The 115,102-nt window shown below is 41.8% G+C and overlaps 4 protein-coding genes across 9 annotated transcripts; 3 read left to right on the top strand and 1 right to left on the bottom strand.

Moving 5' to 3' along the window:
• Window positions 1-16,416: 16,416 nt before the first annotated feature.
• TMPRSS7 (transmembrane serine protease 7) lies at window positions 16,417-48,679 on the top strand (the record flags this gene model as incomplete). Its single annotated transcript, XM_082305064.1, has 18 exons — window positions 16,417-16,467; window positions 20,793-20,991; window positions 21,847-21,977; window positions 24,401-24,468; window positions 25,260-25,453; window positions 26,368-26,406; window positions 29,811-30,039; window positions 31,538-31,668; window positions 32,932-33,044; window positions 34,687-34,793; window positions 38,816-38,952; window positions 40,167-40,274; window positions 40,909-41,019; window positions 42,160-42,276; window positions 43,756-43,933; window positions 44,113-44,381; window positions 46,168-46,304; window positions 48,509-48,679. The coding sequence occupies 18 exons, from the start codon at window positions 16,417-16,419 to the stop codon at window positions 48,677-48,679; spliced, it is 2,490 nt and encodes an 829-aa protein (XP_082161190.1).
• Window positions 48,680-50,453: 1,774 nt separating this feature from the next.
• Window positions 50,454-73,152, top strand: LOC309586668 (suppressor of tumorigenicity 14 protein-like). Its single transcript, XM_082303951.1, has 17 exons — window positions 50,454-50,630; window positions 50,946-51,114; window positions 51,778-51,902; window positions 52,816-52,883; window positions 53,873-54,054; window positions 54,151-54,189; window positions 54,956-55,172; window positions 56,934-57,073; window positions 58,573-58,670; window positions 59,691-59,803; window positions 60,703-60,836; window positions 64,703-64,810; window positions 65,912-66,031; window positions 66,654-66,837; window positions 67,596-67,867; window positions 69,026-69,162; window positions 71,458-73,152. The coding sequence occupies exons 1-17, from the start codon at window positions 50,550-50,552 to the stop codon at window positions 71,614-71,616; spliced, it is 2,346 nt and encodes a 781-aa protein (XP_082160077.1). The 5' UTR covers window positions 50,454-50,549; the 3' UTR covers window positions 71,617-73,152.
• Window positions 73,153-73,627: 475 nt separating this feature from the next.
• LOC309600381 (TPA-induced transmembrane protein) lies at window positions 73,628-83,340 on the top strand. 4 transcript variants are annotated; one of them, XM_082332702.1, is made up of 8 exons: window positions 73,628-73,651; window positions 74,637-74,734; window positions 75,233-75,458; window positions 78,426-78,549; window positions 79,121-79,245; window positions 80,126-80,196; window positions 82,082-82,281; window positions 83,217-83,340. In XM_082332702.1, the coding sequence occupies exons 3-8, from the start codon at window positions 75,291-75,293 to the stop codon at window positions 83,222-83,224; spliced, it is 696 nt and encodes a 231-aa protein (XP_082188828.1). In that variant the 5' UTR covers window positions 73,628-73,651; window positions 74,637-74,734; window positions 75,233-75,290; the 3' UTR covers window positions 83,225-83,340. The 4 variants fall into 4 exon arrangements, with proteins under 4 accessions (XP_082188828.1, XP_082188830.1, XP_082188831.1 ...); XM_082332704.1 differs by lacking the exons at window positions 73,628-73,651; window positions 74,637-74,734 and adding an exon at window positions 74,309-74,384; XM_082332705.1 differs by lacking the exons at window positions 73,628-73,651; window positions 74,637-74,734 and adding an exon at window positions 74,529-74,589.
• On the bottom strand, window positions 82,889-97,211 carry LOC309600404 (uncharacterized protein). Of its 3 annotated transcripts, XM_082332741.1 has the most exons (5): window positions 97,004-97,211; window positions 92,389-92,456; window positions 90,732-90,766; window positions 86,795-86,973; window positions 86,082-86,171 (listed from the first exon to the last, which is right to left on the bottom strand). In XM_082332741.1, the coding sequence occupies exons 1-5, from the start codon at window positions 97,027-97,029 to the stop codon at window positions 86,159-86,161; spliced, it is 321 nt and encodes a 106-aa protein (XP_082188867.1). In that variant the 5' UTR covers window positions 97,030-97,211; the 3' UTR covers window positions 86,082-86,158. The 3 variants fall into 3 exon arrangements, with proteins under 3 accessions (XP_082188866.1, XP_082188868.1, XP_082188867.1); XM_082332740.1 differs by having other exon boundaries at window positions 82,889-86,973; XM_082332742.1 differs by having other exon boundaries at window positions 82,889-86,973; window positions 92,389-92,438.
• Between the last annotated feature and the right edge of the window lie 17,891 nt (window positions 97,212-115,102).

Genomic DNA, 115,102 nt, shown 5'->3' with positions numbered 1-115,102 from the left:
AGCACCCTACAGGCTGCTGGGGAGAAGGCTAACTCCACCCCAGCCAGACGCAGTACACCCAGCAGCAGGGGAGTCTCCGGACTCATTTATCATGAGAGGACAATCCGTCAGACAGAGGCAAGAACGGGCTTTACCTTGTGATAGTTGATACTATATCAAACAAAATGCAAAGCAAGGTGTGTTTTAAATGCAAAGGAAGAAGTAGAAGAAAAGTGCCAGACCTAAAAAACACCCACAGTTCAAATAATTTATGCTCGTAATGTCATGCTCACCTGTGATGGGCTGTAAATGAGGCTGGTGGTTTGTTTTGGGACACTTTGCTGGAGAGTCAAGAGAAGAACTTGCTTGGCATAGTCATCCCACCACAGAAGCTTCCCAGAGCAGGTTGACCTGCTAGTCAGCGCAGGTTGCCTGTGGCTCTGTGGCACATACGCTTTGGGGATGCACGCTATTTTCTCTGCAGGGTTTTTTTGCTGTTAACTATCTCTGCCAGCTTCCCTCGCAAAGCCCAATCACGGCCTCAAGCTGCGCCAGCGGAGATTTAGGTTAGATATTAGGAAAAACTTCTTCACCGAAAGGGTAGTCGGGCACTGGAACAGGCTGCCCAGGGAAGGGGTTGAGTCTCCATCCCTGGAGGTATTTAAAAGATGGGTAGACGTGGTGCTCGAGGACATGGTTTAGTGTGGACTTGGCAGTGGTAGGTTAACGGTTGGACTCGATGATCTTAAGGGTCTTTTCCAACCTTAACGATTCTATGATTCTTCCCCATAGGCAAGTGGGAAGGGAAACATGATGATTGAACTCTGTGGGCTTTTTTTTTTATTTATGACAGACTTCCAAGAAGGCCTGAAAACATAATATCTGGGCGGGTAACAAATGAAGGGTAATCCATTCTGACAGTTGTCTGAGTGCCTGCATACTTGGGTAGGGGTGACTTCTGTCTGGGTTTGAACCTAGTGGACACACGGTGGCAGTTCGTTGTCCACTAAGCAGCCCTGGAGCCAGGGACACAGATTGATGTGGCTTCAGGAGTTTCTACCACTGAGTAAACTGAAGGGGTGATTCCCCCAGCTCAGATGAAGCTCTCTCCTCCCTGTCAGGAGGAGGACGGGAATAACACCTCCCCACTTCAGTCAAGCTTTGCAGAGGCACTGTGGAGCACAGCAAGAGAGAAGTGATGTAAAGGTCACGTTATGTGGTTGGGGCTGAGGAGATCTACAGCAGCTGCCGCTGAAAAGGTCCTGCCCCCACTTGTACCTCCTGTTATACCTGCCAGGGCATCTTGGCTCCTCCACTGTGCTCTTGTCAGGCACTTCTTTGTGTTTACTACCTGTTTAGGGCTATTTTTCTGTTATTTAGGTGAACTAGCTCAGCAGAGGATCAGATGACCACCCCAGGTGGTGGATCTGGGGTAGGACCTCGGCTTTCAGCAGTGGTGGAGCATTATCTCAGTGTAAAGTATAACACAAAAATTCCCCCTAGATATTACATTAGGTGTAACATGAAGAGAATAGCAGTTTTTCTTACTGCAAGCAAATAAGCTGATTAAGAAAATCCGGGCTGATGGCAAGACAAATGACTGCCACCAGAAATTTCACCTTTGTGAATGTCAACAGCAACCGTCTTCCCCGGATGGAAACTAGAAGGTCACAGCCACAGTGGACAAAGCGGCCAGATGAGAGGAGCTGGAAGAACCGCCTTGCCAGAAGAGGTCTGAGAGGTGACGGCCTGACCCCTCTGCCCCACGCCACCCGCACGGGGGACGCAGCCTGCAGGAGCCAGACCTGAGCTTGGTGACCCAGGCCTCCCCACTCCGTTCGGCTGCAGAACTGCCATTCTGTATGCCTGGAAACACCGTTTTTAAGGGCCACGTGCCAATTGCATTCCCAGGGTATGTTACTGATTTTCAGTACCCCTGATGCCACACTGTGGCATCACCTGCCCCCCTTCTCTGCCAGATTTTCTCCCCAGCCTTACAGCCAGCAGAGGGGACCTGGGCAAATTCAGGTCCCAGCCACTGGCACAGCTGAATCAGACAAGTAGGCAGACCTACTGGTGGGAGCAGGGGTCCATCTAGCCCGGTGCTCTGCCTCTGGCAGTGGTAAAAGAAGAGGCTACTTAGAGAGAGCCCTTGAGCCCACTTGCTTTCTGCAGCCCCTGCCCTTCCTTCTCCATCAGCATTTGCGATTGGTGCAATAGGGTACATCCCAGCAGAAGAAAGACCATGCCCCAGTTATATGTTCTTTCATCAAAGCTACATTCCTTAATTAAATGTGCTTTCATTAGGTTTGGCATTCTAACAGCCTCATTGAAGTCATAGAAAACATTGTTTGCTTGCACAGCAAAAAAACCCCATGGTAATTTTAACAAACCATAGTAGCAACAACAGTTAAGTGCTCCAGGAAAGAAAATCTATACCCTGTGGCTGCAGACACAGGACCTGGTTAGTGTGGGAACAACAGCAAAAAAGACTGATTCCCCAGGGTCTTACTTTTGGTACCCCCTCCCCAAGCTCACAGCACATTCTTTCATTACCTTAGACCATCAAACTAGTCTAGCCGTTAATATCTGGCGGTAGATGCTGCCAAGTATGCTTTATTCTGTGGCTTAACCTTAGCCTTCCATATTCCCATATGATATAGAAATATTAATGTTATTATTAATTAAATATTAACACACTCTGGCCTACTAATGTTCTCCTATTAAAACATCTTTACTACTACGTTTACAAACATCTTAAGCTAAGTAAATTAATATAGTACAAGGCTAGTTTAGTAACCAAGTTAGCAGGAAACACTATCGTTTTTCTTGTATTAAAAATAAACTATTGTAAGTTTGCTTCTAGTGCATCAAAAACATTTAGGCAGGTCTCCTGGAAGCCTAATTAATTTCCATGACAACCTTCTGCATTGCTACTACCAAAAGCCTTGATATACATCAGAATAGAGACATACAGGAGCTTTGAACACGTAGGGAAGGGGATGGGGTAAGTGAGCGCTTGGGCGGGGGTGTGCGGCTGGCCTCGCTATTGGGCTCTCCAAGGCTCAGGGGAGGGTTCCCCCCCGCAGATGATGGGCAACATCTCACTCAAGGCTGTGGGCTCAGTTTGACATCAGCTATGAGCTAAGGTAAGACCCCTCACACACTGCCTATAACCCTTCTTGAAGCCTGGCTGTGACTTGGTCAACTATCCCAGCTTAAAACCAAAATAAAACATTTTTGTGAGAAAGTGCTTTAAATATCTGCGCCCTCTCCCCCCGCCCAGCTGTACCAGAGAAAGCCCCATCACAGCACGCTGGACCAGAAACACCTTAAACACTGCTGCCCTCGTGCTACAGTTTGCTATACCTGTAGAAAGGTAAATGACATTTATCTGCCTTCATGAAGGTTTTGTGACCACGACCTCATTATGGACAATTGCTTAGTAACTTCTTTTCAGCATTAAGGTGGCATCTGATGGCCTTCTGAAAGGAAGCTGCATAGGTGTGTGAGTGAGGAAGAACCGTACACATGACCACGGAATCCAAGTTCACCCCCATTTATAAGGAGAGCAGAAAGAAAATACAATGAACAGAAAGTCAATATTAAGTTTAGCCAGTTCAATTAAGCTGGAGCTTGAGGACTATTAGGCTAACATAACATGACGTGTTTTAAATAAAAACTAATGAAGGTGAATAGCATGAAGAGGTTTTGCTCTTCAGTAGATTTGTCCGTAGCATCACTTTGCCCTCGGCAGGGCTGCGAGGAGAAGGCGCTGCAGGCAGCAAGGGCACCGGCCGACCCTTCCCTCCTGCCTGCGAGCTGCCAGCGCGGGCTGCCCGCACCCCGGCCACGGCGCCTTCGGACCAAGCTGTCTTGCTTAGGCCAAAACAGAGCCACCAGGGAGGAAGGGTGAGGACTCAGGGCATCGGAGTTTCATTTCTGTGTCTGTAATCGACTGCATTTGGCTCTGGCTGCATTGTTTGACTTCGCTGTTTCTCTTGTATGAAAGCAGGGCTAATACTCACTTAATAGTGATGGCTTAAACAGCTCGGGCATTAATAGGATCAGTGATATGGTAATGTCTCCTAGCTAGAAATAAGCTTTAAATATCTTGAGAAGGGAAGCGAGCACCTTTGAATGAAAGAAATTCAGCCGTCGACTCTAAGCCCCTTCTGTGACTGCCATGGCAGTGCCTGAGCCAGGGAGTGAGGCACCACCAAGGCTGAGGATGAGCCTGTGTACACAGACCCCTCTCCAGCTATTTTGTCTTCTGTAAACTTAAAAAGAAACATAAAAGCTGATTTTGTAATGCACGCATAAGCTACTAAGGCAAACAATCTGCGGCACCCTAAATTGAAGGTGATCCCCACAAACAGGCGGGGAGAGGAACAGATGATTTTGTCAGCACGTGTGTTGCACACAGTGCTCTTGACTGTTTTCCCTCTCCGCGGGGCTTGGCGTCCTGCAGGAAAGGCAAGTGACATGGGCACCAAGACAGCACAAGCCACTGCTAGGAAAACATGTGCGTTGACTCTGACTCACAAGCCCCCTGTCCCCGCTCCAACAAACAGATTTACCTATTTAAACTTCACTGAGGTTGTTCTTCCCACTGCAATCTCCAAAATAAAAACACCATGGTTCTGTGACTAAGCTCAAGTAGTAGAAAAACATGAGGTAAAATGGGAGAGGGGGATGAAAAAAAAGATATTAACTATTACTATAGGGGGAAAATCACAGCCTTGGATGGAAGGAAATTTTTCTGCTCTCATCTGGCAGTGTTCATGTGACAGCGCAGTGCACGGTGCTGTGACATTCAAGTGAAGTTATAATGCCATTTCTCAGATGCAGAAATACATTTGTCTGTAGTCCTATTGGATTTATAGAGGAAATTAGGGAGGTGACCTTTCTCCCTAACGAAATTTCTGTTAAATGGCTCACTTTGGTATAACTGTTACTCCGTTATTGGGCAGGAGTAAATCCTATGCTCTAGTGAGCCAGCGCTCTGCAGCCCTCATGGCAGGTTTAATGCTTATGTCTCGGCTCAGAAGCGGCGATGTCCAGAAACGCAGGAGCGGTCTCTGCTCTGCTCCGGCCTGAGGAGCCGCAGGGCAGGCCTGCCTGGCGAGGGGAGAGGCAGCGCTGGCGGGAAGGAGCAGGCAGCCCAGGCACGTGGCTTGCGGGGGCTCGAAGCAGCACAACGTGTCTTGAGACAGACCGATGACTGCTGGGTATTTCTAAACTGGATTTTGAGAAAGGGTATGTGTTGTCATCTTGTCAATGAAGATGTGAGGTGGCTGAAAGCTTTTGTGTTTGCACAAAAATCAGCTAAATGCTCCGTTTCTCTCATTTCTTGTTAAGGCACAGAGAAAAAGAAGGACAAAAATGAGCAGAGATTGTTTTTAGGAGCAGGTTTTACATTAGTGTCATGATGAGTCAACACTTCATTCTAAGTTTCTTTGTATTAGCTCCCACACATAATGTAGACGGAAGGGTAGCTCTGCTGCTTCCAGCTCCTTCCAACACGCAACCCAAGAGATGTTGTTTTGACCAGGTTCTTAAAGATGCTGGAGCGCCTGCCCCCAGGGATGTGCCTTAACACCCCAGAGCCGCTGAGCACCTGACCTGGTCTTTGGGGGTTCGGCCCTTGGTAAAAGGGGGACAAAAATCACTTCCACATCTCGTAGGAAAACAGTCACATAAATGCAGGTCTGGCTTTGAAGTGCTTGGATACCATGGCAACATTAGTTCTCCAAGTGAATAGAAAAAGCCTTCAACGCGAGGAGGAAAAATCAGTACTTGAGGTACAGTTTGGAAGGCAGAAGCGGGATATCAAGGGAATCGGTGCATCTGCCAGGAGCCATCGCCATCTCCTGGCAACCTCCAAAGAGACCTTTTCCCCTGATCTGCCATGACAGTTCAGGTGAATCAAGCATCGTGCTGCAGTTGTGGTGTTAAATCAAAGCAGCATTTCTTGGATTGCCCCTACCTCAGAAGGGTATTTGGGAACACAGTCAAGAGTTGGACTTTATGATCGTAGGGGTCTTTTCCACCCTAAATGATTCTATGGAGATGGGCTACAGCTGGGTCCCCACACAAGTAGCAGCTGGAGAAGGTTTTTACTGAAAAGCAAGAGTTTGAGCTGGTGCCAGGTGGATTTGGTTGCTAGATTGCATGGAGGAACTGCAGTGAAAGGTTTAGGCCTTGCCTGAGGAAAGATAAGGTGAGGTAAACAAAGCTCAGGCTCATGTGCATAAGTGGAAGTGCGCCTTGCTTTCCTGTTGTGGGAGCTTTTGCTCTGAGGCAGCGTCCCTGAAGTGGCTCAGCGTTGGCAGGGGCTGCTGGGAAGGTAGAAAAGCAGCTATTAATCCTTCTTGGCTGTTTGTTATTAAGTGGGTTTTATTGCTGCATGTTGATGGAGCCATTATTAACCAGGGGCAGCATGGCCACAGCTGAAAGTGAACTGTGTAGGAGTGTGGCTGTATGAAGGCATCCATCTCCTGAGTGCACGCGGTCCTTGCAGGAGCTGCTGGGGGCAGAGGACAGCTGGCTCACTTGAGAAAGGCTCGCAGCTAAGATGTGCTGGCTGCCACCGTGAAGGTCAGTCCAGTGAGTTTTAAAGCGTTGACCTGCAGTTCCTGAGTCCTGGGAGTTATTTTTCAGACTCCTGTGCACTCAGTTTAGTTCTCTACCATTTATATCAGAGATCGGCTCTTTAGGATTTCTTAATGTAATTAAAAAGCATTTGTGCTTGTGTCTCAAAAAGAGACCCACTGAAATCCTAGTGTGTGTTTTGTAAGAGATTTACTTAGCCCTGGAGGTCTTGCTTAAAAACAAGTTATTTTCTTTTCCTGCTGTGAAATGTTTAATTATGTGAATCCTTCCCCCAGAAGCATTACCATAATCCAAGCTGTTCTATAAGGTGCCAAATACAATGGCTGGAACAGATATAATTTTTTTTGGTGTGTGTTAATAAGTCAAGCTATCGCCATAACCTTTCAAGAGAGAATAGAGAGAGAAGTATTATGTGAAGGTGATTGCTGTGGTAGGTTTCTCTGCTTTCTGGATGTGAAACACCTGTAACCAGTTGAGTCAAAGTAAGTAGAAAAAAAACCATAATGCATTTGTAGTAATTGGCTATTTTTCTTTTTTCCTATTACTTTGCTTTTTCTCTTTCTTTTTATATACTTGGTGTAGGAGGAGGATCAAAAGGAAAATTATTCTTTACAGCCAGATTCAGTAGTCTCTGTATTCTGTAAAATGAATCCATGAATGATTAAAGAGTTTTTGTGCTGTTTGCTTTTTAAGTGGGAGTTGTGAAATAAAAGCAAGCCATAGTACTGCAGTGTCACTGAAGCAGGCTGCATGAGTGAACCTCACTTTGGTAGAATATATTCTGTATTTAAAATGCCTGTGTCTGTGTAATACGATGAGTCCCTTAAGAACTACCTTCTGCAGTTGCTCTGTGAATTGTGCTCCCACTGGAGTCAAGTATATCCAGGCAAATTGGATTATTAGCCGGAGATAAATGGGCCCAGGGAGCACTTAACTGAAGGAGCGATGATGCTCGTGCCCTTCAACCAAGTATAAAAGCTGCTTCTTACAAAAGCGGGGGGTACAGAGGAAGGAGGTTTCAGTTCTGAACACTGCTTTCTTTAAGAGGCTGTGTACTAGCTATAATAGGATGAATCATAAACCTTAGCATTCATCTAGAATGAATTTTCTGTTTTGAAGACAGTGAATTTCAGAAAATGTTACCTTCTTCATAATAATTTTGAAATACAAGGAGCGATTTAGCTTTCTGTTTAGGACAATCTTCTTAAAATGATATTGCTAGTTTAATCTGTACTGTAGGTATAACACGCGTGATTAAGGCCAGCGGAGAACAGTTAGCATGCTTTACACTTCCAAACCTTTCCTTGCAGTGATATTTTTAGAGTATCAGAATTGGAAAATGCAGGATGGAAACAGCCGGATTTCTTTGTTCGCTTGCAGTGTCATGGTGGTGAGATGTGAGTCCCAAACCGAGCGCTGGGCGGTCAGCCGAGTCTGCGCCGGGCTGACCTGCGGTGGCCGCGACTGGCGTAAGCCGGGGGTGAGGCCTGCAATGCCCCGTAATGGGTGGAGAAAACAAAGGTGTTGTTTGGACCCCTGGACTCCTTATTTAAACCTGAAAAGAGGGATGGGGGAGAAGTAAGATCTGATAGAAAAGAAAAACTAAAAGCAAACATTTCCTACCTGCTACTGACTTGCCTGTTTTATACATGTGGGTCTTTAGGAAAAAAGGCAAATGGGAAAGTCGATGAATTAGAAGAATAGCTAGATGAACAGCTTGAAATAACCCATGAAATAAAGGGAAAGATGGACAGAATAAAAGGTGTTTTCAGACAAAAAAAGACTAAAGTGGAAGGGATCCCTAGGAGGGGGAACCAGCTGCTCTGTTAGAAAACAGGAGGATCCCCTCATTGGGAGGAGAAGGAGATGAATAACCTCTACACACCGTAACGTAAACCAGTCAGACTTAACGCCATCAGTACCACTCCTTCTGTCACCACAGGTCACTGAGGGTCTAGAATCTTAGTTGTCCCTTTGGTCAATGTTTGTATATTCTCAGTTAATATTGCTAATTTAAAGCCTATATATAGCAAGGGAAGGCGAAAGTCCTATCATCTTGGCTGGAAACGAGGGAAGGCGGATCTTTATTTGCATTAGTGGGAAGTTGTTCATAGCGGAGACCGGTAATGTACATTGCTTAAAGAGGACTGGCATTTGCTTGTTTACTTGGCTGTCTAAAAATATGCCTGAATGCGCAGCAGAACGCACATGCTCTCTCCAGAACCTCACCTCTGCGCAGGCAAAGCTGCTGCGCTGGGATAAGCTGTTCCCGGGGCCGGCGGGAGCTACTGATCTGAAGAAACGAAAGAGTGTCCCTGCTGAATTCTTTTTATTCTGAGATGGATGAGTGTCTATCCATCAAAAGGGAGCCAGGACCTCCAAAAGAACAGGAATTTGGTTTTTAAATTGTTTTGCTCCTTGGAGTGAGGAAAATTAACTCCAAACCCAGCTCTTTATAGAACATTACTTAGGAGCTGGGCGCTTGTAACTACACTTCGTCCTTTGAGATAAAGGCTGTGGCTATTGCTGTTTGCTTGGCGTTTTACAGAATGAATCATGTTTCCTCCCCCGGGATTCATTACAAATGCAAAGTGCTTCTGAGGCTTATCGTGGTGTCTGGGAGCCCTTTAAAATCCTCAGGAGGAGGGCTGCACTGGAAACGCAATGTATTATGAAGACTCGTTAAAAATTACAACTTCTATGACCAATTTAAACCTTAGGAATCATGTTGTACATACAGTCTACCCCCCCCCCCCCCCCCGAAGAAACATAGGGAAATTGGAGTCTAAATCGATTCTTTAAAATGTTACTAGAAAAAAGTTTGAGAAATGATCAGGCTGAGACAAGTTCAGAAATTTGGTCTCTTGAACAGGATCCCAACAACGCGAAGGGTTCAGCAGAAGCCTGTAAGGGCAGCAGGGCCCTCACGGCTGCCTCCTGGGAATGGTTCTGGAGGAGAAATATTGACAGCCCTGCATGTCACTTGCAAGATTGACAGCCAAGGCACCGTGAGGCTGCACAAGATCCTGAACTATGTGAGGAGGGGTCCGGGCTGTCCACACAGAAGTGCAGGCATTTTTTTGTCTTGTTTGTATTGTTATGTGGCCATGGAAGTAAAACCTCTTAGGAGGGTGGCTCTGCCAGAATCCTAAATTAGCTGTCCCCTCCTTTTAACTTAATGAAACACCGTGAGGAATCCATCTCGCCTGTTAAATCCACTACAGGTCTGGACAGGCAAAAGGTAGGAAGATGTCCAGCCAAGATGGAAGTGGAGATAGGGAGCTCCCTGTGTCTGAAGGTCAAGGCACACAGACGTCCAGCTCTGCTCTGTTACACGGAGGCAGCGCGGAGCCTTGGCAGATTCTGCCGTTACTGTACCCAAAGGATAGTGTGGGGATCTTATCCCATGCTTTCCAGACAACAAAGGATGCTGAAATTTCGCTGCAGTAGGCAAGCGCAGCTTACGTGACTGTGACTAGCTATCTTTACTAGGCATCGTACTCATACACGTGATCAGCTGCTGCTTGCTCTGATAACCTCCTGATCCTCAAGCACTGATCCTCAAAAAAATCTTGGGTGGCTTCCCCAGTTTGGCAAATTGCTGATCAGACTGATTGCCCCAGTGCTCTTGATTAGCTTCCTTTTATCTTTTGTGAGGTGATTGGCTCTAGCATTGAGGGGGTTTAACCCACTGAGATAGGACTGTTGAAAGAATATGGAGCAGGGCCTGCTTGTAGACAAAATGCAGCATTTAAATCCCAGATAAAGCTTTTGTCCACAGACCTGGCTCAAGGGGTGCTGCTGTGAGATGTCTGCTGATGGAGCTGGATAACGTGACAGTGCTGGAGGAAGGCTCACAAGCTCTGTGAGTTGAGTCTGTATGGAGACCCAAGGGCTGGAAAGGGTGCTTCTCTCTGCTGAGCTTCAACACAGCAGACACAAAAGGTAAAAAGAAAGCAAAAAACCCGCTGCTGTAGTTCAAACTGTGGTAACATTTTTTCGGTCAGGGCCTTGTGATGATGTTGCAAATGGAGCCAACGGAGCTGTACCGCCCTCCTGTTAATAGCTCTTCTGTTCTTGCGGTTTCATCGCGCGACAGCGAATGCGTAAGGACTCTGCCATATGCAGATCACGACCATATCCAACCCTTTGAAGTCCTTCTGCTCCAAGCAACATACAAACAGCAATGTCTATAGTGCAGAACCTAGAAGCAGGCGGGAGAAACAAATGCAGCTGATGTGGATCACAGTAACAAGTTTTATATTTAGACTGTCATTTTTGTTTCCATCAGTCCAGTCTTAACTCCTGCCCGTTATTTCACTGCACTCAGCCCAAAGGCATGAATAGATATTCAAGCTGGTGATCAACCCCGAATGAAAATTAGTGTCCCTGCAGCTGAGATGGAGCGGTTGCCTGCAGTACTCAAAGATATCAAGGTCAGAGGGGAGTGTGACGATCTAGCTAGAACATCAGGACCATCTCTGAAAAAGTTTGAACAGGGGACTGTGCAATTTGGTGAACAGGGGACTGTGCAATCCTTGGTCAGTTGTATTCATGGCTAACAACCCTCACTAGTGGGTCATCTCGTCTGATTTGCCTGTGCTTGTGTGTTGGTTTTTTTCTGAACGCCAGATTTTCTTTGTAAATTAGCTAGTTGCACTGCCCAGCCTCTGCAGGCACTCTACAATTTTCTTTGTCTTGATGAGAAGCCTGCCAATAACAGAGCTCCCTGCCATCCATAGCTGTCCAGTTTCATATAAGCAAGAGAGAAATTGAGAGTAAAATTAGCTAGTGGCCCCAATAAGAGGCGAGTGGTGCAAGACCATTAACTGATGGAATAGCAGGGCTTGTCTGTCCTTAAAATGCCGCAGACTGATAAATGCATGCTGTGGCCAAAAGATGTGCTCACTTAGCCTTTTTGTTTTGATTTAAAGTAATGGGGATACAAATAACTAAGCTGTTCTCAGTCGGCCTAGGCGAGGCAAAAGAGCTCTATTAGTGCCCAGGGAAGCCGCTATGCAAGGCGGTCAGCTGCTTCAGTTCAGATGATGTGCTCTGTCAATGGCAGTTACATGTCGTGTCCGGATCTTTGAAGACAGCTCAATTGCCTGTAATTTCCAATATGATTTTGTCTGTTGGAAGCTATTTAGTTACATTGGAGGCCTCTAATGCATAGTCAAGCATTGTCAGGAATCAGAAATTAAGTAAGAGCTCAAGGGGAAGAAAAATAAATATGAGCACTGTGATTTGAAGCTGCATCTCCAGATGACAAAGATCTCTAAAGCAAGCAGCCTGGTATTCATTCAGTGGAGGAGGAGAAAGAGGTTCAAAGCGGATACTGAAACATATATTAGTAGACAATTATTAATAATTTAGTGCTTAGTAATCAATTGCCACCCACTTCCATACTTTGGTCAGAGTCTCATTTCAACTTGCTTAAAATTTCAACTTCAAAAAAATTAAAGAAACAGCTATTCTGTGCTGGTTCTGCCTCCTGTGATGGAAGAGGTGTATCCAAAACGTTAATGACTTGCCTGTGTGTCCGCAGATCTCTGCGGACTATTAATACCATACCAGTTATTATTAGTATGTGCTTATCGAAGACATAGGTATTTGACCTTCTCTAGGTTCAAACTGAAGCTGAATTACAAATTCAGCTGAATTACAAGCTGAATTACAAATTCAGCTGGGTTATTAGGAAGGACAATCAATACCTTTCCTTCTTCTGTTGGAAGTAATCTTGGCTGTAATTTGAAGAAATTATTCAAAGGACAAAGTGTGCAATTACAGAGCGTTAGTCTGTGTCAGCTCTGATGAAAACTGGTTGACTCAAGAAGCTTTATGAATGCCTTCTCAAATACTATCATAAAGCATAATTTAAACCCTTGTTTAATTTTCACAGGCATGTTAAGACCTTTGCTTTGCCTGGGTTTTGATTAAAGAAAAACAGATACAAGCAATAGGAAAGAGAAATCTTACAGGTACTAAAACCAGGTTTTAACAGAATTAACTTTGCATTGTGTATGAACTCTTCTTCCTCCCATGTTTTTGGGCAGCTTGTTAGACTTTCCTGCTTAACAAAGGAAGACCCTGAAATACAAGCAAACTCTGTCACTTTTTGATGCTCAGTTTAGGAAAAAATGACATGCTGAGGTTAGTAGCTCTCTAGGGCCCCCCGATATGTTAGTGGGCTGATGCTGGCAAGCTGGTTCTAGGCTCCTATCAGTTAAAGGAGCAAGCAAGACTGCCTCTGAACTGATCGTGAAGGCAGCTTTGGTCAGAAGGGAAAGACCTCTGAGATAATTGCCTGTTTTCTATTTGTACTTAGCGGTGAAAGTGTGATTCATCTCTGTCTTGAATGCTTCTCTGTCACCATTGAGTACAGACTGAGTCTGGAAAACAAATTTGGATTTATAGGCCTAGCTTCTAGATAGTCTGAGACAGGTGAGATGAACCCTACCTCTCTCCTAGCATAGCATTAAGTTTGTGCAGTGCAAGACGAGCTTTTTCTGCTAGAGAGCTGAACCGTTGGTATCCCGGCTTCCTCCATGATGTCTGTGTAGTATAGGCAGACGTCTCAGCTGTGGCTTGGGGCTGTTGCACAGATCTGCTGCAGCCTTTCCCTTAATCAGGGACTCAGTGGGCTGGGGGAGTCACAGCTTAGGCTCACAGGCTGCCCCTGTTGTGTGGGGGTCTTGGGGGGAGAGAGAGAGAGGGGGAACAGAAAGCCAGGCTGCCAAACAGATGTGCATGAGGAAACCACAGCCCTAAGAGAGAATGATGCAAGTAAAACCACACGTCACTGTCATTGTGTGAATAAACTGAGAAGTCTGTGCTTTGTGACCGTGGGTTTTGTAGTAGTAGTAGGAAAGCATGAGGAGGTGGGACTGGTCTGGAAGCCATGACAAGGGCAAGAAAATAGGATGCTTCTGAAAGTAATCAGTATAGGTGTTAGGTCAATTTGGGTTAAAAAGAGATAACAGGCATGTTTTGATATGCATTGCTTTCAGGAGATAAAGTCAAGCTGCTTAATACCAGTTCATGCGTACCAAGTAATGGCTCAAAACTAGTCGCCCTTCCAGATGGACCTATGTGAAAGCACGTTTCTCTGCAGAGCTCAGAAATGGAATAAATGGCTCATCTTAACTTTTCAAGCTGAGCTGGAATCACTGGTATCTATCAGGGGAACCTGAGAGTAAGCCTATGATTTGCATTGGCTTTGGATTTTTTTAATCTTCAGACTTTTTTTATATAGCGAACATGCAATTAATGAAACAGAACGAAACAGTGGTGCTCGCTTTCATAAGATAATTTTATTTCTAATGTGTTTCATGTCTTATTTCAGTTTGTCAGCCTCTTTATTCTTAGCTTTACTTGGAAACAGAATACGCTTATCTTGAAAAAACCTCAAACCTTAATTTTGCATTTTAAAAGGAGGAGAGGGGGAAGTAAAAACCAGGTACTGCAACACTGTTGTGGGTTAGCCATGGCTATCAGCCAAACTCCCACCCAGCCACTCCATCCCTCCCTCCCCTCCTCAGCAGGATGGGGGAGAAAACAGGAAGAACAAAAAATTAATGAGTTGAGATAAAGACAGAGAGATTACTTGCCAATTACTGTCGCAGGCAAAACAGACTAAATATGGGGAAAACTGACGTAACTTATTGCCAAGTAAAATAAAAATGTAACTACTAGTTCAGCTAGTGGGAAACAAAAAGGCAAACATTGAAACAACACTGTTCCTCCACCCTTTCCCAGGCTCAACTTCATTTCTTCACTTGCGACTCCTCTACTTGCCTGCCCCCCTTCACTCCCCGAACCCTGAGTAGTGCAGTGGGGATGCGGGCTATGGTCAGTATACAGTGGTTTCTCTCTGCTTCTCCTTCTTTCTCACTCTTTTCCTCTGCTCCAGCATGGGTTTTCCATGGGCTGCAGTCCTTCAGGAATATCTGTCTGCTCCGGTGTGGTCTCCTTCATGGGCATGGATCTCTGCTCTGGCACCTGGAGGATCATCTCCTCCTTCTCCATCAGTTTATTTTTTGCTTTATTTATTTTTTTCGTACAAGTGGCCCATATACACCTTAGGTATGTGAAAAGTGCATAATAATGTTATTTACCTTGTTGAAGGAATGGAAATAACTTCCACGTCAGCCTTTCTGTGTAATCTAGAGAAAATGACATATAATTTTCTCACCAGGTTTAAAGCACACACTTAATACTATACCTTTTGAATGACTCCTGTTGCTACTTCAGTAACAAACACCATGGTTATTTTTATCTTCTCAGGAGAAAATATGTAAAGTTTAACAGCTGAAGAAAAGTGAAATCTGGAGATAACTGTGCTTCCTCAGAGCATAAAGGACTTATTGAATAAACATGCAAAAACTTTGATACTGACAAAGGGAAAGTATTTTTAGGTACAATGCTCTTTTAATCTATGGACCAGCTTCTGAAATACCATTTGTATCGTAGTAACTCCCTGTGCACAGGATAGTGGAAGCCTTTTGGTAATTACATGAGCATTTCAAGAGACCACAGTAGTTCCAAAAAAATTAAGTGTAATTTAAAAAAAAGAAAAAAGTGGGAGTTGGAAGCAGTTATATATAGTAATATGGAATACATTTTTTCTATGCTACTAAAACATTCATAAGGCCAAGAGCTTAAAGTATCTCTTCGTATGGTTAAAATATGTTGCAGTTCTAGAACAAATAACAAACAATGCCTGAGGACGTAAATATTGTGCTTCAGGGGATAAGCCGAAGACTAAAACACAGACAAGGAATATTTTAGTTTACAAGGACACTAGCTAAGTGTAGGATTTTTTGCCTTGTAGTTGAAGTCACCTATTGCAGGTCGTGCCTGGAGCTCGCCTGTTACGAGGTCTGGCTATGTCTTTTCTATTCTATACCTCTACACGACTGTGTTGCTAAAGTTTTTACGGTTGTTAGTCTAGGTTTTATATCTTCAAAGATAAATTAATGGAATGTGGCGGTTTTTTTATAAAAAGTTGGCATTTCTCCAGTACCATTTCTGAAGTTGACCCAAGGAAGGCATTGAGATTGTTAATCATCACTTAAAAGTAAAGACAGCTCTATAGTTAGCATCCATTGAGGAAAGTACTGGTTTACATCCTCTATAAATATTTAATTATCAAAGAAAATAGGATGGAACTGTTATGGTACAAGTGCCTTCCTGCATCTGATTACAAAAAGGATTCTCAGTTCGAAGCCTGATCTATTTTAACAATACGAAATATGTTGCCTGGAGCAGCTTATTTCTCTGTTACAATAAAATAACCAAATTTTGTTCAAAAGGCACATTACAAAATTCTAGAAAAGAGTCAAAATGCTATTCTTGGTTTGCAATGGTTATCTGCTATTTGCAGCACTCTCATGCAAGGTGCTTACATTTTATTTTTCTTCTTTTAGTCGCATGATTTTGCTCTCATATTTACATTTTCCTTGCTACTTCTCTTGTTTATGGCAACTAATTTTGTGAAGCTTTAATGATATATAGATTTTAGCACTGTGATTTTGTTTTAACAAGTTAGAGTCTCTTTCAGCTTAAAAAGACTATGGAAAGTCTATTTATTCAGCCCGACTTTGATGCCTAAAGTTACTTGATAGCATCCTTCTAATATTCACAAAAGAGCAACAGGGCAGATGCAATTACAATTGGAAACTCATCAAAGTAAATTGATGCCTCTCTTGGTCCTGGACATTGCTGTTAGCTGTCTTCAGCTTCAGAAGTAGAAGTGGTGCCTGAGAAAAGGTGCAAGGCTCTTTTTCAGCTGGGACAAGCAATAAAGTTAATTCTGCTGGAATGGATGAAAAAAATGATCACCCAGCAGCTAAACCTGAAGAAGAACTAAGTGTAAGTAGGTGACTTAATCATTCTTCATTTCATACACTTCTTGACACTATTAGATCTTTTACGATATAATTCTCAAGTATTAAACTTAACATCTCAGTTAGATTTGTTATACCTTTCTATTTTATAACTCAATCTGAAAATGCCAACATATGTTTGTATACCTTCAGATTGCTAGTAACATGTATTTTCAGATAACTGAAATAATGAGAATGTCAGTGTGACAATAGGAAAAGCTTATTTTGGTGTCATGGCAGTACGTTTTTCCAAGAAGAGATCAATTTCTAGGCAAGAAAGGTAACATTAAAGTAGGTAAAGTGTTTTACTCTTCCCTGAGAAGATACAGAAGGGGATTATTGCATAAGTATTAACTCATGACAAAGAAACAATTAAATAATTCAGTGTATGGTAATAGTCAAATTGCAATTTTAGCTGGAAACCAATTCTAAAGTACAAGAACTAAGTCGCAGTAGACAGGAAAACTGAATTAAGAATTGTGATCCTTATTAAGGGAAGGGAACAGCTTAACTTTGCCTTTGTTTTTCTTACTATAAAGTGTTTATGGTAAACTGATATAACCTAGGGAAATATTTAAAATGTAGAGCATAACATTCAATATTCCAATGAATCCTGTGTAATAGAGAACTTTGCCATGCGAACCTTGATACACGAAGTGCATTTTTTTAAAATAAGATTAGATTGTGGTAGATGCAACAAAGGCATTGGTTGTTTCAAGTGCATACTTGTAGTCCGGTGATGTCAATCCTGAGCAGTCTTTAATAATCCTTGTCAGGAACTTGCTATCTAATTTTTAAGAATAAATATGTCTGGTTAGTTCTGCAGTTACAAAAATGAATGACATGGGAAAACTTAAATACAAAATATTTTTGGGGGAACCTTGATGAAAGTGGCCTAAACTTCAGATTTGAGAACAGAGCGTTCATTCAGCTGCCTCAAGCTGTCCTGTTGAACACCTGAGTTTATAAGGGAACGTTACGTGACAGAGCTGAGCTTTAAACAAACAGGGAATTTGGTTGTCAGAATTATACTCAATAAGGTTTTTTAAAAATACAGAAGATGGGCAAATTGAGTCCTTGTTGAGAACATGCCAAACAAGTGCAGTTAATTACCTAGATAGAAGATAAGAGTCTGAAATCTTCCAGTTCAGTGTTCTCACATTTTGTTTGAGGAAATTGTAAAGTGTACTGCTGGCTCTTACTACTCTACTCTTTATTACTTATTATTCATTTTTCTTCTCGTCTTTGAACATCCTCAACTCTGAGGTCAAAGATTGCTAGCCACTGTATTTGACTACGGGACTGGCAGGATATTTGTGGTGATGTTGCTTATGCTCCCTCTGTGAGGATACACAGAGCTCTCTTATTGAAAGCTTTACTAGGGCATAATATCAGAGAATCATAGAAAAAATTATGTTGGTAGGGACTTCTGAAGGTTTTTAAATTTTTAAAAAATGAGGCTAACATCAAAGCCAGAACATATTTCTATGGGTATTGTCCCACTGACTTTTGAATATCTCCAGGGACGGAGGTTCCCTGACCTCTCTGGGCACGGCTCAGGTGTATGACCCTCATGGTGAAATATGCTTCGCTCCCCCCAATCTAGCTGGAATTTCCCCTGCTGCCGTGTGTGACTGTTGTGGCTGTCTCTTCACTGTGCATCAGTGAGAAAACTGTGGCTCTGTCTTCTCCATAACCTGCTTTAGATAAGGAAATCTATAGTTAGACTTACTCACACTGTCTTTGCCTTCTTGTCTCTGTCTGAACAATCTCAGGGCTCTCAACTTTTTGCTGTACATCATATCCTCCAGCCCGTCGCCTCTTGGTGGCCCTCCCTTGGAATCACTCCAGTTTATCAACATCTCTGTTATACTGTGATGGGCCCAAAACTGGACACAGCACTTCAGATGTGGCTCTACTGGTGCTGGGCAGAACAAAACAACCACTTATTCTACATTATTTCACAGCACCACTTTTGCAAATGACTAGTAGTTATGCTTGTCATTTCCTGGGTATCAAGATCCATCAGCACAGTTTTTGTAGCCACTGTATTAAACTTAGCATCTGACACTGATAACTTGGAGTGCAGTTCTTAGCTGTGTGCTTCCTGACTTTCAGAGTCGTCTCCCTCCTCAAGTGAAATATAGTTAGTAGGGATGAAAAATGAGCCTTGTGTCCATGCATTTTAGTCTACAACAGGTCACACACTCTTGCAATGTGCCTTCTGAGGGTCTGTGCTGTTGTATGTGCATCTGTTCTAGCGTGATTGTGAATTCCTCTGTGTGGGCACAGAAGGGGATAAGTGATGGGACAGGGGTTTGTCCCTCAGCAGAGTGAGGCGCTCTGCACCTTGGGCAAATCATAGACCAGCTATCGTTTGTCTCTGTCAGAGATTCTTGATTTGCATTGCTGAGAGATGATGTACCTCTGAGTAGGCCCTAGCCTACAAGTGGCATAAAATCAGCTGTGACATGGGGGAGACCCACTTTGAAGATGCCCTTAAAATGAATCAAGCTATTCCAAAAACAAGGAAAAAGATGTTTTTTTTTTTGTTTGTTTTTGTCTTCGTCTTTAAAATGGTGAAGTTCAGTTTCATCTTTGTATATATGAGGTTCTGAGCCAGGTCTTTTTGTCTCAAAGGCTGTTTTGTGCTTCATAGAAGACTTCCTGCTAAAACTCTTGCTGCTCATTGCCAACTGATGTTTGTCAACACCTCCAGTCATGGAGAACCCACAACTTCCTAAGGCAACCTCTTGAGAGCTTCCCTCTCGTTAGCATCAACATGGTTTTAGAATATTTTTCCTGAGTGTTCTTTATTGATGTGGCAATATTATGTAACTTATGTTATAGTTGTGATATAAGGAGGAAATTCAAGGGGTTTTTTATGGTTCTAATTCTGGTGCAGCATGTGTTCGTACCCAGTGCACTTGGTCATTAACGCCCTGAGTGGTCCAGGGACTCTCCAGCTAACCTCTGCATAGATGAGACGATTAATTGTCTTGAGAAAAGGTGACTGAACCTCTCACTGATCTCGCAACAAAGCATTTGACTGTCACAGGACCTCTCCAAGTGGGAATTTTATGAAGTCCCAGAGATTTCCCCAGGCAGCTCTTGCTGTGCCTGCAGCAAATGATAGACATTACTTGCATGATTAAATGCGCTGATTATCTCCTGCAGAGGAAAATTCCTGGGGGAGTGTCTGGTACAAACAGATTTTCCAGAACGGACCAAACTGTAGATAAGTAAGATACTTTTAGGAAGTAGAAACTGCTCCTGCAAATGCAGAAATGGTCACATAGTAGTCTTTTGTACCCAGATAAGATGGTCAGGAGATATTTTGAATCCAGCTTTAGAAAATCTGGGACTGTAGTTAAAAATAAAATGTCAAGGGGCTGGATATCCAGGTGATGACCTTGTCCAGGTCCCATCCCAGCGAGGCCTGTGCTGTGTCCTCCTGTTCAGTGGAGGCAACTTCTCAGAGGGAGCTGGACATGCAGGAGGAGGATGTCTGTACCTATTGCTCCTCATCCTGAAAGGAAGCAGAGACCTTTTTCTGAGGAATGAGTGAGTTGAGCCCACTTGTATTGGGATAGTTCTGGTCTGAGAAGAAAGTGGCTTTTTTTCGAACAGCAGTGACATTTTGACCACGGGCTGGGAGGAGAAATGATAGTGTGCCTATGCCTGTCTCTTGGTTCTTTAGCAGGGAAATGACAAGCCATAGTATTGGAAAAAAGATTGACTATTTGAATGTCATGCTAACCCCTCCCGCTTCACGCAAAGGGAATGAATGGCTGAACGTGTGTCTGCTTCCGCACCAAATTTGCGTAAGCATAGCAACTATTTAGGTCATGAGACGCCTCACTAGGTTATGATACCAAGCTGCTAGTGAAAAGCTGCTGTTCTGCAGTACTTGTCTGTGTATACATCTCAGCTGCAGGCAGTGCAAGGTAATTCAGTGTTGTCTACCTTTTGGACTAAAGAGGGCTAATTTACACTAATGAGGAATGCACAAGGATATTAGCATTCATTCAGATGGTTAGTGCTGGGTAGCTGTTGCATGGTGAGCTGTTATCCTAGGGTATATTGTGGTTTTGCATCCTTATGCAATAGGGACTGACTGTGTTATATCAGCAAGTGTCTGGAAGAAAAGGACCTTACTTTCTGACTGGAGTTTTAAAGTGCTACGAAGTTAATTATAGTTGTGTGTATGCAGTAACAGACAAGTATATGTCAGAATCTGTTCTAGTCATTGGTCAGTCAATTGCTGTTAGAAATGTTCCACATTTTTTGTTGTCTTTTACCATATTTTAGGTAGCCAACATCTCAGTTCAAATGGTAGCTGCAGAAGATAAGTTGGCGAAGAGGATTCTGGCAAGGAAAAAACATGGCAAATTGAAACTGAAGAAAAAAGATAAGTTGCTGTGGAATTTTCAGAACAAAATAATTCTCTTTACCCTCATTCTATTCATTTTAGGAGTTGTAACCTGGACATTACTGTGGCTCTTCATTGGTGAGTTGCTGAAAGCTCATGCCAATTTCATACGTCACTCTCCCCAGTCGCACTTTCAGTTGGGTTTAGGATCTCACTTGTCCTGAAAGCTGTTTCTAAAATAAACATGAATCTTGTTTAAATGGGGTTGAAAGACTCTTGGACATCTTTGTTAAGACTTCAGACAGTTGAATTAACAAGTAATTATAAGAGCAGGCATAGCTGCTGGCTTTAGGAAGTGTGACTTTTTATCTTAAGTGTTATGCGAAACATTTTTTTGCATGTGCTAGCTAATTGCATAGACCCGACAGTTCCTATGAACTTGATTCCTCAAATTTTGACTTCCACTGTGTTTCTTGGCCTGCTGAAGGCCAAGTAAGTTTTGTCTCTCATGCAAAATAGAATTAAAGAAATTAAAGGGGAGTAGAATATAGAAGGCAAATATTTATTTTAAGACCTGTACAAACACTGGATAGGACAAGAAATTATCACTTCTGTGGAGTGTTTTCTTTTTGCCTGATGTGTTGAAGTGAGCAATAAAAGCTATGTTCTCCTCTTTAAACCCCTGATGCTAATATTGCCTAAGATTCCTTAGGGATGATCCAGAATCTGGATGTTGATATTGCCTTCGTTATGCTCGTTCATTTGTATGGTGGTATCTTATCTTGTGTGTAGGGAACAGGTGCTCAATTAACCTTCATATTGTGAGACTCTTCTGGAACAGTTTGGCTGTGAAACTGTAGTGTTCATTTGGTAGTCCTTTCCACTGTAAGGCTGAATAGATTAATTTGGTTTAGAATTTAATCAGAAAGAAATCTCATTTTTATTAAAACAAAATAAAAATTGGAGGCTAACTGTTGTCTTTTTTTCTTGCAGTTCAGGCAGAAAACAAAGATGCATTGTATTTTGTCGGACTGTTTCGTGTTGCCAACATAGAGTTTCTCCCAGAATATAGGCAGAAGGAGTCGAAAGAATTCCTCTCCGTGGCGCAGAATGTGCAGCATGTGGTAAGATGAGGGGGCTGCTTGGCTAGCAAAAAGATCAGAGCTGTGAACAAGAGGTGCAACTTTCAGATGGCATTGAGTCTGCTGTGGTGGTCTGCTTCCCCCCCTGCCACTGGAAGACCGTGTACAAAGGGTGGCTATCTGGAGGCAGAAAGGACCTGAGTGCTTTCAGCTTGTTGATCACAAACTGAGCTTTGAAAAGGCCTGTTTAACTTTTACATTTACTAAAAAATTTACGTATTTCCCCCCACAAATCGGAGTCTATGAATAGAACTGTACACAAGTCCTTCAGAACTTAATTGCCACTTTTGAGACATTAAACCAGTCAAGTCTTTTGCATTTAAATTGGTATCTGCTGCCAGTCTTCTGCCTTAGAGCATCTGTAATTACCCCAGACCTCTCAAACATATTTACATTTACATTTCCTTCTGACGCCAGGTATTCTAAAGACCATTATTCTTCCCAAACACCTTGCGTCAGTCAAAGCAGAAGTAGCACTCTGTTGTAGGGAGTTAAGGCTGCTCTACAGTGGGAAGAGGGGGTGGGAATCTTGGTTAAAAGTGAATTTGACTTTAAAGACATTTGGTGTGGGGAGCAAAACGGCATTAATGTCAGGAAGTGCAGCACTATCCACATAAGGAATCAAGCAATAGTAAGAAAATTGATAAGCAAAAAAACAAGTCAGATGCAACCAAGATTTTTGAATAAATGCTAAGTTTTTGTCATCTTATAGTATGAACTCATGTTCCTGTTTTCCAGCTCTATCTTTGATAAGAGGGATGACTCTTCCCTGTGCCCTGCCCCCCCCAAAAGGTGGATCACAACAGACTTGAAAGCAGGCAGTCTAGTTTCCTAGTCCTGCATAAGTGCTGTCAGGCAGGGGTGACAGACAACCAGCGAGGGCATGCCCTTCCCTCACTCTCCGTGGAGCAGCTCTAACCTGCTGTGAGCCCGGTGTCTTGCTCTCGTCCCAGAGCATCCCGCCATTGTTGCACATAGAGGAGAGAGGCGACTGCCAGCGTCACCACCTCCTACTTGAACCGAACTTGGCAATTATTTTTTTGTCTGTAAACTTTGCCTGAACTCACCAGTGGATTTTACATTGCTGAAAGTGCACTTCTTGGTGACATGACTGTTGACTAAAATTGCTAGTAGGGACATGGGGGATTTGGGTTTGTTTTGGTTTACTCCTTGAAACCCTTTTGTTTAAGGCTCCTGGCCCAGAGACCCACAGACTGGTAGCGGAAGAACCTGTTAAGATAAGCTCCTTTTCCCTTCAATAGTGACAGTAATATATAAAATCCCTTGTAGCCTAATCTGGACAAAGATTGAGCTCCGCCCATTTTATTTAGGCCCTTAAAACAGCTGTTTAAACTTCTCATGTCAAACACTAAAAGTTAGGGACTAATATTAATGTGATTTTTACAACCTTTGCTTCAAACTAACCTGTGTCGCAGTCCCTTGGGCATTAATTTTAACCATTACGCAGCAGGATGAGGTCTGAACAGCTTGAGGTACATGCCACCTTGTGGCTTTAGAAGCGTGCCTCTTTGAACAAGAGGAATTAAGGTTATTGTCGCATGCATACAAAGAACTGGTGGAACTGAGAGCTTGCTTTACCCAAAGGCAGTCCCACAGCATGAAATGAGCAGAGTTTTTCCTTCTCCACATATATTATGTTGTGTATTGGAAAGAAATATGTTAATACTAAGCTGTTAGTGAAGAAAATAGACACAAACTGAAGTGAAATGCAAGAAAATTCCACATAAATGTTAGAAAAAAACTGTTTAACTGTGAAGGCGATCAAACACTGCAGCTGGTTGTCCAGAGAGGCTGTGTAGTCTCCATTCTTGGAGATGTTCAACTGGACGTGGCCCTGAGCAACCTGGTGTAGTGGATCCTGCTTTGACCAGTGGGGCTGGACTAGATGCTCACCAGAGGCCCGTTCCAATCTCAGTCTTTCTGTGATTCTGTGGAAAAAGCTCTGATATGTGCTGTTAACTGCACCTTAGTACCAACATACAAAATGTTATGAGTACGTGCGTATTTCCTGAAGACTGGCCCTAAGTTTCAGCACCAGGATAGGGAAGCCTTCTGTGGGATTTGCTGGGCAAAGCATGTGCACTATTTTCAAAACTCATTTATTTGGAAAAAGAATTGCTGTACACGTTAGCTGGCCATGGGCAGAAGATTTGATGTTTCCTGGGAATATCGGATTTGTTATGGGTGTATTGCAGAGCTGGTCTGTTCATGTCTGCTGCTCTGCCTAGCTTGGCTGCTGAATGTCTGGAAATGTGTGCAGATTGCATATTCTTGGTGGAAAAAAAAAAGGATGTTCCTAGGAAAGCCTAGGCATATAACAATTCTAGGTATGGCTGATTTTCAGAAGTGCTAAATCTTCATTGGCTTAATACTTTCTCTTTCAGATGAACTTGGTCTACACAACCTCCTCTTTCTCCAAATTTTATAAGCAGTCCACAGTTTCAGAAGTCAGGTAAAACTGTGGTTAATGTAATTATGTTTCTGCTGGGTAGTATATAATGTAATGAGCTCACAAAAGAAACCTGGTTTTGGTGGTTATGATTTAATCTCTTTGCTATGCACTCGTACTAATACCAAAATACATTTATAACCTCTACCAATTCATTTCATGAAAGTAAGGGCAAACTAAAGTCATATAAGCAGTTTTTTGTCTGTCAGGAATATAATCTAAGGCAAACAGAAATAATGTCCCTAAAGAGGTTTGGTGATGCTTTGGCTGATAGGTCACACAGCAGTTTAACCACTTAAACATGCTGTTAGAGCACAACTCTGTATTATTGGCCAAGTTACACATATTTTATAAGTAATGTTATTGGTATAAAACTGTTTTCTACCGACAGAAAAAGGGGTAAATCCTTATACTGCAATAAAGTACATTTACTCTAGTATTACATATGCAATTAATGCTAGAGGATTAGTTATTCCAATTCAATGATCTTTAGGAGATAATCCAGCTCTAATTCAAGTAGATATGATCATTTCCATAGATGTCAAAAGTCAGTAGCCCTCAGGAACTCAGCCTAGTGAAGATCCCCAACTGGGTGCGAGGAGTGCGGTTTGGCATTTTGGGCTTTTTGGGGGTTTTTCTTTGGGGGCGAGAGAAAATACATTTAGTGTGTCAAAGCAACAAACCAAGATGGAAATAAGCCGTACTCTTCTAAATTTGTACTTCAGAAGCTAGAAGAGTCTAGTCTTCAGAAAACTTTCAATATGATGGTAATCTGTAGGACCTTTTTATTTCAGCAACAACAACAATGGAGGCCTCCTTATTCATTTCTGGATCGTATTTGTGGTACCACAGGCGAAAGGCCAAGTGCTGTGTGAGGATTGTGTGGCTGCCGTTATAAAGGATTCCATTCAGACAAGTATCGTTAACCGGACCTCGGTGGGAAGTCTTCAGGGCCTTGCAGTCGACATGGACTCCATTGTGCTAAGTGGTTAGTATTAGCACATACCCATGTCCTTGAGGAAATACTTGGTTAAGCAAACATTTTTATCTTGGAGTAGCAAATTCTATAAATAAACCAAAATCTTCATCCAACATCTTTAGCTTCTAATACTAAAATTACTGTAGGAAAAAAAAAAAAAGGAAAATCAAAACCAGGTTTGAGGTCAAATCAAGATACAAAGTATCCCTGTGAACACCGACTGAAAAACTTCCATTGCTTTGAGTGCTTATGTTTAAATTCAGGAGCTAAGCTTGACACCTTATAGCCAGCTCAGATTTGGGTTAGTCTATGTCTTTAAAAGTATAAAAAGGTGAAGGGTTAAGCTTTCCACATGGATCAAACTTTAGCCCCTCCATTGAAAATGAGATTCTTGTCACCCCTTTATTAAAGATTAAGAAATAGATTATAAAGCTGCCCATTCATTAAACAAGTCATGTGCTATTCCTGGCTGTCTGGGGAAGAAATTAGCAATGTAGGATTCAAGTTTCTGTTTAATGTAATTAGCTACAAAATGTTGTATGATTTTCATCTTTATGAACAAAGGACAGAACAAGCTTCATTTGAACAACTCTGTCCAGCTGAAAGCTGAAAAAGACTTTCTGGCCAAAGGTGAGAAAATGACCTCCTGGGTACCTCTGTCTCAGTCCTTCAATTAAATTTGACTGCTTAATTGACATACAGTTTCTTCTTGCCTCAGGTGCTAGGATGTCTGGGCACATGATAGCTCCAAAGCTGCTTGCAAAATTTGCAAAAATGAAGGGGGCTTGGGCAGCCTTCCTTGTTGAGATAGCTGTTTTGTCCTGTGTCTTCAGTGTTATGATTAAAGGCATGTAATTGAATTAAACCCTGAATTCTGGATTTTGGGCAAATAAGAAGACTTACACAACTCTTTTTCTGTGCAGCAGGTCTTCGGTCAGATTATTGGTCAACAACAGGAACAGGTAATTCACCGTTTTGGCAGCTTCCTGGCAGAGGAGAGGTGGAGAACAAAGCTTTTAGTTCATGTCTTAGACTCAAAGATACTATTTAGTGTTAATTTAAGAGGGTTAAATTCAGCCTTGGCATTTATGTCTTGAGTTGCTATAAGAGTGACCAAGAGTCTTGCATGCGACAAATACAGAAACTATCTGCGTTTAGTCTGACTGGTAAATTTTTTAGATGTACCTGGTGGCATGGTAGGAAATAAACTCGGTCGGTTAGTTGTTTGCTATTAATGCTGTGTTGAAGAGAAGATTAAGCTTTTCTAAACTGGGTAGTACTGAATTTAAATCTATGTATTGGCTTTTGAGATTATCAATAGCAATGTTTTTGTCCATCCTTTATCCACCTTTACTCCCTTTTCTCCAAGGTTAATGAGTTCTTGTTTTGAATGAATTCCCGAAGAGAAATTAGTTTAAGCAGTCCATTTTTGCCATGGTTATGGGGGACACTACTCATACACCTGCTTGGTTTTGTGTTGTAAACCTTCCAGTAGGGTTCTCTGGCAGTTTGCAGAGGCTTTACAAGCAGTTTAAAAGTACAGCACATCTATGTTCACTAGTGTGTGGAGTAGGTACCTAGAAAAAATGTGCTACTAGGCTAAGCAATGGTATGCTAATCACCTCTGATGCAGACATCTGATAAATCTCTGTTGGGCCAGCAGCTGTCAATCAGGCAGGGATGTGTTGGCCTCCCTTGTTCCTTGATAGAGGCATACTTTTCATCTTGTGAAGTTGCACACTTTCAGTTTTTTAAGGGCTTTATAACTTTCCATGTCTGTATTTTACTTTTCTGAGACATTAACTTGTACTATTTCAACAATTACATTTCTATCTGTGATTTCCACTTCTGTTAACTTGCAAGGTTTTAGCTTGCATACCTTCTCAGAATTCAACAATTGCTTTTGTCAGTGCAGCCGAGTCAAGGTCTCCTAGTACTGCTGTCCACAGGTGGACTTTGGGTCACAGGCCCTGGGCCATGGTTTGCAATGCTTAGATGAATATCAGCCCATAATTTCCAAAATTCAAGTCAAGTTTGCTGCAGCATTCATTTGGTTAAAACCTTTCTTGACTTAAACTGCAAAGCATAGCAATATTGGCCTTTGTCACATCTCCTTACGTGCATTTTAATTATATAAAAGAATTTTGTGCATTGGTGCTTACTTGTATAGCAATTTTGTCTCCCAGTTCAGTGTTCCAGGGCAGAGGAATTAGTACAGTCAGATCTTATGTTTCAGTTTATTCCAGAGTACGTTCCCTAAAGGAGAAGAAAATAAGAACAGTGCAACGCAAATATTGATTCTAAGGCTTTTTTAGGACTTATATGGTATCTTTCACACAAAGGGAGAAGGATGACCTGCCATATTCTGTTCTTTCAGAGACTTACAGTGTAGTCAACCACAGGTAGCAGCTGGTATCTAGGAGAAGCGCAGTGCTGGTATGCAATGAAGTTGCAGGGGCACAACAACATGGATTGTCACAGGAGTTGAGAAAGTCTTATATTGGTGCAGTTTCATTTGTTGGGGTACATTGAGTGTGTCTGCTTAGGACTATAGAATATGGTGCAGAGGTTAAAATGTTAATGCAACAGCATACAAGTAAGGTGCGTGGCCTGGTTGTATTTTGAGAGCAATGGAGTTACCTTGGCATGAAGATGTACCTAGTTATTAGTTCAGGCACAGCGCTGGAGTGCAGATTTATTGAAGAATGGGTTGGAGAAGGGACCCGTCACTCGCATCAGCTGAATCTCTGCTTGCATTGCCATGGTATCTGGCTATGCAGAGTCTGCTTGGGTAAAGACTGCATCCAGCTTTGGTTTCAAACAGGTATGCTTGCATTACTTCTAGTTCCAGAGCCAGCTCTGAAATCTCTGCATCATGCTCCTCACCAGCAGTGAGCTTGTCACATTTTTAACTAGTTAGTAGAAATAATGGTAGTCACACAATTCTAAAGATTATGATCAAAGCTGGCTTTGCTGGGGGTGAGTAAATAAGCACAAATAACTATTATAAATAAGAATATTATTGGGAGGAGATAAGAACAAGAAGGAGGAACAATGGCTCAGCCGAAGCTTTAAATAGTTATAACTGTAATTCAGTTGAACAGTATGTGACCCTTACAGATTGTTCGTGAACATTCATAGCATTAGTTTCAAGCCTGTAAATTAGAAGTGGAAGTCAGACAAAGCCTGCCGCTTCCTGTCTTGAGTAACTGCTGGCTAAAAGGCCAACATTTCATTTGAGTCAACAACCGACAGTGAACTTTCACAGTGCTCTAATTGGTGTTCCATGATAGTAACTATTTCAGAGACTTGTCTTTTTAATAGGCAGAAATTAATGCAAACATTTACTTTGGATCTTGTTCTCCCTAATTTGCATTTTCCTCCTTCTTACCTTTCAAAGAGCTATGTTAAGAGCTTTAGATATGACCAAACAAAAAAAATCCCTAAAGCTTTTTGCTGAATGGGAGTTGCAATATTGAATTGAAATAAAGACCTTAATAGGTTTGACTTAAAAGCAACAATTGTTTCAGCTTAATTAGAAAATTGGATGCAAGCGGGGTAATTTTGTGGTGATTCTTATCTAAATTATGGCACAGCCTCTTTTTGCCTTTTTTTTTTTTTTTAATAAAAGTGTTTTGTAGGCTAGGCTGTATTGTTTACATTTCATGATACTTCAGTTTCTAACAGTGACTTCTAATGCTGCAAAAGTTATCAAGACTTAACAAGACAAACTGCTGGTCTGAATTAATTTTGACCCTGCTCTGAGCAGGACGTTGAACAAGAAAGGTCCTAGCATCCCTTCCAACCTGAATGAATTGGTGAATCTGAATTTAGTGGTGGCACTTTACAGCTCATTTCACAATAAAACATTGAGAAGCCTGATGTTTGAATAATAATAATCTAAAAAACACAGAGTAATACAAAAATGTAGCTTGATTTTTATTTTGTTTTTATTTTATTTATTATAAATATCCTAATATCTGTAGGGGTGAGCAGTTGTTTTCTGCCTTGATGAACATTTCCTAGTGAACAATTATTTAAGTACTTTATCCTCTGGGAGTTCCACAGATCTTTAACAGCAAATACCTGTTGTACAAAATGGCGGTGCTTTTGTGCAAATACCCTGCAGGGACTTATTTACGGCACTGTGATGTTCTGTAGTTTTATGAATAGACTTTTCCTTGACCACAGACTTGTAACTAAGATGCAAACAAAGAGTGGCCTAGACCACTTTGTCTTCACCTTTAGCTATGCTTTCATATGTTGCTTTAGCTTAAAATTATTTTTAGGAATTTTTTTTGTACTCCATGAGGATTTAACAGTTTTGTAGTGAGTGTCCAGTATTGAAAATGTGACATTTCCACAGGAACAAATTGTATGGATGATCTGTATGCTGATCGCCTACATGAGCGCTTTCCTCTGGATATCCATGCTGTCTCAGGGGGAACGATCTGCTATTTTAAGCTGATTGCATCGGTGGGCCACCTTATTCGTCTTTCAATAGTATCCCTTCAGATTGAAGCAGATAACTGCATCACTGACTCATTAGCAATTTATGACTCTCTGATGCCAATCAAACATAAGATACTGTACCAGTGAGTATAAATTTTCTTTGAGAAGTCATTGACAATAAGTTGGGTTGTTTTTCTGTAGATTTGTCAACAGCATTTTTGGTGGGTTTTGGTTTGTTTTGTTAGAAATACTCTGATCTTCATGCGTTATGCACACAACACCTGGCAAAATACTCTTTTCTTTTTTTTTTAAAAAAAAGTGGAAAAGTTGATCTTGCTAATAAAAGAAACAGTTAAATATTCTTTAAATTCTTCTTTATTCTTCAACTGGAGTGCATCTTCACCTAGCTGCAGAACTATGAGAAGTTCACACATTATTGGGCGGAATTTTCTGTTTCTTGTCAGGAAACAGATGCTAACTAAAAGAAAAATGTCAAAATTTCCTCCCCTAAGCAAACTCTTCTTCCATACAAAGATTAGTGCTCTTCATATGATGACTGAAGTTCTAAAACTAAGTCTCGTGATTCTTTGGATACTTACCGTCACTCAGCAGTTCAGCGGGTTTTTTTAGCTCCTCTATTTGAATAGTTTAGAGGGTTATTAAAATCTAGAGTTGAAGCTGTGATGGGTTGAGGGATGTGGACTATGTTTTTCTTCTTTTAAATTATTCCCCCCTCCGCCCCCATGATCCGGTAGGCTTCTTTGGCGATTTTTTTTTTTTTTTTTTTTTGTTTGAAGTTCCCGGTAACTAGTTTCATAGGGCTCTGTTATACTAAAAGGTGAAGACACCAACTCCATCAAATAGACAAAGAGCTCAGTGTTTTGGTCACTGAAATCCTTTTCTCTGGCCTGCCAGCGTGTGTATAAGCCTCAAAAAAGAGCATTGGCTTGTCAGTCCTCTTTGAGAGCTGTCCTCTGGTGATCTGAATCACGCACTGACTTGTCTATAAAACAGCAGATGGTGTTCACTTACTTGTTAGTATCTGTGGAGGACTGAGGTTATCTGCTATGTAATGTATATGGAAAGTAACTTTTTTTATGAGACTAGTTGATTGACTTGTGTTCTTCATTTCTGACTTGAAGAATAACTTGCTTGTCTTTCCCACAGCCCCAGTGCCAAGCTAAATCTGTTGGTCTAATAAAATAATTTTTCTACAAGCCTTTCTTTACTATTGGCTTCATTCATTTTTGCTTGGAGTGAAGGCTGAAAGTATTATTTCATAGAGCTAACCAGTCCATCTTCCTTTCCATGTTTTCAATTTTTCTTTTTTGTAAGAAGTAACTTTCCAATACTGGGTTTCTAACTGGCCTTGTAACAGGTACTTTTGTGTTTAAGAGCATTTTTACTCATTTGAGTATTTGACTTATTTGATTTTCGGTTGGACTCGATGATCTTAGAGGTCTTTTCCAACCTTAACGATTCTATGATTCTATGATACTAGGCATTGAAAGTAGGTAAGCTCTGCACCAGTGGAAAATTTAGGCACAGAATGAGAGTAATGTGTTGGGGTTTTGTTTTGGGTTTTGTCTGTTTGGTTTTTACCAATTGCTTATGTATATACTCTCCTCTCTTCCCCCTCAGAGCTTGTGAACCGGCCGATTCGTTGGTGTCACTTGTGTCCACAAATAATCTCATGCTGGTAATGTTTAAGGCAGCACAAATAAAAGAACGGAAGGAATTCCATGGGTATTTTGAGGTCATTACACAAGAAAGTAGGTTTGCTCTGTGTTTGGAAATGTTTTTATTGTATTGTTTCTGTCTAAGATCCCAAAGTGGCTGTCGTGTTCCTGACTATGGATAAATGATTCCTGTATCTCAGTTTTTTTCTACATGTGTCTCTCTCTCCTTCATCTCCTCTGCATTACTGAGTGTCTGCCTTCCTCTTGATTAATTTAATCTGTGCAGATTAGCTGTCCTTAAATGAAATATGAAGGGAGAAGGCTGAAATCAGCACTGACTGAATTCAGCTGGTCAGGACTGCAATGTGCCAGTAGATGGAGTTGTTATTCCGGGTGTAGCTCTGCTCTGGGCTCTCTCCTGGTTTGGGACTCAGCGATGATGTTAAAGGTGAAAGGAATTCAGCGCTAAAAAACTAGTTTCAGAAAATAAAACTTCAGTAGCTTTGTCTGCATTTTCTATCGGTCCCTGCGTCATTAACACAAAGGAGTCGGTTATGTTTGTGTGTCAAGTCCATCATCCGTTTTATACTGCTTTAAGCTTTAAGAGTTGGTTAGACCATAATCACAAATGGGACGAGGAACATCACGCTAGTAGCACAAGGAGAAAAATCTAACACAATCCAATGCAAGGAAATTCAAGCTGCTCAAAAAGATGCTGCATACTTTCCATGTTGAGAGTAACTAAGCATTAAAATGTCATTGTAAAAGCATGTGATAAATTCTCCATCATAAGTAAACTCAAATTCATGGCTGTTATTTTTGGTTGGTTGGTTTAAATTCAGGGCTGGGTTTTCTTTGTTGGTTTCTGTGTGTGTGTGTTTTGTTTTAATGAATTCTCTAAATCCATTGAGCAGTCATACAAGGAAGTTTGGGCTTCCAGGAGGCTGATTAGATTAGCACGTTGTCTATTTCTCTTCTAACTGGCTGCATTTTAAGACTAGAGACCCTCCTGTACAACAGCAGTGTGGATGTATTGATGTGCAACGCTGTTCACTGAGACTTGTTTGCAGAACTGCCTTCAGAGAAATAACCGATACAAACTTCACAAAGTCTTCTCCCGGTCTTGCAGAGCCCAGCAAGCATTCCTAGATTTTTACACCCCTTGTCTGTCTGTCTGCATCATTGGGAAGGGTATCTTTTTACAGCTTGAACCCAGATAAATATAATTCCTAACCTGCCTTGTTTTGAGGTGGAAGAGTTCTGATAAATTCAGATGCTTAACCCACTGAATAGCTTTGCTGGAAATATATTAAGGTTTACCAACTTTTGCTTCCTTTTTTTTTTTTTCCCCCCTAGGGTGTGGAAAAGCAATAGTGACAAAAGAGAAAATTGGCTATGAAGGGAGAATCACAAGTCCCTATTACCCAAGCTATTATCCTCCAAACTGTCTTTGTGCGTGGAGCTTCCAGGTAACATGAATCTCTCTCTCAGGCGCTGTTGTGTGTTTGGGACACACAGAACCTGTGAGTATAGCAGAAGCAATTGTGTAGGGAGTAACCCGCATCCTTACAGATGTGGCAGTTTATAGAAATGACATAGCTGAATAGCTGGCTGTGTTCATATTTTTTGTGTTAGGTTTTTCTTGGTTTTCTGTGCAGTTATTCTTAACGAAGAGAACATAGTTCCTAAGTTGTCTTATTATAAAGGTGAAGAGCTGAGATAAGTTTTGATGTCTGGCCTGCAGAATTGCTTTATGGCAGAGAATGTAAGACACTACTGTTTTTAATTCCCCTCTTCCCACCCCCAAAAATTTGGAAAAAAAGTATGTACAGAAGAGTCCTCTAACCTAGTTATTACCGCCACTTCTCTGATATCTCTTCTCAGTCTATTTTGTTATGCTTAATACACTGAATTTTTGTCTCCTAAGATGTTCTGTCCTATCAGCACAGTCCCACAGACTGTTTTCTCTTGACACCTTTTTTCTGCATCTCTTCAGGTACTTTCCTGAAAGCAAATGACCAAAAGTTTACATCTGTTTAAAATAGTTTTGTCACGTCTTGTCTGATGACATTACTATTTCCCTGTTGATGCTGCTAAAATATGATCTTTGACTTACAGTTTGCCCTTAGTGTTTTCCTCTCTAAAGAATCTGGCAATGGATACAGTGCAGTCCACTGGTTACCCATCTTTCTGCTTATGCTACTCCTGTCTGGTTAAGCTAGTGATTGCCCACATTGAATCACACCGATCTGAATGGAGTCCAGCTTGCCATGACCTACAGCCTTTTCCTCTTCTAGAAAGCCAAGGCGATTACTTTTTTGCTGAACTTCAGGTCTTCAATTCACCCTGGAATTCTGAGGGAAAAGTTTCTGGACACTTAACATGGGCAACCCCTAAGACTTATTTCTCAAAACAGTTTAAATTGCCATTAGTTCAATGCTGAAACTTCCCTCATTGCCCAAATCATGTTTTCTGTAAGAGAGAAGAAGAAAAATTTCCGTTTCTGGATTCTTGTCCTGAACCAGCCCTTGTTTTTAAAGGAACAGTGCCTTGTCTTGAAAAGAGGTTCTCCTCCTTTTAATAAATGAAATTCTAATTAATTATGAACCCTCGTGATAGTGCCGGGCTTAAAAATGTTTTGTAAAATGCTAAAGAATGCTTGGCTGAGCAGGTGCTAGCATAAGACTACAATATTGTGGCAGAAATAACTCCTAGCATTACAAAGGTGACACAGGTACTCAGTACAGTATCTCGGCTAACAATCCGCTGGGGCTGCGTGTCCCTACACAAGCAAATTTGGATGCGTTTGAGTGCTTTGATCTTGATACAAAAGCTGCTTTCTAGGGCCAGTGGCTTTTTGAAGATGAAAGGACTGTTGGCTAGAGAGGGAGAAAGCCTGCAGCTGTGGTGGGGCTTTGCCAACCTTTGCTTTTACTCAAGACTGAAGAGCTGGCAGGTGTCTCAGGTGCTGGCTGTTGAGCTGGCAAAGTCAGCAGGGCTCCCAGAGCATGGCATTGCCGTAATTGCTGAGATAAGTCCAAAGACTTTTGTGGACTATGTCCACAAAAGGGAAAAGAAGACTGCTTGCACTGTCTTTCTTGCTCACAACAGACTCCGCAGAAGAGCCTTGGTATAGCTCTGAAGTTTCATAACTATACCATCAGTGAGAAGAATATTAAAGGCTGTGAGCGAGGATGGTGGAAAATTAACGAACACATGTAAGTACTTCTGCATGGGTTATTAAACTAACATTACCAAAATAAACTTCCCATCACTACTGCCGCTCACTCGGAGAGTTTCCACAAAGACAGAGATACTTCACTGGTGTCTCTTACCATTCTTTCGCTTTGGCTGATGATGTAAATGAAACTTTGTAAAATATATATATACACATATATATATACAAAGAAAAAAATCTGTTGAAAAGTACCAGAAAGATGAAAACAAGAGCCCTTGGTACTCTCTGGAGAGAGAGAAATGGGAAGAGTTGGGTGAAGGCAGATGTCCTGTGAACCCAAAAATAATTCTGGGTTTTCTGGGATCATTGAACAAGGTCTGTTAAAACCCTTTTAAGTGTAACTTAATTCTGTGACTGCTCACAAGGACACCGAACCTAATTAACTTCTCGGTGAAAGCTATTACAATGAGATTATTGGGAATAGAAGAGTAATTGCTTCTGCATTCCTGTCTCTGGCTCTTGAAAGAGAAACCGCACAGATTGGCTGCCAAGGTACCACTGCATTTCTTAAGTGTTTTTTATTAAAATATTACTGTTATTTTTTTATTAAAATACTGCTGCTTTGCCATGCACATTTTCCACCCATTTTTTCCTCAATTTTTTAAGTAATCTTTCAATCACTGGATGATGAGACAAGGTTAGATATAGGATGCTGGAATTTTTTTAATTTTTTTTTTTTCTAAACTTTGTGCAAATGGAAACCTCAGTAAGATCAGACTTGAAACTGAATTTCTGAACTCACTACTGAAACTAAGCAAAGTCAGTCAGGCCTTTAAGAGTGTAACTGAAAAAATTACAGAGAGAAAAAACTTTCTCTATTCTTTGATACCATGTTGTACTTACATAAAGACAATTCAATTTGTCTGAAGCTCCTAAAATTGTGCCTTGATGGGAATTGGTTGCTGGGCTAGATGGGCACATAAAAACAATGGTTCAAACAGACATTTGGTGTGTTTGTGGATTTTTTTTGTTGTTGTTTTTATGACACAATTGGAAAGATTTGAGATATTAGGTATGGCTGAGATATGAATGAAATAAAGGCAAAATCTGGAGGAAAAAAAAAAACAATGATGGGTTCATATTGTAAGGATTCTCTATATGAAAGAGCAGCTCTAAATAAGCCTACCAATTACACATTCCACAGAATCAAATGTCAGAGTATGTCCCTTAGAAATGGACTTGGGGTTACTTTTGAAGCACTGCACAAGAACACATGCTCCTGATTTCTGTTGTGAGTTGCTGATGACATAAGTAGACCAAGACAGGTTTTCCTTTGAAAGTGTCTTTTTCACTGAAAATAAGGCTTTTGAACCTCTATGATTTTCTGTTCTATGTCTACTTTCTATGGAAAAAAAAATTATTTAAAGCATGAAACATTTTGATATTTGATTTTTTTGTTTGTTTGTTTTCTCCAAATTTTAATGGTTAATGAAATGAGGGGGGGAACCCCACCTTTTCAGCTTCCTGCAATTGCAGCATGCATATTCTGCTATCTTAGGTAAGAAGGGTTAAGAAGCTTCAGGAGACTGATCTTGGTAAATAAAGACTGCTACCATGAAGATGGTGCAGATAAGGTTCCTTCAAACCTCTAGGGACAACTTTATCTAACCAGAGACACAGAACACAACCATGCAGTTCTTCCTCATCTTTCATCCTGCGGACATGCAAATGTTCCTCTGCCTAATCAGAGGAGTTACAGCTGATGAACTGCTTTTGCTGAAATTCTCATAGGCAGAAACATCAATGAGTCTCTGTGAGCAGACCATTAGAAGTTTATGTGAACAAAGAGGTTGCCAGTGTTTTATTTTTCTTAAAGGAGTTGATGCAACATCCCATTGTCTCTGCTACAGGATGCATGTATCTACTCATCCCCTGAAAAGGTATCCCACTCCCTGCTTCAATATATGGGACAGGATCCCCTTAATTAGTTTCTCTCTGTAGCAATGGCACAGAGTTACAGATGGTGCTTTGCAACCTCCGTTTGCCCTGGGCCTGGAGAGATGCCTAGTAAAACACCAGTAGAAGGCTCCTAAGGATCTGTAGCTCTGTCTTACAAATCCCACAAGCATATGGCATTTCTCACTGCGTACAGGAGATAGCTTCCTTGATGTAGCTGTCTCAGCTCCTCCACAGATTGGCAGGAGCTTTCTCTACTTCTGGCGAGATGAGGTTGTTTCATGTGGCTGAGAAGTGGTCAATGCAGCCTGCTTTTTTTTTTTTTTTTTTTTTTTTTTTTTTTACATGGTGCTAAGGTTTGTTGGAGGGAAGTTGTCTAAGTCATTGACAGAAGGGGAAATGTAGAAAATGTCTATGGGCTAATTGAGGGGAATCAAATGGTTAGGTGGCATTTTGCTATGCACTCTGGCAGCCTGGTTTAGGTTGGGAACATTGATGACGGAGACTAAAATGAGTGAGAATGAGACTTCCTGTAGCAGGAAGTCTTCACTCAGCCCTGACTTTTTTTTTTTTTTTTTGACAATTAACTTTACTATAGTAGATAGCTATTACATTAAATCTTCTTGGCATCTGTCTTCAGGATGTGTAAGAGAAGTCTATTTTTTTAATTGTTTTGTTCATTTATTTTTCGCATTGCTGGAACAGAATCTCCTCGATCTGTTAAAAAGACATTTCATTTTCATGGGGTGAAACAAAGCACATATAGAAACATATGAGTGACATGGCCATTCCCTATGGCATGCTTCAGTGGGGTGCACAGGACACCAAGGCAACATCTATCCACATAGAAATCACTACCCATTTTCCCTGCATTCGTTGATATGAAGAGTAGTCCTGGTGCAATGCTTGGTGTTGCCAAAATAAACAAGAGAAATATTTCCCTCTGGATCATAGTCCATTTAACAATACAATAATCCGTTTTCACATTCTTTGAGTTTGTTCTAACTGCAAGTGTGTGTGCCAAGTGCAGTAAGAATCAATACAGCTGCTTCTGCTCTTAAACCTATTTAGTCTGGAAGTACTTTTCTTGACAGGAGTCTTAAAGCCAGATGTTTTTCTCGTAAGTGCTGCGTTTTGGGAGTGTTTTAGTGGAACAGAGGACAGGGTCCTTATTTCTACTTCTAGAACAACCTGTACTGTCAGTGTTCACTGGTTTACTACATTTAAAACTCTCCAATTTTTAAAGCATGCTCCAGCAACCTTTCCTTGTTAAAGAGGTTTTGGTTTTTTGGTTTTGGTTTGTTGTTTGTTTTGCGCCCCCCCCGGCTAGAGTAGCATCGAAATGTCAGTTGCAACATCTTTGGCATCTTTGACGAAAGGGGCAATAGATGTGCATTAGCAATGGATGGATTAAATGTTTGCTGACATCAGGGAGCATTTAGGTTTCTCCGAGTTAAGTGGCACCTAGGCAGAAGCCCAGGAACCTCTGCCAAAAGGGCAGCTTAAAGTAGGTGCACACCCAAAGGATTTTTTTCCATCTAGACTAGTCATTTGAAGACAGGACATTCAAAGGTAAAATTCCAGAAGGTTAATGGTGGATGAAGGCTGGGTGACTACTTAGAAATATTTTCAGTTTCCCTAAATCTATTCCCCTCTGCCTCCAAAGTAGTTGGATCGATTTTATCCCAATGCCTTTGTGCACTCTTCTTTAGGGGCAATCCTCAAAATCAGAGCAGGTAAATTTACTCTCCACTGTGTTGACATTTCCCCTCCCACCAAATTTGCTTAAGCCTTCCCAAATATCCAGATCTTTTGAAAACAGATATCAGAAGTGGTGACAAAAGTATCCATGTTTGTCTCGATAAATTTCTTGATTACATCTCCATTCCTCTAGAATTTCTGGCAAAACATTCTGCTTGCATATGTGTGGTCATGAAGGATTATGACCAGCATTTTGGGGGATTTGGGTACTGTTTCAGATTTTGTTTCTTAATTAAAGTATGACAGCTGACTGTATTGCTGAATTTCAGTGATGGTGACCTTTAAATTGTGTGTAAGGCAAGTGTGATGTGAAGGCTGCTCTAGAACTCCATTGAACACTTTCAGGTACTGCGGTTATTATGTTGATCACCAAACAGTCTTCCACATTGCGAGTTCTGCTGTCAACATCGAGCTTCAGTGTAGTTCAAAGGTCTCAGAGAAGCCACTCCTGGTGGAGTATGGCAGCTATAACATCAGCCACCGTAAGATGGATTTTATGTTTTTCAACCCTTCTTTGCATTTCAGACCCGTGAAGCAGCATTTTTCAGGTTCAGTAGGACTTAATTGGGTTTATGCAGGAAATTGCCTGTTGGGGTTTTGTTTATTTTCTTTTCTAATCTTACTAAGTCAGGTGACAAGCGAACAAAGAGCCTTTTCTAGCTCACCAAGGCTACGCAGCTAAGGTTTGTGGGCATGTGCAGCATGGTCTGGTTTCCTGTATGCACACAGTTTGCTCTCTTCTGCACAATCCTTAAAGCTTTCTGTGTGGCTATGGCCACGGTGCAGTCAGCTGAAGTCTGCCGTTCCTGTTTGTTTTCATCCCCAAGGTTTTGTCTGTAATGTTTCTATTACTACAAAGACTTCCAGGTAACGAACAGAGAACCGAATAACCAACTGCTTATTCCAGTGTTTTCATCAGTTTAAATACTTTGTGTGCAAGTAGAAATCCGAGCTGGCAAAACATCTCAAAATGTTGATAAAATAGTCTACTGACTGTGAGTTTTTTCAAGTCCTGAAACAGACAACTGTTTACTTTTTCCCCTGTGTTGATCTTACATATTCATGCTGTTGAAGTAGTAGAGAAGCAATGCTTTCTAGTCACAGCTACTTGTCACGTTAGAGCGATTTTATGCATTGCATATATGTGGAGTATGTAAAAAGATGGTAACTTCATGATTTTATTTTAAAAGGAAACACTTATGTAATTCATAAGTCACCTCAATACAGGTTACTAACTGAAGTTGCAAAATGCTGCAAATTTTGGTTATTGAAAGTGAGACTGTCCGTTAAAAGAAGATGGCATTCTAAGCTGTCTTGTGTTGCACCATAAAGCACTGGCTGATTTGGTGCAGTCCTAGTGTAGCGCCTGCAGTACATATTGCAGTAACAGCTGAATTGGAACTTTAGACACATTTTTACTACGTTTTAAAATCCCAGTTTGCAATATCTGAACTCAATTTAAGTGCTGGCAATGCATATAAACTATTAAGTTTAGATCAACTTTGTCATTCCTTGGAACAGCTTGGTGACTGTAAATTGAAATGAGCTGGCAATATTTGGGAAAAGGAAACTTAAATTGGTTTTGGTGGGGGTTATTTTTGGTTGTGTGTTGTTTGTTTTTGTTTTTTTTTTTTTGTTTTGTTTTGTGTGTTGTTGTTTTGGGGTTTTTTTGGTTTTCTTTGTTTTTTACTTCCAGCATGTCCACCTGGACATTTCAAGTGTTCTACTGGCTTATGCATCCAGCAGATGCAGCGCTGTGATGGGATAAACAACTGCTTCGACGAAAGCGATGAACTCTTTTGTGGTTTGTATTCAGTTACCGGAGATCTTGACCAGAAAAACCAATGAATGTATTCTCTAGTCTTAGAAGGCAGTTGAAACAAGGTGAATTTTTTCTTAGTGGGGGCAGAAAAAAGGTATTTCCAGCTTCCTTTGTATCTTCAGGTACAGACTATTAGTCAGTCTCTTGAGTGCTTAATTCATAGTTAATTAGCAAGGGATGAAACTAAGAACGATGAAGATACTGGAAAGCACAAGGAAGAAAGTTAGATGTGCAAAAATAGCTGTAATAGGCTATATTTTATTTTTTCCTCATGTGATAAATGCTAGTACTTAGGAAGTTCTGTTCTACTTTGAGATTAGTTACTTTATTTTTGTGGGGGAATGACAAACTGTGGTGCATAGAGTAGATGAGAGTGATAATAAACGTCCATGGTGAAAGAGCGTTAGAACTTGGGTCACTCCGCCTGGGGCAATGTGTGAACTGGGATAGATCACTGAACTCTTCTGTGCTTTATTTTCTCCATGCATAATGTGGCACTCGCGCTCATCCTTGTACCGTGAAGTAAAGCTGTGAAAGTAGTACCTGGGCACAGTCAGAAGGTAGTGTTAGCATTACAAGCATGCTTCTGTAGCTGATTTGACTTATGTATTTAAAGTTGTCCGTGAGCGGAACTGTAACTCCAGCTTTGCCATACTGGATAACCTGCTTGCCTGCAATGGAGTAAATGATTGTGAGAATGGAAAAGATGAGCAGAACTGCACCCACAGTAAGGCTACTCTCTTGATTAATTTTTTTCCTCTCTTCTATTATCTACCCAATCCTGACTTGAATATTGGATGCCGTATTCGAAGAGTTAAGAAGCACTACCAAATCTAACTCAGGCTATATAGTTCTGTTCAGTTTTCTGATAGGCTTATAAACAAGCTGTTATTGATTTTAAACTGTTTCTTTCTAATGAGCTTATGAACATCTGTTTCAGCAAAATACTGGCAGAAGAATTAAGTACTCTGGGTGCAGGATGGGGATCCAGGGATTTAAAGCTTGAATCCCAGATTTTATCTCTTTAAAGCATAATCTGTGCAAATTATTTCCTGGATCTGTTTTACCATCTGTAAAATAACTCTAAAAATGAATAGTTTCCCTGGAGCAGTTTTCAGGGTTATAGGGTTAATGTGTTTAAATTGCTGTGGAAGCTATAAATTTAGCATTAAGCACATGAAAGTTTTGAGTCGGCCATTTCTTTAACTTTTTAGAATAAATGGACACCATGACATGTGAAAGGGAGCACAACTGGGAAGTGCTGCAAGTAACTTTTTTAAAGAAAAGTAATGTTTTTTAACCTACTTGACTAGATAGTCTGTGTAAACAGTTATAAGATACTTCTGTGTGTTGACAAGAAAAATAGATTGGGTTTGAGTGACCTCATTTATTGCGAGCCACAGCGAAATAAGAAAATGCCGAGGCTGGGGTTGCAGTTTAACTGAATACAATTAGTAAGGCTGCTTTCACTACTGTCTTTCATTTCATATTTAATACTGAAATATAAAGGAGGGCTTCTTTCCAGTGTACTGCATGTTTTCTCTTTCTAGCCCAACACTTGCTCTACAGATAAGTTTTTGCTACCATATCCATGTTCATTACTGCGATGGGAAAGGATGGGAGGAAATCTTTGTTCAGACTCAGCCAGCTCGATGCAAGCCTTAGTACAGATGCAGTTCTACTTGAACAGTTTATTCGACTTAGAGATTGGTTTAAGCCATCCCAGCCAAAGGGCTCTTTTGCTATGTTCCCTCCTATCTGTTAATACATGTATGAATCTTTTATCTGTGCAGACACATCTTCATGTGTTAAGCTGAGCCAATAGTCTTTTTTTTTTTTTCCCCCCCTCCCCCCCCAACTATTTCAGGTGTTCCTTGCACCAACCACACATTTAAGTGTGGGAATAATATTTGCATTAGGAAACAAAATGCAAAGTGTGATGGGACTGTGGACTGTGCTGATGGAAGTGATGAAAGCAGCTGCAGTAAGTCCCTCTCAAGTGTTCGTGTTTTTGAACTTTGAACGTTTTACACAATGAAGTCCTTTGTTTCTTCCTGTTTTGGAGTGGGTACAACTCATGCAGTGGGTATTGGGTTTTTATTGCATCCTCTCAGTGATAGTGGGGTAATGATCAGCTATCAGTTTACTTCAGGTCTGGCAGAATTTCCTAAGTTCTTGTGGGAAGGTGAGCTTACTGTTATGGGGAGTCTTAGTCAGCTGTAATGCTTACTGTAGCTGTGTTAAGGAGCAGGGAAGCAGGGTTAATTGCAGAGTGAACTTGGGTAGCTGGTAAGGCAGCATTTTTGTTGCCTGCAGCAGTGTCATGTACTTCTGTTGGAGTCAGACTGTATTTGAACTTCAGGAGTGACACAGCTGCAATGAGATAAACTTTTCACTTACCTGTCTCTTCTGGATCGTGAAGACCCCAATATTTCATAGTATCAAGCTAGGTTCTAGTCTCAAACCTTCCTAAAGTAACCGCTGTACAAGCTTTTCAGTTTGTTTTGCTGTAAAGTGACCAGGTGATTGTTACTGCAGTAGCAATGAAAGTGGGGTTAGGATTAGTTGCTTAAACTGAATATTCTCGGGTATTTTGTCTGGCCTTCAGCTGTTTCTGGTGTGCTACCTGTATGTCAAATCTGCCAACACCTGCCTTGGATCAGTAGGACATCTTAAATGACTAGCTGTATGACTACTTGTCTTTGGAAACATTAATGTTGCTTTTGACTCTCTGGCTGAGTGGCGAAGGTGCCCAGAAGCGTTAACACCTGTGTGGGACTAAAACTCCTGAGTAGAGGCTTTATGTGCATGCATTAGGGATGGGACCCCTACAGAGGGGTCTTTCTCTGTTGCTCTTCAAATTACAGTGCGCAGCTTTTTGTGCTGAGACGTGACTTCTTCACCTCTGAGTTAGTAATATACAACATTTTCAGACTTTCAGTTGTTTCCATGCAAATTAATGATTGGACTACCTGGTTTCTGAAATTATGAATGACCAAACTCCAGATATGTGGCTACTTCTATAAACATTTTTCTTGTATCATTCGCCCTGTTTTGGCAAGAAGTAAGTGTCCTGATGATGCTGAACTTCCTTGTTTCCTGATGGACTCCTTTCAGTTCAGGGCTGACAGTATTAAAAAGAGATGAGGGATTATCTATTTGTATATATTCATTTTGATGCTTATTAAATCAATGGATCCTTTGACGTTTCTGACACAAGAAATATTTAGAGGCCAATTTCTGCAGCAGAGCTAGAAAAGAGACTTATTAAATTTCCCAGGCCGGTGCCCTTTTTCGTGGAGTCACCTCTTGTTTCAGGAATAGAGCACCCAAATAGAGAAGTTTTCTGATTGGAGCAGAGCAAGGAAATAGATTTCAAAACATTTCAAAGTGCCAAGATTCTTTCATGCCCTATGTGGGAAGCACTGGGGATGGAGATTATAACCTGAAATATCCCTTGCAGGTTGCGGCAGCAGCAAGAGCAGCAATCCCATCTCTCGGATTGTAGGCGGTACGAACACTGAGGAAGGTGAATGGCCCTGGCAGGTCAGCCTCCATTTTGTGGGAGCCGCTTACTGCGGGGCATCAGTGATATCGAAAGAATGGCTTGTGTCTGCAGCTCACTGCTTTCAAGGGAGCAAGTAAGCAGTCTTCCCCCTAGCTCTGTCCCAAGCATCGCCAGTGTCCCCAAACACCTTTAGCTTGCAGAGTTTGAACCACACCGAGGCGGGATGTGCCCTCAGCTTTCACCTGCCCTGCTGTTGGGGGGTGTTTTGGGGTACTTTCTAAAGAGAGAGCTTGTTTGTTTGCTCCCAACCAGGCTGGCTGACCCCAGAGCGTGGCGTGCTCACCTGGGGATGCAAACACAAGGCCGTGCAAAGTTTGTATCTGCGGTGAGACGGATCATCGTCCACGAATACTACAACAGCAGGAACTACGACTATGACATTGCGCTGCTGCAGCTGAGCAAGCCCTGGCCGGACGCGATGAGCCATGTCATCCAGCCGGTCTGCGTGCCTCCCGCTTCGCACAAAGTCCGCAGCGGTGACAAGTGCTGGATAACAGGTTGGGGCCAAAAGCAGGAAACTGGTGAGTTTTATAACTTCAATTGAGATAACTTTGTTCCCAGGTAAACAGCAGCCTTCACAGCTGTGGGTGCGTGCACAGCACACCTGCTTTTCTTGCATGGCTGAGTTGTGCAGAAAATCTTCATGTTTTGAATTTGCTGTCCTATGGAAGTAGATTCCTGCATGCACATACTTTCGTATGCTCAGGAAAATTGGCTGCTGGTCCTGTGGATCTGGAAGTCCTGTGTGCTTGTGTTGTTGGCCAAGACTTGAAGGGAGCTACACTTACTCAGAAATAACACAGTATTATTTTTTCCCCTTTGTTACTCTTGGAGGTATGTTAGCGTGCCTAAATGGACCCTTTGCTGCTCGCCACAGGAGGACTTAAGTCTCCCTCCTCCCGCCTTCAGCCTCTGCAGGCTGAACAGCCCTGTGGCACCGACCCCGGCTGTGAGGTGCCAGCTGCGTCTTCCGAGTGCGGCTTGACAAAATGGCCACCCCACTGGCAAAATGGCCGCCCCGTAATGGCGGGCTGCCCCATGGCAGGGGTAGGCCTGTCCCTCCTGTCACCTTGTCCTGAGCTGCCTCTTCCCTGCTGCGAATACTGGTACCTTCTGCCTGCAAGGCTGCTCTGGCCTGGCCTCGCCTGCCCTCTCAGGGCTGCCGGCACCATGCCGGCCCGGCCGGTCTGCCGCTCTCTGAAACATAGGAGAGGCAAACTCGTGCTGTGAGGCAGCAAGAGGTAGTTAACCTCCAGCATTTTGACTTGCTGTTTGCAGCCAGAATTACCACCTGCCAAATGACATTTAGCCTCTCGGTAAATAGCTGTGAGCGAATATATGGTTGTGAGCCAAGGGCGACCACCTTGCCAGGAAAGGATGGTGGTACGGACGTGTGATGTGGTGCGGGGTCTCTCTTTGGCCTACTGGCTAGTCACCCATGCAATTTAAAAGCTGATTATTTGAAAGATAAATGTGATGCCTGAGAAAGAAAAAAGGGATTTCTTTTTCCCTGTTCCTCTCTTTTCCCTTCATTAGTTTATACAATTTGATTGCTAAATCAGTCTTTTAAGTATTTTTTTTAAGTATACTTTATTACACACCAGCCTTATCAAATTCTCAAACAGTTTCATGATGTAAACCAGCACTTGCATATTTGAATACGTTGGTGAAATGTCTTTGGTTATATCCAGATTTTGAGAGGATCACCTGGTGATATTTTTAGAGCTGTATTATTGAAAGAAGGGGACAATTCAATTTAATTCTGTTTTTCCAGAAGTATGTATTTTACAGAAAAGAGGTATTTTAGCAAAATTTTCTGACAGAGGGGGGCAAATTTGAGATACGTCCAAGTCCTTCATACTGCCAAAAGAGCAATTTGCATTCTGTGATTCTGACTCATACTTTTAATTTTGGATGCAGCCCCTTCAGAGACACCACTCTAATTGCAAATCTGTCTTGTGATGATCCAAATATCTTTGTAAAATCCTGCATCCCTTTAAAAATAAAAAGAGAACAAATTAAGAAACCTTGAGACATTTTGCAAAAGTCATTAGAAAAAGCTTTTTGGTCAACCCTAGTGATTATGCCATTTTATCTGGTGTGGCCAAAGGACCAAGATCACCTTACATAAATGCCTAATACTTAAGTAGTTTTCTGTGCTGTTGCAGTTAGTTGTTTGGAATCTGGAATAACTTCGAGGTCAAGAGTATCTGTGGATATTTTCTGAAGACTTCTTGTTTTGCCTTTCCATAGATGAGTAAAATGCTAATCTCTGTTGAATCATCCTTCTTTCAATTTGTTTTCCAGATGATGAAGGTTCAGCAATTCTTCAGAAAGCAGAGGTAGAAATTATTGACCAAACATTATGTCATTCCACATATGGGATTATCACATCTAGGATGTTTTGTGCTGGACTAATGTCTGGGAAAAGAGATGGATGCAAAGTATGTATTTTAGCACACCTTGCATAGAGTTTATCTTGTCTTTTGTTGTTGCATGATGAGGTGTAAGAACTGACTGGCAAACCACTTTGTGGTCAGTTCTGAAAAAGAGCAATGTAAGAATTCTCTATCAGCAAATCTGTCATCTGGGTGCTATCAGAGTTTTGCTGCTTTATGTGTTTAAATAATATCACTCCTTTTCAGTTGCTGGCCAAGGGCCAGTCAATTTGCAAGTCCCAATAGCAAGTCGAAGTCAGGCAATTTTTGATACAAGGGTCTCTCAGTTGAAGAAAAAACTGAGAAACTAGCTTGTCCCTTTTTCAGGATCCCTCCCTCCCAACTTGGAACTACAGGGCTATCTGTTGAGATGAAGACAACTAGGCATAAATTTTCAAATGTATAATAAATCTGATCTGGAAATGCTGAAAGATAAAAAATGTGAAGTTCTGAATTTATTTCTAGGGAATAGTAGAAAAACTATATATATACACATACACGATATATATATTTGTATAGTGTATCTTATTTTATATTATATATGTTATATAATATATGCTATATTATCGTATATAGAACTTTTATAAACCATATATATTTACTACTAAAATAGTAGTAAAACTACTATCTTACTTTTTTCATGATGGACATCTGGACCTTCAAGATGTTCAAGATGTTCTGGCTTTCACCGGTCTACATAAAAATGAGAGAGACCACAATGACTGTCAGGTCAAGCAATGTCTGAGGGCTTTCTGAAGGAGTATAATGCACTAGCTGCTTTTTAGAGATTAGTGACACCATTGACATTAAGCCTCATTTTCACGAACTGGAGAATTTGTTTCTCTAGTTATGTCTGGCCACTCAAGATAGAGCCAAGGAAAGGCACAATTTACAGGTCTTTTGACTGCATTTCTGTAAGGGCAAATGATGTGTGACTGTGTCTGTCAGTTGTTAGAGCTGACCGAAATGTGGGATTTCTGTTTTGTGAAAAATACTGGTGTTCCACTTTTCTTTTGTCCCAGGAATTAAAGAAAAAAGTTGAAAATGCGACTCTCTAAATGCAAAATCTTAATTGTCAAGGATGGAAAAATGATCTTCTAAGCTAGATGTTTAACATTTTTTTTCAGGCAATTCAAGATAATTGTGCTTTGAACAGCAGGTGGCTTTACTTAGATCATTTCCTAATGCCCCTGCCAACCTAAGATATCCTAAGATCCTATAAAGTTAAAGCAAATAGTTTGCTAGCTCTAACAAAATATATGTCTAGAAGGAAGGCTCTTCTCTTGCAAAACATTTAAATTTAACCAACTCACCTTTAGCTTTTGGAAATCCTTTATTGCATCCAATGCTTTGGTAAAGTTTAATTTGCTACTAGCTCTCTGTTTCAGAGAAGTTGTGTCTACAGCAGAGTCTTAAAAGAAAGTATAAGCTTGGTCCAAGAGACTTTCCTGAAATGGTGGCACTTTTTTTTTTTTTTTTTTCCCCCCTGAATGTCTGCCAATATATTTCTACAAGAATACCATATCAGGGAAGGGTACTATTTGCATTGTCCTGTATCATAGAATTATGCTATGCTGTATAAAACTTTGAAGTCTATAACAGACTTCAGCTGCCCTAATTAAAGACATTGTGTGTCCCTAAACATTACCTGCTGGCTCATATCTACTAGAGGACAACACTTAGGTTTTTTTCCTACTTAATAAAAAAAAAAAAAAAATAAATCAACTGAGGGATCCAATCTGTTTATGTTTACCTTTAATTTTAAAGAAGTTATCATTATACTGTAATTGCATCTTAATTTTTATTTTTTCAAAGAAGCTTACTATTTTTTTGAGTCCTTAGGTATGTAACCTAAAATGAATGTGCATATTAAGTAGCAGGTTTTGGAGTTAGCTGTAAGTTTGAAGCTAGGAAGTTAATTGTGCATTTTAAACCTAGTCCATGAAATGTATTATTATTATTATTATTATTGTCTTCAAAGAGAGAGAGCTAGTGCTCTGCCTTTTGAAAGATCAAATTTTGGTACAACTGTGCAATCCCATCTCCTTCAAGAAGAAAAACCCTGTTGACTATCTGATGGTTTGAACTGAGTGAATGGGAAAATATAATTGCTGTTGGCATTACTCAGGCAATATATCTTCTGTGGAATTTTGTCCCAGTTGTAGTAATCTGTATTTGTAAACACATACAACTCAATATGTTCTTTTTAGGGTGATTCCGGTGGACCATTGTCATGTCAAAGCAACAGAGATGGAAAATGGTTTTTGACTGGCATTGTTAGCTGGGGTTATGGATGTGGAAGACCAAATTTCCCTGGTGTCTACACAAAAGTGTCAAATTTTGCACCATGGATTCACAAATATGTGCCTTCAGTCTTGTAACTTGAAAACTGTTTTGCTGGAATAAAACATGTCCTGGATATCTTCATTAAAAATCATATTTGGTAAAACTGTTCAGTGGTGGAATTTCTTTGCATGTCTCCCGGCTGACTCAACATTTGATTCTGGAGTACATATATGGAAGTAACAAATAATGTTTCGTCAAACCTTGGTGAAAGAGGAAGAGATTGATCTTGCGGTGGTGGTTCTATGCAGATGTCTGGAGACACAGGAGGAGGCGCAATAATAAAGTTCTGGCACTTCTTGTTCATTTTCCAGGCACCAGCTAAGTGCTTGTTCGCTCATCTGTCGGGAGGCTGAAGAAACAATTGACCAGCTAGACGCAGAGCTTAAGTCTTATTCAGACATTTCCTCTGAGATGTGTATGGCCCGATACAGTAGCAACTGTGAAGTAGCAATCAACTGCTAGCACTCTTGCAAATAATACTTTCCCTACCTCCTCCAGCAAGAACAGCTGATAGGGAGAGGAGGGATTGCAGAAAGTGAACTCAATCTTCTCAAAGCCGTAGAGCCCTCATTTTTTGAGATCAGAAGTACTGCAGTTAAGCATGGAAGAAATCATTAGTCTTATTCTTTCTGCAACTTCCATTTTAATTAACTGCATGGTTTGGAACTAACAACTCTTTTATTTCCTGCCTTAATTTCCTCATATTCAAGATTATTCACAGTTTATCCACTTGAGAATTTGAATTCTTTATCTGCAGGCTACCTTAACAAGATGAGTAAATAGGGTGGTGTGTTATTGCAATGATCTTGTCCTTGCCTAAATAAAACTGATGCTTCTGCCCTCTGAGAGGTATTTTATACTGCTATGGAATTAGGTTCTCTGACTGTATATAGTTTAAAAAAAAAAAAAAAAATCATGATGTAACTTTTAGAGATGATGCAAAAGAGGTTTTACTTCTTCTAGGCTTTTTATGTGGGTATCTTTTTCCATGAAGCAGGGGGCAAAGTATCAGTCAATCAGCAGGTGGTGTGCGTAGCAGAGATCGGCTGTTGGAAAAAAAGAGGACTTGAACAAAGCAGTCTGTCTGCAGTTGTAGTTTGCATTCCTGAGCTGTGAGGATTGCCTTCCAATTAATCCCTTGTGTAGGCTCCATGTGATCGGTGTTGGGGTTGGTTTGTTCCCTTTTTGTTTTCTGGAGCTGAGGTTTCTTGGGTCTGTTGTGTTTTTCCAGGTTTTGTTCTTTCTGTGAGTGTGCTCTGTCTTTCTCTCCCCACATATAAATGTTATTTCCCCCCCCACACACACATCCTTGATTTTCTTATTTTACGTGCAGAATACCCTGAACTTGTTGACTTGGTGACTTAAAACTGGTTTTAATTCCAAACAGGAAATGTCAATGTGAATTGTTTTGCAATTATGTTTATTCTGTTGTACTGGCTTGAGGCCGGAAAATTCAGGTGGTCTGTGGAACTGCACATTTCTTCCTCTCATAAATATTTCTGTGGATTCCAGCAAGCTTTCATTAGAAGTTGCCTCATTTACCTTGCTTTAGGACTTTTTATCTGTAAGTTGCTTGCATGTCCTTTTGCTTTGTGTCATAAATTATTTCCTATTCTTGTATTTCTGAAACACGTGGGTAGCTGATCTGTTTTCAGACGATGGGATACATATCCCACTTAGCCAGTTAGGGAAACAAAGAGTTACAGTGATGGTAACTTTTCCTCCCCACCTTCTTTGATTGCAGATCAGCTGGCTCCAGCTTCAAGCAGTATGGCAAAGGCGAAATGAGAGAAGCCTGGTGTGCATGGTGGGGAGAGCAGTATGCTGTTCTGGGTTATCGTTAAGAAATGAGGTTCATTTAGGACTTTGTTCTTAAGTTTGTCAGAAGGCATTTTTCAAGGCATCATGATACGGGCTTTCCCCTCCAGCGGGGTGTCTGTGTACAGCATACCAGCTCCATATGACTCTGAGCAGACTGCAGGGCAGGTAAGAGACACCAGCTAAGCTTTACAGCAGGAACAAGGTAAATGATCTCTCTGCCCACTCTGGTGTGTATTGACTTCTGCTCTTCACATGCAAATTGCTCCTAACCAAAGTAATAGCAATTTTTCCCTGACTTAAATGGCAAAGAAGCAGCTGAGAAATATGTGGGTTTCATATGTGACATAGCTGATAACATGAAAGATATTATCTCGATTTAAACCTCTTTAAAAACTAAAAGGGCAAATATACTAAAATACAGTACAATAGCTTTTCTTTTTTTGGTCTTACTAATTGATGCTTTCTCATGTCATTCTCTAGGAAAGTCCACGCATTCACTACTGCCCATCCTACCAAGAAGGCTTGTGTCAGAAGTACTGTTTCTTCAAATGGATGAGGTTGTGTTTCTGGAGAAGATGGCTTCTAGGAATATTACCTATACTTTCTTTAATAGTTACCGTAATTGTGCTAGTCCTGCACTATTCGTTCTGTAAGTGTTACCCCCCAGCATGGTCTGGATGGGATGGCTGTTTTGCACTGTGTGAATGATCAGTATGAAAAGCTCTGCACTAAGCCGCTAAGCGTGTAATGCATGTATAAAGGAGACTTTCCCTTCTCCTTAATGTCTCTGCTAAGGCAACAAAATGCATAACAATTAGCAGTTGATAGTTGCACAAGATTAATGAAGGTATGTATTTTACCTCTAAATTTTTTTTCTCTGTTTGTGGATACCATCATTATTATAACTGTTATCTTTCCGAAAAACCTATAGCAATTAACTGTCTATCTTACATTCACTTTTTCAAAACAGAACGGGTACCTAACTTACGTACACTCTTTTGTAGGTCTCAACTTAGAGCCATTAAAATCGTATCTCTCTAGGAGGATGGTGCTGCAAAAAATAGATTTTAACAATTAAACCTTGCTAGTAGAAATGCCTGTCTGAATCTGTACCTCATCCCTCTTTTTTCCTTCTGGGCATTATTCTGTCAATGGAACTGACTCAGCGCTCTGACTATTATTGCGTGTTTCTCTTAAGAACTAGTGCTTACTAATGCTAAAGACAAATACATGCTTCTGCAAGCCTTTTGTTCCGGAAGCTTTTCTGTAATGTTATTAAGTGAGCTAATTTTTTTATCTTTTTCTTTCTCAGTTCCAGCTTTCTCCTTTATTTATATTGGCGGGAGTGTAGAAATTCCTAATTTGACTTATACAAATGACCTCAATGATCCGAAGTCACAGAAATTCCTCCTGCAAGCAGAAGCAATCCAAAATTATGTAAGTTCCCACATAAGTATAGCAATAATTTAAAAATGTTTATTACAGAATCAGATTGGGAATGAGCAGAAGACTACAGTTAGTTGCTTTTTTTTTTCTTCAAAATAGTAAGTCTAAAGCTAGTAAATGCCTCGGCGGTGTACAGCTTTAGGAATGTAACTATACAGCTGGGGCTGTGTGTGGGGCCAACATTTCCTAGGTAATAAAACCTGGGGGTTTCAAGGTTATGGACAGATCATTCTTCCTAAAAGAATTAGGAGTGTGGTTTTTGTTTTGTTTTGCTTTGCTTTACTCAGAGTCTTCCTTGCTACATTTCTCTCCTTGATTTTTTTTTTTTTTAAATTATAGCTCAAATTCAATGCTTAACTTTTTGTTTTGTTTTGTTTTCCCTTATCCCTCCCAACAATACTTGCTTTCTTGCACTTCTTATGTGAGTTCCTATTTGTGAGATCAATACTGTTCCCTGGGTACATGTGAACAACAGTCTTAAACACAAAGCAGTTCTTTGTTAGACTGCATTTCCCCAAAGAGATAATCTAGTGTCTCAAAGCTGATTTGTGCACAGCCAATACAAGTTGCTCATGTCCAGATTATATGCTGGGAATTTAAAGATTGAAACAAAAATGTAAATGTATTCATAAAGGTTTCTTTTTCATGGCTAATTATCAAGAGTTATCTACGGTCTTGAAATGTAATGTGACTTACAAGTAAATTTTTTTGGTGGAAATGAATGTACATTTATGATCCTTGTTTGAGATATTTTGTGGAAATGATGGATAGTGCTTGTAATATGGGAAGGGGGTGAGGAAGGGGAAAGGAAGAAATAAGACAAATACTTTATAGCATAAGAGATTATATTGACATGAAAACATAATACTTTTTACATTTTCTTTTGCCATTATTTAACTGTCAGTTTGCAGAGTCATATGAGTCTTCCTCCTTGGGAAAGTACTACTTGAAGTCTGTAGTGGCTGCTTTCAGGTAGGTTCTGTTCTAGCATGTGGTATAAATTTGAGATATTCACTTGTGTTTGTCTTATCTCTTTTCATGCATTTTAAATTAATTATTTGGAAGAATATGCAGATCTCTACGACAGGGAATGAAAAATGCAGAAATGCACTTAAGTATGTGAGCTAAGAGCTAAGTTAATAGTGTGATTTCTGTCTTGCCCTCTAGAATCGGTGAGGGAAATGAAGTCTGATTAATCATGCCTTGGTTTACAGATTGCTTTGTAGTCTATTAATCTACTTTTGATTTTTGAAATCGCAGTTCAGCAGGGTTTTTTCTCTGCCACTTGCAGAATCTTATTTTGGTTTAGTCTATTTAAATTAATTTCCTTTTTAACTTCTTGAAATAAAACTTAAAGGTGTAATTTTGGGCAGGGCACTCTACTTAAGCTCCTGGTGAAAAATGTAAATACATTGAGCAGATAGCTACTACTATCCTGATAGGCTTTGAAAACTTCTGAAAGGTCAGTCCATAGGCCATTCTGAAAGGAAGAGTGTGATGGACTGTCTCTTTGAATCACGTAAGTAATACTTTGTGTATGCACACATACATATTATTTATTTTAACAAGAATTGTGTGAGTGTTGTATCAATGTATGGACATAAAATTATGTTGTCATATGGTGTAAGACTCAATAAAAATATTAAGGAAAATGTGTCTAGAACTGTAATATGGTCTTAAAAGTATAATTATGCAGCAAGGATGGAAACATCCAATTCCATAAAAATTATTGCAAGGATTTTCTGAGCTGTACTTTTCAGCCTCAGTGTGTTACCATTTAAGCAGCAAATTTTTGAAGTATTTCTACTGTATAGAAAAAGCAATTGTTAAACAAGAGAGCTTTGTGCCACTGTGTTCAGCTGCAACTTTTTGCACACAAGTTTAACTGGCTATGAAACCGTGTGAACCAAAAATGCAGACCAGTGGAAAGCATTCATGATGCATGTTTTTTCACTCTACAGTGAAGGAGATTCTGGACTTCGAGCTTACTACTGGAATACATTCTGGGCACCACAAGATATGGTTGCTTCTCTTAAAAAATTAACTCCAGTGGAACAAAAAGAAATCAGTAGTAAACAAGCAGCTCAGATGTTCAGTCCTTTTGGGGAGGAAGATTTTGACCTCATTACAATGGAGCTTTTTGGTAACAATGTACCTGTCATTTAATATCTATTCTGTCTATTTTTCTTTCTCCAGTTTGTGTCTTTGGCTTGTGTAGCTGATAGTTATTAAATTTCAGTTTCAGATTCCACAGAATATGATGTGATGCTAAAATCAGGTAATTATTCTTCAATCTCAACTAATATCATTTTGGGGGGAAAAAAAAATTCGGTACCATAAAAATGGCAGTTTCCCAGTTATATCCGTAGAGCCTACAAACTAAACCAGACAGGGATCTCCCTGGCCTGTGCTTCAAATAAAGTCTGAGATGAAAATGCTTTACAGCTTTTATTCTCTTGTTCTGACTAGAATGATTGAAATGTAATAGTTCTCACTATATAGCAATGAGCTGTGGCTCCTTTTCTTGGCATCTTTTGAAAAGCTACTATATAAAATTATACATAATTTATTTACCTTGTGACTAGATAATTTTGGTTATTCATAGTTAGTGATCAGTCAAATACTGTAGAGCTTTATTTCCTTTTGCCTGGTTTTTCCACATCAAGCGCACCTCAAGATTGGCTTCATATTTTTAGTGTTCTCATTGCATGGAGGGAGGTGAAGAGAAAATGGCAAAGGAAGCAGTAGGTTTCAAGCAGAGATGGTAGGAGTTTCAGCCAAGTCCCCTCCTGCTTGCTGAGTGTATGATGAGCAGATGGTGGTGAGGCGTTGTGCTTCCTTGGCCAGAACAGGGGGAGAAGGTGATGCAGCCTGGTAAGGAAAAGGGAATAGAGTTGTAAAAGTAAGGGAAGAGGAGATTAGAGTAGTCAAGAAGTGCGGGTAGGTGATTGTTTCTGCCTCTTCTAAAATTTTACACAATAACTGAATTTATCTTTCAACTTAACAGTTTTTCAGCCACTGATCTAGCTTCTTTTGTATAGCAGTATCCTTTGACCTGTATGCCAAGCCAGGTAACAACAGGACTCTAACTCTGATGAATCCCAAAAAGTCTTTTTATCAATGGAGGCTGCGAGTTCCTTCTAACTATGTGGTGAGACTGGTAGTTGTCACTTTGCATGGTGTCACGCCAGAGAGCTGTGCATCGCACCACTTATCAGCATATGATTTCCTTCTTCCTCTGCAGAACAAGATCATTACAAGGTATGGTAGTACAGAACAAAGATGTTTTATTGAGCTGTACAGAAACTCTCTGAAACTGTCACGATGTCAAAATGGTATCAAACAGGCTTCCAAAATGTAAGACTCCAAATACAACTTAATTAAAAAATCTTGTATAAGGCTATATGAAGATCTTCCATGTTATTCCACCCCCCAATAAATTATAAATTCCTGTGGGTTTTATTCTACATTATGACTAATTTTTACTAGTTTCAATTTCATGCAGTTACTGCCACAACTTAAAAAGATACAGACTTTATTTTTTTTTTTTTTATAGTATTGTATTCTATTACTTTTAGAAAACACATGTTTTATAGCAGTCCAGTCACAGGCAAATCCCTGTTTCATAACAGGGGTGTTATGTTTAGGGAAGGCTCCATCCCCAGAGTCACTGTGTAGTCTATTTGCATAAGTGAGATCAGATGTTCTTGTAACCTTCAGTGGCCACACTACTCCCACTTTTCAGAGTCAAATTTCATGTATGAACATGTTGTCCACACACAGTGACTAAAAAGATTCTCATCAGTTTCTGTAAACTGCAGTAATACAGCTGTTCAGTGACAAATACTAAAGAGTGAGTGAGCTGAGACTGTGAGATGTACTGTAAAAGCAGGTGTGTCACGTGGACAACTCTTCTCATATGTGCTTGCCTGATACTGAAGGTACAGCTAGAAGATAAGCCAGGCTGTCAACTGGGTAGAAGATCAAGACGCTGAAAGATTTCCATGTGGCAGTGGGGAGGGGACTCAAATTGTTCATTTTATAAAGGATTTGACAGGTATTATGATAAAAAGGATTAATAATGTCTGCAAAAGAGAAGCAAACCACAGATCCATTATCTAGTGTCTCAGATTAATTGGGAGCAGGGAATAGCCTGCTAAAAGTAGAAGAGGACTACTTTCGGTTTAAGGTTCAAAAATTTGATTTTAATGCTGCCACTCTGGATCTCAGTGAGAAGTCAAAGAACTTGATGGAGGGGTGCGATGGAAATATTCTCTGACTGTGAGGTCTGATCTTAGTTCTTTTAACAGAACGCTTAGTTTTAACAGAACGCTGTTAGAAATTTTTGACGTGTGGATTTGTAAGTTAATGAAAAGAAATCCAAAATATGCTGTGGATTTCAAAATGGAAGAAATATAAAAGTGAATTTACAGATGAAAGAAATAGCATCTCAAATTACAAGCAGTAGTAAGTATTCAAGCTTCAGGATATAAATTAACTCATCATTGTTTAAACAAAAGAACAACAATAAGAAGAAATAATTGCCATGCGTGGGGCTCCACATCTTGTGTGACAGCTTTTGTGACATGAAACCAAGCTGAATGTTAATAGATGGGAAATGCTTTGGGCTTGTTATTTGTTGCATAGTTGCTGCACAACACTGCTGCACTGGTACTTGTTGCCTTTTCAGTGCTACCAACTACTACTCAGTACTGTTATCACTACTAAAATAACGTGATCTGGTACTGCCTTTTTGAAGCTTCTACTGGTCTGAAAACTCCAGGGCACCTGTTAGGCAAGAATATCTATGATGTTCACCATGAGTGACTCAGCCTCAATGCTGGGATACTCTAGTGTCTTGTGTAGTATCACTTGAGTGGAACAATAAAAGGGAAGTGGTAGCCAGAGGCATACTTCTGAAACACAGATGATCAGATCAATGTTACTTCTGCCCAGTTTCTCAGTAAAGATGACTGGAATGTGGGAATTTTTGTTTTTAATGCAATTTTTGTAATATTTCAGATGGTGTGGACCTGGGGCCTGGACTCCTCCTGTTGTACGTTTAACTTCGTCAAGTAATGTAATGTTGCTTACCTTTTCACTGGACCGAAGAGAAGAGAGCAACATATTAAAAGCTCACTTTCAAGCCATTCCTAAAATCAGTAAGTAATTAATAAAAACAACCATCTTATGTAAGCACACTTATTTCTCTTGTTGCCTCTAAAAAAGTTGATATTGCCTGAACATACCTGGGGGGAGGGAATGTTTGGCATATAAGCCAGAGAATTGTCATTCTGATCCACTTAAAAAAAAGTCTGAGAACTGAACAAAGAATAGAGAATATCCTTTGGTCTGGGAGATTTTGTGTCTTCCTGATCACTACGCAAGGCATCTTTCCCAGACATTACTCTTACTACACAGTTAACACTGAGCAATGGTAACAGAGCAGCCAGCTAGATAGCACTACAAGCACTATATGTCTAGCCAAAGCTAGATAGCCCCAGTGGCAGAGCAGCACTTTTATCAGTTTTGGCAATCTATCCCCAGCTCAGTGAATGACTGTTTAATGAAAATGGAAAACAACAGCAAACACTTACTTCTAATATGTCTTTGATCCTTTTCTGAAGGCACTGTTCAGTGTAGTTAACTGCATAAGAAAAGTGTATTCAAGACCCAAGAAGTATATTCCAAGCCTATGGAGTACTATGAACTTTGCAGGAGTTCTGTGTGATTAGTGAAATATTTTGAATAACAATAAACCAGAGCATTTTACAAGAGACATAAGGGCTTCATAAGTGAAAGTTTAGCGTCAGTTGTTTGGTAAGGTCTAAGTGAAAGAATTTTGACAATCAAGCAAGTGACAATTTTTTAACTTGTGGAACAAATCATAGGGGATAGCATGTGGATAAGCTTCTCCAAAGCTTACACATTTCACCTTATGTCTCTGTGGATGCTGCTTATGCTAATACTCATCCCACGCACATTGCAAATTAGAATTGCTTCATTGTTCTGAAGATGGGCACTCCAAATGACATATAGCCCAGGTTTTGCCACAAAATTTTGCTATTTTAAAAGTTGTCTTGATTTCTGTTGTATTCATGTTTGCATTTACTATGTTATCTAAAGGAAACCTTTAGGTTCCACTAAGGACTGGATACCTAGGAGAGTTCTTGGTAGAAAATAAAACCTCAAAGATATCATTCAAACGTGGCATGAATTTTCAGACTGGGAACTCACACACAAACTTCCTGGTTTACATGAAATTAATCAGAGGTCTCACTTCATTGGGCTAATTGGTTTTTAATTTTTGAAAATGTCTACAGAAAGGTCAGCAGTAAATTGGAAGGGGGAGGTCTGTTGTGTCTACATTAAATTGCTGCTTCTACTTATCATGAAAAAACGTTTTTAAAAAACCTCCAGTGAGAGGTGTTCTGTACTTAGCCTTAATTATAATTTGATCCAAAAATAAGAGAAATTCAGAGTGATGGGGAAGTGGAAGTTACATGATTTTCTGTTAATACAGGCAAAACCTGAGTTTAATACTGTCAAAACCCATTCTTCTAACTCTGTACATAGAGAAGGGTCCTAGCAAGTGAAGTAGGCTCTGCACTTTAGCCCAGCTGAGATAATTGTGTTCCTTGCTGATATATTTCTCTCCCAGTGTGTGGTGGTCATTATATTTCCTGGAATGGGACACTGAGTTCCCCTTATTACCCAAGTTACTACCCACCAAACATTGACTGCAGCTGGATCATCAGAGTAAGTGCTGGGAACTCTTCTGAGTAGTGATGACTTTGCTTTATGTGATATAGACATAAAATTGGGAGAAATAGCTTCCAGTGTGGGTGAAATGAAGGGAAAACATACTAAGACCAGTGCACCTGACTTCTTCTCAGGCACCCATTTCTTTCCTGTCCTATATACAAGTGCCAGCTATGGGAGGGAAACATTGCCAGCTTCCAAAAGGTTGAGTATTATTCATGACAGAAACAAAGTGATAGGTAAGATGACAACTCCTAGCAGCCAGAGAAAATCGCTAATAATCAGGGCTTTGCCTCTATGTCAGAAAGAAAAAATGATCATGTAAATGATGCCTCATATGATGGAGACCACACTGTATTTCCCCGAACTCTGCAGAAACAGGACCGTCTCTTGCTCAGAAATTCAGCTCTGGATTTCCAGCAAGCCCTTTGGCAGGACTTAGAATCTGCTCGTAATTTCCACCAACTTTCTGATGTGTTTATCTGTTGCTCCATTAAGCATTTCACAACTTTTTTGAGTTTCCCTGGAAAAGGATGTTCTTCATGTCTATGAGTTGGTAACAGTCTCTACCTTTCACCTGCTCAACAAAAATTATTAGCATCTTAAAGCACAAAACTCTCATCTATGATCAGTAAAGGGAAGAAAAAGGTTTTCTAAAACAGAGAGGTTACAGCTAATGCAGTTGAGTGACTAGCTGCCATAGATACCTTAAATCTCTTATTTGACCTACAGGAATATGTGGCAGTACAAACATAGCATGAACCTCAGATATAGTCCTTTGTGCTGGCTGTAGGAAGGCTTATACTCCTTTATCTGGCACAGTCTGGCCAAAGTTCGTTCTAAAAAGATTTCTATACATTTAAAATAGCAAAGATTTTTTGGTTCTTCAAAGGTGTGTCATAAAAAATGCAGTATTTTCAATCTGATAATAAGTAAAACAAGATCTACCATCTTAGAAGCACAGGCCTTTTCATTTTGTGGATATCTGCGTCAGGATATTTATCCTTTGATTTTTAGGCACCATTGCCTGGCTACAAGCTCTCATTAAAAATCCTCATAATACAAATTCAAGAGAAGTCTCCAGGGTCCAGTAAATGTGATAAAGACTGGCTAGAAATTGATGGGGTTAGGTGAGTAAATACATTATTTTCTGACATATTAATTTGCACTTTGATGTTCTGTGCAACATGCTGTACTTAAGAAAAAACATCTCACTACTTCAGTGCCGAAAGATACGTTTCAACAAGAATTGGCATGCTTCCACTGAATTTCGGCAGAATAATGTTCTTAATCCTGCCCTAGTACCGAACATTTGTCATCATGTTAATTTAAGCATCCTGCTTTTTCTGTAGTGTTAGGCATTTACTTACTTTGTTGTTCCCCTTAAGAGCAATGACATAGAGGACTTTATGCAACTGCAGTTGAACTGTAAATTCCTGGCAATGGTCTTGACATGGGTGAAGAGCTTGTCATCTGAAGTTTCATTTTCTATACCACTTACTCTTCAGTGAATGTAATTATTTTCTGTAAATAAGACAAATTGCAATGTATGTGCTTAAAAAAAAAAAAAAAAAAAGAAAGAAAGAAACAAAACCCCCAACAAAACACTGCTCACTGATTTGTCTCTTGGAAGGAGCATATTGGGACCAGTAACATCTGTTGGATTTGGCCGTATGACTCCATTACTGAATTTGTAGCCTTTTGGATTTACAAACTCAAATGGGAAATCTGAAATCAAGCACACTTAGAAACGGTTTGTATTTGAGGTAGATTCTGACATTGATCATCTTGCTGTATTTTGTTTTAAAGTCTGCTAGTCCCAGAAAAGTGGAGTGGAAGGCATTTGTAAACAGACTTTCTAATACTTCTAATACTTCTGTTGGGCTGTTATAATGCTAAAAAATAGCTGATCTTAATTGTATTGTTTTAAAGCTTTTTGGCATTGGTACCCTTCAGTAAAAGGAGAGGTAGCTGGATGGCAACGGTCAGTTTGGTTAGAAATTAATTATTCTCACTTTTGCCTTGCTAGATACTGTAAAGGTCTTTCAGAAAACAACAGAAACAGAGAATATGGCTATTCTGTTGCAATCAACTTCCATTCTGATGAACTGGTCACCCACAGAGGGTTTTATATTGAATACAAAGCCTTCAGTCACACAGATCGTAAGTGAATAAGAATGCACTTTAACTTTTAAGGAGGAAACTTTGAGAAACCATGCTTGACAGACCAACTACCTACAAATCAACCTGCCTTTTTTTCTTAACCTGATTGCAAGAGGGAGATGTTTAAAATGTTATTATGTATTTAATTGAACAAATAGATGTACAAAATTAGATAAAAGATGCTTTTAGAAGCTAGTATTTATTTTCTAACTAATCTCTGAAAAATGGGAAGTAAAAGTAAAATTTCCCAATTTCTGTAGGTCTTTTTCTAACATCTTAAAATAGCCAAGTTGCAACATGAAAATAGTATGGCAGAGAGGCTCTAAGCATGACTCTTCTGCTAACAGGAGTTAACCATGAATAGTCAGTCTTTTCTTTAAAATCGCAACTCGGTGTGCTCTGGATCAGCTTCCAGGTTTACAGAAGCTATTTAAGTTTTCACTGAGAGTCAGTGAGGCCCCCTTGCTAGCAGGTGTTCCAGAAATATGACTGGGTTTCTTACAGACCTTCCCTGACTCCCCAGTCTCTGTGCTTCTGGAGCAGTGTTAGATTTTTTTTTTTTTTTTTTTTTTTGGGGGGGGGGGGGGGCGCCGGGTGCTTCCAGAGGGTGGAACAAGGTTTTGCAGAAAATATATATATTTACTTGTGATATTTCTTAGAAAAGATACATCTGCAGTATATTCTTTGTAAATGCCTTCTCTTTAGTAGTTTCCAGAAACATTCTCTTTTTTTTTTTTTTTTTTTTTTTTGTTTATAAGCCAACCAACTACTTTTTCCCAATTAACATCTAGGTAGCGGAAGTTCTCCATGATTTCAAGAGATCAGTTCAGTTTGTGAAACCTCTTCAGATCCTCAACCTGCTTGACTGAGTGTAGTTCTGTTCGTTGCTGACTTAGAAGTATTTATGTATTAAGATCTCTGCTATGGATTCTTGCTTTACATGCCTTTCATTAGAAATAAGTGGCAGATTTTGTGGTCAATCATTCTATAGGACTCGGATATTTTCAGGGATTTCTTTTTCCACCAGCGTGTGTATCTTTCTACTGGAACAAGTTACAAACTACACCGTGTCCTGTGGTTACTCTGGTTACTGCTTCAAAAATAGTTCAGAGACGAGTCAAAGTCTAAGAATACCTTTTTCTACAGAGAAAATCTGCAGTCTTTATTGCGTGTAAAAGTCTTTACTTTCTGTGTGCTCTACTCCATTTCTAGCACTGAGCCAGCAAGCAGATGGCTAAGTCACAATCTTAAGGATCTGTATTAAGACTCACCAGGAGGGGCAGATCAGCTGTGATGCGTCAGAATCAAGTCAATTCAGCAAAGGCATTGGAGGGGGGCTATCTGAGAGAGCAGACTGTATTGAGAGCCCTGGTCTTCCATGACAGCCTTGCCTGTAGCAATAGTAAGAAGGAGGGGAAAAAAAAGATTCATTTTCTCCCATATCTTTAGTACCTGCAGCCACCCACATCAGATTAGTTTCTCCCTGTTGTTGGGAGCCTACCAAAGCACGGTTATTAAAATCACAGGCTCTGCTCCCAGAGTTGACCTGGAAAGCAAATGCCAGCCATCAGCTGAGTAACTTCAGGAAACAGTGAAGAGAACAGAGACACTCTTCCTTTGAGGTAGTGCTTGCTGCATAGTGTGTGCTTTCCTCCCACTGGCATCACATGCAAGGCAGTGAAGAGGACTAAATGACTCCAGATCAGAAATGATTAAATAAATGTGGGACATATGTGTTTGGTCCTTCAATCTCATTTACCTGTTACTTTGCCGGTGGTGCTAGAGTGGGAAAATGTTTTAAGTTGACTTGACCTGGGCAGAAACAGGAATTTTTTTGCTACTTATTCTTCCACAGATCATCTATCTGTGTGTCTAAGCCAATGTCTGGGACTGAGTTTTATTGTGCTGGCACATCTGAAAAAGTGGAAGAGAACAAACATTTTTGATATATTGCAACGAGAACACCTTTGTATCAATACTTATTGTTAGTTTAAGTGAAAGTGAAACAAATTCTTGGTGAAAGGCTGTTTCGTAATGGAATTGCTAAATTTGGAAAAGTTTTTGATAAAACACTTATTCACATCAGACATGAAGTTGCAGTGTAGTAGCACAGAGATGAATTTCTACAACATTTTAATGTCAGGAAATTTGTAGTTATAATACTAAGGAGAATGCCTAGTTTTGACTTCCCCCTGTGCCTTTAGACACTCCTGTGTAAAATATATTACCTTAACAAACTGAAGAGGTATTCACTATTGGTAGTAATTATGTATCTGTGCTGAATCATGCTCAACCCTTAGACTGAGGCAGTGAATGTGATTTTAATTTTCTAAGTCCATTTAGGTGAATATTGATTCATTTGATTCAGACTGCTTGATAAAAAATCTTCAGCAGATTATACCAAGTTAGATAGCATTTTCTTTTTGAACATTCAGTTTAGTATATAAATAACATTAGCCTTGGTTTTTAATAAGCATTTTAATACTTCTTCAGGGTACAGTCCTGCATTAATGCATTTAGACTGGGACAATATTTCTAGTGCCATTAATTTCTTATTTTTCTAGCTTGTCCTTAGATGTGCAGCTAGAACATGCATTCCTTCAAACAATCAGTCTGAAACCTGGAAACACTGCTCAGATGGTAATGATGAATTAGATTGCAGTAGGGCAATTACCTCTGGTTTGTGTTCTGTAAACAGTTTGTTCTAGGAAGTTTAGAGACTGGCTGAAATTATCTCTAAAATATTGGTGCCTATCTTTAAGATCACATGAAGAATGTGGGTGAAGATCTAAAAGTCTGGAGAAGAGGTTGTGTAATGCTCTTTAAAGAGTGAGAACAGAAAAAATGAGAAGGGAATTTTACACCAAGCTTTACAAGTTAAGCTTAAAAAAAAAAAATTAAGCAACAAGTGGTCAAACTAAACTATTTGTAAACAGTTAAAGTATTTGAAAATCAGCATGGAGGTTTTTATTTTTAGCTCTCTGTTGTGAAAGGATAAATAGAGGAGAAGTTGTACTTTGACACTGTCTTGTGTGACAAACTTATCAGTAAGTAAAGGAAACACAGTGAGAAAACAATACAGAAAACTGTTTCCAGAGAATGATTGCCAATGGCTCGTTACCAAAATGGAAGGATATTTTTATTGTTATTCTGCCAGTATCTGTGTATGGGATATCTCATCATTTTTGTTAGTGATCTAAATGGATTAGAGAAGATGCTTATGAAATTGGAAAAGTGCCACACAATAGAAAGAGGGATGGATATATAAATGATCCTGACAAGCTGGAGAATGTATATGGAGAAAATTATATTCCATTCAGTAAAGACAAGATCTGAGCTTAGGTAATCAATTACACATGTGGATTGCCTAAATTGCTTTTCTGCTGAAAAATGTGCAGGGAGTGATAGTGGCTCAAAAGCTGACTTGAGAGTCAGAAAGTCATACAATTTTCTGTATGTGTTTTGTGTTTGGTGTTTTGTTGTTTGTTTTTTTTTTGTTTTGTTTTGTTTTTTTAAAGTGTCACGCTAGGATGTAAGACAGGAGTTTGAAAAGATCTTCCCAGTCACCAGTGGGAAGGTTTCAGCTAGAGTACTGTATCCAGATTGGGCTCTGCACATCAAAGAAGATAGGGAACAATGAAGAGATGCCAGAAAGAGTGACCAGAAGGTAATCCAAGGTCAGAGCACAGCACAAGTTAGATAATGCAACAAGTTTCTCTGTCACTGAAAGCTATCAAAAACAAGGTAGAACACTGTCTGGCAGAGATGGCACAGTAACATCAAGGTGACCTCTGGTAGGGAGCGTAGCACATGGCTGCTAGCCAGCTATTTGGATTATAAAGCATTTACAGACCTTTCTTCTTCAGGTTGTAATCCAGAACAGTTGAACTGTGGTGATGGGAAGTGTAAGGACCAGTATAAGACTTGTAAAGATGATGACAGCTGTGAGGAGGACAGTGATGAAAACAACTGCTGTAAGTATATATTTTTAGCTATTTTCCAAAAGATGGTGGAAGGCAGAAGAAGGAATATGCTTATTTTAATGGATAAATGTAGTATTTCTATATATTTTCTCATAGCACAAAGTACAAGTTTCATAATAGTGAAAACAAAACATGTAGAGTATACCTAATTCTTCGGAGAGTCTAGACAAGAAATTAATGAAGTGAGATCTAAGATACCAATGATTTTAGTTAGATGACTTAACCACAGCTTGCTGGCGGTCCTGTTAGAAGACTGTTTTTTCCTCAACTGCTGCCAGATCAATACCAAATAATGTAAGGGAAAGAGACATAATAATTTGGGACTTTTGCCCTTTGCCACATGCATGGTCTCCTTACTGTAGCTACACCATGGTTATTGACTTCGCTGGTACTACTACTGTCTCCCTAGTGACTTGCTGAATTTTGCCTTTGTAATTTTTGCCTTGCTTTGAATCTTAGGTCCTTGAGGTCGCCAGGAGTATGTCCTTTTTTTTGCCTGGGGGGGGGGGGGGGGGGGAAATCCCTACTACTGTTTAGAGGTAACTGTAAACAACAGGTAATAAGAATGATAGTAATGGAAGCCTATTGCTGAGATCTGTCAGGATTCCCACATAGTAAACTGTGATAGACCTTAGCCAAAAATTTCTTGGAGGGAGGTATAAAGTTCTTCCACAATTTTCTCAACTTTCACTTAAAAGCAAAAAGGTTGACTTCCAGATGATATCTGCTGTGAAGATTTATAATTTGTAATACCAGTAGTGCTGGTGAAAGTAAAACAACAGATCTGACAAGCCTAGCTTGCTCAGTTTAGAGTTAAGTAAAATGGGAGTGAGGACAGATGGAGGCTCTTCTGTCTTTCCTTATGGACAGGGGAGACTGAAATTAGTGTGATCACTAATCAGAGTGGAATATTCCACCTGTCCCCTCTCCATAGAAGGACCAGTTTACATCAGTACGGACTATGACTTCAAGCAGACTGGAATATGTAGCTTTGAACAACTTTCATCGCTGAGTAGGTTGAATGCACAAGGCTTTTTTAATCATTTGAAACCATGGCTCCAAACTTGTGACGCTATCTTTTTTTTATTTCAGCCTACAAAATTTGCTCCCCGTATGCATACAAATGCCTCAATGGAAAATGCTTGCTGAAACCAAATCCTGAGTGTGACGGGAAAAGTGACTGTGCAGATGGATCTGATGAAATGAACTGTGGTGTGGTAACATTTATATAAAAATTAATTAATGACTTGGGAAATTGGGTCAAGAATTTGTGCTATGGTCAAGTGTTATTGAATTAAGAATTGATTAAATCAGATGTGAATTTAAAAAAATGAATCTCCTGGTAACATCTGTATGAAAATGCCTGTCTTGAATTTGCACTGTTTCATTTTCAATCTACTGCTTCATTCTGTCTATGATAACTTGCTTCAAGCAATGCACACTTCTAGGTTAAGCTCGTAGGTCTTAGTTCTTGTTTGAGCTGAATGAAATGCAGTCAAGGAGCTGTGTATGTAAGGAGGGAAAAGATATGAGATTTTATCCAAGTGAACTTTTGGAAACAACCCAGCTTAGAATTGTGCTTAAATGACTTTTTGAGTTACTAACCTCTTTAGAAAGCTGTAAGGGAGGATAGGCAAAGATTGGTTTATTCCTGACCTGTCCATTGACTGAAAATGGGCAAGTACCCTTACCTTTTGACCAGTTGCACAGTAAGAAAATACATTTTTTTGCCTACCAGCTTTGAGGTCTATGGATAAAAATGTATATATTAAGCATAGCAAAGTGAAATGACCTTGTGTTTTTGGTTACTGTTTTATTCAATTATTTCTATTAGCTTGTGGAAGACACCAGCTTAAGAAAAACAGAATTGTTGGAGGTGAAGATGCAAGATCTGGGAAGTGGCCTTGGCAAGCAAGTTTACAGATGGGAGCACGTGGCCATGTATGTGGCGCATCTGTTATTTCCAATAGGTGGCTCATATCTGCTGCCCATTGCTTCCTGGATTCTGATTCTGTGAGGTATGAAGAAGTTATACTGTCATAGAGTATTTGCAGTTGAATAACCTTACAGTGTTGCTTTCAAAAGTCTGCGGTAGCTATTCCTTATGTAGATAATTTGATTCAGGGTATAACTGTGACGTATCACTACATGAACCCTTGGTATGTATTCTGCTGGCTTCAAAAGTCCTAAGTATCTGAAGTATTTATTTTGCTTCCATTGCCAGTGAATCCTGAATGATAAAACACACTGTTTTGTTAGATTTAGGTAAACACCTGTTTTTTGGTGTTTTTTTGGTGGTTTTTGTTTGTTTGTTTGTTTTTTGGGTTTTTTTTTTTTTTTTTTTTTAGAAGGCAGGGATTTTCTGAGTAGAAGCTATGGCCTTTTCTCCCAAGTAAAGGACTATTTATTGACAAGTGGAGTGTAAAACTCATCAGTGTTCAGTTTAGGTTGTGTAAATTGAAAAGACACACCTCCTACATGTGGTAAGGAGGAAATAGACTTCAATAATACACTTTTCTGACTTCCAAAGCATGGTGCATTGCAAGGAATTGGTCTTATAGCTCCAAGAAATTATTATTTTCAAAATGGTAAGTAAAACCATTACTTAATGTTTTAGGAGACAGAGACTACAGTGCATCTATCTTCCTAAGTGGTATCCTACCACATTCACTTTGGATTTGATGAATCTCATCAAATACCAAAAAGTGGATAAAATGGAGTGAACTGACACTGTATTACTTTCCAATGGGATGTCCTAAAAACATTCTCTTTACAGATACTCCGTTCCGTCGGGATGGAGCGCATATATGGGATTACATACTATTAATGAAAAGAGCAATCGTGTAGCTATGAGATCAATCAAAAGGATTATTGTCCACCCACAGTATGACCAATCTATCTCAGACTACGACATTGCCCTGTTGGAAATGGAGACGCCTGTATTCTTCAATGAGCTGGTACAGCCCATTTGTTTACCCAGCACCTCTAGAGTATTTGTTTATGGAACTGTCTGCTATGTAACTGGCTGGGGAGCCATAAAAGAAAATAGTATGTTCATTTCCTGGATATACTTCTTGCAAGTTTGGCTTAATTTTGAACTCTAACAATGAAATATTTATAGTCATAAGAAAAAATACCTGTGGTTTACTTAGCAGGTCTATAAAAAGCTAGAAAATATCCTCTTAGCTACAGTCTGTGAATTCTGAATATTTCCTTGGATGGCAGGTGATAAGTGCCAATAAGTGCACTTGGATGTTACAGACCATTGAAAAGCAAATGATCATAGATTTACAAAAATGTGCCCCTTTTCATACTCATGGTAATTCTGGCTTTCTTAATATGCCTTTCTTAAAAAAGACCTAAATCCAGATAATAACATAATAGTCTCATGAAGTGCAAATGACTTTACAATTGATGCCACCTTATAATGTCTTGCTTTTTAACAAAACGATGTAAATAATATTTAAAAATCAGGATTATGGTATGTGAAAAAAACACCATATTTTTCTATCTATCTTACCGGTTTCATTCCCAGCCCACCTTCAGAGCCAAATGATCAAACAAACCAAAACCCAGTATTTCCTCTGATTATCCAGGTATTGAAAAGGTTATGTTCGCTGTTGAGCCAAAATACGACTGGGGATAGTTCACAATGACACCTTATGCCAATACTACAGTACAGAATTAAGCTCTTAGCATCGCTTGTGACTTACAGGTTTGATTTTTTTAGAACTATTCCCGCCCCCCATCAGCTTCATTCCTCAGGTCCTTCCCTAGAAGTGAGATGATGGAAAAGAATATAGAAATTTCATTTACTAGAACTTGGACAATGTTTAGAGCACAAATAACAAGAAAAAGCTTTGGGCATAATTTGAAATGGCATTCAAAACTAGTCACGTTGTGTGGAATCTTGTAATATATTTTGCATGGGCTTTTTTACTACTTTCTAGCAGAAGATGCTCATAAGGATAAAGACTAAGGAAATGGAAAGGTGGTGCATAGGGACCTCTGTGTCTAGGGGGTAGTGTAGACAACAGCTTTCAAAAACTGAGGACAGGCAGCAATTGAAGGGAGGGGAATTACTCTCTTGCCATCAGATGGGTAGATTTTGATTTTGGAGCAATTCTCTCTTGTTTTGACAAGTGGTACCTCTGTTAGAAATCTGTACCACCGTAACCTCTGCAATACCATTTTTTTTTTTTCTAGGTCATCTTGCCAAAACATTGCAGGAAGCTCGAGTCAGAATAATTAACCAAAGTGTTTGCAATAAACTGTATGATGATCTTATCACATCACGTATGCTGTGTGCTGGGAATCTTAATGGTGGCGTTGATGCATGCCAGGTAATCTGGAACGTGTGGAGAAACTACAAATGAATATTTGTTTTCATTGGAAAACTGTTCAGAGTTTGGTGGGTTTGTTTTTGTGTTTTCTTTTTTCCTTAGAAGTAGAGTGAGATGTCTTGAGCGTATGGTTAATTTAACATGGCAGTTAAAGGCTCTCCAAAATAAGGAAGGAGATTTGGCATAGATAATCTCTGAATCTCTTGAGAAATGTTGCTTTGCAAAGATAAGCGGTAAAATTTGTCAAAAAGAATTCTTTTTCATCTTCAACAGTTACGTTTCCTATAAAAAACCAGAGATGTAAGGCTAAAGGGAATAAAGTTAGGGCCATCTGCAATTTTTGCTATTCATGTTGATTTTTTTCATTTTTTTTTTTGATGTCTGGGTGTATGATTAATAAAATACTGTAACAGCATGATGAGTAATGTATTGTTACAGTTAAAGAAATACAAAAGACTAAGGTAAGCTAGGTTTGGTAAATGCAGTTGCAATGCTGCCTTTTAGTTTCATATGTTCATTCATGTGTATAATTACAAGTTTTGATTACATCATGGTATCATCAGTTATATGACCTAGTTTATTTGCACACACAATCAGAAACTGCTCTTTGGATGTACTTCAACTATCTTGACTCTGTCTTCTTTCTCCTTCTCAGTTGTTAGAGTAGTTGTGTACTTTATCACTATTTAAACTTATTATGATGAATGTCCACTTCCAAAATTACAAACATGGTCATTATACCAGTTACTGTGTAAAGGGAGAGAAATGTTTTACTGATTTTAGACTGTGGTAATTTGATAGAATCTTTCTGTAATATATAAATTTTACTATTTTAATGTAATAGGATAATTTTCGCAAGATGATATGTCTTAATCGGTCAAACTTCTTTATACACAATAGACTATTTGCAGGATCTTCCTGCAGTCTCTAAGTTCTAATTCAGTTAATTATTTTTGTTAACTTTATGTGCGGTTTGTGTATAACCCTAGACCTTGGAATTGTTTTGTAAAACATGTTGGTTTAGAGGCTTAATATTCCTCCAAAAATGTGTTGCTTAAGAAATGCCCTTGAATATTTAGATGGACATTTTAACAAATTCAGTTATATACCTTATTGGTCAATCCAGTTTCTAACATAATATGCTGTGTTTGAGTCCTAGCATGGTGGCCCTCTGGGTCTCTAAGTCCTTAGTCTGAGTAACATCTTTGCTGTTTTTTTCCTTTCAGTCGCTAGTACGTTTCCTCTGCAGTGCTAGAGAGGAATGATGTAGGCAGTTCAGAAAATCCCCACAGCACCCTGAAATCCTTTTACTACAGTACCAGACCTGTGGGCATCCCCATTTGTTTCTTTTCTTTATGGACACGTAAGCTGTGCATGTACTGCACAGGTTATGTGAAGCTTCGAAACACCTTTCATCTTTAGAGGATGTGATACTTACAGTGAGAAATAAAACATTTACTCTTTCAAGTTCTGTTTTCTTATCACTCTAGGTTGTTCTTTGGTCTTGGTTCCTCTTTTTAGGATCCTTCCTCTCCACCAGCACACAGCCCCTTCGGTCTTCTGGAACTGGCTGTGTAACTGGCCAGAGTACAGAGCCTGCTTTCTCAAGTCACTTTGAGAATCAGCCTCTTGGATTATCAAAATTGCCAGTAGGACAGCAGCCTGAGAGAGAAGAACAACTGTTCTGGCTTCTTTTCTTATCTCTTATTCTTATTTTGAATGAGAGTTCTTATTTGCACATTCCTTAGTCTTTGTTCTTCTCCCTCTATGAATGTAGACACAGTCTTGATTATGAAACTGGTGATAGTAGTTAATTGTGCCTTGTTTGGTTTTTGTTTTTATTTTTATTTTGTTTGGGTTTTCTGTTGGGGGTGTGTGGTATCTTTCTGTTCCTATTTAATAGACAGTATGAGTTCTGCCTTCAACCTGTGAACAATTTGTGGTCAAATGGTAGCACAATTCCCACTTCCCATCCCTGTCTTCTCCTCTCCTCACTCAGCCTGTGATCAGTCGCTTTAGGAATCCTATAATGGGACATTAGCAATGAGTAATTTTTTTAAACTTCTTGCCATTGCTTTATGTTGATTAGCATGCTACTTCCATAAGTTAAAATAAATTGAATAAATTTGACATCTAGCTGGGTACACTGTATCCAGAAATAAGATTCTAATATTAAATTGTAATTTGAGAAAAAAAGGGGCAGGTATTTACTGTCCTTAAATAACCTAAGTTTTGTTAGAATGCTCTGTGTGTGTGTGTGCATGCACACTAATGGCCGAACTCCCTTTGTTTTAGGGAGATTCGGGAGGTCCCTTGGCCTGCACAGGAAAGGGAAATAGATGGTACCTTGCTGGCATTGTGAGCTGGGGTGAAGGATGTGCTCGGCGCAATCGTCCTGGTGTATACACTAAGGTGACAGCACTTTATGACTGGATTCGTCAGAATACAAACTGATGTGCCAAGGAGAAAATGCAGGTCATCTCCCTTATGAAAGCTGCTTCCTACAGTAATCTACCGCGTCCACCTCTGGTGATATAACATGAAAATGCCATTGGCTGCTTCTTTGTGAAAGAATGCACTTTCTTAATGAAGAGACTGTCATTTGTTGTTCACCTAGCAGTAACAGCTCAGATTCAGAGCAACTTCAGATTCCTTATGGATTTATCTTCCTTGTACTCAGCAGCAGAAACAGCACTGCCTTAAAAACAACATGAAATGGATTAGACCTGTAACAAAAATCCAGCCAAATCTTTCTTTTGCAAATCTTTTCTCCTCCTTCCATCTTCCTTACTATGTATATATCTATATATGTTTCCACATGCACATATCTGGATATTCATGGCCACATCCCATATATATTTAATTCATATATATTACGTTAGTGATATTACAGGATTCTATACATAAATAATTATTTCATGTTCGTTGAAAATACAAGTACTATAATAAGTAGACCGTACAAAGCTGAGACTAATTCATTCTCTAGTTACTCTGCCACTGCATGACTGTTCCTTTCTGGGCTGTAACTTTTGGACTGTCTCCTGTGTTTTCCTAAAAAGATCAGATATATAGCTCATAAATGTTCAGAAGCAAGAAATTTTTGTTAAAGAACTGGAAGACCATCATTTAGGTTCTTTGGGATGACGTTTAAATAAGAGGAAAGAAATACTCCATTTTAATTAATTAAAAAAAAGGAAATTTTCGTGCTTTCTTACATCATCTCTTCAATTTGAACATAGTTGTAGGGTCTGATGTTTGCAATATTTTACAAGTGTATTTCCCCAGCTCTGGCTCTGGCACGCTTTGTGAATTTTAGCATGCTTCTGGTGGGTTCATACTGCTTTTCCTGATGTCCTTGCTCTGCAGCAAGCAGAGTTTCAGGGTCAGGACTTTTGGTTTGTATCTCTTCCTGGGCTGTGCCCACACAGCCTTGAAAGGGACATAAAAGGCAAAGGGATTTTTGTCATTGGATGCATCCTTGGACTCAAAGAAAGTAAAAGAGAAAATGGCAGTCACATTCCTTTAACCCTAGCAGTAAATTTCGCTTTACTAATTCTAATCTCCTGATGAGCCAATCAGTCCAAATCTAGCTGGTTTAAGGCTTCCAAAGCTGTTTATGGGACTTAAGAATGCTGGTATTCAGTTTAATAAAAATCTGTCTAGATGGTCTTAAAATTGCGCTCAGTATTTGGAAGTGTTTAACTTTCACCTTTAATATATATAAAAAAAAAAAAAATGAAGCCAGAAATTTGAATACCAGACATTGCTGTCCACACACGACACTTTTATTCTACAGTACATAAATGTGATTCTTGTTTAGTTTTAGACCCACCTTGGCAGCATGTGGGGAAAACACTGGAATGAGCTAGCACTGTAATCTGCGTGCAGCGAGATTCCTGTGTCTAACACTTGATACTGTTTGTCTACCTTTTTTTGTGCTACTGTTGGGCATTTCCCCCCTACAATGATTGTGTCAAACTTAACTACATAAGCTATACTCAAAGCTTCTATTTTAGGGGGTTTATTGTCTTTAAAGGCTAGTCAGTCATTCGCATCTTTCTCTTTAATAAACACATGCTAAAAATGCAAGTGGCTATGTTTTATTTGTTTGATTATGCCTCTGAAACTCTAATCCCCAGGTGCAATCAGAACTATATTTGTACCTTGGAGTTTCCTCTTTTTGTAAAGCTGAGCTTAACTTGCCCGTTTTACTAAAGTGCACATTTAAAGGCACAAGTTTCTTTTCCTTATATTGAAACCAGAGATGTCTTCACTACGGAAGAAAAGAGTTGTCCTGCTGTTCTGTTTTAGATAAAAGCCTAGGCCAGAAAGTTCAGATCAGTTCTCGACTTCCCGTTTTCTTTAAGAGTTTCTCAGCTCCATGCATCAGAAGGGTCAGTTATGTCACATGCAAGGAAGGCACCAAGTGTGGTGGTGGATCACCCAGAGGAAAGAAACTCAAGACTTGGCAAGGAGCTCCTTCACAGAGGTAAATAAAAGGACTTTGGCTTTTGTAGGGCGAGATCCATAATCATTAACTCATTTGCCTTAGAAAAACTGTTTTAGTTTCAGGCAATTCAGTAGGAAGGTAAGGTCTTTTACTGTGGGTGGAAATAAATGAAGGTCATATCCAGCAGGAGTACTGAGAACCAGTAGGTAAAGGCTTTTTCTAGTGAAGATGTCCCAGGTAAAATCTTGTAGATCCAGACACACGTTTTGATCTTGATGACTGCTCAGCTTCATCCTCAGTCCTCCAGAGTTTCAAGGATTTTCCAGAACCAAAAGGTGGGCTGTGCAATTTGTATTTCTTTTTATTTGTGGAATTAAACCAAGATGTGGGCTCAGCTTGATGGAGTGCCTTTGCCTGGATGGCTGTGACATGACATCAGGAATCTGAACCCTCGGGGATGCTCCAGGCATCAGTAACCAGATGACTTGCACAATGGGAAAATCTGGGGGGAGGAGAAACATCCTCAGCATTTGGCAGGAAAAAGAAGGAACAGTGCTGTGAGTGGATGCTCAGTCAGTAAGGGAGGGAGTTGGAGAAAGAGGCTTTGTTTTCCTCTTAATGCATGGTCCTCTCTGTGCTGGGACAAGAGAGTGAGCAAGAGTGCTGTTACTGGTTGCCTGCCCAACCCTTTTGATCCAGAGGGGAGACAGGCACTCTGTGTGGAGGAAGGAGAAACACGGGGATGGAGTCAAAACAGGAGAAACGAGAGGAGGTAGGATGAAGGATACTGGGGGAGCGGGGGGAGGAATCAGCCCCTGGCTGCAGTAAGTTGTTATGAGTGGCTCTAAGTAGCACGGGAGAGTTAGTGTGGGAAGCTAGTGCAGATCAGAACTCGACTCACACCATGATTTGCTTCATAAAACCATACCCTGTAGAGCATAGGCTGAAACTGAAGCCCACCTTCCTCCTCTCTTCAGGTTTGTCCTTTTGTTTTTTTACATGGAAGCTGCTTCTTATGTTTCAGTTGAATAGTATGTGAATAGACATAAATGGATCTTTAGCACCAAACATGATTTTAGGCTACGTAACAGCTAGAGAGAGAGGACAACTCACGGCACAAAGGTCAGTAGCATTCATTTCTTTACTGACCATACAGGGAGACTAAAATTCAAAGTGTTGATGGATATTGTAAGTTCCCTTCACAGCCTAACTGAACCACAAGCTATGTGATCCTTTCATTAGTTTATGCTGTTCAGAACCACATCTGTTTGTTTATCTGCGCAATAACAGCAATAGTATTTTACTGTTTCGGCTGACAGCAGCAGGGAAAGCAATCCGTTTCCTTCAAAATTGCCTCGGCAAATGACAGCATTGCTGAAGGTTTAGTCACCTGCTTGTGCTTGTCAAGGGCTGGTACAGCAAGGCAGACAAACTGGAAAACCTAGTATTGCACAGCGGAGGGCTGTAGTTCTGGCGACTAGGCAAATCGATACTTCCTCCACCTCCCGTTTCTGCGTAGCTAGTGCAGATGATGTTATTTGTCCTTTCAAGGAATTCCCCTTATTTATCAGTGTTTTGAGATCACTCCTGTGAAAACTATCCCGACTCTCACTGTTACAGTCTTCAGCCTCTTAGCAGAACTGCTACTGACCATAGCTGCTGCTGAAACCAGAAGGAAATGAGTTGCCTCCGCGCTTGCTTCAGAGACAGAGGTCCTCGTGCGGAGACAGAAGCTATGAAAAGGCAAAGCTCTGGTCAGGAGCATGAGATTATTGAATTACAAGAAGATAATGTGGAGGAAAGTGAGACTGATCGTGCCAAGCCTCTAAATACTCAAACAAGAAAGGTAGGAATTTCACTTGCTCGTTTCATGCTTGCTGTTGGGGAAAATTCCACACAGGACGAGAAATGACGCTTTGCAGGAACATCCTGTAAAGGTGGTTTAATTTGTCATTTGAGGGAGAGGAAATGGTTATTCACTTGAAAGTAAAGGCTGAAAACCTGTTAAACTTATTTCTTTTCTTCTTCTTTTAAGCTTTTAAGCTTCTTCTTTTAAGCTTTTTTTATTTTTTGGTGCTTGGCTCTTTGTGAACTTTAACTTAGAAAATGAAGTTGTAACTGGTATGCTGAGTTTTGTTTTCTCTAAAGTCATGTGCTGTCAGTGCGATTGGGCTCAAAACGAGAAAGGAGAAAAGTTGAAACCCATATTAAAACTAGGTTTTCTTTCAGAACAAATTAATCGAAAACAGCATTGCCAAAACAGGAATAGGATGTCCTGCAACAGACCATGCTGGATTCTCTTTCGTTTTAGCTTTGAGTAATTTGCAGTTGCTAACAATTATGAATTTGTATGGATAGAGTGCCCCAAAGCCTCAGTTAAGACCAGCTTGTGAGTCCTGAGGGAGGTAGCTCCCAGTGTTTAGCTCAAAGCTATGGAACAGACTAATGCTGGCAGAGGAGTAATATATACTCATAGGTGACTGTTGTACAATCATTTTCACTACTTACTCCGGAGCAGAGGGAATATCTGTGGCAGAGCTAAGAAGTTTCCCACTTCTCTGCAGGGATGGCCGAGCCCTCCCGAGCGCGCGGCTGTATTAGTCACGCCACCCCTCCCTTCCTGCTCCTGGCTGAGCAACAGCAACTGCTTCCTTGCGTGAGCCCTGCTGATCGTCTCTGTGGGCTGATTCATTCCATCGGCTAGGCAAAAACCCTACTCACACCGCTATATCACGGGCCAGTTACTTCTTCTCTGGTCTGGTAAGCTGAAACAGCTTGCCGCAGGGTCAGACAAATTCTAGGAAGGTGCAAAGAGGAACAGGAGAGGGTGGAGGAGAGGCAGGGGTGAGCTAGATCCGCTCGGCTATCTTGAGAAACTTTACCCTTAAGTTTCTGTTTAGCCTTCCCCTTCCCAGAACTGAGTTTTCACTTGGGCTCTGTTTCTGCTGATTCTGGCAATTGGCTTCCTATCCTATAGGGACTGCTGGAAAATTATCATGCTTTGCTTCCTGCTGAGGTGACGGGTTAATCACAACTGCCCTGCCCACCGGGGAGAGGTTTTCTCTGCTGCTGCTCCCTCCCGGCAGTCTTGCAGCGTATATGGGCAATGTCCAGAGGGTATTGGCCAGCTGGTAGGGGACAGTTGGAGAGCTGAATGTTTGCTTGAGATCAAGCCAGTTTGCTATGTGTGATTAAGAATTACACTTTTGTGATGGCCTAAGTATGTGACTCAGTCAAAACTTGGGCTTGGTAACTCTCTGTCTCCACTGATATTACTATGTCTGATTTTACAGTTGTACTCTAGGAAGTAGTTTCTGGCTTTTTTCCTTTTTTCCGATACAAAACAATATGCTAGTGTCAAGTATTAAACTGAAGCTTCATTCTTCTAACACATTTTAAAAATCAAAATAAAAAATATATATGTAAACATGATTACACTTAAAAGCGAATGCTGTAAGCAACACCGTGTTCAGCCTTTGCCCTTTGTCCTCCACCAAAGCAAAGTTCTGTGTGCAGGGGTGTCTGCAGAGAGCGCTTTCCCTTCCTCTGCCCCCGCGCCTGGAGAAACGACTCTTGGAAGATCTTTCTGTGGGTGTCTGTTTTCTCCCCCTGTTCATCTGCCACCCGCAAAGAAGCTTTAAGCCAGCTGGTGGATGCCAGTCAAATTCAGTGAAAGGCTTTCTATTATGCTCCGTTCTTAGAAAGTTCAAAAAGCAAAGGAGGGTAACCTGGGTTAGTGCCTCCAGCCAGCAGCTAGTTCCTGCCAGCCTGCACGTGTGCAGCCCAGACAACCTACAGCACGTGCTTTTCCTCGCATGGTACTGATACCAAAAAGGATGTGGGGTTTACAGTGGATGGGGAGGAGGAGGAGGAATTAAGAAGGCATGTCTACTTTCTTATGAATTCATGCTCTTCCTTCAGTCTTCTGGCTGTGGAACAAAATAGATGGAGGGGTTTTTATTTGTTTTGCTATATGACCTAAGCTTTTTTTTTTTTTTTTTAAATGTTAGTACTGCTGGGGTAACTAATAAAACACTAACTTCTGCCATGGTCTTAAATCTTATTAAAAAATAAATGAAAGGCAGGTATTTTCCTTTCTCTCCTTTCTCTCCTACATGAACATGCACACATGACCAATTTCTTTGAAGAGAGTTTCCTTGTGATCTCCTAGAACAGGTGAGATCTGTAACAAAATTTCTGTTAAATGTACTCAATAACCTTCAAGTTTCCAATCTTCTGAAGAAAAAGGGAGTCAGCTGTAAAAGCCTCAATTATTTTACAGTGTTCTTTAATGCAATAGTATCTAATGAATAGCAGTCCACTTGCTTTGGGTGCTGGCATTCAGGAGCTATGCAGACTGATATCATCAGCATCGCAGAGGTGAATGATTTTGGAAATTCCTCCACAGACATGTTTTTGGTTGGGAGAGACGGCAAACATCAAAAAGACAGCTTGTGGAACATGTAAATAAAATCTACGTAGTTTAAAAAAAAAATTTGGAAGCCATGAAAGCACCTTTGTAGCACCTTAGATTTATGGGCAATTCAGGAATTGAAAATTCTGCACAAATGGGGAATGATACATCTCTTTCAAGTAATAGCCTGCCTGTGAATGTCCTTTGCCTTCTGCAGGTCTACGGTCCCACCTGCAGCACTACTTAAGGGTGGGAACCCCTGGTGTCAGGCATTGCTTACCAATAAAACTCTCCTATCTATGCGGGGTTTTTGTTTCTAAATGCTACAGTAAAGACATGCTTAAATATTTTTTCCTGCCTTATTTCATTAATCAACATGCCTCTCTCTTTTGTAACTAGGAGAGAGATCACTGGAAATCATGTGGGAATGTAGTTTTCTGGAAGTGTAAACTATGGATGGTTATAACTACAATTTTTCTAGTATTCTTCCTGGTTATTCTCATCAGCCTAATTCTTTATTCTAGTAAGTATCTCGCTCTTGGTTTGTCCTCTAATAAGAATGTACAATATGTACAATCTAATATAACACAAATTGAACAGTATCATCTTTTAAACTCCTTCTGTAAACTGCTGAAGGGACTGGGATGCTGACTGCAGAGGGTGGTGTCTTGAGTAGTGGATGTGAATGCTTTTATTTTAGCAGGCAGTAAGCAACTTGTATCCTGATCAGATGGCAATTCCAGTTTGTAGCTAAGTGAGAAAATGTTACAAGAACAGAATCAGGGATGAGGATGGAAATGGCGTTTATAACATTGCAACGCATGCAAAGGATCACTTATGTCCCCTTGTGTGGTGTCAGTGCCTGTCAGGTTCCCAAAGCAGCTGACTTCTGCTAATGGGGGCAGGTGATTGACCTCCATGTGCTGTCATTTTTCTTCAGGTGACTGGCACTTTCTTTCTGTCACTCCCAGTCAGTCATTACCTAGGAAATTCGTGAGAAAGTCACCCTGGAGAAAGCCAAGACATTTTTTTTTTCCAATACTTCTGCTAACTGGAACTTTTTCCTCCCTTTTCTATCTCCTTTTGAATATTAGATGTTTACACAGATGAGGATGACTATTGGGATCCTGATGCACTACTAAATTGTCGTAATTTTTCGGGAACGTTAAAGTTAATGTGTGGTCTCCCACACCTTTTCTCTGAAAACATTACTGAGAAGGTATGTGTTGATGTGGTTCTTGGCAAAGCTGATTCTGCTTATAACATAGATTCAGTGTTTTCCTTTTTAAGAAGTTTCTGTTTCTCTGTAGCAACTCAGTCATTTGCAAGTCCACAAAAAATTCTGAGTTGTACTTTTTCTAGTACAATTTTAAGTCTTGATCTAGAAAAAAGAATTGTTTGTTTTTAAGCACACAAGCAGTTTACATTGATTTTAAAGGAAAAAAAAGTGCCTGATTTTTTTCCCCAAATTTGAGTAATCGTTGGGACATAGTCTTCACCTTTTTTACAGAATCGTTGAATAATTTAGGTTAGGGGGGGCCTGTGCAGGTCATCTAAAACCAGTGCTGGCTAAAAATCCTGTGTGTTGCATTCTCCTCTAACTACATGATGACAAACCTGGGTTTATAGCTGCCATTTCCATTGAGCCATCACAGCTCTGAGTTACGGCTGAAATAAGCTCAGCAGTATGGCAGTGCTGATTCAAACTCTACTCTGGAAAGGAAGTCTCAATAGAGAGACCCTTCCCTCTACCAAGTAAGAGTAGAAGGGCTTTTTGGTACTAATAAAAACCCAAGTCAAACAATGTAAATTGTGGATGGCAACATGAGCACACGCTTTTAGTTCACCCTGAATGCCTCCATTGTGTTAAGGTAATATAGTAATCACTCAAACATGCAGATTAACTTGTCTGTCAAGCTTAAAGGGATTGTGTACCTCTTCCAGGGCAGATATTTGCTGATATTTGACCTTCAGCACCTGTATTTATGCCCCTTAAACCACCTTGTAAGAGTGATTTGTTTTACTTTCTTTTATGGGAAAAAGAGAGAGTGAATAGAAGAAATATTTCTTCTTTTTCTTTTCTTTTTTTTGTCTCCAAGTTAACAGATGTCTACAGTTCATCTCCAGCTCTAGGACGCTACTTTAGGTCAGCTCAGGTGGTTTCTTTCAGGTAAGCAATTTCTGTCACCAAAATTATCTGAAAATTCCAGGCTTTTGATGAGACGTACATACGCCTATGCAAATATGCACAACATTTAAATTTGTGAAAGCTAGGTTGTTTGGGGGAAAGTTACATATATAGGTAGTGAAAGCCAGTTGAAGCATTTTCTGGTGTAAATGGCAAGTGCTGCTAATAATATATAATGACAGTAACATTTTGCTGCTGTTAAGTATTCTCTGTTGTGTTTGGTTGCAAGTGCAGCCCACAATAAATGTATTCAGGGATACTTATTAAAAGGAAAATGAGCTGCTGGAACCACTTGAGACTGACGTGGCTTAAATAGCCTTAAATAAATAAAATAGAATTCATGAGGAGGGGAAAATATTTTGTTCGCAAAGGAGCTAAAAGCAACAGGCACATACAAGTTGTGAGAGCCAAAACAGTAATATTGTATTGCTGGTTTGTTTGGACCACTTTTCCGCCCTCACTTTATTTTGGACAACACGAGCAAATCTCAAAGCAGCAGCATGTTGGAGAGACTGGTGGAACAAGAGCGAGAGGCAGAGCAGCTGGCGGAGTGGAGGCTAGGCTAGCCTGGGTGGGAGACTCTTACACGTGAAGGAGAAGCTCAGCCACTGAAGGCTGGTGGAGCTGGAGGAGTAGCAGTGGTGGGAAGAAGGGGAAGAACATCCAGGCCTGCCTTGCAGAGGCAACAGAAAGCTTCAAGCTGGAACAGAGTGAGGATCTTACCCTCGGCAGAAACTGGCATTGGAGGAAGGCTAAGGAGTTTACTGTGTTTGAGACTGTAAAGTTTTAAGCTATGGAGATACCACAGATTTACAACAGCAGGGAGGCTGAGCAGCAGAGGGAAAAGTGGGGCTGGAAAGATCAGCTGCAGCATGGTCCTGGCATGGAGAGATAGCAGAGAGGCAAGGGAAGGCAGTCAGAGGGCTTCCCCAAGGACTTCTGAAAAAGCACTGTTACAAAAGGGATTAGAAAGACAGGAGAAAATCAAGGGAAGTAGATTTGCAAAGTCTCAAGGCCCTTGAGAGAGCAAGGACAGAGGAAGAGCCTGCTTGGGCTGCGGCAAGAGGCAGTCCTGAGGGCACTTTGGGGAATGTGCTCCCCTGCGCTGCCAGCCTTGGACATGCTGGCTCTGTTCAATGAGTGAGCCGTAGCTCCTTAGCCTTACAGGGAAAAATTATGATTTAGACCGTCAAGTACAAAGCTGTAGTTCTGCATACATATTGACTAGCTGATATCTCTCTCTCTGCCTCTTTGTGTGTGTGTGTGTGTGTGCGCGCGTGTCTCCTTTTCCCCCATCCAACTACTTTTTTGATGTTTTAAATTCTGTGAGTACAAAATGTAACTGTCAAATTGTAGTCAGTGGATTTGGTAGATCACAAACAATGAAATCTCCAGAGATGGGCTTCAGTTTAGCGGTTTGTGTAATCCACTACAGAGCTGAGTTAGGAGCACAGCTGGGTGCCCCCAGGTACTGCTAGCAGGAAAGCAAATCTTTCTGCAGGTTTCTCAGCTAACCTATGCATGAGATACAGCAGCAGCTCTTATCGTTATGTACTTGTGTGGCACAAGTGCTGAAAACCTCACCGCATTAAGACACGTGTCCAATTGCCCTTTGTGCATTTGAAAAGAAGTCTCAGGTTGGCTTCAGGTACGTGCCCAGTTTCTGTTAATGTCAAGAGCTGCTCTGAGAGGGGGAGAGGGAAACTAGAATCTTTGATAGCATTTTTCTTTTATAATGCTTTTCTTTAGAACAAGTTTAAAAAAAAAAAAAATCCACACCAACATGGATATGAAAAGTCAGTCTTCTCGAAAAAGAGAAGATCCAGTGGGGACCTGAAGGCATTCATACTTGACTTTTGTTTTTCAGTAATGAAAGCTCCACTGTATTTTATCAGCTAGAGTTTTCTGTACCACCATCAACAGAGGGGTTTATGGAAAACACGATGAACCCAGATTTTATAAGGAGCGTTTTACTTCAGAATATTTATGATGAAGATGATACTTCTAATCCTGCGACATCCGAGTGTAACAGGTTAAAGCTTGACCCAACTTCTCTCACGTTAACATGTAAGTGCTGTACATTAGAGAGACCGTTTCTTTATAAAGAGCAGAAGTATTTACTTGAAAGGAGGGAAATCTTTCTGGAAAGATGTTGAGATTTGTTAGTAAATGTATTTTGCACAGCAGTATTAAGAAAATTGTAAAATATTCAGTTTTCAAGGAAGTCTTGCTGTGCTTAGTTTATAACCTGGGATTCACTGTTTGGTCATCTGATGAGAAAGGCGATAGTGATGAGACTGGTTAGCTACAGACTCCAGCCAAACTTTTCAGATCTCCTCCTGCATTTTATGCATACAAAGAAAATCTCCTCATATGTGTGTACCATAATGGCGAGCCAAATAATTAAAAAATGTTTCTCCTTATTGTATATTCATATTTGAGTGCTTATAAAACATTTTAATCCAAATAAAACAGGACAAGTAATTTGGGAGTGGACTTCTGATTTTTTCATAGTCAAGGATGAAAAAGTCTCCTGATTTTTGTCTTTTTGGAGTTTTTTTGGGAAAATTTATTATGCACAGAGATACTTTTTAAAGGAATCAAATGTTCATTCTTGATGGTTCCAATGCATTTAGATTTGTCTTGATTGAAATGTCAGTAGAAAAGTCCTATGAGCTTTGCAGTTTTACTGAAAACAATGCATGGAGCTGCGTCCCCCCACCCCCAACTTACTGAGCCACACCTATGTGCTTTCAGAATAATTCTAGGCTAACACATCACCATGCAGTGTATGTAAGTAAGATTTGCAATTAACTCATATTGATTTTCATTAGTGCTCTTATCAAGGGACAAAAGAGCAAGAAGTCAGGAGTTCCAATTCTCCTTATATGTTGACAGGTTTCATAGAAAATGCAGTGTAAAGAAAAGTGCAGAAAGAATATGTTGAAATATCTAACTAAAGTTTCATTTTAATGTTAATAATGTACTGTTTTAACTTTCAGGGAAATGATGGAAAGACTCCTCATCTTCCTTACCGCCTAGAAGACATGGGCTTCTCCTATCTATTAGTAATCCCAGGGTAGGGAGCTATTCATTAGGTAGAAACACTTCTAAAGACGTTGTCCTGTAAATATTGTCTGCGATGCAATATTGTAAATGGTAAATGTTGTATATTTATAACAGTGTTGCACTCCTATAACACCACTACCTCCTTCTTTATTGTTGCCCTGATATCTCAATAGCCCATTTCACTCTTCTGAAAATCGTGTATCTTGTCTGAGGCTTGCTCTGTTGGCTTTGAAACTTCTGCTTTGTCTTGCTTTACGATTAAGTCTGGATTCCCTGCATGAGCCTTAAAAGCAGTCTTGCACATGGCTCCTTTCTTCTTCTCTTGGCTTATCCAAAAGGATCTGCACAGCTTCGTCCTTAATGCTCACTTCCGCCCATGCTCATGTCTGTTACTTTTTTCCCTGCCAACTTCATATGCCATGTTTCCCTGTTGTTCTTGCCTCATAAAACAGCCTGAAAAATTAAATACCCTCTCTATTTTCTTTAATTACATGCAAGACCTTTGCACTAGCTTCCTAAGTGAGCTTCAACTTTTATCATTCCCTTGTTCATCCTGCAGTCTTCCTGGATAAGGTGGTATCTGCTCTATTTTTCTCTTCTGTAAAGCAAAATAGAAATGAAGGAAGAAACATGTCGTGCTCACTAATGCATCTGAATGCCACAGGAATCTTTCAAGGGTCTAATTAGCTGTGTGCTTTAATAATTAGCTACTGATACTAGTAAACAGACGGCTATTTGACCCACATTTGTAAATTCAGAGAAACCGGTCTATACCCTTAATTATAGTCTCTGTCCCAGCAGTGGGGATAAAAATGAACAGATGCAAGATATTTGCCTTAATAAGGCAGAAGATAGTTGTTCTTGTTGGCAAGAGATCAGATGAGATGGACCAATACCAAGAGGAAGGTGCTGAAGCAGACCATGTAGACCAGTGTGGCACGAGAGTTATAGCCAGTAACTGGCTATAACATGAAAATTAAAAATTAAGCATTAACTTTACACAGAATGGAATGGATTCACTACCATGTTAGTGAAGTATACTGCTTTGTCATTTGTTTATAGCCAGTGTAAATGTTAGTGCTGTTGGACAGACAAATTTGTTTTAAGAAACCTTTTGTATTTGAGAAATATCTTATTGTATTTCTCTTTTTCTAATATTACTAGTTTATTTAAGGAGTAATCTGACAATTTTACTGTGCATTAAATTATTTATTTTTACTCTTAAAGTGATTGTTTTCATTCTTCAACATCTCCAGTCTTTCAGCTGTTTGAGTTGGAAAATAACCATTGGAATTCTAAATGCTGAGAGCTGTATGAAGCGTCTTCTGACAGAGCCATACACTCAAACCTGTATTTGTTGTTTCTTCAGTTTTAACTGAGCTTGGGAAACAGCCTGGACCAAACTAGTAGTTCACATGGCTCTCGTGTGTGGCTAATTCTGACCCCATCTTGATTTGTAAGATGTAGCGTTGGCTGTAAGAACCATAATTTCTCCTGATGAAATATTGTATGCAGTGTACAACTAGAAGAGATAATCCTTCTGATTCTTGCATTGGGCAAGGATAAAATTTGTGGTTTGTATGGTTTGTCCCAAAAGCAGCAGGCTATGAAAATACCAGCAGCAAGGAAATAATTTGCCTTAGAGATGCTGCTGGATCTTATCGCTCTTACTAAGATGACTGAACCTGCCCTTGAACAGTTCTTTATCTTTATTCTGTTTCTAAGAACTGAAAAATAATATGATTATGCTTCTTTATGGTGATACCCCTATGTGCTTTAAGAGTCAACAGAAAAAAAGAGGAGCCAAGCATTCAATTTTTTTTTTTCCCAGCCATCCTCCTCTGCCCCAGTACCTTTACAGATAAGAAGGAGGTGGAGTTTTAGCAAGGTGCTGTGATATTCACCAGAAAATGTCCGACTTTACAGTCTACCTCCAGTCACGCTTTGAACTCTTATTGAAGGAAATGTCAAAAAATGACTAAAAGGGGTTTCTGGTTTTATATCCTTGAGGTGAAAGTAAATAACCAAGTGAATTAATTATGACCTCATTCATTAGGGACAGAGCAGTGTGAAAACACATTATTTCATCAAGTTAGACATTTTGTGTGGATGCTTAATATTAATTTTAATAGGAGGAGTGTAGGTAGTACTTCAATGATTGAGGCAACTGAGACACTGCTAAAAAGGAAGAGAAAAAATAGTTCTGCTAATTCAGCTCGTGGAGTGTACAACGAGCCCTGTAAAATCCCATGGCAGGCAGTCATCTGTGTAGCCACAGCAGCCAGTACAAATTTTGGGCAGATTCAGCTGCCTGTCACTGCAGTGGTACCTGCAGAGTGGTACCTGCAGAGCGCTGCCCGCACCGTGCTAGCAGTGTGTCTGTCCACTGCTGCAGGCAACCACTCACCTGTGGGACTGCCCCTGGCACCGAAACTGCAGGTACACCATAAAGCCAGGGCAGCAGCCAGCAATCACATACAAAGGAGGATTTAAAATGAGGAAAACTGCTCAACACTTTCTTCCAAAATGGAGGGAGAGAAAAAAAACATGCTTAAGCAAGAACACAGGCACATAATCACTTTGAGCTCTGGTGAACGGTTGAATAACTGGTTTCAGTCCTACACGCATGTCCAGAAATGGTGCTTGCAGAGAGGTGATGGGCTATGGGGAGGCTGTGTTCTGGCATTGCAGAGAGTCAAACCTGAGACTCCAGCAGGAGTGAGCTGGAAGGGTTGTCACGGAGGCAACACCTGGGAATCTTCTCCTGAGAGGTGTGTGGTTACCGCCTGTGCAGCATCAGGCTTCGCAGTCTTCTAAGTGGCTGGAAATTTTGTTTTGCATGTAGTTTGTTGCTTTTTATTTAATTCCAACTTCATTAAGGCTTCACTCTAAGATAAGTAGTATTACATTAAGGGGGGGGCAATTTGAGAAATGAGTTATTTATTGAAATTATATATTGTATAATGGTGTATATCAAGCAGGCCAGTGAAACTTTGGAAAAGAGTAAGTGCACCTAACACAGGCTCTATGCTTTCATTTAAAAAACAACCCCGCCAAACAAAAAACCCAGCAACAAGGAGTGTTGTTATTGTGTTTTTGAGATTTCTATCAGCAGTTCTGTAAGACCCCTTTTTAAAAAACAAGTACTGTAAAAGTCCAGAAAAATGTGCAGCCTCGGTTGCTTCTAGTAACGAAGCACCTAATTTTCTATAGAGAAACATTGTCTTACAAAGGCAGTTGCTACTGATTCCTCTTTGTTTAATTGTCAAATCCTCTACCCTGTCCATGTCTTTTTCTGTGGTCCCTTTTTCATGGACAGATTTGTCTCATTGGAAATGACTGGCAGATGTGTCTTAATGAGTAAGCTTGGTAATACGAGAGAGATGTTTGTTTGAAGACCTGACAGCAGAGGTGGGATGGTTAGCAAGGCTGCATATTGCTGGCTTAAACATTCAAATAAAAGAGTGCCTTGGGAGCAGAAAGTGTCCCTTTCTAAGTTACCAGGACGTACTCGTATTCACTGTGCTCTTCAGTGCTGGCAATATTTTCTTTCCCCTTGGACATGTTGACGACTGTGTATTCTGTCTGATTATTGGTGTTAATCCCAGAGGTTTCATGTCTTACGTCATGGCTGACAGTACAGTACCACAGTTCACTGGAACTCATAGAACCTTTTTTGGCAAAACGTTCCTGAGAGGGGGAGAGAAAGAGAGAAAGAAGCTTCAACGTGATTATACCCTGAAGAAGTCTGCAATGTGAACAAATGTGGTATAGCCTGTGTGCTCACACAGTGGTGTCGACCAATGTATGTGGTACCGAGAATGGTTTGTAAATCCCCAGCCATCTCCCCACCGTACAGGCTGTGGCTGGACACCAGGAGCACCCAACAGCACCTGTGTGCCTGGTGTGGATGGAGGGCGAGGGCCTGACCCTTGTTCTGAGGCTGATAGCACTTAGTGGTAGCTTACATGATAAAAAGATCATCAGCACACTCACGAGGGAGCACAGTGGCACAACGCAGGTGGGCGAACCCCCGTCATCCCCTGCCCCGGGTGCCCCCAGGGCTGTCCCAGGAGAGCCATCATCCTGGTGGTCCCAGGGTGACATCCACCCAAGGAGTGAATGGGGGCAGCTCTCCAGATCACCTCCAGATCACAGCTGGGGATGGAGGGGGAGTTACTGGAGGTATGGGGCATATTATCAATGCAGGTCAGGGGAGAGCATTTGGGGTTTATGCAAGACTTATCATGGGATGTTTATGGGAGGAACTAAAGGGAGGGATCAGGGTGATTTGCGGAACAAAAAGCATGGGGAAGTAGTGGAATAAAGGGAGGGCCAGGGGACTGGCAGCCAACTGGCAGAGAGACTGTAGGGTGTGGGAGTCAACTGAGACCCCAAGAGTGTGTGTGCGCGTGTGTCTGTGCAGGAGACACACTGTCCTGGAAGGGGCCCTGGCCTCACGGGAGACGCAGCGATGGCTAACCCCCTCCCTGGCGATCCTTGTCTAATGCTCTCCTTGAAAACAGAGGGAGGAGAAGGAAGAGCTGTTAAGGAAGGAGGAGGTAAGATTGTGTGGATAAATGCCTTCTCAGCTCTGTTTAGACTTGTCCCTCCTTTTGTCTCTTGAAGGTGTTTGCTAATGGGTTGTGGGTGATTGTGTATCTAAATAGCTAGCAGGATGATGCCTTAAATCTGAAGGGACAACATAAGCCGATTAAATAATCGGAGCTAGAAGTTAAAAATTTGTTTGCCCTGATGCTCTTGGGTTGAACCCACTGGATAATAAAGCCAATGAGTAAGTACGGGCTTTATAGTGTCCTCCTCTATTGTCTGCAGCAGTAGCAGCATCTTAAGTGGGTGCTGCTGAGTGCACGCTGACATTTGTAGCTACCTTTCATACTCTCTAAGTGGACCAGAGGTCTCTGTTCCATGGGTTAATATTTTATTTTTAAAATATTTTCTTTTATTTTTCAAACCTAGAAGTGAGAAATAGTTGTTAGAACCGAATTCCTGCAGAATCTGCCTTGGATTTTCCCAGTTTATATAAATCATTTTGTCTGTTTAGATTCTGTTCAGTGGGAAAGATTTCTTGACTTTGAGGACACTTCACTGAAAATAATTCCGGAGTTTTTATTTGAAGCTTTATAAAATTTTTAGATTTAGAAATTCCATAAGTTTTAAGGAGCAGAGCAATCAGGGTGGACTTGCTTAAGAAAAGGAATTCCCTACCTATCTGCGGGGACATGGTGCTCTCCTCCCCTAGTCACTATTGCAAAGAACTGGGAGGGCAGCAGTATTTCTCCTAACGTGCCTGCAAAATGAGAACAGATAGGCTTTTATTTTCACGAGTGACTGGCTCCAAATCCACTGAGTGAAGTCTGGAGTGCCTCTTGTCCCTTCCAACATATAGGTCTACCCAAGACTTGCTCATAGTCACATTTTCCAGAATCCTTCCAGTCTACAAGTTTTGAAAGGCTGTTATCATCGACCTTCTCTTATCGGTGGACAGACTGAAGTGTGGAGGTGGAGTGATTTGTCCCACACACTGATGGTGCAGGAGGAGTGAGCATGAAGACTCTTGAGATTTTGTTTGAGTCTTTCATTATTCATAGGCCAAGTTTAATACTCGGAAGGGGTGTCTCTCCTATCGCACTAACCACCCTCCCAGGACTGTCTTCAAACCACACTCTGGGGCTTTTACTTGGGACAAAAAACTCTCAAAACTAGACAGCTACTTGGCAGGTTCCCCATTACAGTTCCACCCCCTCCTCTTCTCTGCCCCCACAGTCCACCCCACACTCACATGTACAAAGGATGAGCTCATTTAATCACACCCTTTTCTGTCATCTTGCCCACTTTCTTCAAAACTTTCTGCTAAACACCCACGTATCTGCCAGGCACCAATGTTTTTTTGGTTTTACTGATGTCATCTTTATACAAAAAACAAAACAAAAAAAAACTAGGCTGGGCTGCTTTGTGCTGCGGGACATAGGGCTTCTGGTGGTCATTAGTCATTGGTGACTTGAGGCAGCTTCGCTCACCCTCTGCTAAAATGACCTATTTACAAAGCAGAGATAGCACAAACCACAGGTGCTCAGCTGCTGCCTCTCGGAGCCCAGCATATTAACACAAACAAAAGAGTACAGGAGGCTGAAGTGCATCAGTTGAGAAGTGGCTGCTCCCCCACCCCTGCCATCCCTTGCCTCCAGGGCGATGAGCTTGGGCAGGGGAGCAGGGCACACACCAAGTTATATAGTTACCTCTTAAATTACCTTGGGGTGCATTGCCAGAGCTGCTGAATCTAACCCCAGAGCAGGGAAGTAAGATGGACTGGGTAATGATTTAATCACACCAGTCTTTCCTGCATGTCCTCTCCTGCAGCACAACCCTTTGATCCATTCTGGTTTATAAAAAAACTAAATATTCAATCTGACAGTGCATATTATGAGGCTTTTCTTCCTCCTTCTAGAGTGAGTGGAACATTATCATAGAATCATAGAATCATTATGTGCTCAGGTGGCCAAGAGGGCCAATGGCATCCTGGCTTGTATCAGGAATAGTGTGGCCAGCAGGACCAGGGAGGTGATAGTGCCCCTGTACTCGGCACTGGTGAGGCCGCACCTCGAGTAGTGTGTGCAGTTTTGGGCCCCCCACTCCAAGAAGGACATCGAGGTGCTGGAGCGTGTCCAGAGAAGGGCAACGAAGCTGGTGAAGGGTCTGGAGCACAAGTCTTGTGAGGAACATTGGAAAGGGAAACCTTATTCTGTTCCAACAGAGACTTAGCCATTCGTTGAGACATCCGCTATTTTTCAACAATGGAAAGATTAACCAAACCATTTTAAGCCTCCAAGCATTAAATGTCCCTCTGTCTTTCAATGGAAAACTTCTTTTATTACTAAAGCTAGTTGGCAGTAGTCCAATTAAATGGCTTTTTATTAAAAGATGTCATGCTGAAACTGAAACTTTTTGTGGAAACATGCCAGTTTTGATGAAACTGGAGGCAAGCGAGGTTATGCTGGCTACCAGCAAGCTGAGGGGAGAAGGGAAGGAGAAGGAGGAGAGAGAAGTAGCCCCACAGCCATAAATTGCCAAGTGGCTGGCAACACTCATCTAGGACGCGATCATGAGGTAAAACCTCCTGAATTGCCTGATTCGGGCCAGGCAGCACTATGCTCAGCCTCTGAAATTACAGGGGAGTGCTGCGGCCTGTTCGGCCGCCGGCTGCCCCAGAGTGGGGCTGCGTATCATTGCTATAGTTTATCTACATACATTTATTTGGTACATAGGCTTAAACTGATGTTTTTCTGCATCCCAAGCAAATACCCTGATTATGAGGTTTTTTTCTCTCTCCTGTGGGAATGTGATGGACACCTTGCCTTTCTGACACAGGGATGTTTTGGACTCAATTGCCCTGGAGAACAGCAAAAACATTCACTTTTAGTCATTACCTCGACGATACTCGGCGGATGGCTGTAGGTCTGCGCTGGGGAAAGAGGAAGAAAACACACGATCGTCATTCTTTGATGCAGTGACAGGACGCAAGGACTTTCTGCAGCACAGGATTTACTCAGCTACAGGCTGAGCACAGGCTGTACAAAAGCATGAGCTAGTGTGACAGTAGTTGGGGAAAGGGTTGAATCTCTGAGGGATAAATAAATCTGATGGCTTTTCAAGATTTACCTTTTTTCTAGTTTACATGCACTTACGTCGTATAGCACTGCTCATTGACCTTAGTAAAACTTAGATGTGCATCCTTGCTGGGTTTTTTTGTCGTTTCTTTGGGGTTTTTTTTGTTGTTAAACTTAACTGAAATCAGTTTTACATGTCTCACTTAGAAATGGCTGGTCTTGCTTGCTTGCTCTCTGACTGTATTTCAGCTTTATGGCCAATTCAGCCTTAATTCAGCCTGGGATTGCTGGTTGGGCACTGGAGCGCAGAGGCACTATGTGAGGTGCCTGTGTGAGGTGCCACGTGCCTGAGTGTGCACACGGGTTCGGCAGGCTTGGACTTTTCTGGAAATTTGTCTCTGTCCCATAAGCATCTAAATGGCAGGGTGTTGTTGCATCGTGCTTTCTCACAGCTTTATTTTTAGCTGCCTAGCTAGTTCTTGTTGTGAGGTTGATTGAACTATTGGTTGCTCCTATAAAGGTTTCAGAGCTGAGCTTTCACTTTTGCCTAAGATAACAAGGCTTTTAAGTGTACTTGTTTTGCAACCTGACTGAAGGAAAGATGTCAGTCTCTCAATATTGCGTTAAAGCTGACATCTTATAGAACTTGCCGTCTTTTAGAACATTACTGTGCTGCCTCGACGCTGCCATGGAATTGCCGATGCACGTGACTAACCAGAAGCTGTTCCTCCCTAAGCAAATACTACTACTTGTGAAAGTGTTAAAAGTATTGGACCGTCCCTGCACGAATGGCTTTACCCACTGTTGGAAAAGGCAGAAGTCTGAATCAAAACCAAAACCTCATGATTCACGTGAACACACGTGACCCTGGATACTATGTGAGTCTTCCCTATTTGCGTATTTAACATGCAGAAACTATTTTATTAGGAGAATACCTCATACTGACATGTGTTTAGAAAAAGTCCTAAACTGTGCTTATATACGGGGGCTGCCGTGTGACCAAATGTGGGGTGTAATGTGCTGGCAGCCCTCTGCCCATGGAGCGGGTGCTTCCCTGCTGCGGTTTGGGAGCTTGCAAGCCTGCGGGCCTGGCTGTGATGTACCAAGGCTGAGGTGGCCATCACCGGAGGCAGCTGTGTGGCGGTGGCCAAGGCACGTGTCGTTGAGGAGGCTGGAGGGGACAGCTACCCCCTTGTGCTGCGTCATTCCAGAAACAAAAAATCCAGAGAGGCCCCAAGTAATCCAGCACAGTGGGGAAGCAAGAGAGCAGGTACCCCCCACTGGATGCAAGGAGGTTTCCCCCAGTTGGGATGCAAAGGGCTGGGATGCCTTGCTATGGCTGTGGCCCACGGCCAGGCCCGTGCACACTGGCTGCCTCCACTGCGATGCTGGGTGCTGGCAGAGGGCTCCCCACACCCCCACCCGTGACATGCCACACCACACCACCCTGGGGTGCTCGAGGAGCCTCTTTACTTACTTTCCTTGTGGGAGTATCTTTTTCTCCTGGTGGGGATGCGCAGTTTCCACCTAGGGTATAGAACTGAACTGTCAAAAGATAAACAGCATATGTTCCTGTAGCAAATTAGACCCGTAAACTGCTGCACATCCCTTAAAGTCATCTTATTGATAGAATCATAGAATGCTTTGGGATGGAAGGGACCTTTAAAGGTCATCTAGTCCACCCCCCCTGCAATTGGCAGGCACAATAATAGTCAATAGTGTGTAATCCTGTGGGAAAATATGTTGCGTGGTCTGAAAGCATTTCTCGGCATCTGCATTTATACTACAAGCATGCTGGCTCCTTTGAGGCAGGTGCCCCGTAGTTAGAGGAGGAGAGCCTGACTTTCCTGTGGTTGAAGGGTTTTTGGCTCTTACTGGGTTTTTTTTGGAGGAGGTTATAAGTATAGCTGTATCAGTGAAAATGTGGAGAAATAGTTCTGGCCAGCAGTCTCGAACGACGAGAAATGTGACTCAAATATTAAAATAAAAACAAAGGCAGAATGCATTTTCTTTGTTTCTCTAGTTTCACTTTGCTGTTTGCAGAGCAGCTGTATGAACTGCAGTACAGGCTCCAGAGGCTGTCACTCTCAGGAAATGGTCAAGCCAAATATAGAAGGGCCCCTAAAAAGTAAGCTCTCTAAATAGAGGGGATAAAGTAGCAGACTTGGGGATATATAGGAAGAAGAAAAGAGGGTCAAGAAGCTAAATACAGAGGAGGCAGCAGGGTCTGTGGATAAATGGTGAGGTCTGAAATTGTTCAGCTCCAGGCTCTGATATTTTCTCCCAGCAGCTGCAGTGTCAAGCCACCTGCTTATTAAGAGCTTGAGTTTGTGTTAGGTCCGCTTTGCATACCTGAAGCTAAGGTTGCCTTCAGTCTGATTTTACATCAAGCCCATTTGCCAAAGTGCCAAGAGATGAGGCGGTGGGTACCCTTTCTGTCCCTGAAGGGGACTTCCTGGGTGGAGGCACTGGGACGCTGCTGGTACCGTCACACCCACACCCACTGAGCCACCTTTGGAAGGGGTGATGCCAGCCTCGCCTGCTGTCAGAAATACGATGCTCTGATCTGCTGTGGGACATGACAGCACGAGCCTTCAGGAGAGAGGACTTCAGCGGGGAGCCGCTGCAGCTGCTGTCTCCACCTAACTTGTTCTCCCTCAACAAGAGGTTACCAGTCCAGAAATAGTTTTACTCCTACCTGACTCCTTAAACCAACCACCTCTAACACAAAACTACCAAACCCTAAGAAAAACTCATCCAACTGAGCAAAAAAGTGCCATCTTTGTTCTGTGGTGGGCTGCTTGACTAAGAAAGCCATCGCTTCTGTGTGTTGTAATTCCTGCTACCCCTGTAATTGCCCCTGCATCCTTGCCCCTGGGCCCCCACTAGCCATGGCTGGTCCTCACCTACTTATGGGCAGATTCACCTCCAGCTGATGAACTTTGCCTGTTGGCCTCAATGGTGTGATAATTTGGGGTTATTTCCTCCACCTGGCTGCTAGTTTTCCCAAGCCTTGTAGACACTCGCCCATCTGTAGGTGCCCATCTACTTTGTTTTTTTCCAGGTCTGGTTAAAGCTACTCAGGAGGGATGCTGACAGCTGGATGGTGTGACTGCACGAGCCTCATTCCTTAGGAATTTGGGTTTATAACAATATAAGCTGTGAATGTGGAACTAAATGCTTTGGGGAGGATTTTTGGAGGTGGGTATGTGCCTAGTGTCTAAGACAAGAAACGGGGAGCTTCAGGGGACCTTAGCACAATCGCTATGGATTTGATCCCGCAGCAGTACCAAGCGCCTTCAGGAACGCAGGATTGAGTTGGCACGGATGGGCTGACTGCTATGAGATACGTACAAACTCTCATGTTGTAACCTGAGCTTTTCTTTTAGCCTGACTGTGAGCCTGCCCTGTGCTGTGGAGCAGAGGAGCCCTTCCTAGCTGACCCTCAGTCTCTGCCTCTCGTGCTGCCTGGGGAGCAGCGGCAGCTGGGGCTGGACCTCCGCAGTGCTGGAGCTGTGCCAGGATGCTGAGTCACTGCACAGGAATGAGAGTTTTTCTGGAAAAAAAAAAAAAAAAAACAAAACCAAACAAACCCTCGTCGTTTCTCTATCTCTCTGAACTTCTGCAAGGTCTGTGATTTTTCAGAAAGACCCGGTTTTGTCAGTAATCAGGCAGCTATGAGTGAGAAGTGACGTGCTACGCTGAACTCATGGCGAGCGGGATGTGTTCATCGATGGGAGATGAGCGAGATAGGTTGCAGTTGCTCTCTGTCCTGCAAGGGCAGCTTGTTAATGCTCTCCCTGTGTTACCTCTCCTGGCAGTGGTTTGTTACAGAAGAGTTTTTGAAAGTGAGGAAAGCAGAGTGTGGAGCTGCATGAGCACAGGCTGCGATACGGCACCATACTGGTGCCACCTTTTACGGCAGTGGACCTTCCTCCCCTCTGATGTGGGTTATGGGTTTCACAGCTGCACCAACATTTACCAGGAAAAATCTGCTTTATAAAAACCTTGCTTGTGGTGTCCTGATTCCTGCTGTTAAAAAGCAGTAGGCAATGCTTTCAAAAGTCCCATCTATAAGTGTGACGCAGGCACTTAAAGCAATGGAGACCTGGCAAGCTTGGGAGACTGGGGCCCTATAGGCACACGATCTCATCGCTGTTCCTTGCTGTCACAGGGGAGGACCCACCAGCTTCACAGGGATTTTGTTGGCCTTGACTCAAACTGCTTCTGAGAGCAAGGCTTCATCCTTCGGGGACTTTTGCCCTTTCCCACAAGGCCAGGTAAAGCTGTCAAGCCTTAGACCTCTGGCCACAGACCTGCAGGGAGGTGAGGGATGCACTCTTCAGAAACAAGCAGGACATTTAATTTTGGCAATTGAGTGCCTCATCTGAGGTCCTTAAGACCAAGTAAGCAGTCAGAGTACAGTACTCAAAGGTTGCACAACTTTTTCTTTGATGTACGGAGAAGACAATGGGAAAGAGAGGGGATTTTCCTCTGTGGGCCTTCAAGGAAATCATCTCTTCACACAGTGGTTTTTTGGTTGTTTCTACTAGGAGAGGTGTTACCAGAGAGCCTTGATGACCATCCCTTGGAAGTACAAAGGCACAGACCGAGAGCCAGAACAGTATTTAGCAGAAGCAAGGCTGTGACACAAATACCCGGCAAAGCAATGGCCAGAGGAGCTGATGCCTGGGTGGAAGAGCCAACCAGCACCTGCTGCTCTGAAGCAGTGTTGCCTTTTCCAGGTGTCTTTTCCTATGCCTATGGCTAGCCAGGCCAGGCGAAACACCGCTGCGTACCAGAACACAGCAGGGTTGGAGGGCGAGCACATCACCTGCAGCTGCGGCACCGTGGTGGTGTCCCCCAGCCCGGCTGGGCCAGCCCCAGACACCCTGTGCAGCACTGCCAGCTGCAGTGCCGGCTTTCACCCATTTGTGTTCAGGGATCTGCCTCTAACCTTCCCCCTTTCATAATATTTAGGCACACAGGATTAGGCACACTCCTTGAAAACCCCAGGTTGCTGTAAGACAGCATATGAGTTGCTGCTTTCCCAGAGCAAAGCTCCTTCTGTTCACATTAGTGAAAAAAGTCATTGCTTGAGCCAGCCAGTTTTGTTTGAGGGGGTTCATTACTATTATTTAAAAATTTCCAGCTACGTGACTTTATTTCTCTGCTTTGTAATGTGCTGCTTCAAGAGCCCAAGCTTTTCTGTTTGGATGGGATAAACTCGGAAATATCCAAGTGCTTTACTATATCCAGGTAAAGGGAAATTTCTAGTATAATTCCAGGTAAAAGGGAAATTTCCAATATAATTTGCCCTCCTTATCTATGGGTGACATTAAAGAGTGCTGTGCTGAACAGTGGTGAATCCTGCTGGAAACCTCACCCCAGGGAGGGCAGCGATGGCAGCCTGGCCGGTGCCCGGCAGTGCGCGCGGTCCCTGCGCTGAGCATCTCCGGCACAGACAGCGCTGAAGGCAACCCGCCTGTCCGAGGTGGCTCCTGCCGAGCATCCTCCTCTGCCTTCGCAGCTCCTTAACAGATAATCTATTCCTACCCGCTGTTGTACATGACTATAGTATATTTATATATACCATGTATACCATTTAAATCTATTGTATAATTTAATCTATTTCTATACTTCTAATCTATTTCTATGTATACTATCTTTCTATATAAAAGCTTGTCTTTATGAAACACAGTGCAAGAGGTAAGAGATGGCAAGGTGAACCTCTACGTGTAGTTTTCCTGCCTGGAAACCTGGAGCAGATGACAAATATGCTCTGCTCCTTGCGTTCCTCACCTGTAACTCCCTTCCCTGCTTCAGCAGGGTCTCATTGCTAGGAGCCTACGAATGAAGTCACCTCCATAAAAAAACATCCTGAGGCAATACGCTTGGACATACTAAGAACTATATCATTCATCTTAATTTGCTTGCTAAATTCCCTTTGTTTAATCAAGAGGCTCCTCATGGTGCCTTACATGGTCCCTTAAGGCTGATTCATTGTAGGTATAATTTGTTCCTATTTTTAATAAAATCACCTTCTTAGCCCTCTTGTTTAGTAATTAAATATAAAATGGTGTTGAACTTACCTTATTTTTGGTAGGCAGTTTCCCATCCTTCCACTTGATCTCTGCACTCTTGGGTAGCCAATTTTGGTGTGGTTTCCCTGCTGGCTGAATTGTTTTCTGTACTGGCTGTGTTTGTTACAGAGCGAAGCTCAGTGACCAAAAAGGTTCATTATCTCTCACACCGTAAGTGTATGCAGCACCCAGATATTGTGCACCTAAAAACAAAACACCAAACCCCAAAGCCTGCACCGCAGACAAGCACTGATGAGTGGGGGTGGGAGAGGAAGGGGAGAGGAATGGATGAGTGACGTGGCTTCCTGGGGCGCCGGGGCCAGCAAAGGCGTGCTGGTGCTGCTGGCCTCCACGAAGTGACTGGTGGGTTGCAGCACGGACTCCCTCTAAGATCCCTCGACTGAAATAGCAAGTTGGGGTGCTCTCGGAAAGAGGAAACCACATGCCTGGCCATCTTGCTCTTCTGAGAAACAATGTGACAAACCAAATGGGGAAAAACAAAGCCTTCAACCCCAGCTAAGCACAGCCTTTGCTACCGAAGCTTTCCAATGCAATTCAGTTTTGCTTCCTCCTCTCCTTTTCATCTTTTTTTTCCCCTTTTTCTTCCTCCTGAGCTACAAGGAAGAAGAAAAATAGAAGAACCAGAAATACAATTTGCAGGGCTGATGGTTCCAGGAGTAAATATGTTTTAATTCACATATTGTAATTGTGGTACATTGCTGGGAAAGAAAATAAAAATTCTGTAAGACTTCAGGTGTCTGCAGCAATTTCATCAAGACACAGAGGTGAGAAGTGACCGGTGGTTAACTGGCCAGTTACACAAGATGTGCTTTCCCCCAATAGCATGTGTGTTTGCAGATAGATGTACTCCACCATGAGCTAGGTCTCAGCTAAGCAGCACCCCTGCTTTGTTTCTTTTTTGCACTTGCTAGGCAGTCCCACAACAGGTTTCAGCACCAGCAGCTATAATTAGCAGTCCTCTACTGCAGCTGACGGCAGTGTGGTAGCAGAGGGAGGGAACCCAGTTTGGGAAGAGGTCACAGATCAAATATCTCCAAGTCAAACATGACCAAGGATAAACAGCTGTGGCTGTGTACTAGCCACGCTTGTGCCGTCAGATCTAAACCTTGTGCACCAATGTGACGCTTTGTCTGTAACCCTGCCCAAATGAGCATCACCTGGTCCTGCAGTGTCCCGTGGCTACTGACCGCAGGTCCTGCCGCAGCCCGCCCCGATGCAGCAACACAGGTTGGAGCATACCTCGGTAGATGCAGTTACTGTCTTTACCCCAGGGTACTGCAGCTCTCCAAATCCAGCTGAGATGTAGAGGGATTGGATGCATGCAGGCATTATTTATGAACATGTTATAAAGCGCCAGGCCTGTTCAATTGCATTGGACAAGCTGCTTCCCGACAGTGGTACCTACTGCTAGCGCTGGTGGACCAACCTCTAAAAGTCACTACAATTCAGCAGTGGATGAAACCATCTCCCTCTGTTTTGTTCTCTTTACAGCCAACGCCTTGAGAGGCAGCACTGAATCCTGCTGACAAGGTAGGCAGCTACCTGGTTGTTAACCTGGGTTTGGATGGTTGAAAAAACAATGGTTTAGATCAGTGGTTGACAAAACAATGCTTTAGACTACAATTGTGCCTGAGTGGCTACCGTCGGCAACATTTTCCAGAAGTTCAACTATGTGATTTATCGATAGCATTAGTCACTTGAACTGTGTGGAAATGTTGTCATTTAATGACTGTGCAATTAATTGTCCTTTTTTGATTTACTGGGAACTAGAGAGACCATCCTAGTGCAGCAGAAAAAAAAGGGAAGAATGTGAATCACTGGGTTTTTCAAGCAGTGGTTGCAGAACCATCTTCCGACTAATTTATTCCCAAACTTTCACTGGCTTTGGAAAATGCCTGAAGCTCAGGCATGGTGTGCAGTTCTCAGAAATGAAGCTGATGGCAACTGAAGCAGGATAGCATGGGATCTGACTGACAAGCAAGGAAGAAGTCTGTAATCCACCAAAAGTCTATGCAAAGCCAAACAGATCAGGAAGTGTCTCAATAAACGCACTTAAAGGTAGACTCACAAAATTGAAATAAGCAGTGGGGTTAATGAGAGGACCTCACATTCCTGTGTGCCTTATGTTTAAAGTAATGAATCAGCTGCTGATGTTGGCTGGTCCCTGGAGGAAGGGGGGGGTCAGAAAGAGATGCTGCAGCAGTCGGATGCACATAGGGACACACACGCACCTGGGCTGGGAGGGAGGTCCCTGCATGCCCGGGTTCCCTGTGGTGTCAGGAGCTCCCACAGGGGAGAAGCAGAGCCTGGAAGGAGCAGGCAGCGTACGTGGCTCTTTATCACTTGGTAGGGGATGCTGTAAACAATTTAAAGTCAACACATTTTTCCAACCGCAATAGCCATCTCTATCCTTTGCTTGGATGTTGCTAAGACTGTAGGTTTGCTTTTTATTAAAAGGTGTTTGCTGTAGCAGCACTCAGGTTCTCAGGGTTTTTTGGAAGGACTTTTGGAATATTAGAGTGTTTCTGGCAAAAAATAAAATGGTTAAAGCCAACAAGAACAGTTCCTATGAGCAGAAAAATACATCGGCTGGGCTGGCTGTTCTTTTTTACACCGAGTGCAGTTCCTTTTGTGATCACTAAGTGGTGAAGTTCAGCTATGAGGACTTCATCAACAGTGTCTGTAAGCTTATGGAAAGGTCTTCTGTTACTCTTTTGTTTCAAAATTGTAGCAGAGCTAAGGTGAGGACACCAGCAAAGCCTGGACTGAATCTTTGCATAGGTCATTCGCGCCCTGCTAGGAGGCTTTGGTGCAAAAGGACATGGTTTCAGCAAATCTTCAATGTTTTTTTCAGTTTCGGAAGTTCTGAGAGGCTGACAATCAGAAATTAAATGTTTGCTTGTAAATCTTCATTTCAAGGCTGGCAGTTTTCCCTCTGATTTGATCCAGAGCCTTGGTCCAGAGCCTGTTGAAGCTATTTGTGTTGCTTAATAGCTGTAAAATTGTCTGGCAAACCCCACAAAAACTGTTTTTTATTGATTTCACATTTTAGTCAGGTCAGAATGCCCTTTCAAAAATCTTGCAGGAAAATGCAACTATGAAAATAAGGAAAGGAAAGGAAAATGCGATGTGATAATTCAAAGGAAAAAGACAATAGTATGAAGCAATCACAGTTTGCAGAGTGACGGGAGTGAATTATGGAACCTATTCAAAAGCACATCTAAAATGTTTCTTTAGAGGAATACTGATACTTAAGCTGTTTCTATTTTCATGTAACTAATTATCACTTGGGAGGAGAGAAGGAACTTTGTATGTGTAAGCACGTTCTTGTCGTGGTATGATTTGGGCCTATTGGCTTCCCCCAACCTATTTGCATGATTCAAGGTTAATCTGTGCGGCAATTCAACTAAAAGAAAACATTTTTAATGCAATCATAGTCATTTGGAGTAGTAAGAATTTGCAAAAATGTAAGCCACCTAATCAGAAAGCAGCAACATGAAACACAGATTACCAGTACAAGTTTGATTAGCAAATGAGGTCTCTCCAGCCGGTTGCCCCACCACGCAGTGTGTGAGCGGCCCGTGGGCTGAAGGTTTTGTTGGTTTCAGCAACGTGATCACAGCTGGCAGAAAAAGAGAAACACAGGCCTAAAAATGACAAAGCAAAAAAGCACAAAAACAGTTAACTCGAAACAGGTGTGTGAGCTGTTTTTATGTCATCTCAGGTGAGGGCAGAGAGGAATGGGTGTGCTTGCAGGATGGCAGCCCTGTCTTTCCGAAGAACAGGGCTGGGGAAGGAGCACAGGCCTGCAGAGATGGGGGCAACCCCAATGGAGGAGAGGGGAGACCAAGGCTCTGCTTTTTCCCCGAGGCAGTGTATGACCTAGGCCTTGGGCTGGGCACTTGGCTTGCTCTGGCCTCCTTACCTGGAAAAAGAGTTGCATTACAGCAGCATCAGCAGGTCCTGGGTCTCCACCGATTTACACATGGGGTGCAGACCCCTAACTGGGTCCTCTGAGTTACATGTTGGAGACATTTGTACTACTCATTGCAGCACAACTATTGACCTGAGCTCCTTTCCCTGAGCTCAGGTCAGGGCCAGGGTTGCCTTTCCTCCTGCCTCTCACAGGCTGACCGGCATCGGGTGCTCAGCCAGCTTAGAAATCTGGGCTTTTATTTAGGCACTTGCAAAAACCTAACCTTATGGAAAAGGCATTTGTGAAAACCCAGACTTGTAACCCCGTTACCCTGTCTGTCTAGCAGCATAGCTGGGAAATCTTCAGTTTCTGACTCTGACATTTGTTGTCATGTCCCCCAAAATTTTTGTTATTCAGCTGAGTGCCAGGGGGCAGGAGGTTTTTACAAGATGCCTCTTACCGTATGTGTGAGGACAGGGGAATGTCCCTAGAGTAAGAGTGAAGTGTATAAAAAAGGGGAAGCTGCGCTCAATGGATCAGTCGCTCGCTGGTCTCGCTGAGGGCACAGCTAAGATGATGGTCGCTTGCCTGCTCCTCTCCAGCATCTGGACCGTTGCGTCAGGTAACTCCCTTGTCTGTCTGTCTGTCTGTATTGTTACTGTAAGGGCGTTAGGGACCTCGGTGGCCCTGCTAGCCTGCTGCTGTGCTGCTGGGTGCTGCAGTCCCCCCCTCGTATCCCCCGGGGCGAGCCCAGAGGTGACAGGGCACTCGTGGCACTGCATGCGACTGCACCGCTCGCGTGAGGCTTCAGACATGTCACTGCTGGCTGCGCTGACATCATCCTCTCCTTGATTTGCCATAAATGCACTCATTTATAAGCTGCAGATAGATGTATGAACTTATTGCAATTTGCAAATCATAAACCAGGCAAATGCTCAAACACTCCCAATGACCCGTATGACTGAAGTTTGATTTCATCTCCTGTTGTGGCTGGGATTTGGGTCAGAGTATGGCACTGATTTGCTTTAGCCAGGACAGAATTATGTAGTGATGGACATGGTGCTTATAGGTGTCTGCTCAGGCCACTAAAAGTGTGGCTGTGTTACATTTGGTTTTGTAATTAAAAATCATGTAAAATCACATAGAAAAGCCTGAATTTGTTTCAAACTAGCTTCCATGGTCATGGTTTGTATTCTGCCTATGGCACTAGTGAGTTCTGAAAAGCAAAATGACTGGCACACCTTCACAGCTGGCTTCTTGATCTCCTGGGGAGATCTGCCTGGCCATGGCCACAGCCACGGAGCGGGCAGGACCTGAGCGAGCTTTGTCGGGCGGGTTAGAAAAGTGTACCTTTGGGCACTGCAGACAGCCTCGCTCCTCTTTAAAACCTGCAAAGATATTCCCCTTTCTTGTAAATCGAGTTGTACATTACAGCTGTAACTGTCCCTGCTGATATCTCCCTTCCCATGCTGATGTACACAAATAAACTTTAAAAACTATTATCCTAAGCGCACTGTGAAGCTGAGCTGTCAAGCCTGGGAGCATCCATTTTGACTGCCTGTCCCCTTAATAGTTTTTCCATGTGTCTGTGAATTGGAAGAGGAGACTGATTTTTTTTTCTTTTCCCTGGAGACCTTTAGTACCATGGCATTTATGCCATGAAAGTTTTCCATCTGTGGCCCTTCAGCAGGGTCTCAGCTGCTTCCCAGCTGCACAGCCTCAAGCCTGAGATGGGAGGACAGATGCAGTTTGCCTCTGGTCCTCCTTACCTTGCTTTATCCTTCTGGTTTTCTGTTCTCTTGTCAGTCTCTGACAAATGTGGATGCACAATGTATAGCAATGCATGTAAGAATTTTTAGCAGCTTTACTGATTTGCTTCTCACTGCACCGCAGGAGGGCTCAGAGAGCGGTAACGCACCAGCGGCCCTCTGGGCATTAGCACGGCTGAGTGTTTAGGGAACCTCTCTACAGGTGCCCGTGGGATAACGGTCTTAGCAGACAGAAATCAGTCGCTCCTGACACTGGAGCTGCCTTTCTCAGTGGTGTTCTCTACAGCATAGGTATCAGGCTGGCGAAATGCTTTGTGTGAGAGGTGTCAGGTCCAGCGAAACTCTCAGGGCAATTCTGTTGAGCTGCATTTTCATTTTTTTTCCTGGATGGAGGGGCAGAAAGACCCTCCAGAGCTGCTCTGCTCAGGAGCGAGGGCGAGGGTCTGGGGGGTTTCTGCTACGGTTGGGTTGCAGAAAGGTGGTGAGAAATGCTGAGTGCAGCACCTGCTTCTCCCCCAGGCTCCGTGCAGGTGATGCACAGAAAGGTCCAGGCAGTCCAGGCAGGAGGAAATGTTACTTTTTCATGCCGGTCAGTCACAAAAGAAGATGTGCTACAGGTGACCTGGCAGAAGGAGACGGACGGGGCCGAAGACAACATAGCGACTTACAGTACAATGAACGGCCAAACGATAGCGAAGGGTTACGTCGGCCACGTGAGCTTTGCCCACAGCGAGTTACAAGCCTCAGCCATCTCCCTTCGTGGAGTCACCCTCCAAGATGAAGGATGCTACAAGTGCATTTTCAACACGTTCCCCTCGGGGGCTGTCGCTGGCAGGATGTGTCTCAAGGTTTACGGTAAGGCATCATAATCACGTATGGGCTGTCATCTGAGGACCAAGTTGTTTCCCCTGGGAAAAACCTCCCCTGACCACTGGTCATTGCTAAATCTCTGCGGGAAACATGGCTCAGCTTCCTCTCTGGCTCTCCCTCCCTGCCTCTCCCTCCCTCTCTGGTTTTACTTCTGATGGGAAATCACTGTTCAACAGTTCTTTAATTTTCTTTCCCTTTAAGTCAACAACAGCGAGATCTAAAAGCTGACGTGTAACCCATGACTTACTCCAAGTTTTCCTGGCAGTGTGCTGTGCTGACAGCTGGCCTGCTACAGCCGTGAACCCCACACTCCTCTGCTTCCTTTCACTGCTGCTTTCACCTCCGAAGCCTGGAAATCAGGCACTTTTTTCTTACTCTACCTCCAGTCTTAAAAATTCAAAATATTGAAAAGGCAGAGAAGAATATACATGATGAGAGTTATCTGGAAGCTGATTTTGAAGCTATAGTAAAAATAACAGTAGTTAGGCTGGGCTCAGGAAAGGGTTGCAAAAAAAAAAGGCTGAAATACAGCGCAGCTCGTGGGCTTTGCCATATGAATATCTTCTGCAGGTCAGCATCAATTAGCTTCAAGAAGAGAGTTAAATCATGAGTCGAGGTGGCAATACTTGACACCTCCCTATCAAATCATCAGCTAGCAAGTACAAGCTGAAATATAGACAAATAGATGAACTCAAAAAGAACAAGAGTGAAAAGCTGTTTATCTTTTGAGGGATGGTCTTGATTTTCTGCCAGTGAGAAAGCTGAGACATTAACATGCCCTGAGGACACCCTGTTGGCTCCTGACTTTCTCATTGGTGACGCTGCTGTGGGGACGTTGGCCAAAGATCATGTCCCATGTGGAAAATATCAGTGTCTGGGACCTGCCACTGGTGGTATTTGAGTATTTTGTTTATCCCTAGTACCTTCTGCTGAGAAAGACACAGACACACATGGCCACCCGCATGCCAGGAGTCCTCTGCGTGAATAAACAATGGCCCTGGCTTATAGGGGAAAGATGCCTTAAGCAATAGGGGAAAGGGGCGGCGGGGGAAATAGGAGGGAAAACCAAGCCTGGAACAAAAGTTCTTTTTCCTCTCTCTTGGGAAAGCTCCTAGAGCAGAAAAGAGAAATTCCCTCAGTGTTTCGGATATGAAGAGGAAGGTGTTCCTGAAGACACCCAGCCCTGAGTCATTCAGAGGGTAAACACTGATTATAGATTACAGGAAAATATGGAAGTGCCTTGCAGAGGGATCCCATTCTTGTTTATCATGTAAATCTAAACACGGAGTTAGATTTGTTTTGTTTCATTGTTTTGTTTGGGTTTTTTTATCCAAGTGGGGGAAATATTTCCCAAAATCATCAGCCTTGTGGTTATGATTCATCCTTTAGCAGGGCACTGCTTTAAAAAAAAGTGTTTTTCTGCTGCTACACACACTCCCACAAGCATCTCTTCTTGCATCTCAGACAAAAACACATAACCAAGAAAGGTTTCACTTCTCCCGTGGGCAGGCATGAGCCCACTGCTCCTCCTGCGCCAGCACAGGCTCATGGTGGCCTCCCTGAAATGTGCTTTATCGAACATGTCCTGGAGGGTCACCATGAATAAACTAAGTGTTCAGCACTGTGACAGAAGATTTCGGTTCACATACGGTGTATTTCATTGAAGATAATTTATGCAATGCTACTTAAAAGCCACAGTCTTACTCCCTTATTCCCCAACTCACAACGATGGGAACAACTTGTCTGAACAAGCCCAGAGGACTCCCCGTGACGGAGCGTGAAGCCAGCAGGATTCTCCCAAGGCTCAGGGATTCAGGGCAAGGTGAGCAAGTCAGAGTCACCAGCTGAAAATGAAACAGTGTCATGTCTTTGCCCTCAAGAGGGGACTGCCAGGGAGTTTACAAGCTGGTAATTGCCCGATTAAAACAGCCTTCGCAAGAGGGGCTGTTCCAGGACAGGCACCGTTACTGCGTGACAAGGGGAAGTGAAACCACGTACAAACTGGATACAACATTGTGAAAAAAGAAACAGGTATAACTGGAGGAATCTCAGACCTGCCTGGCTGAAAACAGCAAAGCCAAGAAGAAGCAAAAATTTCCTACCCTGTAGCAAAGCCCATTTTGGAACAGATAGTTTCAAGTGTGTTTGGCGGGTCTCTTTTGAACAGCCTCCTCCCTTTTCCCCTCCATTTTGCTTTGGAAATGTTCTGCCGACCTTCATCGCCAAAGAAGATGAGAGTGAAACCCAGGAAGGGGATCGAGTGAGCAGGTACGGAGAGAGGGGGATGTGCTGCATGAGAATGGATGGGACTTGCTGGGTCACAAAATTCCCCAGGCATTTGCTGGGCCATCTTCAGAGACCTTCTGCCTTCATTGTAGATGGCACCATTCACCTGGAAGTCTCAAGCACAGCAGAGGAATGACGCCTCTATTTCTTAGACAGGGAAACCGAGGCACGGTGTTGCTAGTGAACACCCATACGGTTGGAAAAGGCTTTCTGTCATCATGGGGCATACTGTAATTCCTAAAATTTTTTATCAGTCTCTCTGAGACCACTGACAAGCCCTTAAACATAAAAAGCACATCATGACCTGACAGTCCCCCTTTAATTACAGAAGGCCATTAGAGATAATCAAAGCTGATGTACTTCACTAGAATGTCCCTTTTTCAAATACTTGGGAACACAGCTCGAATTTGGGAATGTTTGCATTACTGCTCTGCAAGAACTACTAAAGCAAGTACTCGCACACAACATCTCCTGCAGGTACTTTTTTCACTGGAAACAAATATTTTGATGAAAGGCAAAAGAAGCAGTTAATTTAAGTGCATGCATCAAACATCAACAGTGAGAATATGCTAACAAACAGCAGGACTTCACTGCAAGTGCAAGCACTTACAGGTTTTGGCTGTGCATCTATTACAGACACTTGCTAAGGGGAACTTCAACCCTACAGGATTTTTTTGGTATGATAATCACTCCTTGGGGTCTAATGTAGGAAAAGAGAGGACTGTTTAGTCACAAGAAGAGCAAATGTGGAGTGCATGTGTTTCTGACAAGATACTGAGCAATTTTTCTCATCCCCTCTGGAAACATATGTGTCAGCTTTCCTTTACTGCTTTTGGATGTCACAACCTAATATTTTAAGTTAATGCTGTGGGTGGATATGTTATTTTTATGCATCCCATGAGTGAAAGAAGAAGTTCAGAGATCATTTATTAATCAAAACATAAACTGTGTGTGACACTTGTCTTTTCATACATGGGAGATTTTGAGAAGTTCCAGCTGAAATCCCCCTACACACTTTTCCTGTTGCTTTCAGAGCAACGCTAGTGAGTTTCATCAGCTCTGCGGGGTTTAAGTTTCTGTCTATAGGTGATGTAAAAAATGAGAAATACCCACTATTTTTTCTAGGCAGGCACAAACATAGTAAATAAATGAGGTTTAGCCATAAAAAAAAAAAAAAAAAAAAGCAAAACTGATGGTATACAATGTCTTGCTTCCACCCTCTGGCAGTTATGGCTTGGAGGATCCAGACAACCTCGTGAGGCGCATCTGGAATTGTACCAGCAGGTTATAGGTGCCATTATGCATCTGGCAGAAGCCTTTTCCCCCTTTCACAGGATCATTCCATGTCTTCTACACCTCATTCACGTGCAAATCTTCATTTACCTCCCAAAAGGAAAAACAATAATTTTTTCCTAAGAACAATAAACAGATATTTTTTTTTTGTTTAAAAATAGGATCACTAAGTGATAGTGATATGTTTGCTAGTGTTGGGACAAAAATTGATTTCAGAACAAATATTGTGCTGACCGTTGTTATTTTTGCTATGTAAATACTAATATACACTAGGAGTACTACTAAATATAAGAATAGACACTTTTTTAATCAAAGTGCATTCATATTAACTCAGACTTGAATGAAACTAGAATTGCCACTGCACTTAAATGGTTAAAAAAGTAATATTCTCAGAAACAGGGACCTAGAAGTAGAATGTGGTTTGGACCCCTGTGCCATCAGCACGTACACTGAAGTAAAAGGCAGGCTGGTGAGCTGCCACATGGAAACCTGTGGATTGCACTCCCAAATGGAGCTACGTGCCTTTATAGATCTTGGCCTGAGCAAACTGAGCTAATTAGACTGGCTTTGGGCAGGAGCTTGGACTAGATGACCGCCAGAGGTCCTTTCTGACCTTATGGTATGATTTTATGGCTGAGGAATAAATAGGTTATTTTCCACAGGGGATAGACATGTCCTTATGTGTTCAGATCTCCCTTGCAGTTCTACCCAGGTTGAAAACAGCTTCCTGCACTCCTCCCCTTTCTTTATTCCTTGTGAATACAGTTAGTAAAAGTAGGAATCAACAAGCAGGCTTCATGCGAGTGAGTAAGCATAAATGATGCCCGCAGTTCATTCTTCTTGCTGACTAAGACTAAATGTGACAGCATCCGCAGATCTTCTAGGGTGACGAGGAGTTCAGAAGAAATGATCTTTAATGAAGGTTTTGAGGGATACCATGATGCCCCCAAAACCTGATACTAGAGGGAAGAAAGTTGTACAAGCACAAAACCTTCACAGGCGAAATCGTATGGTGTCACCACATAAAAATTCACTATTACTGTCTTGCATAAATAGATGCATTTAGTCCTTTGGTCCACAAGCCTGCACTTCTCAAACAGCAATAAAGCTAAGCCTGTAGACACATTTAAGGGAAAAGAACAAGAATTTTGATTCATTGAAGCAGCTCAGCCCTTTCAGAGAGAGGAGGACGTGTGGTTTCATGGTTTCACTATCTGTTGCTCTTTACTCGTCCCTAATCACTACTTCTCGGTTGGGATGCTGCAGTGCTGCTGTTAATAACAGAATTGAAACATGGATTCTTCTACCCTCTTGTCCTTTGTTTTTGCCAAGCTCTCCATTTCCAGACTGCTGCCTGATCACTTTCATGTTTATTTGTCACTGCTGGAGCTTTGGGGAGGGGGAGGCAAGATTAGATATCAAGGTTGTCCTCCAAGATAATGGTAAATATAGATGCTTTTTGCTCAAATGTGAACAGAAAGTAACGATTTTGTCACTTTGTGTTTTACAGCCATCTCAAACCCCATAGTGGAGGCTAAGCTTATACCCAGTCCAGACAAAGCTGAGGACTCTGAGAAAGTGGTGGGGATGAGCTGCTCAGCAACAGGGAAACCAGCTCCAAAAATCACCTGGCACCTTCCCAGCACCCTGCAGCAGAAACCAAGGGAGTACCATATCAGGCTCAGCAACCAGACCGTGACTGTCATCAGCAATTTCACCCACGCACACTCCAAAATCCTCCAGGAGTATCCCATCGCCTGCGTGATCCAACACCCCTCTCTAAACATGACCCTAGTCCTGCCCATGGACACCGTGGTGCAGGGTCAGTATGCAACACTTCTCCTGTCCTGGAGCAGGGAGGAGGCCACGAAACACCTCCTGGGGCAGATCAGGAAACTCCTCTGAGGGTTGGGGGCAGGTGGGGAAGGCACCTGGAAAAGCAGCCAAGGCTGGGCTGGGAAGGGATGGAAGAGGTGCCAAGGAGCATCCAAACACCCTTGGCAACAGCATACGATGTCTTACTGCCTTACTGCTTGTCAGGTGCCCTGCACCCATGATGTGCCCCAGCCTCCCTGCTGCTGCCAAGGATTTGCAGGGTTCCCCTGTCATGTAGCCTGATGCACCAAGAGGCCATGTGGCTTTGGGTAGCTCAGAGGGGCTGGGTGCCACATGCCTGACCGTGGCATCAAACCCCAAACAGAGGTCTGCTGGCAGTATAGCCTGTGTGCCTGCTGGCATGTGCTCCCAGTGCCCCTATCTGCCCTGTCTCACCCCGGGACTGGTCAAAGAATGTCTGAAATGGGTTTGGGTTGTTTTATTTTCTTCATGCACAAACTGAGTACCCTCTGCTTTCCCCACAGGTCCAGACAGCAGCGTGTCACCAGCCATTGCCATTGCAGTGGGTGTGCTGGTCTCCTTGACTTCCCTCCTCCTTCTCACCTGCCTCCTCCACCGCTGCCTCAGGCACCTACGTGACCCAGAGAGAAACCCAGCCCAGCCATGCTGGGTAGGTCCACCTTTCCCTGGGCTGCTTCAGGGCTCATCTACACCAGTTGTGGGACTCACCACCGGGACCTGACTCTGCCCAGCCACCTTGGAGCTGGCTGCATGCTGCCCAGCCTGGGCTGCACCCGGGGCAGGGAGGGATGAAGGGATCAGCCCCCAGCCAGACAGCTGGGTAGCAGCACGCTGGGAAGGGGAAACCTGAATGTGCTTAGCCAGGCCCATACGCACCTGACAGTGAGGACAGCTAGAAAACGTTCACTTTCTCAATGACAAGACATGCTGCGGGAAAGAGTCGCTCTGTTACTATATTTATGCACAGAATAGTTGTGCAAACAGCGGCCATACCCTTGCACAATTCTTCTGCATCTCCTAAAACAACCTCCCTCTGGCACAGTCGGTGCAGCTTGTGGAGGAAGCAGCTTCGAGGACCTGTCTCAAAAGAAATGGGGTCTTTAGAGGAAGAGCGTGCTTCTGTGTGGAAAGCCCAGGGTGCCGCACTGCGGCAGGGGCCGAGGCGCTGCTGGTTGCCCACTGAGGCCATCCTGGCACAAGGGGTGAAGGAAGCAAGCTTGAGGTGCGGGTAAACTGAGTGAGGTGGCATCGTTTCAGAAAATCGCAGCCCAGTTTTGTGCTGAAGGCACCTCAGCTTCCTTGCGGGATATGTCTAGAGCGTGCACCCTTACTTTTGATGGGTGTTTTGGAGACAAAAAGCAGTGGGAGGAAATGTGATACATGTCTTCTTCCGTGGGTTCCATGCTTCTAGGTCCAAGCTGGAGCCTGCTGGGGGGGTTGCGAGGGGAAAACTTTAGTCTCCAATCACACAGAGGGATGCAAGGACCCATGTGGTAATGGACACAGCCTGGATCTTTACCCCTGTGCTTAAAATATCCATACACTTTGAAGAAGGAAAAAAAGCCAACAACCTCTCTTCTGTTAGGTCCTTCCTGCCTGTACCAAGGCCAAGAAGTACGGGCAGTACAGATCTGCGGGCAGGCGGGCTCCCGCAGTGTCCCCCAGCCCCGGTGTGCCGCTGAACACCTGAGCAGCTGCCCGCCCTACACGTGCGAGAGAGGAACTTCTTACAATGGCACCTTGGGCTTCCGAGCAAACCTGCTGTGACTTCACTCCAAGAGAAATACAAAAAAGGACAATTTATAATAGCTATTTATTTATTTTCTTACACTATAATATTCCATTTTGTAGAAAAAAAGCTGTGAAGTATTTATTTGAGACTCAGACTGTCTGCGGGGATCTGCATAATGAAAATCATGTTTTGTATTTTCTGGGGTTTTGAAAGTTATGTTTATTCCTTTCCGATAATTTAACATTGCAAGCTCAAAACTGGGTGGGGGATTGCCTGAAACAGGGCAGCATTTTGTAGGGGCGCTGGCCTGGGAGGTGTTGCTGATGGGCCAAAGGAGATCTCTGCCAGAGGCCGGGGTGCAGAAAACCCGTGGAGCAGCCTAGCGTGCTGCTGTGAACTTCGGGTGTTGAACCTGTTCCCCAAAGGGCACAAGAGATCAGGTCAAGACCACAGCCAGCCTGAACTTGTAAGCCAGGTGCCAGGCTTCAAGCTAGGAGTCATCGGGCATGAGGAAGTTGCCAACGTTGACTTCCACTAGCCTTTCCTAGAAAGTGCTGCAAAAGCAAAACACATATAGATGTTTCCTTCTCCCCTCTTCTTCTTCTGTGGTTTCCACAGCCCCCTTCTTAATTTCCCTAATCTATCACAGCTGCCTTGTGTTTCCAGGCATCGCACCTGCCTGCAGGAGGAAGCAGGGAAATAAAAGGGCAGTTGGAGGGGCAGCAGGCTTCCTAGGGGATTTTGTGTATGTCGTGGTGTCGAGGCAGGTGAGTGCAGGGGGAAGCAGGAGGCTGGCAGGAGCGAGGGGAGAGGTCCTGCTTGTGGGCAGATAGACACCAGTGCAGGGCAACAAGTGTTGCCTGTTGCTGAAATTCATTGCTTATAACCTGCAGGTCAGACCTGAGCAGTTCTCCCGTAATTCCCTGAATCCTACCCTATGCCCATGAAATCTTTCCTTGTAGACCTAGAGAAAGAGAAATGAGCCCACCTGGCTGCTGTGGGCTTGTGGGCAGCATGAAGACAGTGCAGGCTGTTTCTCTCCTCCTGGGTTCCCGGAGCAAGTGCGTGTCGTCTAGTTTTTCCTCACCCATCTATTTTAAATGTGCATCCTAGATGAATCAGGCTGAGTTGTAGTCAAAAAGCCGAGTAACCTGAAATGAAAGCGAGTGGGTGAGTTGAGAATGAATAAATCCAGTCCTTGTCAAAAAACGCTTTTTTAGGCTCCCTAACACTTAGTAATAAGCGCAGCTGGCAAGCGTGAGGAAAGGGAAACTGGCTGTAACCGTCACGATCAGGATTTTTTTCTCCTGAGCCCCATAATTGTCAAAGGAGGAAGCTGCATTTTGTCCAAGCTTTTCTGCCGTTGCAGCTTAATTTCCTCCTCCTCTGTGGGGAAGGGGCTGGGGGGGGAGGCAGGTTTTCCCCTGGGTCGGTGGTTCACGGGGGGCAGGACGGGGGCGAGAGGGCCAGGCTCACCCCAGTGCTCCTCCCGAACAGGCCTTACAGTGTCAGCCCTCGCCGCTCAGCAGGGTCCGTGCTTGCGCTTCAAGGGGCTTTTGGAGAGGGTTTTTTGAGTTTTAAAAGAAGGCTTCCACTGATGTTTAAACTAATGGATCCTTTTTTAAAAAGGAGAAATGAGTCTTTTGAAGAAACTGTGAGTCTGGGCAGGGGTAATGAAAAGGACTTTCAGAGGGAACAGAGAAAGGCATAAAGCTACCCAGAGACCTTTATAAGCACAGGAAGATTGCAGAGCTTACCTATTATTATTTTCTACAAGCCGATCCCCTGGAGTGGGGAAAAGCAGGGTCTGGAGTCATGAAAATATCTGTTTACATGTGGGATTGTAATTTCTTTTGCTATTTAATCATAGAATCATAGAATTGTCAAGGTTGGAAAAGACCCTTAAGATCATCGAGTCCAACCGTTAACCTAGCACTGCCAAGTCCACCACTAAACCATGTCCTCGAGCACCACATCTACCCATCTTTTAAATACCTCCAGGGATGGGGACTCAACCACTTCCCTGGGCAGCCTGTTCCAGGGCCTGACTGCCCTTTTGGTGAAGAAATTTTTCCCAATATCCAACCTAAACTTCCCCTGGCGCAGCTTGAGGCCATAAATATTTAGCTGAATGCTGAATTGTGAAAAGCTTTTGTAGATTTCTGCTTACGAGCACGATAGGACTAAAGACCGAGTGAAAGAGAAGGATGTGGTGGCTTACAAGCAAAATGCTGTAACAGAAAAGAAGACGTTATCGATTTGTCTTTCACAGTATCAGAATGAGAACAGCAAATGACATCCAAAGGCCGAACACTTAAAACCAACACATGTATTTGCCTTCATCCTGTACAGAGCCAGCTACTAAAATGCGATGCCATAAAATGCTGTATGCTAGTGCTGTGGAGTTTGGCTTCATGTAGCAATGAAATGAATGTAAGCTTACAGACTGTATAATTAACTGGCTGTTAGCTGGGGAAAAAAAAAAAAAAAAAGAATATGAAATAGATAAAAAAACACCTTTCAGAGAACAAGCATGTGACTGAGGGGATCAGAAGTTTTTACTGTGGGTGAATAACATCCTAACTGCTGTTCTGAGGTTTCTTTGTGATTATCTTGTGCTTGTCTGTCCAGTTATCTCTGTTAACAATTTGGCAGTAATTCTTTGGAGGTTATATTTCAGATGGGTTTATACAGATACTTAGTATTTATTTTAATAAATAGTACCTAGGCTATGAAATGTTGCAAATTTTGAATAGATCTTGAGAAGTAAAAATAAAACTGGTAAGAAATTAAAGTGGAATGGACTTTTCTGTTTTGCCTCTCCAACATGAGTGATATGAAGCAGGTTAACTTTGTAAGTAGACGGAGGCAGAGCATATTTTCAAATTTACTCTACAGAAATATTCTGAGCTACTATTGCCACCACCAAAAAAAAAACCCAAACCAAAAAACAAAACAACCCAAACAAACAAACAAAAATCCAAACCCACAAAAAGCCTGGGCTTTTGCCTGTCTCGTAGCTGGGCAGTTGTTGGTCTGACCCAACCCTGTCTCCGGCCACCTCCTGTCACTGCAATTTGTCCAGTCTAGGGCAACAGAGGTGCCAACGCAGGGCATAATTTTTCCTAACAGGTGGAAAGAGGGCAAGCGGGAATTCCACTCTCCTGCTAGCCTCTTACTTGGGTAAAACTGGCTCTGGATAATGTGCTTCTCTCTGCAAAGCAAATGGGTTTATTTAGCCTGCGCCTCTCAGCTCTGGGATCCTTTAATCTTGATATTAGCCAGCTTGGGTTAAGGTTTTAACTCATGTAGGACCTTAAGACAGTGTCATTTTAAACTGTGTATTTTATATTTATATCTATTGGTATATAATAAAGGGTCTTCAGGCTGTATAAAATGTCCAGGTTCCTGTTTTGGCATGCCAGGCTGTTTCAGAGATGTACCGTGTTGGCATTTTTCTTTGTCTGGGTACCAGGTTCCCAGTTCTAAGAGGGCAGTAAGGTGTAAAGGAATTGCACCAGCAGCTCTTGCTGAAGATGTGACTTTGAAATGTAGCTGAAATGCTGCCCTTAGACATTTTACAAGTCACTGGCTGAAATACGAAGAATATTCTTTTTCTGAAACCACTGCTAGCAGAGGCATGGGACTAAAGCCACACAGTGAAAAGGAACTTTGTTTTGGTCATAGAGGATTGAAACCATCATTCATCATTTCTCTGTTGTGTGACCCTGGGAGACTGATTCATCTACTAAATACCACACCAGTAAATTTTCTTATGAAGTCAGACATGGAAAAAAATATAATCTATTGGGTTTTGTTCAGTTTTCAGCACTGAGCCCCTGCAAATCAGCTGAAATAAGAGTTGCACTAATTCAGTGTATTTTTCTCTTTCATAAATGAGACTATCGAACCAGGCAGATAAAAATCAAGCATATTTTTGTTTTCACTCTTAGTATACCAGAAATTACTCATATTTTGGAAGCCATACAAAGGGCCTTCTCATATCTCTGCTGCTTTAATCTTTGCTCATATAAAGCTGTGTGTGAACGGAGCACTGAACTCTTGTCCAAGCTCTTTGCAGATTGACTGTGTTGTGGTCTGCTCAGCTTTGAAAATAGCCGCCTGACATTTCTGGGAAGCCTGAGGGAATCCTCAGTCTAAGACCCATACACAATACAGAGTTTTGACTTTCCTAGCTTGTCAGAAGCTGCAGTACTTAACCATGCTAAGGAAAAGGGAAGAAAAGGTAGCTTGTCTAGTAAAAGAGCACTTGAACTGGTACATGAAAGACTGAGATGCAATGAAAAGCTTGCAGAAGAAAACCCCTACACTTTTAGACTAAAAATTAGATTTTTTTTTTTAAT

The sequence above is a fragment of the Platalea leucorodia genome (genome assembly GCF_965183815.1).
Source record: "Platalea leucorodia genome assembly, chromosome: 2".
Lineage (NCBI taxonomy): Eukaryota > Metazoa > Chordata > Aves > Pelecaniformes > Threskiornithidae > Platalea > Platalea leucorodia.
The sequence above is the reverse complement of the archived record's forward strand: the minus strand, read 5'-3'. Positions and strand labels throughout refer to the sequence as shown.

Bases quoted from the DNA above. Each gene is read 5' to 3' on its own strand.
- LOC309586668 (XM_082303951.1), top strand. From the start codon at position 50,550: ATGATACGGGCTTTCCCCTCCAGCGGGGTGTCTGTGTACAGCATACCA. The intron at 59,804-60,702 runs GTGAGTAAATAC...TTGCCTTGCTAG, and splicing joins CTAGAAATTGATGGGGTTAG to ATACTGTAAAGGTCTTTCAG. The intron at 66,838-67,595 runs GTATGAAGAAGT...TTCTCTTTACAG, and splicing joins CTGGATTCTGATTCTGTGAG to ATACTCCGTTCCGTCGGGAT.
- LOC309600381 (XM_082332702.1), top strand. From the start codon at position 75,291: ATGAGTTGCCTCCGCGCTTGCTTCAGAGACAGAGGTCCTCGTGCGGAG. The intron at 75,459-78,425 runs GTAGGAATTTCA...TTTTGTAACTAG, and splicing joins TAAATACTCAAACAAGAAAG to GAGAGAGATCACTGGAAATC. The intron at 79,246-80,125 runs GTATGTGTTGAT...TTTGTCTCCAAG, and splicing joins CTGAAAACATTACTGAGAAG to TTAACAGATGTCTACAGTTC.
- LOC309600404 (XM_082332740.1), bottom strand. From the start codon at position 97,029: ATGGGAAACTGCCTACCAAAAATAAG. The intron at 92,457-97,003 runs GTAAGTTCAACA...ATCTTTTGACAG, and splicing joins AACTGCCTACCAAAAATAAG to TTCAGTTCTATACCCTAGGT. The intron at 86,974-90,731 runs GTAATGACTAAA...TCCCCCTCTCAG, and splicing joins ATCCGCCGAGTATCGTCGAG to GAACGTTTTGCCAAAAAAGG.